This window comes from Chanodichthys erythropterus, chromosome 19, assembly GCF_024489055.1.
Source record: "Chanodichthys erythropterus isolate Z2021 chromosome 19, ASM2448905v1, whole genome shotgun sequence".
Taxonomy (NCBI): domain Eukaryota; kingdom Metazoa; phylum Chordata; class Actinopteri; order Cypriniformes; family Xenocyprididae; genus Chanodichthys; species Chanodichthys erythropterus.
Window position 1 is genome coordinate 11,166,888 of NC_090239.1, and position 144,179 is coordinate 11,311,066.

Here is a 144,179-nt window from a genome sequence, read left to right on the forward strand (position 1 = left end):
CAAACTGGACAAACATCATTTGTGAATGTGTATTTATTCATGTATTTATTCTGGATTGCTTTCATGCTTTTCTCAGCCAACACTACAAGAGCTGCAAACTTTTTGGAAACCGGACTAAATCCAAAAGCGACACCTGCGGATATAAGAGATTCTGAAGATAAGCAACACATTTTGACTAATTAAGAAGCATCTTCATGGACTTCCTTCTCAAAATCGGCAGACTACAACTCCAGAGACGGAAAAGGTCACATACACAGCTCCAATCTTTCATTTGAATCTATTTTAATCAACTGTGCTCTCTTCCCAGCATCCTTCTCATTTCATCATGATTATTCCCCAAGGTTGGAGAACTAGGTTGATCGCAATGGAGCGGGCGGAGGCTATGGATGAGCGGTTTGATTGAGGATGAAGGGTTAGTCCATGCCAAAAACTCTTTTTTTTTTGACTGACGCACTTTTAAACTTACTTTTTCAGCTTCCAGTTCACACGCTACAGGCATATCGCAACTTTAGGCACAGGTAAACAAGATCCATGTGAGATTTATTCGAGATTTATAGAGTAAGACACCACCTCTCGCATTCGCACGCCAATCCGTGAGCTCAGGGAGTCACCGCCACGCGTCTCCCCACCTGCTCTCGCACCTTTCCTCAGTCAGAGATCACAACTGCAACTCTCCAGCTGTCTCTCGTCGGCGTCACGAGCCGGCGAAGCTGCTAACAGCTGTTTCTCCTCTTTTTTTGGACACCTATCTGTCTATTTCTCGCTAAATCCCTCCATCTCTTTCCTCACCGTGTCAGTGTCACCATCTTCAGTTTGACCCTCTTTGCCAGGAAGAGCGAGAGGGAGAGGGAGAGAAATGCCATCACCACAGCAGGGTCTTCAGCTGCCACACAAGTAGACTCACACAAGTGTTGAGAGAAGGAGAGAGAGACAGTGCGAAAGATAGAAAAGGCCAAAAGGAGGTGAGAGGAAGCAAAGGCGAGAAGAGGAAACAAGAGGAGGCGGAGACGCACAGCTGAAGAATGTACAGCTTGGGGTCGGGCTCGGATGCATCCAGACGGCACAGGTAAGAAAACTCCCTTTCATTCAATCCACTGTTGACAGCTAATATACAGCTTCGCTCAACCTTTGTGCATGTGTCCATGAAGAGCGGCTTTCCATCTCTGGGTTTTGAGTGCGTGGCAGGGGAAATGCCTGCGGGGCTAAACCTGCTATAGTTAACAGGTGGAGCGCCGCTCTTTCTTGTGGCTGCTCGCTCGCCGGAGTGCAGAAACAGTCCTCGAAAGCGTAACCGGCAGAGTGAATGAGAGTCTGGAGACCGGAATGCTTTCTGACACACATACCTTCACTGGCACTGGGAATGTCAGAGGCGTGCGTATGTCAGCTCACGGTCTGTGTCAGTGACGCTGGACTTGTTTACACACAATTAAAATGGGAGAAAGAGGGAAACTGGGTCATTCATGACAAAATGGGTTAAAAAACACCTGTTTTTAGTCTTAAACTCTTTAAATTTGTAGTAAAATTATAGCAAAGGTGAGTCGAAGGCTTTTTTTTTTAAAACTCAGTAATCTTATTAACATATTATAGATATGGTAAACATACACTCTAAAAAATGCTGGGTTAAAAACAACCCAAGTTGGGTTGAAAATGGACAAACCCAGCAATTGGGTTGTTTTAACCCAGTGGTTGGGTTAAATGTTTGCCCAACGTGCTGGGTAGTTTTATTTAACTCAACTGTTGTATAAAAATTACTGTATTGCTTGCTTAAAATGAACCCAAAATATGCTGGAAATTAACATTTATTAATATGTTTAATAAATGAGCATTTATTAATAAGATAATGAATAATAAACAATAAACATTTATTAAATTGCTTATTAATAAATGTACACCTTTTGATTATTATTGTTGCCTCTAGTAATTATGTGTCTGATTTTTAATTTCTCACCTATTTTGGATTCATTTTAAGCCAGATATATAGTCATTTTTAATCAGTCGTTGGGTTAAATAAAACTACCCAGCAGGTTGGGCAAACATTTAACCCAACCACTGGGTTAAAACAACCCAATTGGGTTTGCCTATTTTCAACCCAACTTGGGTTGTTTTTAACCAAACATTTTTTAGAGTGTATGTAATTAATTCTAAAGTTAACTCGCTTGTAATAACTCAAGTGTTACTACATCCTTCTAAAGGAATTACTAATTATTTAGAACGGTATTCTAAAGTGAAAAGCATGATAACTCCCTAGTAATGATGACCGAAGTCACTGTAAGCTTTTAAGGTTTTTACAAGGTTTTGAATAGTAATGACTCAAGTGTTACTTACTTCTAAAGTAATTACTAATTATTTGGAACAGTATTATAAAGTGAAGATCATGGTAAGCCACTAGTAATGACTCAAGTGTTACTAAATCCATCAAGTGTTACCAAATGACCATCTGAAGGATTTGGTAGTATACTTGAGTCATTACTAGTGGGTTACCATGATCTTCACTTTAGAATTATTTATACATTATGCATCATTCACATTAATTATTAACCTGAACATAATAGTTCTTAGAAGTCCTGAAAATAGTAGTTAATAATTAGCTAATAGTGAACTACCTCATTCAACTGAGCGCTCTTACTTAAACAGCAGTTACTAGAATGTTAATATTGCGGGTTACACTTTATTTTAAGGTGTATGTGTTACATTTAAGAGCTGAGTAATAATAATTACCCAACTACGTGTACTTACTATAGGGTTAGGGTTAGGATGAGGGTTTGGTTTAGGGTTAATTGCATGTAAATGTATAGTTATTACAACAGTAACTACATGTAACGTGCAACAACGACACTGTAAAATGAAGTGTTACCATATTGCGTTAAATATTTGTTCCTGTGTAGTTATTGGTTAATAACCGAACAGTATTCTAAAGTATTACCAAATATATTGGAGACTTGAGATTGGCCAAGGTCAAAGAAAGGAAATTGATTTTCTGGCTGTCTTGATGTTTTTCTGATGATTTATTTTCCTCACAAATAGAATGTGACGTCCTGTAAAGTGTGTGTATGACAGTGACAAAACGAGGCTTACCGTTGACATATGTACAGTATGTGCGTATTTATTTATTCATACATTTCAATTTGTCGCCATAATGCAAAATAGATTAGAAGTGATAGAAAGTGAACGATAGAGTCAAAGTATGTACATTCTGAGTCATTTATCACTCAAGCATCATCTGTTGGTGTGTGTGTGGTTTTGTCTCAAGAGAAAACGAGAGCCTACTCGAAAGGTCTGACATGTTATTGTGATTTATTTATTACAGACACTCCAGCCCCTCTTGGCATTCATAAGACTGACCCAGTGATTGTTGCCGAAAAGCACATCCGTTAATGTCCAATCACAACTGTTTGGAGTGTGACTAATACATCACTATTAACATCCGTTTCCGTCTGTGCCGCCACACAGGTTACAAATGCTGGCACTGGTGAGGCTACCATCTGTATTTCAATGTCATAATCGTTTTTTTGTTTTATAGCAGACTCACTGAAACCTGTATGATTATGGCTGAACCGGTCAGATCACAGAGGTTTGAGAAAGTCAGTGGATATGTGATACATGCAGATTTGAGAAACACTAATGTGTTTTCCGACCGTGACATTTCGAGCTCTCTAACCTTGGATCACTGTTAAAAATGTATACAGCATGCATCGGATTTGAGTGGAATACTAAATAAGCATGTGATCTGTTTTTAAAAGAGTTGCTTTATGCAGTTTCAGTGAACCTGTCTAGCTTTATTTGTGACAAATTTAAGGTTTGTGTAGGCAAGATATGCAAATTAGTTGCTTCTTAAATACTTAGCTCATAATGCTTGTTTGTGTGTGTGCGTCTGCGGTCCGTTGAGTTTGTCTCTTAGTGGTTGCTCACACGGTGGTTAAAGCAGCTGGTAACATCTGGACAGGAGGGATTCTGGCGTAACCTTTGTGGCTGCAGCTTAAAAGGGAAACTTGCCATGATCCCACTCTTCTCCTGTGTGATTGAACACCAATACAATAGCAAGTGGCTTGTGTCCCACATTAGAGAAAGCAGGCATATCACTCATCAAAATCCACGTTGAGACTAGGAATTAGCTTTGTGTGAGTTAACATCACTGAAGTGAGAATGTGCTTGGTATCGTTGCTATAAATAGCAGCAATAGTGTAACTCCAAATGTAATTCAGCTTTAAACTTGCTAACACTCTGGTTTGTGGTGGAATTTTACCTCGGGGACACATACGTCAACAGAACACACACGATGCTAATTCGGTGCTAATATAACACACCATCTGGCTGCTGTGTATGACAATCCATGTATGTTTTACGGCTCTTTGATTGTCATTTTTGATGGTTGCAGATGTTAGTCTAACCAAAAATGTGATCAGTTCAGTTTGTACAACCATTTGAAGTTGTGCCAGATGGGACATAAACCTATATTTTTTGTACTCTACTGGATGAGAGCAGATTTTTTTGAATATATATGGTGTTTTGCGGTGAGGAAACAAAAAGTTCTGTTGTGTCCAAACGAATAATTTCAATGCATTTCAAAATAGTTTGATGCCCATTCTTGTTGTGGAGGTTGTTTAATATTTCTGTTCATTTGACTGCCATTTAAATTCCAGTTTGGTTTACTGTCTAAAGTGAATGGTGGATATGAAGGTTGTAGATGTAAAATGTATTAAAAGCCATTGTGTTTTAATCAGCTTCACTCATCAGACGCCGCACGGACAGCTGGCACCCACAGCTGGTGTTTTACTTTGAAAATATTTCTATCTGCGATTATCTACATGGAAGGTGCAGATTAAATTTTGCGATGAGACGTGTTTACGTGTAATGCTGTGAATCCAGGGAAGTGCCTTACAGTAACTCAGGCACCCCTGTGCGTTTATCACAGACTTGCACAATCACTATTATAAGTAATAGACATTCTGTCTTCATATTATTTCATAATTGAATGCTGGAAACTTTTTGTTTATATTTTCTCGAATGATATGAGTAGGACACCAATCCAATCCAGTGATGGCATAAAATAGAATAGATGACAGCTGTTTGTTGTCTGACATTGATGAACTCTTTCATTTTCTTTCTTTTGTTGATTTGTTTGAAATAAGAACACGTGCTCTTTCTGTGTGATGTGATTGTCCATGGGATCTATGGTCAAAGACATTTCAAAGTGTCCATTTTAAAAGAGATCTGAGGACTTGAAAAGGACATGAGAAGATCACATCAACAGCAGATCTAACAAACTCAAAACGGGAGTGCGAATATATTATCGTGCAGCAGCCTGACTGTGTGTGTGTGTGTTCCATTTGCTGTCATCAAAGCAAGGCTGCAGGTGTCTCACTGCTGTTCACAGTGTCACGTGCAGCAGGCCAACAAACACACACACACACTCTGAAGACATCCAATATAGGGGTGTTTCTTCATCTATTGGCACTTATGTCCCAGGGGTTGATTGTTATTAAAACTTACACATTTAAACTTTTTTCCCCCCTTTGTTATAAGGTCAAATTAAAAGTGTCTTGGAAACTTGTCACCAGGCATTCATTTATTTTTGCTACTTTTTAACCGCCCGCCCCCTCTGTCCTAGACCTAGATTTTTTTTTCATATCTTAAAATATGAAACAATATTATAAAATATGAAGTAGGTTGAATAAAATATAAAATATGATTTCAGGGTATTCAGGACACTTTCTGCGTCCCAATGTCCCAATCAACCTGAATTCACCCATATTACGTTTTAGCAAAAAATAAAGATAATACATAAATAAAATAATGATTAACCAACGTTAAAAACAACCCAAGTTGGGTTAAATATGGACAAACTCAGCGATTGGGTCGTTTTAACCCAACTAATGATTAAAAATTACTATATAGCTGGCTTAAAATGAGCCCAAAAAAGGTTGGAAATTAAAAATCAGACACATAATTAATAGAAGCAACAATAATAATCAAAAGGTGAACATTTAATAATAAGCAATTTAATAAATGTTTATTATTTAATTATTATTAAATATTTTAATAAATTTTCATTTTAGGCGTGCAGTATAGTAATTTTTAAACAATAATTAAGTTAAAGAAAACTAACCAGCAGGTTGGTAAAAAATTTAACCCAACTGCTGGGTCAAAACAACCCAATCGCTGGGTTTATCCATACACTCTAAAAAAATGCTGGGTTAAAAACAACCCAATTTGGGTTGAAAATGGATAAACCCAGCGATTGGGTTGTTTTAACCCAACTGTTGGGTTAAATGTTTGCCCAACCTGCTGGGTAGTTTTATTTAACCCAACTATTGTTTGAAAATGACTAAATGGCTGACTTAAAATGAATCTAAAATGAAATTAAAATGTTCATTTATTAAACATATTAATAAATGTTAATTTTCAAGATTGGGTTAATTTTAAGAAAGCAATACTGTAATTTTTAATCAGTAGTTGGGTAAAATAAAACTACCCAGCAGGTTGGGCAAACATTTAACCCAACAGTTGGGTTAAAACAACCCAATCACTGGGTTTGTCCATTTTTAACGCAACTTGGGTTGTTTTTAACCCAGCATTTTTTAGAGTGTATTTATCCCAACTTGGGTTATTTTTAACCCATTTTTTAGAGTGTAGTATTACTGAGATATTATTATAGTTTTTATTCATATTTGGAATTTTCCATTTTGAATTTAATTTTAATTTTAGTTAAAGGTTTTTTAATGTCTTTATCGATTTAATTAATTTTTACTTAATAATAATAAGCAATAATTTAATAATGTATTATTATTATTTTTTGTTTACATTAATTAAACTAAAAAGCCTTGGCAACTAGCTGAAATAAAAGTTTTTTAGTTAACATTTATTTAATAAAATGTTTCAGTTAACTACTGTATAATAACCCTGGATGAAATATGAAAGCAAAGAAAAACGAACGTAACTGTGAACGGAATATTTGTATTGTTTCCAGTCAAATTAAGTGTGAAAATATAATTTATTTAGGATACATAATATCGTTTAAATGTTTAAAATGTCCTTTACACCATAGAATGCTATTGCTATTAAACACAATACGTAATTTGAGATGTGCTGGAATGCTCATGATATCAACTTTTGGACATGAGTTTTCAAAGTGTGTTTTAACAAACTCCACAAGACCTGAGGTGTCTAGTTGAAGAAACACCCTATAGACATATATTTTTGAAATGAAAGACAATCTTTTTTTCACTCCTCTCTGTCATGTTCCCTGGAAACTCTCCCAGCTGTTGCTATGTTAACTCCGCTGCTTGGGTAAGTGTGAGGATTTCGTTGAGTTACGAGCATACAAATATGCTCATTGATGCTTTGCCAGTATTGAGTGGAGTTTGAACGGTGTCTTTTTAATGAGGATTTTAAAAAAGCAGACAGAGAGGGAAAAGAAAGAGAGAGGACAGAGACCGTGACGGCTTTAACTCTTTCTGAGTGTCTGGGGTTTCTCATGGCAAGTCTTGTGTTTGGTTTTGTTGCTTTTGCAATTGGAATGCATATCTCCATTCTTACTTCACCATCTGTCTTCCACTTGTGCAGAAAGTCCCATATTGGGTGAGGAGTGCCACTAATGAAGTCGGTTGCAAAACAATGCAATACACATCATAAAGAAAGTGATTCCTCACGCATTCTTAACTAATTATATAGCCTTAACGTAGCAATTAGGTTTATTAGCAGCCAGATGTTTTCATGGGAGCATTTTAAGGAACATGATAGCTATCACAATGTGAACGTTGCATTTATCATGCATAGTAATTACAGCCCATGGTCCAACAGCTAGCTCTGATAGTTTAATAGGCTGAAGTGTCACAGTCGTAAGATGGTGGCATGGATGGATGGGCCTAACCTTTAAGATTCTAATTCAAGTGCATCTCATCAGATTCTGGTTTAGTTTGCTGTTGAAAAGAAAGTCCTTGCTCTTTCTTACGAGCCAGTTTAATTTGTGTGTACTGTAACACACTTTGAAATGTAGCGGTAACCCAATGGTTAAAATTCAGAACTGGCAGCCCAAAGGTTGATGGTTCATTTCCAAGTAGCTGCGACCCAGAAACTGAGATCGCTATCATGCTCTATCACCATGGTTACTAGTAATGCACTTGACCCGAGGTCGCTCCAAGGGGCCCGTACTTGAAATTACTAGACTTTAAGGTCTATATGGTCAGTTAAGTTTAAGACAAACAACATATGCTATAGACCTGTTCGCTGTAAAGATATCAGTGGTTCACAAACTTGCAGTGGTGTGAATTGAAATCGTTAAACAAGCATTCATCAAATTTTTTTTTTCTCACTAAAGGTGAGCTTTCAATGACCTGCACCATCTGTGGGTTGAGAGATCAGGGACCGGCCCCTGTGAAGTGTTGAGAGCTGAGTTTAGATGTGATTCCCTGCTGGATTCTTTGTAAACCTCCCACTCAGCCTGCTAATGGCCTGTTGTGTCACAAAGGCTCATGCACACTGTGATCAGAACACATGCAATCCGAGATTATGAGTGACAGAAATAGACATTCAGACCACGTGAGTGGTTTTTAAACACAGGATTACTATACATTAAAGCACACTTGTTCTTTATTTATGTTAAATGAGGCAATAATTTTGTATTGTGTGTATCTTATCAGTAAAATAAAATAGATTAAAATGAAATCAATTCAAATGTAGCCTGTGAAACCACAAGAATTAAATTAAGATTAATCTAATAATTACGTGTAGGTACTGTGTTTACACATTCAGTTTGTGTAATTATTTATTGAGTTTGGATTTTGTGTGGATGACACTTGTAGGATATTATATGTGCATCTGTGCATATAAATAACACTGGACAAAGGTAGATTTATGCAGCTGTGCTTTTTATTTGTCACTCTCGCTCACAACAATGCAATATGTGTCCTATTTTCATCTCACGACGAACGCACAGAAATCAATATTGCTGGATAATCACTGCTGCTTGTCGCTCATTTGAAAGTCACCCCATATAAAAATATATAAATGTACACTGCGGTTCAAAAGTTTGGGGTTTTTTAATGTTTTTGAAAGAAGTCTCTGCAGTTTTCTTATTAATATATTTTAAGTTTTACTTTGGGTCATTTCTCCAGTCTTCAGTGTCACATGATCCTTCAGAAATCATTCTGATATGCTTATTTGGTGCTCAAGACACATTTCTTATTATTATCAAAAGGGCTTGTCATTAACACCCACCAAATGTGAGTGGATTTCAGCAGTGGTGTGTGATGCAGTCACTCTTACTAGCCACTTTGGCAGGTTGAATTTTATATTAATATATACATTTTTCAATTGTAGTCTTTTGAATAGGTATCTAAAATAATAAACTAAGTGCAATGTAGTTAACAAAAATATTGATTTTCGATACATATCACTGAAACACTTCCAATACTGATTTTCTGAAAAATAGATCACGATACCAGCTGCGCTTTCTCACTCTCTCATCTCTCCAACAGCGAGTTGACACACAAACCCACCTCCCCTTACTTACTCATCTCATTTGCTCCGGATGAATATTTTTGGTGAAACAGGGTTTGAATTTTGGCATGGGATTGCATGTGTTGCTCATAATTTTACTCATTGCTGCAGATTTTGTATAAAGCCCATAAAGCCACCTCAGTACTGAACTGAGACCTTTTTTGCTGCTTATTGTGCATAAACAGTCAAATACATACGGAAGAGGATTAGGGCCAAGCAATAATAAAAAAATAAAACCATCTCGAGATTAAAGTTGTTAAATTTTGAGAAAAAAGTCAAAATAAAATGTTGAGAATAAACTCGTTAAATTAAGAGAAAAAACTTGTTAAATTTCAAGAAAAAAGTCGAAAGAAAATGTTGAGAATAAACTCATTAAATTACGAGAAAAAACTCATTAAATTTCAAAAAAAAAATTGAGATAAAATGTTGAGAATAAACTTGTTAAATTACGAGAAAAACTCGTTAAATTTCGAGAAAAAAGTCGAGATAACATGTTGAGAATAAAGTCATTAAATTAAAAGAAAAAAATCATTAAATTTCAAGAAGAAAATTGAGATAAAATGTTGAGAATACACTTGTTAAATTACGAGAAAAACTCGTTAAATTTCGAGAAAAAAGTCGAGATAAAATGTTGAGAATAAAGTCATTAAATTACGAGAAAAAAGTTGTTAAATTACGAGAACAAATTCGTTAAATTATGAGAAAAAACTCGTTAAATTTCGAGAAAAGTCAAGATAAAATGTTGAGAATAAACTCGTTAAATTATGAGAAAAAAGTCGTTAAATTATGAGAAAAATGTCGTTAAATTTCGAGAAAAATTCTAGATAAAATGTTGAGATAAACTCGTTAAATTATGAGAATAAAGTCATTAAATTACGAGAAAAAAGTTGTTAAATTACGAGAACAAATTCGTTAAATTATGAGAAAAGTCATTAAATTATGACAAATCTGTTAAATTTCGAGAAAAATTCTAGATAAAATGTTGAGATAAACTCGTTAAATTATGAGAATAAAGTCATTAACGAATTTGTTCTCGTAATTTAATGACTTTGTTCTCGTAATTTAATGAGTTTATTCTCAACATTTTATCTTGACTTTTTTCTTGAAATTTAACAAGTTCTTTCTCGTAATTTAACGAGTTTATTCTCAACATTTTATTTCGACTTTTTTCTCGAAATTTAATGAGTTTTTTCTCGTAATTTAACAAGTTTATTTTCAACATTTTATCTCGACTTTTTTCTCAAAATTTAACGAGTTTTTTCCTCTAAATTTAACAACTTTTATCTCGAGAGGGTTTTATTTTTTTATTATTGCTTGGCCCTAATCCTCTTCTGTAAATGCACACAAAATAATGTCTAAATGCAGGTTTTGGATAGTATTCTTAAGTGAACGTAAACAGTTGAGAAAGAAATTGCATGTGTAACAGTATAATGGATCTGTGCATCAGGTCTGTGTGACAGCAGCATAATATACTGTCAAATTATGAGATAATATTACAAATATATATATGCCAGTTTTTCACCATGGTATCAATGTCAAAATTGTGGCCAGTGAAAATGCTGAGTGATAACTATGGAAAACCACTAGCCACAGTGGCTGGTGAGCAAAAAAAAAACCTTAATGTCTAGCCCTGATTATCAATGTTGAAAACAGTTGTGCTGCTTAATATTTTTGAGGAAACCATGATATATATTGTTTAAATTATACCTAAATTATAAACAAGTCTGACATTTTACAAACTGGCAAATAATTCTGAAATGCTAAGTGTTTACTCTCTTTCTCTCTCTCAGGCTCTAGGAGGCTGAAATGGCCACTCCTCAAGGCTGTTGGGGTTCCTCTCTTCAGCTCCTCTTCTTCTTTCATCTGTTACTCAATGTAGTGCCTCCCTGCCAGGGACGTCCATTCTTTGGTCCTCCCTCGGTCAACGTGGCTGTGGTTTTCAGTGGTTTGGCTCACCACAGTGAGATCAAAGGCCGTCTGAGTCCAGAAAACTTCCTAGACATGCCCCTGGAAGTGAACCCCATCACCGTGCTGGTGAATGACACTAACCCCAGGGCTTTACTCACACGTATCTGTCAGACTATGGCAGCAGAGAGCCTCCACGGAGTGGTGTTTGAAGATGACGTGGACTCAGAAGCTGTGGCACAAATCTTAGACTTTATCTCCTCTCAGACGTTCATCCCCATCGTAGGCATCAGTGGAGGTTCTGCAGTTGTTATTCCACATAAAGTAAGTGTTTGAAAAGGTGGACGTGGTGAATCTTAGGGATCTGTCAGCTGAAAGGAAGAAGGTTTAATAAGAAATGGGAATTTTCTGAGATCACAATTCATTCAACACTTAAAGGTGCCATTGAATTGAAAATTGAATTTACCTTGGCATAGTTAAATAACAAGAGTTCAGTACATGGAAATGACATACAGTGAGTCTCAAACAGTGAGTCTCATTGTTTCCTCCTTATATAAATTTCATTTGTTTAAAAGACCTCCGAAGAACAGGCGAATCTCAACATAACACAGACTGTTATGTAACAGGCGTGGTGTACGCCCCCAATATTTGCATATGCCAGCCCATGTTCAAGGCATTAAACAAGGGCAGCAAGTATTAACGTCTGGATCTGTGCACAGCTGAATCATCAGACTAGGTAAGCAAGCAAGGACAACAGCAAAAAATGGCATATGGAGCGATAATAACTGACATGATCCATGATTACATGATATTTTTAGTGATATTTGTAAATTGTCTTTTTAAATGTTTCGTTAGCATGTTGCTAATGTACTGTTAAATGTGGTTAAAGTTACCATTGTTTCTTACTGTATTCACGGAGACAAGAGCCGTCGCTATTTTCATTTTTATACACTTGCAGTCTGTATAATTCATAAACACAACTTCATTCTTTATAAATCTCTCCAACAGTGTAGAATTAGCCGTTAGCCACGGAGCACTATCAAACTCATTCAGAATCAAATGTAAACATCCAAATAAATACAATACTTACACGATTAGACATGCTGCATGGCAAAAGATCCATTTTGAGGGTTATATTAGCTGTGTGAACTTGCAGTGATAGGGTCGGGAGCTTGGGAGGGGGCGGAGAGCGCACGATTTAAAGGGGCCGCAGCCTGAATCGGTGCATTTCTAATTATGCCTCAAAATAGGCGGTTAAAAAAATTTATAAAAAAAAATCTATGGGATATTTTGAGTTGCAACTTCACAGACACATTCAGGGGACACCTTAGACCTATATTACATCTTGTAAAAAAACGTTCGACGGCACCTTTAAATTACTACAAAAGGATTGTCATTGGAACTAGAAAAAAGTGCCTTTGGATCACCTAAAAATCACATTTTAATTAAGTTAATTATTACATTTTTTAACTACAAAAAATTGTATTCACTGGGTCGTATTCATTAAACACAAGCAGAGCAAATTTCTGTACAAATTATTCATAAAGCTTTTTAAACATAAAACATATGCAAAATGGTCACATTAAATTGAATGTGACCGAAAATAATACATAAAACTTTTTTGCCGTAATTAAATTTTACAAGTAATGTCTGTGTGAATCGTTTGTAAAACATTTTGTATATAAGTTTTCACATTGAAATGAATGCTTTTATCAGAAAAATTATACAAATTATTTTATTACTTTGTGATGAACACATTACTATGTAAATCATTTGTAAAACAGAATCATTCCTTGTTGCATTCGGACAGTTTACGCACCAAAAAATGAGAATGATTTACACCAAAATGTTTTTTTGTTTTTCTAAAACTTTTTGAATTAAAATTGTCATATTGAACTGAATTGCACCAATTTGCCCCCAACACCGAAATGTGTTTGTTACACAGAAAATCATAATGAAAATGTAATTAAAATGCAGTAATTATATGTACAAAATCAATGTGTGTGCCAGCATAACACTTAAGGTTCAATAAAATTCAATAACATCATTCATAAACAAGAAATTTATTAGAATTACAACAATGCAACAGAATCCCCTGTACTAACTCAGAGTACAGTTCAAACTCAGCACGACAGAAAAACTTCATATATTTATTTCAAATATCAAATCACGATTTAATCAGGGGTATCTGTGAAGTCATTTCAGGAACGCTGTTCTCACAGCTCTTATTAGACACAGCGAGTCTAAAATAACTGCTGCGAGGTCGACAAACGTTAGCATGTGCATGTGGTTTGTGTGTGTATTTAGAGCCCCCTGCACTGATATGCTATTGAACAGCTGCGTGAAAAAGTGATTTTGTGAGGTGTGAAAATCAATATGTGTTATGATGTATAACCAACACCCAACAGTTGTGTCCCATTTTCCACTGATTACTGAGGTGTGGATACTTCTGAATAACATCAAGAAATGACATAAAATTACAGCTGTTCAATGCACATTTTAAGGCAACTGCGTATAAGACTACAGCGTGTGAAGGCATTTTGTGTACATTTATTGAGCATATAATGGCAGCTTAAACTCTGAATGAAGTAAAAATTACAGTCTTGTCTCTTGGAAAAGTTTAAGGAAATAACACAAAGCAGTCTGAACAGAATTTTTGGGTTTTCACTTTTGAAAAACCTTCATCTTTGGCTTTGGCTTAACTAATCCTTTAATTTGAAAAAGCATTACTCAAGGCATGTGCAGTTGTGTCGCTTTTTCTCTATTAGTGCACACTGTGTGGATTTTGCAGCATCTGATATCTGAAATCCACAAAAGAAAAAAGTACACTTTTTAGACAGTTAAACAATCATTATGCATTTAGACTGGCAAAAGATGTATATCTTTAAATGAGAAACACAATAGCCCTTGATTTAATGGGACAGATGAGTATCTTCAATACCAGCTAGAGAGTGGATGACTCCTTCCTGCCCAGCTGTCATTTTCAAATGCCTTTCAGACTTGCACGGTATGCGGAAAAAAAAGGATGATAAGATGTATAAAGTGGAACAGAAAGCCAAAAATATGCTTTTGTCTCCAATGTCAGATAATTGTGTAAGAACTGGATTAAAATGAAGCATTCTGGTAGGGAATAATTCATCAGAAGTTTAACCATAGAGCATGAAATATAAATATCCTGAATAATTTGCCAAATCTTTTGAACAGCCCAATGACCATGTTCCTATTTTTATTAAAGAGCACTGAGGGAAAACCTAAAAAGAATCTCTTGCATCCTTCATATTTATCATTTCCAAATCTCATTCATATAATAAAGTTTTAATATTTCAGACAGCACACTATAATACAAAAAATGATTAATTTTGACTTAGACTTCAAAGTAAGGGTTACATATTAGATATATGTAACATATTAAATATGTCAAATTAGAAAAACTGCCACAAAGAAATATTTGCATAAAGCTATAAACCATATTTCATACCACATTACCAGATTGTGGATTAGGCATTTAATCTCCTTTGAGAAATACTTGCATATCATATCATATAAATTTGATGCGATTATACAATTCCCTTCGTATAGACATGCGGTGGGCGGAGGCTGAGATATGCAACATCCTGTTGTACTTTGTTTGAATCTGGTCATGCTACAGCAAGACAAACCAATGTATATTGCACATATAAATCCCATGCAATTGAATAAGCTGTTGCTAGCTTGATGGATTGGACTGGAGGTCACAAACATCTGGTATGGGATTCTTTCATGAATTCCCAGTCGCATGGGACACTGTCATTGGCCAAGTGCCTTCAAAATAAATAAAGTGAGCTTAAAATATCACTTTTGCACTTACAAAAAAGGAAGCTCAGCCCCGATTGTAAGTGGGTGCCAGCTCCAGACAGTGGATAAAGCCTGTATGGCCTGAAATTTAATGTATTCATTTATTTCATTTTTTTTTCACAGAAAATATTAAATAATATTATTATATATTTAAAAAAGGTTTAGGTCAGCCAAACATGATACTTTTGTCAACATTTACTCGTTCCAAACCTGTATGACATTCTTTCTTTTGAGGAACACTAAAGAAGATATTTGGAAGAATGTTGACTTTGAAGAATTGACTTTCATGCATGAACAAAAAATACTGATACATTCTTCAGAATATTGCCTTTTGTGTCCACGGAAGACACGTTTGGAAAGAAAAAGGGTAAGAAAATTACTATATAATTTTAATTTTTGAGTGAACTACTTTTAAAGGGTTAGTTCACCCAAAAATGAAAATTCTGTCATTAATTACTCACCCTCATGTCATTCCACACCCGTAAGACCTTCATTCATCTTCAGAACACAAATTAAGATATTTTTGATGAAATCCGGTGGTTCAGTGAGGCCTGCATTGAAAGCAAGTTAATCGGGGCCATCACTAGATATTGTTTAAATAAAGTCGTTGTTTAGTTTTTTTGGTGCACAAAAAGTATTCTAGTCGCTTTATAATATTAAGGTTGAACCACTGTAGTCACATGAATTGTTTTAAATAGTACCTTTAGTACCTTTCTTGTTCGAAAGTGTTAATTAACTTGCTTTCAATGCAGGCCTCACTCAGATTTGATCAAAAACATCTTAATTTGTGTTCCGAAGATGAACGAAGGTCTTACTGGCGTGGAACGACATGAGGGTGAGTATTTAATAACAGAGCGTTCATTTTTGTGTGAACTAATCCTTTAAGGCAGGGTTTCTCAAATCTGGCCCTTGAGGTATACTTACCTGCAGAGTTTAGCTCCAACCTTGAACAAATTATCCTGCCTTTAACTTTCCAGCAGAGATGATATTATTATTGGGAGATATGGCTCTACCATTAGAAAAAGCGTAACGGCTAACTTAGATCACGTGTGCTATGATACCCAATCGCATTACAGACATTACAAAAGTCAATCACTGTTTGCAGAAACCTTTAAAATGACTGAGAAGTTCAGTAAACTGAATCCTACAATCCTACTGAATCCCACCTGCAAAAGCAGTTTATTTGGCATAGTGAAGCCTCTCCTCCATTGACATCCATTAAAAAAATAAATAAATCGGCCTCTGGTTTCCTACCCTGCATACCGCAAAGTTGCAATTTTTTTTGCTAAACATGGAGGCTTGCCTTAAAGAGGCATTGCTTTCAAGTAATCCTAAAGAACTTGATTAACTTGTTCAGATGTGTTTGGAGCAAAACTGGACCTTGAGTACCAGAGTTGAGAACCTCTGGTTTAAGGTCATGTCTGCATAGTTGACTGAGGGTGTGTGTGGCACTCATGGGACTAAGTTCATGCCCAAAGTGCACATGTAATGCCCATTACCATAGTCCTTGAGGGATCATCTCATTTTACTGCAAGTGAAAGTTTTTTTCCAGACATAATGCATATTTTGACTGCAATGGCATAACATCGAAATGGTCTTGCCGAGGCTCTTGAGTGCTACTTCCAGGAGAGGTGAGCTGAGTCTGGGTGATTGTATAACTTCTTAAAGAAAGAAAACTGGCAGAGGAGGAGGACCGTTGAGTCCCAGAGCACCTGACATTCACAAGCCCTCTCTCTCTCCAAGAGGTAGCCTACTTTAACCACAGAAGTTATATGAAGGACACTGGATCAGTCTGTCAGGGAAGGGGAAAGCTCTTAGTCAGAGAGGAGTCTTGGGAGAATGTCTCTCGGCTCCTGACACTCCCAGACCTCCACACCCATTTTTCTCACTTTGGAACTTAATTGGACACCACCTCCTCCGGTACCTTTGAGTCATCTCATGCTGTGCGGTGGAAGTAAATGCGGCTGGCAGTGTAGGGCATTAGGACACTTGCTTGTTTGAAGTTAACTAAGTGCAAGTAAAATTAAAACAGCACTTAATAGATCATTTTGTTTTTTTACATGCACAACTGTGGCTTGATATTGACTCTATGTGTGATGATTCACACGTTTTTATATGCAAATATAATATTGCATAATTTTTATCAAAGAGCACATCACACCGGCATGATATTGAACAGCTGCGTGGATAAACGAGTATTAGGTGTCAAGTGTAAATCTATTCAATAGGATTACAGAAAGAGGAATAATGGTTGAAAGTCAGGCAATAAATCAAGTCTGCTATGTGTGGTTGTGGTACAGATAGGATCAATAGTCTAGTGAATTGTCTTTGCGTTGTAAATCCAATTCTCGTATCTCATACTTTGGAACGTTTTCAAGGTTAATGTTGCTCAGTAATACATGTTATTTCAATAGTATGAGAAAGTCCCATGTACCATGATTGAGTTACAATAGATCTTCTGTATGTGTGTGCAACCTGTAAAACTGAAATGCAGAACAATTTTAGAGCAGCATGAGTTATGGTTCTCATCAGAAGCTCATTCTTTGGTCAATTAAAAACATACATATACTACACTTCAAAAGTTTGGAGTATGTGGGATTTTTGAAAAACTTTTTTTTTTTTTTTTTTTGAGTACTTTATTTATAGGTATTTATGACATAGTATACAAAGAAAACCAACAAAAATTAACATAACATTCTACAATACTTCCCACTTCCCATTACCCATTACCCATTACCCATCGCGCGGCTTAACTATAAGAACACAGCTAACAGTACAAAGACATCCAACATTCAACACAACAGATGTGTAGCAGCACTATGCATATACAAGGTATAAAGCACATATATTATAAAAGGTATAGCAATAATAAAAATAATTAAGAAAATAAATAAATAAAGAACTCAATTAATAACTGAAAGGACTCAGTGACCTTATACCTGCCTTAAACTGCCCAGTTTTCCAAAGTTGCAACTAACGTGAAAGGTTTAAAAACAAAAAGTAAGTTATCATCAGAAATATAAATAAATAAATAAAAATAATATTATAAAATATAAAATCATAAAATCACCTCACAAACAAATATAAATAAAAGAATAACATAAAATCTGTAGGTGCACATGTGGTCAGATGTTTAAGAGAGCCCTCCCTCTGAAAATTGCAAATCATCAAAATATACTAAGAAAGGTGACCATGTTTAAAAAAAAAAACTTGCTTTTAGAACCTCGGACAGTAAATTTGATTTTTTCCAGCTGGATATAATACATTACATTTTTAACCCATCTGCTATGTGTTGGGGGATCAGGTTTTTTCCAATGAAGAAGAATTAAGCGTCTTGCCAACAGTGTGGTAAAGGCGATTACCTTATATATTCTTTCCTTAAGCACAATATTTTCAGGACTACACAGCAAAATTAAACTAAATCAACTCTGCTCAGAGTACATATGGTCCCTCTCTAAATAGTGTTAAAGTAACACTGAAGCAGAGTTAAAGTTAATGAGATAATTAAGAAATTAATAAGGCTGTGACTTAAGTCACTTGTAGTTCTTGTGTTTTTTCTTATTTCTTCAGTGATTCTGCTTGTTAACAGCAGGTGTTCATCACTAATGCGCAATACTTAATGAATTGCTTAATTATCTCAATAAATTTAACTCTGCTTCAGTGTTATTTCAACACTATTTAGAGAGGGACCATATGTACTCTGAGCAGATTTCAACACTATTTAGAGAGGGACCATATGTACTCTGAGCAGAGTTGATTTAACTCTGGGGATTTTGCTGTGTAGTACCAAAGACAGCTAGCAGGGGGTCAGGGTGAATAGAGACACCATACATTTCACTAAAAGACTTAAAAATATCTTTCCAAAACCCCTCCAGTTTTGGGCATGACCAAAACATATGGGCTGTTGTGGCTGGTGAGAGTTGGCATCTGTTACATGCAGGACTAATAGTAGGATAGATCCTAGCTAATTTTGAATTTGTGAAATGCAACCTACGAAGTATTTTAAATTGGATGAGGGCATGTCTGGCACAGGATGATGATGAATGTACTTTGTCTAAAATACCACTCCTCTCTATATCAGTAAAGTCTCTACCAAGGTCAAGTTGCCAAGAGTTTTTAACAAAATATGTGCTTTGTGGACCTATGGTGCTTATAAGAGAATATATGCGGGAAATTAATCCTCTTCCCTCTGGTTTTAAATCCAGCAATGAATCCATAACTGAAGGAGCAGGTAATTCAGGAAAAGACTGAAATTTAAAAAAAAAAAAAAAAAAAAAAAAAAACACTTTACAATAAGGTTCATTAGTTAACATGAACTAATAATGAACTACACTACCCAACCTGCTGGGTAGTTTTATTTAAACCAACTATTGTTTAAAAATTGCTATATGGCGAGCTTAAAATGAACCCAAAATAGTTGGGAAATTAAAAACGCGATGCAATTAGAGGCAACAATAATAGACAAAAGTGTGAATGTTTATTAATAAGCTTTAATATTTTATTAATATAAATTTATTAATAAGCAATTTAATAAATGTTTATTGTTTAATAATTATTCATTGAACATTAATAAATGTTCATTTCCAACATACTTTGGGTTAATTTTATTTAAGCGATACAGTAATTTTTAAACAATATTTGAGTTAAATAAAACTACCCAGGTTGGGCAAACATTTAACCCTACCGCTGGGTTAAAACAACCCAATTGCTGGGTTTGTCCATTTTCAACCCAACTTGGGTTGTTTTTAACCCAGCATTTTTTAGAGTGTACACTAGCATTTATTAATCTTTGTTAATGTTAATTTCAACATTTACTAATACATTATTAAAATCTTGTTAACATTAGTTAATGCATGTGAACTAACATGAACAAAGAATGAACAACTGTATTTTCATTAACTAACCTTAACAAAGACTAGTAAATGCAGTAACAAATGTATTGCTCATGGTTAGTTCATGTTAGTTAATACATTAACTAATGTTTAACTAATGAACCTTATTGTAAAGTTACAAAAAAAAAGTCTCTTTTGCTTTTCCAATGCTGCATTTATCTAATCAACAAAAACAAAAAATCAGTAATATTCTGAAATAGTTGCTGTGAGCAACTCATAATTTAAAGTAGTTAAGCTAGCCTTTTGAAATAGTAGTTACACAACAAGCAAAAGTTGCTAACTACATTGAGTGGGATTTTAAAAAATACCTTGTAAAATATATAACTGTATATTATTATAATATGTAAATATTATATATATTTAATTTACAACTCAATCACAGCCATATTTGTCTGGCTCAAAGGCTCTTGCAGAGACTTGAAATGGTTTATCATTTATGACTGAATTAGTTTAAAAATTGACTTTAAAATGTCCTCTCATAGTTTTGGAAAGTCTGATTGCTTATAAAATTGGTTAGTTCAAAATGAATCACTGTAATGAATGAAACTTTCCAACAATACAAAAGGTTAAAGCAGTATAATGTGAATAGAAAAACACTTCAGCACTACTTGTTAAAAAAGTTTGTTATTGAAAAGTTTCACTTTGGAAACAGCTGAGCTATTGGCACATTAGTAGACCAGCAAGTTGCTACTTTTAGTTTTTCCACAACACTGCCGAAATGCTTAAATTACTTTTATATTGTTATCAATCACAAGTCAAGTCAAGTCATCTTCATTTATATAGCTCTTTTCACAATACACATTGTTTCAAAGCAGCTTCACAGTGACAATAGGAAAATTCTTATCTAGCTAAAGCTGGTTTTTGATTGAATTGATTAAAAATTGTTAATTATTACTTTAGGGGCTGCTTAAATTACACCTTTCTACTGAAAACTGAATACATTTAATGCATTCTTGCCTTTCGTGTTTATTCTATAGGTGTGCGTGTTTGAGTGTGTATGTGCGCAGAAGCCTGGTCTTTTTAAAAAAAGTGATATTTGCCAAATTACTTGTCTGGTCCGCATAATACAGAAAAATTAGTTGTGTCCATGGATCTATGTGAACCATTATCAAATAATTTTGATAACGTTTTATCTATACATAGGGAAAGGAAGGGGAAATGGGCCTTCGCAGGGGATAGTTTAGTTGAAACGTCAGCATTATCGTCATGTCTAGATGCAGGTCCTTCATCTCATCTGGATACGGGCTGGATCTGGTAACACTAATAGAGTATAAACTATACAGTATATGAATGTATAGTTTTACATTTTACCTCAGTTATTAGCATGTTAAAAGATTAGTTCACCCAAAAATTAAAATTTTGTCATTAATTACTCACCCTCATGTCATTCCAAACCCATAAGACCTTCGTTCATCTTCAGAACAGAAATTAAGATATTTTTGATGAAATCTGAGAGCTCCCTGACTCCATAGACAGCAATTTAATTACCACTGTCAAGGCCAAGAAAGGTACTAAAGACCTCGTTAAAATAGTCCATGTGAGTGCAGTAGTTCAACCTTAATTTTATGAAGCAACAAGAATACTTTTTTTTTTTTCAACGCGAACTATTTTAACAATGTCTTTAATACCTTTCTGGGCCTTGACAGTGGTAATTAAAGTGCTCATAAATTGCTCTCAGATTTCATCAAAAATATCTTAATTTGTGTTCCGAAGATGAACGAAGGTTTGGAATGACACAAGGGTGAGTAATTAATGACAGAATTTTCATTTTGTCTTCAGGTATTTGTCTTCAGGTTTGGTTATTTTGGTAGGTCTATTCCTTGGAATGTTTGCATATATCTCATAAAACGTCTTAGTGTCCTTAAATAATAACTTTATGGTAACCACATGAATTATTGTAGTTCCTTCATCTTCTGTCTTGATTCTGCAGGCTGACGGCTCTACCTTTCTCCAGATGGGAGCTTCTATAGAGCAGCAAATAAATGCAATGTTCAAAGTGATGGAGGAGTACAACTGGGGTAACTTTGTGGTGATCACCAGTTTGTATCCCGGCTACGAGACCTTTGTGGACTACATTCGCTCCTTCACGGACACCAGCTACTTCCTGTGGGAGCTGCAGGATGTGCTGAGCTTTGAGATGTCCGTGGGGGCCAATGACATCCGCACACGTAGACTTCTACAGCAGGTGGACTCGCAGGTATATCTAGTGTACTGTTCCCATGAGGAGGCGCAGTACTTGTTCAGGATGGCCTCTGATGTGGGGCTTCTGGGGCCTGGATACATCTGGGTCATCCCCAGTCTGGCTGTGGGGAACCCTGAAGTGTCCCCTCCTGACAGTTTCCCAGTGGGCGTCATCAGTATTATCACAGACCGCTGGAGGAAAACACTGCGCCAGAGGGTTCGGGAAGGAGTGGCAGTCATAGTAAAAGGGGTGTACAGTTTCCACAAGTACAGAGGATTCATTCCCGAGGGTCACAGTGACTGCAATAGTCCTGCCAAAACATATGCCAACAATTCTCTCTTCAGGTAAGACTTTTTCAGATTGCTAAGTTTAGTAGGGTATTTTTGAAAAGCACCTTTAGATTGTTTGTTAAAAGGAAGGATTTAAAACCCATGTCTTCCCTTGTGATAAATAAGTACACTTTAGCATATAAAAGAGAACTTATTATGTACTTTAAAAGAATATACTTGAGTGTGAACATAATGTATTGGTTTTGGACACTTAATTGTAATAAATGAAAATGTATTATAGTTTAAATTTATATTATTATAGTTTAAATGCAGTTAGCTGGACTTTAGGTAGGACTTGAGTACATCTTTATATGTAATTTCATAATTACTTCTCTTGAAATATGGTTGTATATAAACTTCATCATTGGAAATGTAAATTGTCATTAACTTTGTCATGCACTTTGTACTTAATTGTGTTCAAAAAAAGTAATGAAAGTGTATTCTTTTTTTGGACCTTGTGGTCATTATTGTGGTTTATTGATCTTTATCAATATCATGTCCTAAAAAGGAGAAGGAAAAATGATATCATAGACATCCCTTTGGAATATCTGGAGTTCTCTGACTGCCAGTGATGGTTTATGAAGCTGTCATATATTTAGTCCTCCCTTGGCCAGCATTGCCCTATTTTTTCGTGAAACGCATTGATCACATCAAATTCAACAGGAAAGTGTGGGCGACAAATTTACAAATCCTCAAAATCCTGACAATTTTAATTCTCACAGCTTAGTTGGCCGCTGGAGATTTCATCATAAAAAGCCTTCCAGACAAAACATTGCATTCTTGTTCTTTTTATTGTGGTCTTTCTCCCTTGTAATGAGACTAGGAGATTCTCCAGATTTCCTTGTTAAATCTGCCGTTCACCTGGGAGTCACCGTCCTCATTAAATAGTGTTCCAATTGCCTCTCCGAGCTTTCTGTGATCAAGCGTATCAGAGACACATGAGTGACTGGGTTCTCCATCCGGAATGTTCCCAGGCTTCGGTGCTGTTCAGGTGTCTGCCCGTTTCTCTGGGATAAAAAGAAACGTCTGTCGGAAGACAGTTTATAAATCTTTAAAGAACTGTTTTTTTTAGACGTGTGACTAGTTGGGCAGTATCAAAAGATTCATCAGGTGGCAAGTTTTCCTTGGAAAAACGTTATATTAGTAGGATGGTCTGAGTTGACATGGTGCGATGGGTAGAGGAATGAATGAAAATGACATATTTGCTCACAGTCATGTAATTTCACGTATCTTCAAAAACCGGCAACAAACTCAAGAACCATTGTTGCATGTTGTGAACAGTGAGTTGAACTTGAGAACCGGATCATTGAATGAATTGATCTTTTCAATGAATTGATCACAAAACTGACTGATTCGTTCATGAATCAGAGTTCAACTCAGTGACTCAATGATCAGATCTCAGGAGGTGTGAGAGGGATGATATTCACTGATAATCTTCCTCAAAGGAAGATTATTGGTGAATGATCTTACATTTCCATCTGTTTGTCATGCATTGTTGAATGGACTACTTTTATGGTGTTTATTTTTGTAATTTTTCATATTTTCAGACTGGTGCACTTTGCACTGCCATTGTATTAAAAAGATTGTATTTTTGTTTTTTACAGGCATAGTCCTTTGAAATGACATGGGTAAATAAATGGTAACATGATTTTCATTTTTGCAGGGACTATTGCTGTGAAATTTATTTAAAATCATATTTGTGCATATTTGTCTAATATAATGCATTCTCCTGCATAACTGAGATTCTAGCTTTGTTTTTTGCAAAGGAGCTATACATCTCAGAGAAAGTGTATAAGATGGATATAGAGTGTGTATTTGAGTTCCTCTGAAGATTTTTTTGTTGATAATTGTTAGTCATGTCATGATTTTAGCCATTATGAATTATCAATGATGTCTGTACAATGCTAACTGCTGCTGCACTTTGCATCAGTAAAATTGAATGACAGTATTAAATCCTGCCTCATGTTCTGCTCCACCAGTGGCTGGTTCTATAAGTGAACAATTCGTTTAACAAAAATGTTCAGGTCTATGAGACAAAGAGGATTAAAAGAGAGAGAATGAATACTGTAAATGTATTAGTGTCTGTACGCTCTGATTTATATTCATTTGACTCAGTGGGGGAAAAAAAACGTACTCGGTTACTAACGTAACCTCGGTTCCCTGAGATACGGAACGAGTACTGCGTATGGGGAAAGGTCTCCCTTTTTCCCCGCTGCTGAAGCCTTTTTCAATAACGCAGTGTAACTGCACCGTCATTGGTTCACTCATAGACAAGTTGTTGAACCAATGGCGGCGCGGCATAGCTGCGCGGCCTATGGCGACAAAGCGCGCGAATATTCCCGCCGAAATGGGCGGGGTATAGGGCTATATAAGCAGGCGTTTCGCCATAGGATTTCAGTGTCAATCGACTGAAGCGACGACCCTGAGCCGCAGCCTCGTGGCACGGCAAGTGACGCAGTACTCGTTCCGTATCTCAGGGAACCGAGGTTACGTTAGTAACCGAGTACGTTCCCTTTCGATACTTCACTCGTACTGCGTATGGGGAACGAATTCAACCACGCCGTGCCACGGCTGGGAACGATATAGCTTGCATTTGGCCACCCAGAGGGGGGCAAAAAGGACAAGCGGAGGCAAAGCCTAACCGAACCCATGGTTACACTGAAGGAAGATACTTCCTATGGTGGCGTGAAGCGGGACCTGTTGGAAGCCGCTAATCACACCGACAGGACCCGAGCTTGTAAGGTCGGGACATCGAGGTGATAGAACCTGACAAAGGTGGACGGCGAAGACCAGCCGGCCGCCTCACAGATGTCTTGGATGGAAACTCCGTTGGACCAAGCCCACGAGGAAGCCATTCCTCTAGTGGAGTGGGCCCTGACTCCTATGGGGCAATTAGTGCCCAGTGAGGAGTAGCACAGGTTAATAGCATCCACTATCCAACGGGAAATGCGTTGTTTCGAGACCGGAGACCCTTTGGTGCGGCCGCCAAAACAAACAAAGAGCTGATCCGACAGTCTGAAAGACTGTGATCGGTCTATGTAGGTCCTTAATGCCCTGACTGGGCAGAGTAGCTGCAGCTCTGGTTCGTCCGCCGAGGGAGGAAGAGCAGAGAGCGAGATGACCTGAGCTCTAAACGGAGTTGAGAGCACTTTAGGGACGTAGCCATGCCTAGGTTTCAGAACGACCTTAGAGTCACCAGGCCCGAATTCGAGGCATGCAGGGTTCACAGAGAGGGCCTGCAAATCGCCAACACGCTTTACCGATGCTAGTGCTAGTAGCAGAGCGGTTTTTAGTGTTAGGGGCCTGAGGTCGGCTGAACCCATTGGTTCAAATGGGGCTCCTTTCAAGGCCCTGAGGACCAACGAGAGGTCCCAGGAGGGAATAGTGAGAGGGCGAGGAGGATTCAAACGCCTAGCACCTCTCAAAAACGGATCACGAGCCCGTTTCGTCCCACCGATTGGCCAGCAATAGGAGCGTGGAACGCTGCAATGGCTGCTACGTAAACCTTAAGCGTGGAAGGGGAGCGCCCCATTTCCAAGCGTTCTTGGAGGAAAGACAGTATGGAAGATACGTCACTCTCCACAGGGTCTATGTTGCGTGTTGAACACCAATCAACAAAGACTGACCACTTCTGGTCGTAGAGGCGCCTCGTAGATGGGGCTCTAGCCTGAGAAATGGTATTTAGGACGTCCTCGGGGAGGCTAGTCGGCTCCCATCGAGGGACCAGAGGTGCAGAGCCCAGAGCTGCGGCTGTGGGTGCCAGATTGTTCTGTTTGCCTGAGAGAGGAGGTCCCGTCTCAGGGGAATCGGCCACGGGGCTCTTAGAGAGAGCCTGAATAGCTCTGAGGACCAAACCTGGTTCCTCCAGAGCGGGGCCACCAGAAGGACTCTGTGCTGGTCTTCTCTGATACGCCTGATGACCTGGGGGATCAGTGCGATCGGAGGGAAAGCATAAAGGAGCGTGCTGGGCCATGTGTGGGCCAGAGCATCTACTTCCTTCGAGAAAAATGTTGGGCAATGAGAGTTGTCTTCTGAGGCGAAGAGGTCTACCTCTGCCTTCCCGAAGAACTCCCAGATCGTGAGGACCACTTGGGGGTGGAGCATCCACTCGTCGGAGGGGATGTTGCTCCGTGACAACATGTCCGCACCCAGATTGTTCCTGCCAGGAACATGAGTCGCTCTGAGCGACTGAAGCCTCGGAAGAGCCCATTCCAGCAGTCGTTTCGCCAGAGCGCATAAGCGGCTGGACGAAAGACCGCCTTGGTGGTTCAGGTATGACACCACCGTCATACTGTCTGACCGAACTAGAACATGACGTCCCGTCAAGTAAGCCTGAAAGAACTGAAGGGCTTTCATCACTGCTAGCATCTCTAGACAGTTGATGTGTAGATGGCTTTCCTCGTGGCTCCACGAGCCGAAGGCCGGTCTGCCCTCGCACACAGCGCCCCAGCCCAAGTTGGAGGCGTCTGTTGAGAGCACCGTCCTCCGTGAGACCGCCTGTAAGGGGACTCCGCGTTGGAACCATACTGGATCCATCCAAGGTTTCAGGGCTAGAAGACAGGCCCGATTGACCTTGAGACATAGGCGGCCGTGCCGCCATGCGCTGGGAGGAACCCGGAACTTCAACCAGTACTGAAGAGGCCGCATCCGAAGAAGGCCTAGCTGCAGCACCGGGGAGGCGGAAGCCATCAGCCCTAGCAGCCTCTGGAAAAACTTCAGAGGGAGATAGGCTTTGTTCGTGACAGATGCCGTGAGCTGCTGAATTGCCAGGGCGCGCTCTGGCGAGACTACTGCCGTCATACGGACCGAGTCGAAAACTGCTCCCAGAAACGAAATTCGTTGAGTGGGGCATAGCGAGCTCTTGGCTAAGTTGACCCTGAGACCCAGGCATTGTAGATGGCTGAGGAGCACGGATCTGTGGCGTTCCAGCTCGTCTCGCGAACGGGCTAAGATGAGCCAGTCGTCGAGGTAATTCAGAACCCGGATTCCCATCTGTCTCAGAGGGGAAAGCGCCGCGTCCATGCACTTGGTGAAAGTGCGGGGAGCCAGAGACAGCCCGAAGGGCAGGACCGTATATTGGTATGCCACCCCTTCGTATGCGAATCTCAAGAATCGTCTGTGACGGGGGCTATCTGGATGTGAAAATACGCATCCTTCAGGTCCAGCGAGCAGAACCAGTCCTCGGGGCAAATGTGCGCGAGGATCTGCTTCAGCGTCAGCATTTTGAACTTCCGTCTCATGAGGGAGTGATTCAAAAGCCTGAGGTCTAGGATGGGTCTGAGACCGCCATCCTTTTTGGGGACCAGAAAGTAGCGGCTGTAAAAGCCTGTCTCGCTCTCTGACGGAGGAACCATTTCCACAGCTCCTTTTTCCCGCAACGACATGACTTCGGCCCGGAGGACATGAGCGTCGTCCGGATTGACCGATGTTTGAAGCACCCCGGCGAAGCGGGGGGCCGTCGTGCAAACTGGAGCGAGTAGCCCTGGTTTACGATCCCCATGACCCATTCTGACACATCGGGGATGGCCTGCCAGGCCTCGGCCCGAGTGGCTAGGGGTTGAATAATGTTGGGTGACAGACCGCCGTTGAGAGGGTCGTACACCGCGAGGGGTGGAAGAGGAAATTTGCTCTTTTTGTGATGAGGTAAAAATTTGTCCGCCGTGAAAACGGCGTTTGGAGTGGGCGCAACAGGTGTGGGCCCAGCTGTCACTTGGAGTATGTTTCCCACGCCCGGAAATAAACGAGGCGGAGGGGAAATTACCCGTGGGAGCTTTTGGGGTGGTCCGGTCGTAACGGGACGGTCCCCCATCCTCTTCCTGTCCGACGAATCAGGACGACTTCGGAGGCACCGGGTCCAGCACAATCCTGGGCCGGGGTCCCTGGCGCCTCGGGAAGGGAGGGCGCTTCGCAGGGCGCGAGCGCTGGCGATGCTCCTGGGGCGGCGCTGCCTGTGTTGCAGGTGGGGCTGGTTTGTTCTGCTGAGCCGGCGCAGTCCTGGGGCGGCTAGACGCAGAAGCGGAGCTGGAGCGCTTAGGCAAGAAATGCCTCATAGCCTGAGACGATTTCTGCGCGGCAGTAAAGCGCTCAGTGAAGCCATCCACTGCAGGCCCGAAGAGACCAGAAGGCGAGACCGGGGCGTCTAAGAAGGCCGTCTTGTCTAGGTCTTTGATCTCCGTTAGGTTGAGCCACAGGTGGCGCTCCAACACGACCAGGCTGGCCATGGAACGACCGATGGCCTGGGCCGTAGCCTTCGTAGCTCGCAGGGCAAGATCCGTGGCGCTGCGGAGATCTTTGAAGGCTGGCGCGTCGATTCCAGACTCATCCAGAGAGCGGAGGAGTTTGGCCTGGAATGCTTGAAATATGGCCATGGTGTGGAGCGCAGAGGCAGCTTGGCCCGCCGAGGTGTAAGCCCGTCCAGCCAGAGTAGAGGTGGTCCGACAGGGCTTGGAAGGAAGGGCCCTCTTCGTCTTCCAACCCACAGCCGCGGGAGGACAGAGGTGAGCAGCCACCGCTTCATCTAGGGGTGGCAAGCGCTCGTATCCCTTCTCCTCGGCGCCGTCGACGGCGGTGAGGGCGGAGCGGTGCGTAGTGTGGAGGCGGGCAGAGTAAGGAGCGCGCCACGACTTCGTCAGCTCTTCGTGGACCTCAGGAAAGAAGGGCGCTGAACGCTGGCGAGGTGCTTGGCGGCGGCCTGGCAGAAACCATTCGTCCAGGCGGCTGCGAGACGGCTCCTCTGGAGGGGCCCACTCGAGGTCCAGCTCTTCAACGGCTCTAGACAGGATGCGGAAGAGCTCGGCATCCATGCCCTGGCCATGCTCGATGGGTTCCAAGGGAGGCGGTGGAGCGGGGTCTTCCGGCTCGCCAGCCCATCCTTCCGCTTCGGAAGCCGCAAGAGACATGGAGTCGTCTTGTTCGTCGTCTGTTCCCCCGAATGAGACGAGGTCACTCGCTTCTGCGGAGGGACGCTGCTCAGGGCGAGAGAACAGAACTGGAGAGAGTTCCCTGGGAGGAGAGGGCGAGGCACGCGGGGGCTGGGCCGGCGTGAGCTCGCTCAACTCCTGGCGCTGAGTCGCTCTACCCCGCTGTCTTTTCCTCGCCGGACCGCGGGAGGAAGGAGACGGGAGGGCGCGAGCGGCGAGATCGCCCTCAGTGAAGAAGGCGACCCGCGAGCGCAGGGAAGCGAGACTCATACACTCGCAGTGCGGGCATGAGTCTCCAGCGAGCGCGCCGTCTGCGTGGGGCTTGCCCAGGCAAGCGACACACTCGCTGTGTCCATCGTCGTCGTGCAGGGGGCCCTGCAAGTACCACATGAGTGGCGGGGCATCGTGAGACGCCGCTGCCGTGAAAACGGCAATTGGGTGGCTCTTTTAGAGCGGCGAGGGCCGCGGAAGCTCTTAAAGCGGTGAAAACCGCTGGAAATCGCTCTTTTAGAGCGGCGTTTAAGCCGCGGATGAAGCTCTCAGGCGGCGCGCCGGATGGCGGCAGGGGACGCACAGGAAGCGGCCGGAAGCGGGAAGCGGGAGGCGGCGGCTCGGCGACGGCGCTAGAAGCTGCAGTCCGCGAGGGCGCCGGCGCTTTCTTCCACCGGCGAGTCCAGGCGAGTCCGCTGCGGGAGCCTCTTCAGACGGCGGCGAGAGCAGAAGGCGGCGAGCTTCTTCGGCTTCAGGCGGAGATCAGCGAAGAGAAGTAGATGTCGTCGCTGAAGGAGAAAACACTGAAATCCTATGGCGAAACGCCTGCTTATATAGCCCTATACCCCGCCCATTTCGGCGGGAATATTCGCGCGCTTTGTCGCCATAGGCCGCGCAGCTATGCCGCGCCGCCATTGGTTCAACAACTTGTCTATGAGTGAACCAATGACGGTGCAGTTACACTGCGTTATTGAAAAAGGCTTCAGCAGCGGGGAAAAAGGGAGACCTTTCCCCATACGCAGTACGAGTGAAGTATCGAAAGGGAACTATAGGCTTGTATTTGAAATGTCCTCCTTTCTCTGCCTAATAGTCTTCTGTCTCATTTCAGAGATGGATAAAATCCAGGCAATTGTACAATCACTTAAAATTCAAATCTACTTTTTTTTTGGTTTACTAATTTAAAGCTACTAATTTGTTCTACAGGCATATGCTGAATGTGTCATGGGAGCATAAGGACCTCTCCTTCAACACTGATGGCTATCTCACTAATCCTTCCATGGTGATCATTGCTTTGGATCGGGAAAGACACTGGGACAAGGTTAGTATTATTATTAGAAGTAAAAATGATAATGTTGAAACATTTCAGACTTCACCACACAAAGGTGGAAGAGTTTCCTAGTTATAGTTTCCTAAAGTGTTTTATCTATTCCTTAGACAAGTAAGTAACAACACTACAGATAATATAAAGATTCAATAATTTCAAGAGACTACATTGTACTGTAGTGGCACTGGGTGTTAGAGCATAGCGCTAGTGATGTCAACATTACGAATTTGAATGCCAGGGAATACACAACTTGTTTTAGGGGATGCATAAATAAGATTTAATATTGCGTATTTCCTGGCAAATAAACTAGCAGAATTAGAGTACACAGAAGTCTTAAAATTGTTAGTTCACCCAAAAATGAAAATTTTGTCATTTATTACTCACCCTCATGCCGTTCCACACCTTCATTAATCTTCGGAACACAAATTAAGATATTTTAGTTCAAATCCGATGGCTCCGTGAGGCCTTCATAGGGAGTAATGTCGTGTCTTCTGTCAAGATCCATAAAGGTACTAAAAACACATCTAAATCAGTTAATGTGCGTACAGTGGTTTAATATTAATATTATAAAGCGACGAGAATATTCTCGGTGCGCCAAAAAAAACAAAATAACGACTTATTTAGTGATGGCCGATTTCAAAACACTGCTTTAAAAAGCATCGGAGCACAGTGAATCTGTGTATCCAATCTGCAGTTCGGAGCGCCAAAGTCACGTGATTTCGGCCGTTTGGCGGGTTTGAACCATAGACAGTAAAAGAACCGCGATCCGATTCATGATTCGATACTCTGATTCATAATGCTCCGATGCTTCCTGAAGCAGTGTTTTGAAATCGGTCATCACTAAATAAGTCGCTATTTTGTTTTTTTGCCGCACCAAAAATATTGTCGTCGGTTTATAATATTAATATTGAACCACTGTACTCACATGAACTGATTTAAATGTGTTTTTAGTACCTTTATGGATCTTGACAGAGGAAGTGACATTACTCCCTATGGAGGCATCACGGAGCCATCGGATTTGAACTAAAATATCTTAATTTGTGTTCCGAAGATTAATGAAGGTCTTACGGGTGTGGAACGGCATGAGGGTGAGTAATAAATGACAGAATTTTCATTTTTGAACTAACGTTAACCCTTTAAATATATATAGTTCTAATTTTATACATTCTAATACCATATCATTCCTATTATGTAAAATTTTATTACGTTTTTGCCATTTATTAGAAGATATTGCCAGCTATGTCACTGATAGGTTGGACCATTTCAATAACATTGCCTTTTTAGCTTTAATTAATCACAGATTTTTAATTTAATATAAGAAGAATCAGAAAATTCTGCCTCACAAGCTCCTCCAACGCTGGGCATTTATTACCGTCCACACTAGGTCATGATGCAATTACACTTGGCTTTCGGAAACGATCCTTTCTTCCTCACATGGCCAGCACTTTGGCCTCTGTGATAGGGACATGTGTAGGCCGCCTGGCAATGTGTGAACACCACCTGACTACAAAAAGAGATTAGAGGAATAAACAGAGATCAAACTGACATCCAAATTTACATCCGGTCATCACGCCCTCCTCTAGGTGGATTAGAGGATACGGATATTAGAGGATGTGTGTTGTCATCTAAAGCTGCAATAAAAAAAAAATAAAATAAAAAAAAACACTGGGTGAATGCACTCAGACTCTCAGTCTGGCTAGTAGATGACAACTAAATTGAAAGTAGGATGTAAATGTTTTTCAGGGTCTGGATTCACTAATTTTTTGTGCCACTTATGTGTGGCATTTCAACAATCCAGAGGCTAAATGTGCTGCAATTTAAATGAAATATTTAAATTACATAACTGTCATTCTTTTTTAACTCAAACAAGCCTCCTTTCTATGTAAATTAGACTCATTATACATTGTGCCTTATTCACAAAAATCATTGCTTTTTGCCAAGCAGAATTAGCAGTGTGCTGTTAAGAGTCATTTGTGCGAATTTAATTTAAAAGAGATGTTTGAGTACATTTTCTATTGATCATGACAGCAGTAATTCATCAAATGACGATCAAATGATGGAGAAAACCATTATAATTGGGCATATATCCAACCACGCTGTGTCGACGTGCGCTTTTGTGCATTTAAATAGTTGAACCGGGTGTTGGATCACACCGGTGGAGCGATACTCTGCAGTTCCAGCATAGTATGCTTGCTTTTGCGAGTCTGCTCTATTTAGCGTGACATGCAAATAGTGTTTTTGCAGGTGCGTTTGCTGATTTGCATAAATCCTTTAGTAAATTAAGCACTGAAACAATGCAGACAGTGTGTGCAAATAAACTGTGCAATTAGTGGGAGTAATTCGTACTCTTTATAACAAGTACATGACAAGTAGATTTTACTTGTGAAGGAGCTGCAAAGAGCTTGGGTTATTTTTGAAAAGTTTGATCGATTTCTTTTCTTTTAAATTCAGTCTTTAGATTGAACTCCTGCCTCTGGCCTTCATGGCTCACCTGACCCCCCTCTGTGTGACATAACAGTTTATCTATATCTGGTCACCTTGCTCTGTAGCCCCTCTCACACTCCCATTGACACTCTCTGCACCACCTCACTTTCCCATGCTGTGCACACCCTGCTCATGTTGTGTGCTGAAGTCATTAGCGAGATGAATCATTGCTTCTTTTCTTTCTTTTTTTTTTTTTTAAGTACAGGCATACTGACAGCACAGAGACTGTTTTTCTCTGCTGGTACCATGATAGTATCTACAAGACAGGCAAAGCCCAAATGACGCAGATCATCTGAGAAAAACACTTTTAGAAAAAAACTTCCTTGTGCATCTGTGCTATTAGTGGGTGATTTTAAAGGAAAGTAAGGAAATTGGTTTTGCTTTAGGACCCAGATATTTTACCAAAAGTAAACAAAAACAATGGCATCTTTTGAGAAATCTGCCTAATTTGGCTTCTGTCAAATTTGTTGAGTTTGATAGAACACTCTGCCTTTGACTTCAACAAATGAAAAGTTCTGTCATGAAACTCTAGATGGCACACTCAATATGCTTATATATATGTCACTTTTTCAAATAAGTAATGCAAGTTACTTTTTCACATTTGTTGACTGACTGCTCTCCTGTCCCCATGTTGAGAGAAATAAAGTGCAGAGGTGTTGTGTGCGCTGTGTGTAAACATGATGGTTATTGTATTGTATTCCTCAAAATGAATAATGAAATGCAATCTCAGAATTTTAAGCAAACCTGTAATAACTAACTATATTAAACAACATGTTCCCCAACCAATACGCCTATATAGGTCGTTTGTCAATTCCCTGAAATACGACCCATAGGAGCGTTTACTAAAGTTGCGCACCTATCGACAACAGGACACTTTCATTTTAATTCATGAAATACGACCCATATGAGCGTTTGCAAAAGTTGCGCCCTTATAGACAACAGGACACTTTTATTTTAATGCATTGTTCCCTTATATCTGCGTCATATTTTGGGTTTTGCGTAGTATCAATATGCAATCGTGATCATGTGATCATGGGTTCGATCCCAGGGAACGCATGTACTCATAAAGTGTATATGCACTATAAATCTCTAAGGGTAGGTTTAGGGGTGGGGTGGGTGTAGTCGTTAATAAAAAAATAAATTTTGCTAAATGGAAATAGGACAAATGGTGTAAAAAAGTCCACACATTGCATTTAAATGAACTCGCATTTTGATTGTAACGACAGTCATACGTCATTTCATGACGACAGACGTAACACGACACTGTCATTATTTTTATGCCCGCTAGAGGGCGCATGACTTTAAAATGTAAATATAGGTCATAATAAGGTGCTTGAAAAACAACCTATAGGGTTTTTTTTTTTTTTTTTTGGAGGACAGTCAGATATTAAAGCTGCTTTCCGCGATTTTTGGCCCTCTAGCGGTTAATAAACAGAACTGCACGCGTCTTGCGGAAGAACATTGTAGACGGAGCTACTTTTCTCTGTGTATGTCTATGGCGAGTCACGGAGTTACTGTGATACTCTGCGGCGAGTCCTATCAGTCCGGTCTGAAATAGTCCGAATATAAACACTTATTATAAGTGTACCTTAATGATTCAGGATAAGACGAAAACACGGTTTGGAAAATGGATTCATGTTGTGTATTCTCATTAAATCATTTTGGTAAATTTTTAACACAAAAAAAGTTGCGGACTGCAGCTTTAAATCACACATATATACTTTATGTATTTAATCTCACTTTATTAACCATTGTCTTTGCTGCTGACCTTCAATGATCTAATTAAATCATACTAATTAGCAAAAATTACTTTGGATTATATTTAGAAATTAAAGCTGCAAGCAGCGATGAAAGGGCCCTCGCACCTGGGCTCACCGCCACCCGTTGGCCTCAGGAAAACAGCGAACAGTGGGCGACATGCATGTGAGCGAGTAAATACAGGAGAATTATGGCAAAATCATGTAAAAGTGCCACACTTCTTGCTGCCAACAGGAGGCTCTAACTGAATATTGTCATATAGATGTCTTTAGGCCAGGACTTTTATCACACATGTGAAGTTTGGGGCAGATCAGACATAGTATGCCTGAGTTACAACAGCTTCCTCTTTCATGGCAAAACATCAGACTTTGTCAGTCTGCCACGGACACACCCTTCAACGAAAACTCAAGATCTTTGATTTTTATCATCGCTAAGGTCTTAAGATTAGACTGGCCATATATGATGTGCTTCTGGTTTAATCTCTATGAGGAGTTAATCACAGTGTAAAACATGTCATTTCCTGTTGCCCCCAGGTGGCGCTATGACTGTAACTGAATATTGTCATGAAGATGTCTTCAGGTCAGGACTCTAATAAAGCATGTGAAGTTTGGGGCAGATCAGACATTGTTTGTCTGAATTACAACAACTTCCTGTTTCATGGCGAAACATCAAACTTTGCCAGGCCGCCACGGACACGCCTTTCAGCAAAAACTCTAGATCTTCGCAATTTAATGTTTCAAAGGCCTTTAGATTAGACTGACCAAATATGGTGTTGATCTATTTAAAGCTCTAGGAGGAGTTTGTTAAAGTCTGGAAATGGCAAAAACTGCACAAATTTTGCAATGAAAATTCAAAATATCTGACTTCCTGTTGGTTTTCAGATTTCACTCCAGGTACTGAGGTAAATTTACTGTCTTAGCGAGCTTTTTATATTTGCATTTAAAGTTGTTGTTTTTTCCTCTGCCGTCCACAACCCTTTCAGAACAGACCTGCAACCCATTTTTGGTTGTAAACTGCAATAATCAAAATGCAGTTGTAGTTGAAGTACATGTTGACTTGGTTTAGTGTTAAGACAGACATTGGCTTTTGAAAAACTCTGCTGAAGAATCCCAGATATGCTAGGCTGTAAAACGAAATAGGCTATTCCAAATAACACATATATATTCTCCGACCGAAATCTGGTTTGTGCCTCAGAACGAGAATAGAATACCCTGTTATTACAGCCATTATAGTCTGCTGAATTACTATACCTATCCTTTTCACTACACAGCCTATTTCAGTTGCTGGTCTGAAAGTGCTCACTAAAACAGGTATAGACAGAAATAACTGCTGGGCTTTGTCTGGAATCATTCTTTACACATAAAGAACAGTTTCCAAGACACAGCCCTCATTTAATGTGCAAATAAAATGTTCTTTAGTGCTCTTGTCGTCATTGCTAATGATCAGATGTGATGTGCCACCAGGCTGTCATGTTATCCACACCTGGAGTCTGGAGATTGAATCTATTTGTTCTGCTGAAGTTTATGAATGATTCTTCAATAAATCCCTGTTGCCAAGGCTTATCACGCTCACTTCCCCTCACAGCTAATACCATAACCAAACATGGATTACAATTCCCAAGCTGAAAAGCCTTGGATGCATTTGGGGAAAGGCTGTCAAACAGCTGCTGCACAATTAGTGGCAACACTTTCCTGTCTTTTGCCTTAAAAGGATATGCAACACTGCATCCTTATTTAGCTCTTTTACATTTTTCTTAAAAAAAAATGGCTGTTTGCTCGAAATCTGTAGGGGTCACACATTCAAGAAGCAGTCAGGTAATAATAACCCTGGCTAATGGACTGCAGCTTTTAGATGGAAGAGTGAATGTTCTTCTCTCATGTAACTTTAAAACAGGGTCACAGAGATGGACAGCAGGTTCGTACTTTGACCCTCTTGGTATTTAGGTGTGACGCATGGATTCTTGGGGAATTTTAGCAAAGGCGGTCCTGAGACCGACTCTCCATAGTCTCTTTTAAGCTGAGCTGGACCAGTGGGCTGAGCTCTCTCTGGATAATAGGGCTTTTCCACAGTCTACAAACAGCTCTGTAAAGATTCCCCATGAGCCTCTGAGCCCTGGGAGATTTACGGCTTTGTGCAACACCTTCATTACTGGAGTAGTATAAATTCTAACCATTATTACAAATTCATTTCAAGTTCAGAGGAAAAACCTAAAAAATAAGAGCAATAAAGGAGAATAACATAAGAAAGATGTGGGATATTTGATTATACATCACACTGATGGTGCGACAAACGAATAATGCTTTGTATTGAACAGCGGATGATAAATACAACATACCCCTGAGGAAGACACCATGAATTGCACTTTGTAACATTTTCCTTTATCACTCCTGTCATTTGTTTGAATGTTTGCGTGTGTGGCTTTGCCTATCCAGAGATCCCTACAAGGATAAAATAAAACCTGAAATTACCAACATTGTCTTAAACCTATAAAGCCTCCTGGGGCCGGTTGCATAAACCACTTAGACTAGTCTTAAAATTTAAGACACTTATGTTTTTCTTGAAGAGTGGTCCTAATTTTTTAAAGTCTGTTACATAAAAAGGTAGATTGGTGTAATTTGAATTGGAAAAATAACATTGATTACCCCTTGGTTAACTGCAAGTTGGTCAAACTAGTTCTTAAGACACAGTCTTAATATAGTGACTAAGTTTATGCAACTGGGCCCTGTATAATATCTGATACGCAAAGGCCTCTAAATTGTCAACATAATCAAAGCTTTGCTGAAAAACCATACAATCTACTACATGCCTTCTTTCATCTGATTGATAGTTTATATTTTTTTAACAAGTAAAGGGGCTCTTAATATAATTCTAAAAACGTCCACCTTCAGGTCTTTTCGCTCTGAAGTTCTCTATTGTTAGTAATATTTCAAGATGAACACTTACTAGACTGAAGCAACTTAGGTTTACTTGATTTCCAGCAGTCATTTAAAAAAAAAAAAAAATCATGTTAGAATGTATCAAATATGATTCATCAAGCTTGTATTGAATTACATTATATGTTTTGCCCCCCGCAGTAAAAACGGCAAAGCTTTGATCAGAAACTAAGCATTTAAATATCTTTATAAAGACATATTGTTGGGAGATAGAATGATATTTAGCTGATATTTATATGCATTTTATGTAAGTTGTCTGCTATAATGTTATAAAATCTGATTGATTTGCACAAGCTTTCAGAATTTCATCTTATGTTTTGGCCATATAAATATCAGCAACTGCAATATTTTTGCTCAGTTTAGGCCTCTGAATAAAATTTAGGTTTTTTTTTTTTCCCTCCTCAAGTATGAGCTCTTTATTCTCCTATATCATACTATGAACCAAAAAAAAAAAGCCTAATGCATAAAATTTTCTAAAAAAAATTTCTATTCTTAATTTTCTGACAATTATTTAAAGGGTTAGTTCACCCAAAAATGAAAATTCTGTCATTTATTACTCACCCTCGTGCTGTTTTACACCCGTGAGACCTTCGTTGATCTTCGGAACACAAATTAAGATATTTTTGTTGAAATCTGATGGCTCTGTGAGGCCTCCATAGCCAGCAATGACATTTCCTCTCTCAAGATCCATAAAGGTACTAAAAACATATTTAAATCAGTTCATGTGAGTACAGTGGTTCAATATTAATATTATAAAGCGACGAGAACATTTTTGGTGCGCCAAAAAAACAAAATAATGACTTATTTAGTGATGGCCAATTTCAAAACACTGCTTCAGGAAGCTTCGAAGTGTTATGAATCTTTTGTGTCAAACCGCCAAACTGGTGAAATCACGTGACTTTGGCGCTCCGAATATTCTCGTTGCATTATAATATTAATATTGAACCACTGTACTCACATGAACTGATTTAAATATGTTTTTAGTACCTTTATGGATCTTGAGAGAGGAAATGTCATTGCTCCCAGGCCTCACGGAGCCATCGGATTTCAACAAAAATATCTTAATTTGTGTTCCGAAGATTAACGAAGGTCTTACGGGTGTGGAACGGCATGAGGGTGAGTGATTAATGACAGAATTTTCATTTTTGGATTAACTAACCCTTTAATGTAAGGTTTTAAGGTTAATGAAAAATGCAAAAGGATTTATAAAAGGATTGAGGGATGGCTTTAGGATTAAGGCATAGAAATATCATTAGTATAAAAATCAGTAAAAACAAAAAAACAAACAAAAAAAACAAACAGTATAAGTCAATGAAAAAATGTCTGTGTGTGTGTATTAACCTTTGCTTTGTTTGCTATTTCTAAGGTTTAATCCACATTTAAACCTCTTCTGAAACCCTCCACAGGTAGGAAACTTCGAGGGAGGGATTTTGCAGATGCGTTACCCTGTATGGCCCCGTTATGGCAGCTTTCTGGAGCCCGTGTCAGACAACCGCCACCTGACCGTAGCCACGCTAGAGGAGAGGCCTTTTGTCATCGTGGAGAGTGTTGATCCTGCCACGGGCACCTGTGTTCGCAATACAGTGCCCTGTCGTCGGCAGTCCAACCGGACTGAAAGGTACACCTGTGAATGTGACTTCAAAAGGTCAACATCTGTGGCTGTCGTTTATGAAGATATTCATCAAATGGGTTTGTTTATGAGACCAATAACTAGACAATTTCATAAAGAGCGCAGTCTCCGCATTACATCATCCTCTCTCTGCTGCACATGCAAATGTACTATTTGGTTACATTGATCTTTAAAATGAATTGTCTCTTATTAAGGGGAGCAATAAAGAGTGTCCACTGGATGGATTGTACCTAGTACAGGGATAATAGGTACCCATTAATAATTATAAAATAAGCAGCAGCAACCTTTTCACTTTCTAGAATGAGTCACCATACAAACACAAACAAGAAACCGAGAAAGAGTTTTACTAAACTTTTGGTGGAGATGTTTAACATTTAATATTAAGACAATCTCTACCACATTCTGCCTACAGTATGTACCACTGTTTTGTATAATATTTGCCAGCTTTTTCTGATATTAAAATGCAAAGCTGAAAAAAAAAACAGACGGCTAATTAAAAAGGAAAGTCTAATAAACTCTACGCAAAACTGGCAAACATCCTCATTTAGCAATATGCCATGAGAGTCACTTAGCATATGCAACTTGTTACAGTACAGCAAGCCTATTATTATTGGGATGTTGCATTTGTGAGCTTGTAGAGAGTTCAAAATGCAGGTAATTACAGTACCTTATTAGAGTACGCTAATATTTAAAGGGGTTGTTCACCCTTATAATAAAAGAAAAGAAAAAAATGGTTATTTGTATGACTTCTGTGCAAGAATCTTAATCTCATGCACCACAGCTATTACACTTCAAAAATGAAAACATGTTAAATTGAGAAATAATATGATTGGAGTCAGTAAGTTCAGAGGAATGATTTACCGATCTTGTTCACGAGTGCAACTCTTTGACTTAATGAACTGGTCGCAGCAGTTCTCAAGTTAACAGCTCACTGGAGGTGAAGATTATTAGAGAATACCAAAATAAATGTAGGTCTGTTCCTTAGAAAGCTATCATATGAGATCTGAAGACTTGAAATGTACTGTAAAAAATATTTTCATGATTTGGTATTATAACATTTTTTCTTTTGTTAAATCAACTTAGATAATTAATGTAGTTCAGATAACATAATATTTTGAGTTTCTGTTGATTAAACCAATCGCCTTCATTGTATCAACTCAAATTTTTAATTTCAATGAACTGAAATTTGAATGATTCGAAACAAATGATTCGTTAAGCTTCATGAAGCAGTGTTTTGAAAGCGCACATCACTAGATATTGTGGAATAAAGTCGTTATTTTGTCATTTTTGGCGCACAAAAAGTATTCTCGTCACTTTATAATATTAAAGTTGAACCACTGTAGTCACATGAACTGTTTTAAATAAGTTTTTAGTAGCTTTATGGGCATTGAAAAGGGGCCTCACTTTGATTTTATCAAAAACATCTAAATTTGTGAAGATGAACGAAGGTCTTACGGGTATGGAATGACATGATGGTGAGTAATAAATGACATAATTTTCATTTTTGGGTGAACCAACCCTTTAAGGCAACCAGGTAACTTACTTTTTCAAGTTAAACCAACAATTCTTTTACAGTGTGGCTTCTTTAGTGTGTTTTTTTTTTTTATATATATATTTTGTAACAAGGTTAGAACCATTGTTGTATGGAAAAAGTGTAATGGTTCTTCAAATGTTTTCAAAAAAATCCATATGGGTTTAGAAATGTTCCCAGATTTTTGAAGACCCAGTCCTGCCATAAGATAGAAAATGACTGAAATAAGATGAAAGTACTAAAATTAAAAGGTAATTTGAGTGATTTGTCATAGACCCATGAATGCAAGAATATCACTAATACTGTTAAGGATTTTGTGTAGAAATAATGTAATACATATATATATATATATATATATATATATATATATATATATATATATATATATATATATAATTTATATGAGATCCAACATACATTTAGTAACAAGTTGAGATGGGCTTAGTTACATATGTTGGCCATAATTAAAACCGACTGAGTCTTGTTTAGTAGCTATGTACTCTACCTCTTTTATGAAAATATCACCTTATAGCAAAAGACTTATTTAATAGGATTTTTTTTGTCTTTCTATGAGACACAATTTAAGCACCTTGGAGGTTCCCAAACTCGACTACTAAATTTTAGTGCTCCCGTTAAATGCCATCAAGTCTTCATTTACCAGAGGGCTTAATGATTTAAACAGAAGCTCATTGGATTGAAGACCCCAAACCTATTATTAGGAATTGTTTTTCTCATTCCAGCAATTAATCCCTCAACCCTCCGCCCTAGGCATAAACTTGCAATTTAAAATCTGTGACTCCTTGATCACAGTAATTTGCTTTCCTCTGTAGTTGGAATTCCTAGACGTGAACAGTAAAATAGTGTAATTCCAAAAGTTTTGTCTTTGATTCCCTCAGGTAAATGAAAGCAGGTTCAGTGAATTGTGTAGCTCTGGAGGTAACACATGCTGAGTGAGGAGTGTGTCATACCCAAAGAGAGAGAGAGAGAGAGATGACAGGCTCATTATGGCTCCATGCTGAGGGGAGAGAGTGTAAATAAATCATAAAGCAGAGTAATCACCCCTTGGGGAGCGTGTGATGGCTGAAGGGGAAACAATGATCAATAACCGTAATGGTGACGTTCTGCTCTGGGCCCATCACACACCTTCATGCTAATTGCCACCCATGTTCAGAAAGTTCTGGAAAGTGTGACAACTGCTTTTAATTGGGCCTGCGGGTAACAATTGGCATTTCATGTTTGAGTGAATTTATGGATTTATTATATAATGATTCCCAATTCTTGTCTACACAAGTGTTTTACATATGTTAATTAGTCATTCATACAAATTTTAAAACCATTATTTAGGATTTGGCATTAAGTAAGTGTATACCAAATTATGGTTGGAAAGACTGGGGTTTGTTGTCACAAACACTTTATGAGGTTTTGAGTCAAAAGTCCAATTACACAAACACGTTTCCTCCAGCACTGGCTTTGTAAATTGGTTTCAAACAGTTAAATAATTCTCTCCGTAAAGTTCTTTAAACCCTCCTTCAAAAAAGGTAGACATAGTTTTGTCATAATATATCACTTCCATACATTAAGGCATGATTCAGCTATTTAATATTGTCCCAAATGTTTAATTGTTTTACATAGAATTAATCTGGTGGCAAAATCAATAGTTTATTTTTGTTATTTCTTGAACTACATAATTGTTTTAATATTTAAAAATAAACTGTAAATATAATTTATTCTATTTTTATTATTCTATTCTATATTTATTCTAATTTATACATTTAGGATAATATACATATACAGTTTACTACTGTTAAAAAGTTTGAGGTCAGTAAAAGAAATTAATACTTTTGTTCAAGGACACATTAAAGGCGCCCTAGATTCAAAAATTTAATTTACCTCGGCATAGTTGAATAACAAGAGTTCAGTACATGGAAATGACATACAGTGAGTCTCAAACTCCATTGTTTCCTCCTTCTTATATAAATCTCATTTGTTTAAAAGACCTCCGAAGAACAGGCGAATCTCAACATAACACAGACTGTTACGTAAAAGTCGGGGTGTACGCCCCCAATATTTGTATATGCCAGTTTATGATCGAGGCATTACACAAGGGCAGCCAGTATTAACGTCTGGATAAAAGGCATTAGACAAGGGCAGAACGTCTGGATCTGTGCTCAGCTGAATCATCAGACTAGGTAAGCAAGCAAGAACAATAGCGAAAAATGGCAGATGGAGCAATAATAACTGACATGATTCATGATAACATGATATTTTTATTCTAAATGTTTCGTTAGCATGTTGCTAATGTATTGTTAAATGTGGTTAAAGTTACCATCGTTTCTTACTGTATTCACGGAGACAAGAGAGCCATCGCTATTTTCATTTTTAAACACTTGCAGTCTGTATAATTCATAAACACAACTTCATTCTTTATAAATCTCTCCAACAGTGTAGCATTAGCCGTTAGCCACGGAGCACTATCAAACTCATTCAGAATCAATGTAAACATCAAAATAAACACTGTACTTAGGCGATTAGACATGCTGCATGACGAACACTTTGTAAAGGTCCATTTTGAGGGTTATATTAACTGCTTGAACTTTTTTTATGTTGTTTAAGGCAAGCGCGAGCTCTTGGGGCGTGGAGCACCAGATTTAAAGGGCCACACACCCTGAATCGGCTCATTTCTAATTATGCCCCAAAATAGGCCGTTAAAAATGGGGTATTTTGAGCTGAAACTTCACAGACACATTCAGGGGACACCTTAGACTTATATTACATCTTTTAAAAAAAAGTTCTAGGGCACCTTTAAATTGATCAAAAGTAAAAACTTTTATATTGTGTCAAAATCAATTTTGTTCCTTTGAACTTTATATTCATCAGTGAATTCAGAATTAATTTCCACAAAAATATTAAACAGCATGATAATAAGAATTGATAATAAGAATAACACCAAATCAGCATATTGAATGATGATCATGTGACACTGAAGACTGGAGTAATGGCTGCTGAAAATTCAGCTTTGCCATCACAGGAATAAATCACATTTAAAAATATATTAAAATAGAAAACAATTATTTTAAATTGTAATATTATTTAATTTTTTTCTGTATTTTTGGGGGGAAAGTCAGCATAAGAGACATTAAAACATTAAAAAAATCTTACAGAACCCAAACATATAGTGACATCTAGGCGTCCCCTATATATGATACTCTTTCTAAATGTCAGCAGCACTAGAGAATCCACTGCGGTCACTGGCATTTATGATGCCATGCATATCAAGGTCAGCAGACTGTGGCACTAATGCAGCGCTGTATTTGGATATGAAATGCATTAGTCTACCACAACCAGATCGATGTGCTACACCCATTTCTGCAATAGATAGGTCAAGCCACTGTACATCTCTCATTCATCAGTTTCACAATAACTGACTGTACGCCAATGATAACAAAGATCCATACGACTCAATGTACTGTAATTAACTTTGTTTAAAGGAGAAATAATTGATTGGCACTCCCTAGACAGCAAGTGTATCTGTGTCCATTATACCAGGAAACTGATACACTTTGTCCGTCTGTCCCTTGTGCTGTGTGTGTTTGTTTGTGTGTGTGTGTGTGTTTGACTGATTAAACATCTCATCCTCAATACACAGCCCACTTAACCCAAACCGCCAGCACCATTTCCAGGTGGTGAGACAGGCTAGAAAAGAGACAGGCTTGTTTATGTTATGTCCAGATCGCTTGCAGAGGTAGACTCTCATCCTTCCAAACACTTCATTTGTCTTTCTTTGTTATGGTTGCTGCCAGTGCCGCACACCCTGCATTGCCGGCCCTCCGCCCCAAGTCCACTCCCCGTACAGCTCATTACGCAGGAGGTCTGGGGGAGGTTAGAGGTGATGTATCATTATTGCTCTCAGAGTTTCTCTGCTCAGTGCCTCCAGCATCTAATGGTTAATGGAGGCCATCGCCTTTTTCCAAACATTTTATTGTGAATGATCACAACCAAGCAGTGCGTGTCGGTAGATTCTGGGTTTTTAAATCGCAGCAGTTTGCTGAAGAGAGCAGTGTTTATCTTCTTATATGTGGTTATTGATATGAGTAAACATTATTATATAGGCTATTCATTGTTCTTTTCAGGTTAATAAGAAAGAAAAGCCCTCATGTTCAGCCTAGGAAAATTTGTTTTCAGATATTATTAAAAATGTTAAAAGCAACGTGCAAAAACAAGAGGGAACCAATGAAGTATTAATAACTTATTATGTTGTGGTCAATGAATGTTTTTTCCAGTGAGCTTTTTTCCAAATAATTTTGTCAGATTAATATCTTAACCAAGATTAGTGTTTTGTTCCCATTCAGTCAGTCACGTTCGATGTTATGTTTCCCAGGCGAGACCCCATTACGTCAGTATCGACGCAATGGGGGGAACGGTCACCATGATTTTGTGTGCAAAGACCTTAAAACATGTTCCTGGATCAACATATTTTGTTGATCCTGAAACAACATTCCTGTCCAAAAATTTTGTCTTAACTCTGTTCCTACCCCTAAACCTAATCCTACCCATAACTTATCCCTAAAATCAGAGGGGAAAGATAGGTGAATAACATTGATGTAGAAGCACCTAACCCTGGTTGTAAGCCTAAACTTGACATAAACGGTAAACTTGTCGCTTAAATCTAATTGGTTGATTGGAATGTTGTTCCAGGATCAACAAAGATGTTGATCCAGGATCAACAAAGATGTTGATCCAAGAACAAGTTGTACTTGGTGAAATCACATTCACCTTCAGGGAACGGGGGGTTACAATAGTAACCTAGATGTTCTTCTCTCATATTTGAAATAATTTCCTCTTATTTTGATGGTTTTATCAAACTTGTAGGGTCATTAAAAACAAATATCCCCTCTGGACATTACTTTTAGCCACTAATGTAGATGCCATTTTACCTAGACCATACTAAGTCTTCTTCTTCATAATCATTTATGGCAACACAGATCATTTCTTCTCTCCATATTTAAGTGTATATTATTCCGGTTATAATTAATTAGTCTTTCTGTCAGTAATCTTTCTATCAGATGTGTGTCACACCATATTTTTTGTCCTAGAACCATGTGCTTTGATCCTCTTCACCAAATGTTCAATGGGAGCATGTAAATCTTAATCTTTTTAACTATGGTTCCTAAATGGGTTAAATGAAATTTAGTTACCCAACATAAAGTTCTGCCATTATTTAAAACCTATATGATTTTCTTCAGCAGATATTTTGATGACTGTTTTTCATGTATTTACATTCAAGCTTCAAATAGTACACAAAAGCACCCTATTGTAACATAAAAGTGGTCCGAAATGACATATGATGATCCATTTTTGACAAATTCTCACATAAAGCTATCATTTGACTTCAGGATGCTTGAAATGTAGCATACAAGTTGCTTGGAACAATTTTTCATTTTGGGGTTAACTATTAAACTTGTTAAACTAAATGTTTCATATATTTTTTTTATGTGCAGTGTAACCGGTCACAATGAGCCTTACATCAAACTCTGCTGCAAAGGCTTCTGCATAGACATCCTAAAGAAGCTCTCACGCACCATCAAGTTTTCATATGACCTTTATCTGGTAACCAATGGGAAACATGGCAAGATGGTCCGTGGCGTCTGGAATGGGATGATTGGAGAGGTATGAAATGGCACATTTTCTGTCTCTCTCTCTCTCTTTCTCACATAAACGCACTCACACTTCAAACATGTCAACAGTTCAGAGCTCATGGGAAAAGAGCTAAATTAACATCTGAGAATATAAAAATAAAACGGCTTACAGCGTGATACAAAAAAATAAATCGGCTTCCTATGACAGTGTCAACGCGTTTTTTCCTAACATTACTCACACCCTGTTTTCTTTCTGTATTTAACATATCTCCATAAACCTCCAAATATTGCAGCTAAAGTTGTTAAGAGCATTCATGGAGCATAACTGGCTTTAAAAGCGACACATTCCATCCTGTGACCTCCTGCTGCGTGTAGTGTCACTTAATCCGGTGGTTTAGTGTCTTCCACAGCTGCTGATCACTTCATCGGTTTTCATCACCTGCATCTGCTCACACGCTGATGAGTTTAAAGATAGCAAACCCTCGCTCCACATACAAGGCTTAAATGCTTTTCTCACATTGTGAGGGAAATAGATCATTAAATGAGATAAATAATTATTATATAATAGCAAGACAGATATTCCGGGGCTGACTTGAGTGTGATATAAGGAATTTTCATTCATGAGCCTGATTGCGGGTGACGGCAAAACAAATCTGTCAACAATGATTTGCGATGTTAGCGATTTGCAAAGCTGTGTAATGACAGACCTAGTGGTTCATGTCCATTTCCGATCCTTGAAGAAATTGGAATCTGGAAACCAGAGGCTAATAATAGCCACAGTCTTAAAGGGTTAGTTCACCCAAAAATGAAAGTTCTGTTATTAATTACTCACCCTCATGTCGTTCCACACCTGTAAGACCTTTGTTCATCTTCGGAACACAATTAAGATATTTTTAATGAAATCTGAGAGCTTCCTGGCCTCCAATAGGACTGCAACGTTATTACCACTTTCAAGGCCCAGAAAGTAAATACAGTGTTAAAATAGTCCATGTAACTACAGTGGTTCAACCTTAATGTTATGAAGCAATGAGAATACATTTGTGCACAAAAATAACAAATTTATTCAACAATTTCTTCTCTTCCATGTCAGTCTCCAACACAGTGCAGCGCTTCCGTTTTCTACGTCAGAACGCTGGCTCATTATTGGCTGGCTCCTGCGTCAGCATCACACACATGTGTCGTGCTGCTCATGTGTCCAGCGTCGGCCAATAATGAGTTGGTGTACTGACGTAGAACCCGGAAGCACTGCACTGTGTTTACTACAAGAACAGCGTAGGAGAATGACATGGAAGAGAAGAAATTGTTGAATAAAGTCATTATTTTTGTTTGTTTTTTTGCACACAAAAATTATACTTGTCACATCATAACATTAAGGTTGAACCACTGTAGTCACATGGACTATTTTAACAATGTCTTTACTACCTTTCTGGGCCTTGAATAGTAATAACTTTGCAGTCTATCGGAGGCCAGAAAGCTCATGGATTTCATCAAAAATATCTTAATTTGTGTTCTGAAGATGAACGAAGGTCTTATGGCTTTGGAACGACATGAGGGTGAGTAATTAATGACAGAAATGTGTCTACTTCTCTAGAATATAGTATATAAAGGCAGTACTGTATATCAAATGAGTAGTAAGTATGAATACGCAGTATGCAAAAAATACTCGTATGACCTACTCTTTCCACTGAGATTCTGAAGTGCACATCCACTGGACAATTTACTATCCCACAAGACCATGTTAGAGTGGTTATTATTGTGAATGGTGGGAAACAGCAAAGGTATAGGTCACAAGACAGCATCAACATGGCGTATAGTATGTCAGGATTGTATTCATGCTACACACATGCATACTTATAGAAATTACTTTCTTAATGGCATAGAAATAAGTTCTTCATTGAGTGTAAAACTTAATTTTCAATGTTCACCCTGAAATTGCATGACATCATTTGTGGGCAAGTCCCGTCTCATGGTTCACTGGGGCCTTCATTATTTTGCTATGCCTCCGATGACTGCTCTAAAGTTTTCACTCACTTTCTCCTTGTTCAAGGTCTTCTACAAGCGTGCAGATATGGCAATTGGCTCTCTTACCATCAATGAGGAGCGGTCAGAGATTGTTGACTTTTCAGTGCCATTTGTGGAGACTGGGATTAGTGTTATGGTGGCCAGAAGCAATGGAACAGTCTCACCTTCTGCCTTCCTGGGTGAGAAGTCATCATTATCCCTCCATTTGCAAGGACACCCTCACACAGTATATGAGAGATGTGTGCAGGCGGTTTAGACTAGAATGTGATTAGATTAAAATTGTATGTCTTTGTTGGATTAAATGGAGAATAAATCCTAGACAGGACAAACATTTTCTACTAAATCACCAGCTCTGCACACAAACAAAGGCATTTTGACTCTGCTAAACATTGGGTAATTGCACAGCATTTACATCACAAACAAAAACACTAAGTAGTTATGTTCAAGATCTTAATCAGTTAATCAGCTGATTTTTGGTCTTACTCTCTGTCTTGCAGAGCCTTACAGTCCAGCCGTGTGGGTTATGATGTTCGTAATGTGCCTGACTGTTGTGGCAGTCACCGTGTTCGTCTTTGAGTACTTCAGCCCTGTTGGGTACAACCGGAGCCTTGTTAGTGCCAAAGGTCAGCCTTGGTTTTTCTAACAGTCTTTTCTCTATCAGGCACAAAGCTAGGAGAGGAAGAATAGTTGTGGAAGCAGCCTAATCAATCCACATAAACCGAGCTGACAGGGTGTGTACTTGTCTCCTAGTGTAAAAGGTCATTTTTCTGAGGTTTAATTAACGTTTGTCGCTTTGCTAATTTGACTTTGATTGATTGCTTGGCTTTTCTGTGGCTGTGTGTGAGATACAAGAACCACATTAAGAACTGATGTCAAGGTGGAACTAGGAAAGAATTTCTTTGCCCATGTAGACTGATCTGTGACTAATTCAATCAAAGTGGCTAAAAGAACATCTGTTATAAAGGATGTGCATGTGTATATTATAGAAATAATTAACTAATTTAAATATATATACACACTAATGTTCGAAAGTTTTTGCATGAAGTCTCTTATGGCACCCAGGCTGCATAACTTGCAGTAAAACACTAATATTGTGAAATATTTTTGCAATTCAAATATTTAAAATGAGTTTTCTATTTTAATTTCTTCTATTTTATTTATTTTGTACATACTATAAATGTATCTCATTTATAGCCCCTGGGGGTCCAACATTCACCATTGGGAAGTCTGTCTGGCTCCTGTGGGGAATCGTCTTCAACAACTCAGTTCCTATTGAAAACCCCAAAGGCACGACCAGCAAAATTATGGTCCTGGTTTGGGCTTTCTTTGCTGTCATCTTCCTCGCCAGCTACACAGCCAATTTAGCTGCCTTCATGATCCAAGAGCAGTACATTGACACTGTGTCTGGACTTAGTGACAAAAAGGTGAGTTGTAATTGTAAATGAGCTGTATGACAGTGGTGTTGTATTTGGATACCTTTTGATGTGTTTTTCTTTGTGTAAGAGCAAATGTTGCAGAAACAAAATGAGTTCTGGGAGAAAGCTGAAATGAAAGGTCACACCTGATGCGCATATTTTGTTAAATATTCAAGAAGATTTTAAAATTAAACCTGAAATATCATACTGTGAAGATCTTTCAACTTTTTTTAGGGGCTAGGCAAGGCCAGGCAATTTGTTCGCATCAATGAATGAAGAAAATTCAGCATCACGACAAAAGTTTAATTTAAATATCAGTAAACTAGCACCTTTCAAAGATCACTGATACTCATGTCTCAAAGGCAATCTAATGATTACTAATATTTTTGTTCATTCATTTTCATAAATTAATGAAACAAATGAAAACACTATAATTAATGAAAATACTGTAAGTGACAGAAATCCATACAATTATGCAAATTAGATATTAATTGGACATTAGGAAAGAACAAAAACAAATTAATCTTTCATAGATAAAAAAACAAAACAAAAAAAAAAACACACACACACGAGAGCTTGGAGCCATGCTAATATATGCTAGCAGCAACATAATATAGTAGCGTTAAAGAATACACACTTCTGAGTCCCGCATTTATATGTAGATGTCGCTTCCGAAATTTTTCAGTGTGTAATTGGCCGTTGGTCCTCTTAGCAGTTAATGAGAGGATTCACAAGCGTGCAGAAATAAGCACTGAACAAAAAAAACCTCTGGTGTTTGAAGCGGTAAGTGGATAAAACACCTCTGATTGGCCATTGCATTCAAGAGATCGACAAACATGTCTGTGATTGGCTACATTTCTCACCGCTGCAAAACATGTTGTAAATAGAAACATTTGAGGGTGCTTTCTTTTTTAGGGTGTTTAGAATTTGACTATTATCAAACATTAATTGGCCTAAGTGTTGCGGATCCACAGTTGAAGACCGTTGGTCTAATATGGTCACTCAGAGCAAATTACTTTATCCCTTCTGTGCATTGTGTAAAATGAGTCAACTCTTGTCCAAATGCAAGAATCAGTAAGGATAAAAATAAAAAAAGATTTCCTTTTCCAAGGTCACTACTACCTGGGCTTTTCTGTGTAAAGTCCATGTAATCTGTGTGGATCTACACTGTTAAGGTTAAGACGCAACCTGCTTCAGCTAAACAATTGAAATGTAATTTATTCCTTTTTGTTCCAGTTTCAAAAACCCCAGGAACATTATCCTCCTTTTCGCTTCGGGACAGTCCCAAACGGCAGCACCGAGAGGAACATTCGAAGCAATTACCCCGACATGCACACCCACATGATAAAGTACAACCAGAAGGGAGTGGAAGAAGCTCTCAACAGCCTCAAGACAGGGTGTGCTTTAGCAATAACATTTTATGTGTCTGGCTATGTGGAAGAGTTTTGAACGCTAACAAAAAAGTGCTATGGTAGTACCGTTTGCATGGTATTTTCAAGTCGCTTCAAAGAATATCATGGTACTACCATAGGACATGTCCAAAAACATGGTACTTTTCTGTTAGTGAGATGTTTGGTTAATAATCTGTATCCATTGGTCATTATATATGCATCATTTAGAAGCAATTTTGTTAGATCTAAGGGTCACTGAAACACTGGTGGGAAACAGTCAAGCATAAATAATGTATCGTCCACCATTTGTCAAGGAAAAAGGGAGTATAAATTAACAAGAGCTAATTATTTACTTGACATAATTATGTGTAATTACTAAAGCCATTTGCCTTGGGCTCATTTCTGTCCTCTGTGTAGGAAGTTGGATGCCTTCATATATGATGCAGCAGTTCTTAATTATATGGCTGGCAAGGACGAGGGCTGCAAGCTGGTCACTATTGGTAGTGGGAAGGTGTTTGCTACCACAGGCTACGGCATTGCTCTGCAGAAGGACTCCCGCTGGAAGCGCCCCATAGACCTGGCTCTACTCCAGTTCCTGGGAGATGGTAAATTGCACTTGGGGGACCGGAACTGGTCCACACTTAATATCCTCTGCCCCAGCATGGAAGCTATAACATTCCCCTCTTACTGTAAAAAAGCTCAATATGCTGAGAATTGAGAGGTTATGAAATGTCAGTGCAAACTGCAGGCATAAGAAAACCTTCACTGAACAGTAGACACTGGCTCTGTTCTCAAACTAGTGAGCTACCTTGCTGCCTACATTTTATTTATTCATTTATTTTTCCCCACTGATTTTTTTCCCTGCTCATCACAATGTATTCTTAACCCTGAAGGATACATGCAATATTGGCCAAACTAGGAAGTTACTTTTTGGGAATATCCTTCATTATCACAAATAATGTTTTAATATTATGTCTATGTTGGCAGCTTACTAGGTTTTGGAGAAGAGCACATGTGTGGTTCTTGTAGTATCCACTTGTTTCAGTCATAGTTGAGCAGTCTTTGACTGCCGCTGTTTCTGGCATTGTTCCTGACCCTGTTTCCTTTCATGCAGGGGACACACAGAGACTGGAAACAGTATGGCTGTCTGGAATATGTCAGAATGAGAAAAACGAGGTCATGAGCTCTAAACTAGACATAGACAACATGGCAGGTGTTTTCTACATGTTGCTCGTGGCCATGGGCCTCAGCCTGCTGGTCTTTGCTTGGGAACATCTACTTTACTGGAAACTGAGGCACTCTGTCCACAAGTCTGATCACTTAGACTTTCTACTGGCCATCAGCAGGGTAAGATTGCCTTTCTAATTTACATTTCATTATTTAGTCTTTTAGATTCAGATAATTAGGGCTAGGTATCATACTATTTTGCACTGGTAAAATATTTTTACCCAGCCCAAATCATAATGCACGGTCTGTTGTATTTAGGCTACTAAAAGGGATATTTGGGTAAATTAATATAAAATATGAACTTCTATAAGCACATTATTTGGTCAAATTAATCAAATAATTCACCATAAGGAGGCACATTAAACTTTGACATGAAACAATGAACTGATCTTTGTCTCTTACAAAAACATCATCTGGTCCATTAATCATTATAATGGCGAAAAATACTGCCGTGACACGAATTAATCTACTGAAACGTCCACATAATAAAATTTCTCTGTAGGAATACATAGTCACTATTCACTTTACATTTCAGGGCATATACAGCTGCTTTAATGGCGTTGAAGACATTGGCAGATCTACCAGCATACAGAATCCAGATATCACCGCCAATTACGCCCAGGCCAACATGCTGAAAATGCTGCAGACAGCCAAGGACATTGTCTCCTCAGCCAAAGTGGAGAACTCATTGGATAACGCCACCAAGACCATTGAGAACTGGAGCAGACACAGCGGCAGCCTCCCAGCGCGTATCCCACTCGTGACAACAACTGAAAAAGTCCCTGGTCACTTCTCATATTTTACTAACATCACGGAGAACCACATACCTCACATGCAGCGTTCCATAACTCCACCTTTCACGCAACACACCAAAACCAGTAGCCCACAACCGATGGTAAACCACAGAGTCTTAACACGGCCCACTCCTCTTCGCTACACACTTCCCGCCAGGACCAGGGGTTTCTACGACGGTATGCTTCCTGTATCCAGTCTGAGTACACCTCATCTAGCCATGCATGATCCTCCACCCGACCTGGCCCATCCTGGTTCTTCCTTTGTTCCATATAGAGACATCTACACCGAACACCACAAGTCTTGTCACAATGATTTCTCAGATGCCGTCAGGAGGAAAAAGAGACCCCAAAATCTCTTGGTGGAGTCCATGGATCTCAGGGGGCTTCACGATTATAAAGACCAATCAACGTGTCATACCGAAGCAAACAGTTTTGCTGAAAACCATCTATCCTCGTCCTTCGGTGAAAATCCGTTCGTAGTGGCGGACACAGCTTGTAATTCCTGTGTCAAAACACACTTTGACCCTGCATTCGATGACATACCGTTAATAGGGAAAAGGAAGCTTCATCGCAGACCGTCGTTCCTGAAAGCCACTTGGGGCCCCGACAGAGTCCGGTTCCCGGGTGACAGACCCGGTGCCGCAGCCTCCTCACGAGTAGCTATACCTGACCTGTTCCCATGTGTGGACGTACATGGACGGGTGAGGAACACCATGTGTTACGCCCAACCGATGGATCACACCTACCTTCACGCCTTCCGGCGAAACACTAGGAAAAGTCAGAAGCTGAGACACAGCCAGTCCACCAGGCTTCCCACCTACAAGGAGGCGATTTTCCACAACGTGGCAGCTGTCAGGAGGGCGTCCAGCTTGGTGCATAGACCCTACTCCTACCCAGAGCTGCCAATCTACCAGAGCCCGCTGTCATATGGACCAGCTGAATTATGCAACATCTTCCCCTGTATGGGACATCCCAGTGACAGTGTATATGGAGGGTATAGGGCACCCACACACCTACAGGATGACCATCTAGTGCCTGTTCCAGGCAGCAGGGTGGTTCATAGCAGCCCTGTTGTGCCCATGACATGGGGCAGAATTTCCAGTTTGGAATCAGAAGTGTGAACTTGTCCTTCCATGTGCCAAATATGAACTATTTGGCCCACAAGCTTCTACTGACCAATAAAATTACTTCGCCTTTAACACGAGCAGAAACACAAACCATGTTACTGGGTTTCATTTGTTTTGGTTTTGTTATACTTATTTAAAATTAATTTAATTTTTTATTCATTTTTTTAAAGTGCAATAATGTAATAATTGAGGGACGTATTTAAGGAAACCGTCAAATGCCATCCTAAATTTTGAATGAATGAATTAATTAATGGACATGTAGAACTGTAAATGATTAGCCGTTCTTATCTCTTTAGTCCACAAAATGCAATATATTGCTATATGTATTGGACTGGATGAAAGATTTTTTCTTCAAAGGTTGTAGTAGAGAAGTCAAACTGAGACACTAAACTATACGAAGTGTTCATTTTGAAGTACATTTGGTATTATACACTATGTAATTCTCTATGATACTGAATTTTGTAAACACTTAAGACATATTGTCCGATATTTTTTATTTTAAACAGCAGGGCTATATAAGTGGATATTTCAGGCTCTAACATTCCCTTTCTGTTCAATGTTCAATCTCCTCTCGCTCTCACTCTCTCACTCTGCTGTGAGCGGGCTTTTGAAGAAGAGCAAATTGAATGGTACTCTAATATTAGCATCATCAAGGATCTTCACACTTTAATAAATTACAAAGGACCATCAGTTAGTCCTTTGTAACTGCTGTCTTCTTTAGATGGCTGACGGATATAACTCTTTGAACACTGCCTTTTATATGCAGAGCCACAGCATATTTTAGTCCGCTTTTAACAGGGATTGGCTGTTTGCAGTTGCGACACGACGGAAAGAAGCGTCCAAAAAAAAAAAGTCTGCTGACACCCATAAGATCAGGTTTAGGGTAGAGTTTTGCTGTTGCCATTGGATGACTGCTACCAAGTCTGTTTGACCTGCATACTGAACCTCACATACCCATGAGGAAATCTGTCTGTGCCTCAAAATAAACTTGTGATGCTCTAGAGTGTGAAAAAGCGAGAGAAGGATGGTGCAACGGATGGAAAAGAAGAGAAACTAGGAAATGAGAAACCACACTTCCTTCATTTGGGATTTAAGCTACAATATCTGAATGTTTATGAGCTCATGAGGCTCATTTGAGGTTGTCATGAGTGTCTCATTAAAGCAACTCTGTGGAGTGATTATACAGGAGGACGTGTTACCAAAAAGTGTCCTTTACTCTAGGATTTCATTATGTCGGCTGTCTCCACCGTACGGCGTTCTCGCGACGCCCAAGGTGACCTAGGCTGGGGTAATTATGCTGTAAGGCTTTTGTTATCTCCCGATAAGGAGCCCTCTTTTCAAGCGCTGAGTGAGGAGCATTTCACAATCTAAACATCGAGAAACTTTACATTTTTTCATCACAAGCCTTTCTTTGTTATTGCCATATTACAGTTCATAGCACGGCAGCAGTGATTTAATCTTCAACACCGCCAGCGTGCACAGATAGATTTATGTACCACAGGATAATTTTACTTTTTTTCATAATGTTTCTCCCAGTTCTGTGACTGACATCAAAAAAGAGGCCTGCTGCAGAACGACACACTTTTCATTTTCATAAAAAAACCAAGCATGAGGAGAGGCAGGCTAAAGCCATCATCATCATCATCATCATCCCAGCAAAGTCTTATTTCTTTGTGTTCCTGAAAAGCGTATTATTGAATGATCTTGCGAGTTGATAAATGATTCAATGCATGCATATAAAAACATCAAGGGAGTCTGGGGATCGTCCTCTGGAAGAAATAAGCAGCAATATATCAACGCCACAGGTAGCTGTGGTGAAAAATGAAATGCATTTAAATTCAAGGGGGCCTAGTCTCATCCAGCTTTGAGAAAGATGCAATGGAATGACGAGGCAGACGTGTGTTTTCTAAACATTAATAATTCACATGTTCATTTGAATCTGTCTAATCATTTTAAAGATTTGCTTGCAATTCAGCCTCCTCGGAATCGCCCAGGGCATGTATTTCCACTCAAGTGGTAAAAAGAGCAGTGTTTTTACTGTTTATATTAGACTTAACACTGATAAAAAAAAAAAAATGGTGTAGAAACAACTTGCACTCAGAAATTGCTAGTAAATTTCACAAACAATTACAAAGAAACATTGAAATAAACACAAAATTTCGAAGTAGAAAGAATGAAATAGTATTTTCTTTACAGTGTATTGTCACAGTGCCATTATAGAAAGAATGAGAAATGGAAAGGACTAGACAGAAAGAGGAAAGGAAATGCACACATTTACAGACATGCTCACAATAAAACAATTACTCACATCTCCACTGTCACGCCTTCATATCATTGCATTTCTCTGAAGCATCATTTCAGGGCTGCAAATTGTCCCAGATGCTGCTGGTCACCTTGAGCCAAGGGCTTCACAGCCTGGCGGGAGAGGCGAAAGGCGATGGAGAAAGACACCACAGAGAGGCTGGCAGTCTGAAATTCCATCAATTAACAACCGAACAGGCTAATAAACGAGAATAACTCACTGCCCGCAAAAAACACTGAGCAACTGAAAATATATATACTTTTTATACTCTGTGTTCTGTTGCAAACCTATTGGTACGGTATTGAATGTGGTTACAACATGGATGATGTAAGTTAATGTAGGTTACCACACAATCACAAGTACATTGTCTGCACTGAGCTTATCCAAATCAAATGAGGCGATTTTTATCAAGTTGCTAGCACAATGTTAATTAACCTATATGAGTATTGCGTGTACTATGCTGTTCTGTGTGTTTTATCTCATCGAAGAGTAGCAGTGATATCAGGAATCCAGGGTCTGTCCTAATCTATCAAATCTATAATTAAAGCTGTAACTAAGCGTTGCACATTAAAGTGAATTATAAAAAAAAAATACATTGTTATTAATTTTAATCACTACTTGGAAATGGGTTCCAATAGTATAATCAATAGGTTTTTTTTTTGTTTTTTTTTTTTTTTGTTTTTTAACTGGTTGATGGTTATTTCGTTGTTTTGTAAAAGTTTACATCTGTTCATTGGGTCTAGCTCTCAAAATGTTTTATGTTCTGACTGTCATATCATACTCATGGAGAGACCTAGTGCTCACTGTTTTAATTAAAGGAACCCTGTGCTGTGTGAATTAATAGTTCCCAACCTTTGTACTTTATCATCTGTTCTAGCTCTCGTCTCTGCTCAAAGGGATCTCATGATACGACAGTGGGTCATAAACGTTCATTTCTAACTGAACCAATTTACTGCCTTCACCCCAATCCTGCCGAGCCTTCAGCCTGAGCTCACCGGAGAGGTTGTGGGGTTATTATCTTTGGTTAACCACCCCTTTTGAGATGGCTCTGTCGAATCAAAGGAACGTGCCACTGTTTTTTATTTAAAAGCGCTCATGGTGCGGCGTTTCGAATGACAGCTCTGTAATAATAAAGGGATGTTCTCGTCATTGGAGGCTGGTTATCTTTGTCTCTCCGTAATTAGACAGGCTGTGGCTGATCTTAAAGGACAGACACTTTGAGATATCTAACATCACAGAAAAATAGAAAGTTTTAGATTTAACATACATTTAACTAAAGTATGTTATGGCTTGAACAATATATGGATGGTTTAAAATGAGAATGTTGATAGTGGTGAAAACTAAAGTGATATTTCAGTTCTACTGTTTGCAACCATTCTGAAATTGCCAGAGGTTCTATCTTTAGATTGAGTTCAAAATGTGTTGGCGAAGACCAATTTCACCTTGTGTCAGGAACAGCTTGACTAGGGCCATATATAAGCAATAGATCATCGGTTGTATGGGCAGCAGAGAATGAAGCAATATAGGATGTAGAGAAATGGATATACTTGTGTTTTTGCCTCCGGACATAGAATCGAACATATGGATGAACAGCAAAGTCTTAAACTTTTTTCATTTCAAGTACACTCAAAAGTAATGTTTCTTCTGGTTTGTTAATTTTTTTTTTATTGAAATAAGCTAATGCATCAAATAATTTTTTTGTTACAATGTTGTTTAGAAAACTACTGTTTAAAAATACTTTACATAATTAAATTATACATGTGTATGATTTAAATATGTATATATAGTACAGTCCAAAAGTTTGGAACCACTAAGATTTTTAATGTTTTTAAAAGAAGTTTCGTCTGCTCACCAAGGCTACATTTATTTAATTAAAAATACGGTAAAAAACAGTAATATTGTGAAATCTTATTACAATTTAAAATAACTGTTTTCTATTTGAATATATTTGACAAAGTAATTTATTCCTGTGATGCAAAGCTGAATTTTCATTATCATTACTCCAGTCTTCAGTGTCACATGATCCTTCAGAAATCATTCTAATATGATGATCTGCTGCTCAAGAAACATTTAATGTGTACAATTGTACAAAATATTTGTGTACAATATTTTTTTTCAGGATTATTTGATGAATAGAAAGTTCAAAAGAACAGTATTTATCTGAAATCTAATATTTTGTAACATTATAAATGTCTTTACTGCCACTTTTGATTGATTTCATGCATCCTTGCTGAATAAAAGTATTCATTTCTTTAATTTCTTTTCAAAAAAATAAAAATTCTTACTGACCCCAAACCTTTAAACGGTAGTGTATAATGCTACAGAAGCTTCGTATTTCAGATAAATGCTGTTCTTTTGAACTTTCTATTCATCAAGGAATCCTGAAAAAAAAAAGTACACAACTGTTTACAACATTGAAAATAATCATAAATGTTTCTTGAGCAGCAAATCAGCATATTAGAATGATTTCTGAAGGATCATGTGACACTGAAGACTGGAGTAACGATGCTGAAAATTCAGCTTTGCATCACAGGAATAAATTACTTTGTCAAATATATTTAAATAGTACACAGTTATTTTAAATTGTAGTAATATTTCACAATATTACTGTTTTTACTGTATTTTTTATTAAATAAATGTAGCCTTGGTGAGCAGACGAAACTTCTTTTAAAAACATTAAAAATCTTAGTGGTTCCAAACTTTTGGACTGTACTGTATATATATATATATATATATATATTTGCCTCCGGACATGGAATTGAACATGAAGAGGTAAGTCTGAAACTGTTTTAATTTTTTTCCCCCTTAAAACGTACTCATGACAGCAGCAATGTGCTTTTTTTTTTTTTCCTTTTTTTTAAATTACAGGTTTATAATTGTCAGCATTGGTTGAAACAAAGGACGAAAAGTTTGTTGTTTTAATGACAAAAACACACAAGAATCACTTGCAACAGGAAAAGAGCAACCATCATAGATGAAAATGGACCAAGAACAGAACAAACTTAGGGTTTAAGGATGCATTTTACACTACAATGATATACTAAAAACAGAAACGTTTTTTCTTTGCTTTTTATTTGTGTGTGTGTGTGTGTGTGTGTGTGTGTGTGTGTGTGTGTATAGACTTCAAAATGATCCCAGTTCAAAGAGAAAATGACAAAAAACGCTGTATTATTCATGCCAAGCCAGTAGATGGCGATGTCACTTTGTAAAGAAACACTATGTGCCTATAGACCTTATGTAGCCCCGCCCCTTTTCAGCGTTGCGCTCGTTGTCTTTTGACTTCCGGTTTGTATTTCCACAGCGATCTTACATTTATGAATGAACTGCTCGTTTTAAAATCTTCCCGATCTACTGGCATTTGTTAAGACATATGCTTTAAACATAACAATGCTCATGATAACTTTCATTAACTCTACAAGTAAATCCACTTAACCAACTAATTATTCTTTGACAGCAATGCCATAGAAATGTACAGAGCTACCACAAAACGGAAGTTCAAAGACAATTTCATAAAGATGGCGGCGTGCTAGTTTCTCTGGTAAATAAGGTCTATAGGCTAAACACATAATGCGCATGATGTCACTGTTTTCAAAAATTTGCATTTTTGTAGTTTACAAGGAGACAATCAGTACAATTTTCAAAAACTTGCACTTTGAAACCCGTTTTCAAGAGTTTTTTTAAATGCGTATTCAGGCCCCCAAAATGCTGTTGTTGTGTAAATGAACGGCCAAAACACATAAGAGGTTTTCAGTTGAAAATGGTGTCATGTAAACGGCCCCTAAATAGCACAAGTCAAACTAATCAAACTGAAAAACAGGTGTGCATGATAATCAAATCAATGAGAAACCACAGAAACAAACTGAATCAGGAAACTGAACTAAAACACGTGACAAACCCACCACAAACAAACACAGATAACCCTTTACAATAATTAAATTACCCACATTTATAAATTAAATGTGTAAATTAAGTATACTTTACAGTACATATTTAAATATTTAATCCAAATGTAAATAGAATTTAAATATATTAAAAAAGTAGTATTTTACTCAAGCGATTTGTGTTGGGTTGACATCATTTGTTCTGAGTAAGAAATAAAGACAGTTAACACTTAACATTCTACTTGTTACATTGTAAATATATATATATATATATATATATTGGGGTTGGGGGGGACATTCTGTCTCAAATTATGATGGGCAAATGTCAGTGTGTATTCCTGTCAAAAGGTTAAAGTAAACCCGGCCTGAATAAATCCTGCATTGTTTATCATTGTTCATTTTGTCCTTCCAAGGTGACAGCCCCAGCAGTTGGCCATGGCTCATAACATGGCAGCAAATTAACATCCCCTAGGTTGCCATGCCATAGGCCCATGGTATGAGTGAGACTACACTTTAGCAGCTTGCCAGTAAGCACTTGGATACATATTCATTTCTAATTAAGAAGGGCTTGAGTTTGAACCACCAACTGAGTTTACAATAAAAGCCTTTCTTTAAGCAGCAAACGCATTTACTCACCCTTGTGCCATTCCAAACCTCATGTGAAAGAAATGAGAAATATTGTAAAATATCCTGGCACCACCCCGCCATTCCGGCAATCCATGTTTTCACTGTTATATGGTAGAGGGCACTATTGCATGGAATCTTGTTTCTGCCACTGAATTAAAAAATAAAAATACGACTTTTTAACCAACAATTCTGACTTTTTCTCTCACAATCGATTTTATTTTCTTCTCAGAATTGCATGATATAAAGTCGCAACTGTGATTTATAAAGTCAGAATTGTGAGATAAAAGGTTGCAATTGCGAGTTATAAAGTCAGAACTACGATATAAACTCGCAATTCTGAGAAAGTCAGGACTATAACTGCAAATGCGAGTTTATATCTCACAATTCTGAGAAAACAATTCAGAATTGAATGAAAAAAAGTCAGAATTGCGAGATATAAACTCGTAATGGCGTGAAAAAAATCAAAACGGCAAGTTTATATCTCACAATTCTGAAAAAAAAGGTCAGAATTGCGAGATGTAAATTCACAATTGTGATGAAAAAAAGTCAGAATTGTGAGCTAAAAAGTCGCAACTATCTATTCTGTGGCTGAAAAAAAAATCAAAAAAAGCTTCCATACTATTATGCAACTTTTGAAACAGTTCAGAATCTCCAGGTCTAAAAACAAGCAAAGAATAAGTAGAAACAAGCGATATGTAAGCGAATGTAAGCGAATATAACAGAATATAGGTCAAAACTGCCTAACATTATTCTACGTTTTGATCGTTCTGAATCTGATCCAGTCTTTGAAAAAAAAAAAAAGATATTTTCTCAGCTTTCTGTTTAAAATGTTACTTTTAAATGAAACTGCTGGCAGGGAAAGAGTTAATTCATTATTTCCTAAGACTTCTGAATCCATACAACATTGTATTATGATCAGACCTAAATTTCAATCATTATTCACTTGTGATCCATTCATCTCCATTCATTTACAGTACAAATGGTGATGTCACTTTGACATCAATATCCCTTTAAAAAAAAAAAAAAAGAAACTGCAGACAGCCTTGTCTAATATGAGGATGCATTTCTTTCACACTTAATTTAAACCTTGTGGCTGGAAGAAGGAATGAGTGACTGAAATACTAAATAACATGTGAGACACTAGGGGTGGAAACAAGAAACCCACAGCACATCTATTGAGAGGGTCTTAATTTCTAGAGTCACAGAGACGACTCGGCTGTCCTAAAGGAAATCAGTTTTAGAGGCTGGATCCATTATAGTGTCCAGCACTGCCTATTGTAGAAATTATCTATGAAATCAAGGCAGGTCATCCATGTCCTTGACAGAACAAAAGCAGTATAACCCTTGGTCCATACATATCCATCTCTCTGATAACAGAAGGCTGTAATGGATTTTGCTATATTTTTTTAAATTAGGATCGTATAATGTCCTGTTGTACCTGTACGTGGCCTGAAGGAGTCATATTAATATGTAGGGTAATTTCCTCACCATAGCATCTGCATTCAATCTTAACACTTATATTACTCTCAGGACAAAAAATATAGCGCTATTAAAAAGTCCAAGACATAAGCAGGGAATTTTTCTTACTAACATATACAGTGTGCGTGTATAGTAACTGTTTCTGACTATAGATTTAGAGCAATTAAAGTCAAGTTTTCAGACTGAAATATGATGCTGAATGCAAGATATTACAAAGGATTTGTTTACACGAAAATGTTTGACATTCTAATGCTGTAATTTGTCAAGAATTATCATCTTGTAGTCTGATGAAAGAGTTAGTCAACCACTAAGAAACACATGCAGTGCCAGTAAAATAAATTCAATTTATTATTCAAAGCATAGAAATGGGTTTCTGCTGTCCCATTTTATCAGCTGGTCAGGATGATGTTCCTAATGAACCAGGTCTCAAATGAGCACTTAATTGAATCTATGGTGCATAAAATCGCCCAAAGATGTCCCGCTTCAGAGATATTTCATTCTGCTTAATAAATTAGTAGACCATGGGGACTGGATCCATATGACACCTGTTGGCCTCAGTAACTTATATTCATATTCTGTTCCATTGGATTAATGTTTGACATTGTGTGTAATCTGATCTGTTCTATTAGTAGAAGGAAGCATGCTGGGTAAATAGAGTGGTGCAGGGATGATGTCAGATTCTGGTAGACTAATTCGCCACTTGTTCCTTCAAGATTTTCTTATGGGATTTTTCAATTTATTAGTAAAATAAAGACTATACGGTAAACATAACTTGACGATACTTTGACGTTTTGTTCTACAACGTGAACTGCACACATTCACACCCCAAACTGTCTTATCTAGATACTTATTAGAAACATATGTTTTCAAAAATAAACATTACTGCTTCGAAATTCTAGTTTTTGGTATGTATATGTGTAATTTACATTGTAGAACAAAACGTCAAGTATCATCAAGTTATGTTTAACACAGGCCTTATTTTTCTCATAAATTAAAAACCACATAGGAAAAATCTTGAGGGAACCAGTGGCGAATTAGTCTTCCGAGTTTTGATGCCATCCCTGCACCACTCTATAGAGCAGTGTTACTCATTGTGCGGCTTGCAAGCCTCTTGCGGCTCAGCGAGCTTTAATTTGTGGCTCGCATGGCAGATAATACGGTGATATGACCTAACGTGAAAATGAGCGATGAGAATGAAAATGAAAATGTGATAAATTTTTCAACACAAATTTACATTGGAAATTCGTGGGGCACTTTAGAGCTAGGGAGGGCTCCACACATCCTCTGAGAGACCGGCTGCCCATGAATACATGCGCTACATTTTAACATATCCTGGTCACTTTACGACATAAAATAGTCTAGAAAAAAAAAAAAAAAAAAATCTAAACCATGAACACTATAAAGAGAAAACAGGATTGCAAACAACAAGCTACAAATACAACATGAAGAAAGTCAAGGAAATGCATGCTTCCGCTCATCCCAGCATTAAGGTAATCCTGCTTTTTCATCATTAAAGGAACACTCCACTTTTTTTGAAAATAGGCTCATTTTCCAACTCCCCTAGAGTTAAACAGTTGAGTTTTACCGTTTTCGAATCCATTCAGCCGATCTCCGGTTCTGGCGGTACCACTTTTAGCATAGCTTAGCATAGTTCATTGAATCTGATTAGACCGTTAGCATCGCGCTTAAAAATGACCAAAGAGTTTTGATATTTTTCCTATTTAAAACTTGACTCTTCTGTAGTTCTAGGAACTATACTCTCTTTCCGGCGTAATAATCAAGGAACTTTGCTGCCGTATCATGGCTGCAGCAGTGCAATGATATTACGCAGCATCTCTCACAAACGTCTCCATGGTTGCAAGGCACGTTCCCTGTGCAAGCAGGGGCTCACGGGCGCTGCGTAATATCATTGCACTGCTGCAGCCATGGAACGTCCGTCGGTCTTAGTACACGATTTAACTACAGAAGAGTCAAGTTTTAAATAGGAAAAATATCAAAACTCTTTGGTCATTTTTAAGCGCGATGCTAACGGTCTAATCAGATTCAATGAACTATGCTAAGCTATGCTAAAAGTGGTACCGCCAGAACCGGAGATCGGCTGAATGGATTCGAAAATGGTAAAACTCAACTGTTTAACTCTAGGGGAGTTGGAAAATGAGCCTATTTTCAAAAAAAGTGGAGTGTTCCTTTAAGTGAAATCATCTTGTCTCAATTACAAATTTGACTGGTAAATCCCCGCCTTTTGTATTTATTGCATTGCATATTGTATGATCAGGGATGACAAAATACTTTAGTAATTTATAGTAAATACTATAGTGTTTTTTAACCATACTATTGTAAAGTACTTGAATTAATTTGTTGTGGTAATTCTATAGTTTCTGTGGTAATATAAAAACTATAGTAGTATAAAAAAATACTTTACCCAATACTGTACTAAGTTTTCTACAACTATTGGGTATATTATATTACAATACACTACAGTTTACTGTAGTAAAAACTAAATTACACTACAGCATTTAATACAGTTTATCACTTCACAATAGTTAATAATACAGTATGCTGTAGAATTCATTAACAAAGTGTTGTAAATACTATAATATACAGTATACTACAATTTACTATAGTACGGTTCAAAAACACTATAGTATTTACTATATAAATTACTATAGGCTTAGTATTTTTTCATGTACTGGATGTAACTTTTGATACTTTGCGGTAAAAGTGGCTCTCCTATTGACTTAGTCCCATCAGTGGGGCTGTCACGAAAAAAATAGTAAAACCACTGCTATAGAGTGAGGGTCTAAAATTCTCAGACCACTATAGGAAAAATGCTTCTATATTGCATTTTTCTACTTTTAAAAAAATGTTTCATTACAAATTATCAGCATAAAAACCGAGTGAAAAAAATAATAATAAACAAACTGAATTGCATTATTTCTCACAGAATTTCTTTGTTAAATTTTTAAATTCTAAAGATTTTAGTTTCTTTATTAAATTTTGAAATCCCAGATTTTTTATATGGTCTCAGACTTTGAATTACAGTGTATGTTGTGGCACTAAGTGTACGTTTACACTACAATGATGTACTAAAACCGGAAAAGTTTTTCACGTACAGATGACAATGTTGTCAAAATGATCCCCGTTCACATGGATCCGCGAAAACGTTAAAAAACACTGTGTTATGCATGCCAGGCCAGTAGTTGGTGATGTCACTATGTAAAGAAAAAGTAAAGAAAAACTATGTGCCTATAGAATGAACACGTAATACGCATGCGCATGGGGTCACCGTCTTCACAAATTCGTGTTTTTGTAGTTTACTCAGAGAAAATAACGGTATCATTTTCAAAAACTTGCACTTTGAAGATGCCCTAATACCCTATTTCACAAGGTGTAATATAAGTGTAAGGCGTCCTCAGAATGTGTCTGTGAAGTTTCAGCTCAAAATACCCATAGATTTTTTATTATACACTGTTTTAACTGCCTATTTTGGGGCGTAATTAAAAATGCACCGATTCAGCGCGTATCCCCTTTAAATGCTCGTGCTCCCCACCCCAAGCTCGCAACTCTATAATACATTGCATAAACAAAGTTCACACAACAAATATAACCCTCAAAATGGATCTTTACAAAGTGTTTGTGATGCAGCATATAGTATAGTATTTATTTTGCGGATGTTTACATTTGATTCTGAATGAGTTTGATAGTATGCTGCGGCTAATGGGGCTAAAGCTAACATTACACACTGTTGGAGAGATTTATAAATAATGAAGATGTGTTTATGAATTATACAGACTGCAAGTGTTTAAAAATGAAAATAACGACATGGCTCTGGTCTCTGTGAATACAGTAAGAAACAATTTTAACCACATTTAACAGTACATTAGCAACATACTAATGAAACATTTAGAAAGACAATTCACAAATATCACTAAATATGTCATGATATCATGGATCATGAACAGCTATTATCGATTCATCTGCCAATTTCGCTATTGTCCTTGCTTGCTTTACAATACCTGCATAACTTCTGATGATTTGGCTGTGCAGCTCCAGACGTTAATACTGGCTTGAACATGGGCTGGCATATGCAAATGTCAGGGGCGTAAATAATAATGATCCCGACTGTTGCATCACAGTCGGTGTTATGCTGAGATTCACCTGTTTTTCAGTGGTCTTTTGCACAAATCAAATTCACATGAGGAAACAATGGTGTTTGAGACTCACTGTATGTCATTTCCATGTACAGAACTCTAATTATTTAACTATGCCAAGGTAAATTCAATTTTAAATTATAGGGCACCTTTGAAATCTGTTTTCAAAAATTTGCGTTCATTTAAAACAGCTCAAATATGCGGGACTAGCTTAAAGTTGCCCTAGAATCAAACATTGAATTTATCTTGGCATAGTTAAATAACAAGAGTTCAGTACATGGAAAAGACATACAGTGAGTCTCAAACACCATTGCTTCCTCCTTCTTATATAAATCTTATTTGTTTAAAAGACCTCCGGAAAACACGCGGATCTCAACATAACACCGACTGTTACGTAACAGTCGGGATCATTAATATGTACACCCCCAATATTTGCATATGCCAGCCCATGTTCAAGGCATTAGACAAGGAAAGGCAGTATTAACGTCTGGATCTGTGCACAGACAAGGTAAGCAAGCAAGAACAACAGCGAAAAATGGCAGATGGAGCAACAATAACTGACATGATTCATGATAGCATGATATTTTTAGTGATATTTGTAAATTGTCTTTCTAAATGTTTCATTAGCATGTTGCTAATAGAGCTTAGATTCTCTGCCCGAGCCCGAGCCCGAACGTTACGGCTGCGACGTGGCTACCGGAGCTGATTCACGGCTACTCTAGTCAATGCTCGTGTTTACACCAGCCGCGCTGCGGTGCGTTTGAGAAGCGTCCCAGAAGGGGCTCATTGCGCTGCTTCGCTAAAGATAGGCGCCTCGCCTATTTTTGACGCGCAGCTCAAATACAAAATAAAGTCAAAATAATCCTGTAAACTCCTGCTGATATTTCACATCACTACAATGACAGAAACTGAAGACAAGAGATTCGAAGTTGAAAAACTTGAAATTTCTTTGTTTTTGTTGTCCATAACTGGAATTTTAAGTGTGTTAACTTCATCTGTATGGCTACAGCAAAATAAAGTATGGCATAGCAATAAACACAATCAAACCGGACAAAATTTAACCATTAAAAACATGAAAAATTTAACGAAAACAATGTTGGCCAGGCAAATCTAGTGGTCTCGCGAATCCAGCCGCTTCGCTTCTGAAATGCTTCTGGTGTGAGTTGACACCCCTCAGAAGACGGAACAAAACCTTGTCGGAGCCATACGAACAGTGTAAACGAGGCTTAAGTACAACATGGAGCTTGAAGAAGCAAAGAAAAAAATTAAAACAGGAGAATTAACTTTGAGCAAGTCTGGAGGAAAATCGGAGGTATGGAAACATTTTAAACTAGTTTTAATAAACAAACAACGCAGTTTACATGCTTCTTCCTTGTCGTATTATTCATTAAGATAATAATTAATAGATGCACACACAATTATGAACTTGATAAATGTTACAGAGATGTTTACTATGCACAAACAAATGCTTTTCAACTTACATGTGCAAAATTCAGAATTAAATGAATGTGCTGCAATTTGTACAAAAAGAGAGTCTTTAGTCTACGTGTTTTAGCCATTAAATAAGCACATTTAGTTTCAAGTTTGTTAAGTTTTGTTTTGAAGAAATATTTTCTTTAAAGTGAATTTCGTTTAGTATAAATTGTATCTTAATTTTAATACATTTTTCATCATCCAATTACCTGGATTTAATACATAAAAAGCAATATAGCAGACAATGTAATTATGACATGGAGGCGCCGGCGCGCCGCGGTCACACACCTTTTGAAACTGGTAACACACGCTGTCACCGAATTTACAAATGCACATCTTGCTTGTTGCTCACACACATATTATGTTGAAATAACAATATGTTGAAGTAACATTATTAATAATAATTAATCTTTAAGAATATTTGATTGAATGCTGAATGTTGAGCTCGTTCAATTTAATAAAATTAAAACTTTAATTAGGATAATTAAAATAATTTAATATTTAATATTGAGTGGCCAATTTTTGCTCATTTATTAATAGTATTTATATAATTTATATAACTGCGCAGCTCCCCCCTGTAGCCTAAATGATCTAGCACAGCAGCACCTGCGTTAAAAAAAAAATCTGGCGCCGCCCCTGGTTATAACGGCCCACATATTAAAAATGGTCGGGTTTAAATCGGGCTCGGGCTCATAATTACAGTGGACGTGTCGGGCCGGGCCGGGCTCGGACACAACGTGCTCGGGCTCGGGTAGGGTCGGGCTTGATTTGTTGGGCCCGATCTAAGCTCTAGTTGCTAATGTACTGTTAAATGTGGTTAAAGTTACCATCGTTTCTTACTGTATTCACGGAGACAAGAGAGACGTCGCTATTTTCATTTTTAAACATGTGCAGTTTGTATAATGCATAAACACAACTTCATTCTTTATAAATCTCTCCAACAGTGTAGAATTAGCCGTTAGCCACAGAGCATAGCCTCAAACTAACAGAATCAAACGTAAACATCAAAATAAATACTTTACTCACATAATTCGAAGCATGCACACAGCATGCATGACGAACATCTTGTAAAGATCCATTTGAGGGTTATATTAGCTGTGTAAACTTTGTAAATGCACTGTAATATAGTCGAGAGCTCATGTGGCAGGGAGCACGCCATTTAAAGGGGCAGCGCTGCCAAAATCAGTGTTAATGATGCCCCAAAATAGGCAGTTAAAAAAATTAATTTAAAAAAATCTATGGGGTATTTTGAGCTGAAACTTCACAGACACATTCAGGAGACACCTTACATCTTGTGAAAAAGCATTCTTGGGCACCTTTAAGGCTTATTTGTGAAACCGAACGGTCATTGTAAACGGCCCCTCAGGTACTAAGAAACCCAGTATAAGTCAACTTATTTTGGATGGTGCAAATCGGGTTTCATCATCAGTACATCAGGGTTAATATGGTATTTCTGTAAGGTTAATGAAAACATTTGTCCTGCAGCACCAGTCCGTGTGTTTCAAGTTGGCTTGATCTACTGTATGTTTCTGTTTTAATTATTACCCATTCACTTGCTCTTTGTGTTGACGTGGACTACAGAGGCTTCCATTTATCTTGGCCGGCTATTGATACACTTCCTTTGATTAGAGCTCAGCTGAGAGATGGAAAGGCGAGGTGTAGGAAAACAGAAAATACACACAGAGCAGCCGTTTTTCAGTCCCTTGCTCCCTCTTTCTCACTCAGCCAATTTCATTCACTATTTGACTTTGTTACTTTTTCATATCTGCTCAATTAATCACTTTCTCACTCTTGTAATGTCCCATTTCTCTTCTTCAGTTTTATAAAATCAGTCTGTGCAAACAGACAATTCAACTCTGTGAATGTAGTGAGTCATCTATTGGGTTTAAGAACTGTTACATTACTCTCGTCATTGTGCCATTGTTTGTGTTTCTGTATGAGTCAGTGTGCTTCAGTCTAAGGCTTTTTACAATAGTTACATTAATTATGATGTTATCAATGAATTTGATTTATTTTGTGATTCCACAACTGTTCTTCTTCTCATTTAATTTTTAAAAAGAGCAATTATAGACATGAAATGAATTCTGTGTAATTCTTTCTAACTAAATCACTTTTTGCACTGCAACAATACAACACTGTCTGAAATAAAAAAGGCCATTTCAGGATGATACTTTCTTGCCAATAAAATATCCACATTTTTAAGTCCAGGTGGACTAGCAAATGCACAGAAGTCTGGCCCTCTCAGTGCCTTAATGACACATAAGTTCACTGTTTTCCTGAATGGACTGAATAATTAGGTATATGGCCACAGAGACAGCCCAACCTGCACTGTTTGCCTGCAGCATAGTCATAAATGATAATATAGAGTCCAGGAACAATTTTGATCCAGTCATGCTCCACAAATCTGACCCATTTTCCGGCGCTGTAAAACCCTGTGGAACTAAATGTAGATGAACTATCCCAGGTCATGAGAGAAAAAAATTCCACCTGATCACTGACAGAAATGCATGTAGGGATAGGTGGATTAAAGTAGGCTCACACAATACAAATGTGTGTCAGTGATTGTTTGGAGTTGGTAAAGCAAAATTCGGGAACATTTATACATGCACAGGGATTACAATTTAGTGTAGATTCTACAGTAATTACCTAAAGTGTGACTAGCAAAATGTTACATCCTAATGTATATTTATGCATTTTATCTAAAAATAAAGAAACTTTATCTATACATTTTATCAGATCATGCATTCCCTGAAAATCAAATCCATACTCTGGTTGAGCTACATGAACACATGTATCATAGTAATATAAAGAGCAAGCAATTAAATATTCCCTTGCTCTGGATATTTTAATAAAATAACTTGTTTTATGTTTCATAATCATTAGAGCACTGTTTTCTACTGTATCTTAAATGCAAGAACAGCTTGACTCTGCAGCCCAGTCCTGAATATAAGTGTGCACACTGACAGCCTGAGGCAGGTCCATTTAATAATGTTTAAATTCGTTTTAGCGCTCTTAAAATGCACATAGGGCTATTAACACTTGTCTCCCAAGTTTTTAAAAATGTGCGCATTAATGGAATCTTTATTCTCCTGAAGCAAATACTTGCAAGTAGTTTGGAAGGAACATGAGCTGCAAAATCTCAGCAAGCTCAACAAGTGTTGGTTTACTGATACAGATGTTATCTCTGTTTTTGCAAAGAGAAATGGAGGCTTCATTCAACAAATGCATTGATTTACTTAAGCCTAACTTTGATAAGGCATACTATAAAATATAAGACATTAGCAATCATATACTAATATTATTAACAACATCAAAATAATAATAAAAATAATATGTCTTGTGGTAACATTTTACAATAAGGTTCCATTTGTTAATATTAGTACCTATCAATGAAAAAATACTTCTTAAGCGTTTATTAATCATAGATAACTCTCATGTCAACATTTACATTATTAAAATAAAAGGATGTGTCTGTATTTAATGGACATATTATTTAATGGACATGAGCTAACATGACCTTACAATGAACAGTCATATTTTTATTAACATTAACTAAGATTAATAAATACTGTACCAAATGTATTGCTCATTCAGCTCATGTTAGTTTATGCATTAACAAACGTCAACTAATACAACTTTATTGTAAAGTGTTGTTATTATTATCATCATCAACTTATTATTATTAATAATAATTTGATGTTGTTGTTAATATTAATATGAATAGAAAAGACTAGAATAAAATTTAACTGATACAAAAACATCTGAAATGTGATTTCCAGGACATTTCTAATCAAGTTCAATGTTACAAATCAAAACCTAGTGATAACAGATTGTTTTACAGCACATTCATGCACCTGGCTCTGCATGCAGGCTGTCCAGGATGGACCATGTGCTATCCCATTCTGGGAAATTCAGGTGATGTGCAAAAAACAAGGTGCGGTCCAAAGCCTCTCAGCAGATTTTTCATTATCGTGATAAAGTGCACAAGGCTCTGATGGCCTGAGCTCTTGCCAGGCCTAATACACTATGTAATAGACTGTGCAGCTTAAGATCCATTCGCTCCTGCCATACGGATATATATCCCAGGGAAAATTGCAGCACCCCCAACACAATATTAGATTGCATTTGTGGCAAGGAGGCATTCCCAAAGAGGACCTGGGTAATGTATATCTGGGCCCAATCAGAAATACTGTCCCCAAATAGAGAAAGGTGGTCAGGAGAGACTGGACCAGAGTTACAACTTACAAGGCAAGGGAAATGAAGAGTGAGAATGTTGAGGGAAATTACGCCCACTGCTACTGTTGTTTATGTGCTAAATGTGCTTAAATGAATTATGCATATCAGGAAACTGCGCAGCCATGCACACTTAGTGAAACATTTAAAGGTGCAGTATGTGATCTGGGAAATGCTAACATTAGCCTGCTAGCATTGAAAGCATATGATCCCACCCTCCCTGCATATCGGCGTCCAAAGCCACACCTCCTCCAAAACACTGAACGCACTCACACAGAGCTGCTCTCGGCAAAGTTTCTGCATTAAACCACCTCATGTCTCAAAGCACATAACATTACAATAATAACGAACGTAAACAACTTAAGGCCAATTCACACCACCCTGACGACGGCCAACAAACGCCAACAAACTCGTTTGTTGGAGTTTGTTGGTTTGGTGTGAGCAGGAGTAAGTATTCTGATTAATTATTTTGTATAGTATTTTAAAATGTAACGCCAGTACGCCATATTAAGATAATCTCCCCGATTGTCTGCGAGCTTCTCCTCCTGTCTGTCCGGTAATTTCTCTACTATGCGACAGAGAGTCGAGTGGTTATGACGCAATCGTTAGCTTATTTTTACAAAAACTGTTTCTACGGGGCCATAATGAAGGTAATGGAGCCCTTTATACATTGTCGTGTATCTTTGGAAATAAATAATGGACAAATGGAATCTTTAAACGCCTCAGATTTAAAGTTATTCACTGTCAAAGTGACGGCAAAATGAATGGGAGTCAATGGGGATGCTAACGCAAGTGAAGTTCTGCTACAAGATGGCAGCACGCGGCCGACTTCAACTTCCGGTCGACATCCTTGGGCACTGGTCGCTGTGTCCATTTCTTTTACTGTCTATGCAACCAACTCTGACGTAGTCTGACCTGTTAACGAACCGTTGCCATGACGATGAGGGAAGTCCCCTGCAAAGACAGCTATTTGATCGCGCCCGCACCTAACGCACACACAACAAAGCACTGGAAACGTGACATCGCAGCTTGTTCGTTATAAAAAATAAAATACAGTTAAAATTTATATATATATATATATATATATATATATATATACAAAAGGTACAATAGTCTATAGTGCAATCCGTGCCATTCAGCAAGAGCAGCTGCTCCACTTCACCGAAAGAGAGAGGTAACGTTATAACCACCATGAGAGCAACGCAGGTTTACCTTCAGTTTCGTTTTTTAATAATTTGTTTTGACTTGTTTAGCTACATGGTTGTATATGCTTATGGGTTTCGTTAATAAAAAGGGTCGCGCTAAAAAAAGTTTAAAAACCGGTATACCAACCACAGCGCAATAGGTTATGATCAGATCGATGGCTACAGCACTTCGGATTTCAGGTTAGTATTTTTGTTTTGCCTCAATACTTTAATACAATGAAAATATATATGATATTATATTATTAATATAGTAAACTAACCTGACATATTGTTAACATGGTTACTTGTGTAATTGTGGAATTTTCCCAGTCAGACGTCACTCGTTGGTCGGTGTTTGTTGGGGCGGTGTGAACATGACAGTTTTTTCTCATAGAATTCTAAATCCAACGGCCAACTTGTTCGTTGGCGTTTGTTGGTGTTTGTTGGCCGTCGACGGGGCGGTGTGAATTGGCCTTTAGAGAGCTTGTACCTGACTGCTGCAGATTTATTTCAGTGTTGATACTGTTGACATGGAAACGCATAATTCCGAGTCTGAGAATGTGAACAGCCCCAGTTAGAACATCCTCACTTGTAGAAATTTGTAATTTTTTTGCTAAATCATGCGTATTTTACAAGTTGCCAAATTCGTATGAATTCGTACGAATGACCTACCCCTAACCACGCCCCTAAACCTACCTGTCACTGGGGTTTAGACAAATCGTATGAATTTGTACAAGTGAGGTCATAAAATAACCTCATAAAATATGTACAAATTGGTCGTGAGATAGTGTTGGGGTTTCATAAAGCAGTGTTAATGCTGCATTCCAGACAGCTCAGAATTTTTCCAACCTCGTTCTTGGAACTAACATCTGGAACACCATTCGACCTGGGGTACATCGATCAACTCAGCGAGACACATCATTTAACATCACTTCCAATATGTCAGCAAGTCCTGCTTCCATTGAGCATAAATGTAAAAAAAAATGATACCTTTGATTTTGCTTTTTTGTCAGCTGCCATAATTGACACAAAAACACGATATGCTCTCATTGTGTAGTGGCGACATCATGTGCCGTCAACATGTGAATGTTACGTCTGATTGCCTGGAACTGACTGAGGTCTAAAGTGGGACATTTCATTTGGGATATTCCCACATCCACCTTCGTCTGGAATGCAGCATAACCCCACTGTGGCAAGCAGGGCGGGGCCGAGAGCCGTGAGAACGGAGCGAGGCCGATGCTGTGAGTGTCAATGAGCATCACCTGCACACCGCACTGGTCTCGAGTCCCACGGATAAGCTCCGGAAGGTTAAAAGGAGGAGTGACTACAGTGAAAGATGAGAAAGGACAAGGTCTGGGCTTTATGTTTTTGTTTTGTTTAGTTTATGTGGCAGTAGTCCATGAGGGGCTGCCACTTAACTTTCATTTTGTTGTTTGTCTATTGTGTCATTAAAAGTTTAACGTTCGCCGGTTCCCGCCTCCTTCTTCCCTGAGACTTTAACATTGTTACACCCGCTTTTAAATTACATGCAAATTTCTCTACCTGGGGTTAAAAGCAGGGTTTAGCCTATAACAACAATAACCCTTCTGTGTCTTAACTGTCTAATTGGGAAAGATAATTTTAAATTGATGACACCTGCATGTAATCAGTTATTTCTGACAGCTTTATGCACTTTGTAGACTAATACAGTGCAGCATGACTGATAGCAGTTTAGTAAATAGCCACTAAGAATTAACTAAGGAGAAGTCAATCGTTCTCTTGTAAATGGATAGCGTATTATGCCTAATTGTGCTGGAGGACCAAGAGCGTCTTGCTTGATATTCATTTATTCAGTTACTTGCAAAAATAATGAGCCATTACATTATGAACAGAATAGATTTATTACTTAAACTTGTAGCTGAGAACGGAGGATTAGTGTGGGCTTTCAATTAATGCAATGTAATGCAAAGCATCAGTTTTTTTATGTGAAAACCTCTTAGCCTGACAGACAAAAGATTAGACTGCGATAAATTAGTGTTTTACCCGAGCTATGGTGGGTGAAATGACACGTTCTAAGCCTTCAGCAACTAAAATAGTATTTTTTTTTCTTTCAGTTTTGTTGAGCTCGTCAAAGGAAGGCTGGATTCTGACTGAGCTCATTTTGCATTTTTGGCTTTGCCCTCTGCCATCTATCTTTTTAAAAGGAGCTTGCTTTACTCAGTGTCTTTGAACATCAATACAAATCATACCGAGCCTTTCCCAGCCGCCAAGGGAGATAGCCACATAGTGAGTGCTAATGGTGTAACAATACATGTATTAGATCTGTTCTGTCAAAAGGGCAGAAATGCTGAGATTGAAATGGTGACCATTAAGAACAATAGCAGGGTGTTTCTTCATCCATGGGCTCTTTTGGCCTTGTGGACTCACTTAAACTCACTTAAAATACTTTTTTCACACTCTCGCTATCTGGTTTAATTTGTTCAACTGTGCTTTACAAACATCACAGGAAATTTCTGTCATTCTTTTTTTGTATTTTTAAGTGTTTAGTTGAAATGACATTTAAACAAAATGTAACAATTTTGGAAATGTCTGGCACCTCTATCTTACTAACTTACTACTCCCTAACTAATTTCTTAGCTTTTGCACATTTTTGTTCAATTTTAACAAAATGACAGCTTCAATGAAAATAACACATAATAAAAAACTGAGTTACATTGATTTTTCTTCCTCTGTTTTATTCACAATTCACATATTGTGTTTCATCTCAAGCTCCTCACTATCATTGTTGTCTCCTTGATAACCATGTACACTAACATTTAAAAAAACGTTATTATTGGCAAATTTGCTAACACATAATTTCTAAAAAAAAATTCACTCTGCAAAGGTTAATTTAGTCTTTGCTTAAATTAACAATGTTTAAAAATATACATTTTAAAATATATTTGCAATAATAAACAATGTAGTATTTTTTAATATTCTTAAATAATGAATATATTTGAATTTACATATTTTAAGACTGAAAGTCTGGGTCTGGGACAAGGGTAAAACATTAAAATCTATACATAAAAGACAAAATTAGCTCAAAATAAACAATGTGCATGAAAAATTTATAAAAGAATAAAACGTTTCCAAGAACCCCAAGACATAAAACCTAGTTATTTTAATGAATCCAGCTCCACTGAGCCAAAATGAACTACAAAAATTGGGATGTTGAGGTACACCACAAACATTCACCATTTCAGGATGAAAGGCAAAATTAGTTTTAGCACCTGAACACCCCTGTATAACCTAGTTACTCAGAGGGTGGAAATGAACTGTGGTGTTCATGCTGGACTTCTGAACTGCTATGCCAGTCACACACAGACTGTCTAAATAGGCTGAAATGACTGTGTCACCTGACAGACAGACAGCAGACTGTAGATGCAGGGGACTATTATAATATTTATAAAGAATTTGAGGTGCCCGTCCTGCGGCAGCTCTGCTTCTCTCCTTTGCCATCGTCGTGCGGAGGGCAACGTGTAGTGGACATGGTAGTGTCACACAGAAACTAATTAAATGTGAAAACATCAGACGGCAATCAATTTTCGAATTTGACATGAGAGGACAGAGAACAAGACAGTGGAAGCACTGTGAATGACAGAGACGGACAAGGACTAAGAGTCCACTAGACTGCTAACCTCTAGTCTAACCTGAAGGAGACTGCAGTGAAAGAGATTAAAGTAAATGATGCCACATCAGTGTAGATGTAACTCTGCTGTGAACGAATGCCCCTCTGAGGCGAAATGATCTTAAAGGAATGGTTCACTCACAAGTGATATACTCAGCCATGTCCTTCAAATCCCAGGACTTTCCATCCTCCATGGAACACAAAAAGGGTTATATTTATTGTCTCTTTTCCATTCAGTGAAAGTTTCCTCACACAAGGCTTTCATACTTTCATACAAAAAAATATTTGTTGTAGGATTTACTTTGTACAATTTTCACTCGGAAATTGCTAGTAAATTTCACAAATAACTACCAAGAAATGCAAAGTAACACATAATTAAACATGAAATTTTGATATAGTAAATGGTATTTTCTATTAAATAGATAAATATAAGCCATTTAAATATTGATTAAAATCGATTTATATAAATATTTCAAAAATATGACTGTCCCTCATTTTTTCCATCATTTGCACAATGACCAACAAACTTGGATGGACTACTTTTATTCAGCATTTATAGTGGTTTTTTTTTTAAAGCTTTATAGCACTTGGCCCCCTTTTATTTTCATTGCATAGTAGCTCAGACTAAACTTGTAAGACATTTGAAATGATATGATGCAAGAAGTTGTTTTTTTGTTTGTTTTTTTGGTGAACTATCGATTTAAAATAGAGTCTATTGTAAGGCAGATGCATAAGACTGCCCATCTCAGAAGGTTTTGTCCACTGAGCTGAGATCATCCAGGCGGTTTTGACATATGAAGTGCCAGCGTATGCAGACAGTATGAGTCCCTAAAGCACAGGCAAAAAATAGACCTGCTGTCTCTGTCAGTGATGTGATTGAGACTGCACAGATCAATGAGTGTGACATCAGCCATGTGCCTAGTGTACCAATGAGAGAAAAGAAGGCCTGTCATATGTGGGACATGAGAAATCAATGAATCTCTGAACAGCCTTGTCATTCGGTGACAAGTTCAAATGCATCACGTGTCACAATGGTTGATGTTTTGAGCAGCATATGCAACTGGGTTGTGCTTTTATGTGAAGTGTACAAGAACATGGACATTAGAATATACCCAAGTAAGATATAAGTAAAAAATTATATATTATATATATATATATATATATATATATATATATTGTGGCGACCAGGGCGGGCGAGAGCCGTGAGGGAACGGCGAGAGGCCGGTGGCGCGAGTGTTAATGAGCTTCACCTGGGAGGCGCACCGGCCTTGAGTCCCTCACGGCTCTCGCCCGCCCTGGTCGCCACAAATATATATATATATATATATATATATATATATATATATATTCACCAGGATGAATATTTACTGACCCCAAACTTTTGAATGGTAGTGTATATATATATATATACTACCAATCAAAAGTTTGGGGTCAGTAAATATTCAAAAATTTTATTACAATTTAAAATAACTATTTTCAGTTCAATATAATTTTTAATGTAATTTATTCCTGTGATGCAAAAGCTGAATTATTACTCCAGACTTCAGTGTCACATAATCCTTCAGAAATCATTCTAATATGCTGATTTGCTGCTCAGGACACATTTCTTCTTATGAAAATCACCATAATAATAATAATAATATTTTTTTTTATTTTGATACTTTAATACTTTTTGTCATTTGAGAGGTTGCAGCATTTGTCCTCATTCACTCTCGTCATATGGAACAACATGAGGTTGAGTAAATAATGTTCACATTTTCATTTTTGAATGGACTGTCCTTTTAATTGTCAACATAATGTGAAGCATATGAGCAGCCAACTAGCACAAATTATTTAAATAAGGAACTCAAATTCATCAACAACCCATAAAGCTTAATTTTCCCCAAGAAACTCATTGATACCCACTCACTGTATCTGTCTCCATCACTCACATGCCATCCCTGTCATTTAATATCATCATCAAGTCAAGTGGCACTCTGTATTCAGAACACGAGTGGCAAAAGCTCCACAGTGCTGTGAGCTGTCCGACCCCCCACGATTCCCCCTATCCATCTAAAGACTCTCAGTTAATTCTGCTCTACCACATTGAACAACTCACTCCGGAGATTCACCAGATGGGAGCCCAAGGGGGAGACAGTCCAAAAACACATCCCCTAATTCACACAACTTTGTTCTTTGGACATTTTATGATGTGTCATTAAAACAGATGAGCAGTCCACGGGGAACCTGATAGCAAACTGAATTAAAGAGCTTATGAAGAAGTGTGCTGGTAAGTTACATCAAAACCCAAACTACATATCCTGTTTTTCATGTCCGATAGGGCCACTTACAGAACAGCCACAGGTGCAAATTTAGCCATTTTTACAGATATGCATAAGACAGAGCTCCTTTTGAGCAGTGCATAAATGCAGAATATACAGAAGACAATGAATGCAACATAGCTTTCAAGGTCATGATATGCAATCTATGATAAAGCTCACGTCTGTGATATCAGGGACATTACTATCAATTTGGACTAGTGAGAGGGGATGTTATACAGAATAAAGTCTATCCTATATTTCTAATTTCATTTATTAGACAGGTTGATGTTTTGATTTAGTGGTTTTCACATAGTACCAGACATTCATATTTTATGAGTAGCTCAGGACTGTTTTGCCTAGAGTCCCTTCGGATCAGATCAGTGAACAGGGAACAGACTGTAATGGATGGGCAGGTGCAAATCTTCACCAGGATGAAGGTTATTAAAACTCATTTAAACTTGTGCACAGGCTCTCTTTAGTGCTTTGTGATGCATTTTCTATATGTCAAATATTAATGCACAGTTAAATGACAGTGTTTGTACCCTTTGAATAGACAGACAGACAGACAGACAGACAGACAGACAGACAGACAGACAGACAGACAGACAGACAGACAGACAGACAGACAGACAGACAGACAGACAGACAGACAGACAGACAGACAGACAGATAGATAGATAGATAGATAGATAGATAGATAGATAGATAGATAGATAGATAGATAGATAGATAGATAGATAGATAGATAGATAGATAGATAGATAGATAGATAGATAGGCCACTCAACCACCCATGCTGAATATTACCATAGATATCCGCTTTGTTTGTTAGAACTAAGAAGTCTAATTGGAGAAAAATATGTTACGGTGAAAGTGGTACATTTAGAAATGAGAGCCAGGCACTGGTCTCATCCGCCATGATTGAGATTTTCAGTTTCTCCCTGTAAAGGGGCGTAAAAAAGAGGGATAGAGAGAGTATTTGATTATGAAAAAGGAAGAAAAGGCCAAAGAGAATGTCCTATTTAAAGGAAATGGAAATGAAGGAGGAGATGGGCAGAGCAGAATGAGACTGAGGAGAGAGAGAGGGAGAGAGAGAGAGAGAGAGAGAAAGCCCTGGAGAGTTTAAAGGAAGATGTTAGGTAAAATCGCATAAAACAGAAGAGCTGCATGCCTGGAAAAAAACTGTTCAAAATGGGTAGAAATGTTTACTATTAAATAAGCAAATCAGGTTCAGGAAGTAATTGTTATCTGCTCGGAATCTGTAAAAGTATAAAGCATTTAAAACAGGGATCTTCAGCAGGAGGTCTGCAGTGGAACTGCAGGTCCGCAAATTAATGTTATACCTAGAAGTAATTTCTGGGGGAAAATTAAAATATTTATTAAACAAAAATAATAATATAAAGGTAATTTCAAATAAAGCTAAAGTCTATCTAGATTTCTTCCACATTAAAATGTATTAAAATATAATACACAGTGAAAGCATTCTAACAATTATTATGTTAATGTATTATTTTTATAATAATAATATAACAATCTTGTTATTATAGAATACAAAACTTAAAGGGTAAGTTCACCCAAAAATGAAAATTATGTCATTAATTACTCACCCTCATGTCGTTCCATACCTGTAAGATCTTCGTTCATCTTCAGAACACAAATTAAGATATTTGGATGAAATCCAAGAGGTTTTTTATCCTTCATTGAAAGCAACGAAATTACTACATTCAATGTCCAGAAAAGTTTCCATGTTTACGTCCGTACGCTGGCTCATTATTGGCTGGCTCCTGTGTCAGCATCGCAGGCATGCCTCGCGCTGCTCACGTGAACAGGCGTTGGCCAATACTGAGCTGCCGTTCGGACGTAGAACCTGGAACCTGCAAAGGAAATAGTGTAGCGGAATGACAGGGGAGAGACGAATTTGTTGAATAAAGTCATTATTTTTGTTTTATTATTGCGCACAAAAAGTATTCTCGTTGCTTCATAACATTAAGGTTGAACCACTGTAGTCACGCTGAATATTTTAACAATGTTTTTACTTTTCTGGACATTGAATGTGGTCATTTCTTTGCTTTCAATGGAGGATAAAAAAACCTCGCGGATTTCATAAAAATATCTTAATTACAGGTGTGGATGGAACGACATCAGGGTGAGTATTTAAAGACCGAAATTTCATCTTTGGGTGAACTAACCCTTTAATTTTATACAATATGTATTAGGGGGTCCCTGCTTCTTCTCTCTATCTACCAAGGGGCCTTGGCCTGAAGGCCACCTGTTTTAAAACTAAAGAATACGGTTTGAATGTGCACTTTGTTCTTGTTTTTTTCAACCCCTCCAAAATGTCACTTTTTTGGGGTTCTCTTGGGCATATACTTAAAAAAAATACTTAAGCTACCCATAGAAAATGCCTGTCTGCCTCATCACATCACAAATGAGGTTGTTCAAAGGAAAGATGTGAAACGCAGCCTGAGGTGCAGACAGTTGAAAATAAACCTGCTCCAAGCAAAGAGGCCCACTGACTGTGGGTGAGTCAGGAAAGCTGCGGTTGGTAGGCAGGCCTCTCGCACCTCTAATAAGGACAGGTGACAACCTGATAATCACCCTCCAATTAGGACGTTTCCATCCACCGGCCTGCGGGGGCCCAGGCATGGCTGTGTTTAGCATTGTGACAGGCGAAAATGATAACTAATTGAATCCCCTTCAGCCCTTGTGGTTAGATTAAACCTTGAAGTTTATTTTACAGAAGTCCTCTTGTCGCTTCAGGTTAATTTTGTGTTTGCTCTTTTCTTTTCTTCCCCAAATGAGAAGATAAATCTGAACCACTGAACTATACCATTTAAAACCTCTAACACTGTTTAAAAAGTGTCCTTCTCTGGAAAGAAAAGCAAACCCTGTGAGTTCAGTGGAGCTGAAAATAGATAAAACCCAGAGGTTCATTCAGCCATGCAACAAGCACATGACTTCATCTTTCCAAAGTCTCCCAAAAATGGGAAAATATAATCATTCCTCAAAGGGGAAAGAAAGAGAAGGGGGGTGGGGGGGTTGCTGCGTATCAGACAGGACTCTGCCAAATGCTGGTCCCGGCCTGGACGCCTGTCTAGCAGATGGGACACACTGTTTGGGTGTCATGTGAAAGATGGCTTGCCAAATGCCGCTCCTCTCTTTTGCGCTCTGCCCTGCTGCTGACAGATTGAAAGCAAATAGGTGGGCGCAATAAACACTGCCACCTGAGAAACTGTGAGAGGGCTGCACTGCCCCAAGCCGGCCACGTCTGCTGGCTATGCCTCAGAACCAAATTAAAGACCAATTAAAGTAACATTACAGCGTAATGAGGCAACTTCCACAGGTTGGGGATGCACACTAAATATATGGAGGAATGAGACAGCATAATAGAGCTTTTTTCAGTGATGCAACATTATTCTTATGATATTTGATCACTAGCCTACTGATAAATATTATTAATATCTTATATTGAAGCTGTATTTCCATCCTGACAGTACTCTTGTGGCGGAGTGCTATTAAAGGGATAGTCCACCAAAAATGGTCATCACTTACTCACCCTCATGTCATTCAAAACTTGCATGTATTTATTTATTTTTTCCTAATTAATTAATTAATTAATTAATTAATTAATTAATTAAGTCATATAGGTTTGGAGCACCATAAGGGTGAGTAAATTCTGACAGAATTTTAATTTTTGTGTGGACTATCCCTTTAAGTGGAGTGATACAGGTACTGTCCCAAATGGCGCATTTGATGTCTGGACCTGCAGTCTCGTGGCCTTCTTTTGCACACATGCGTGAAGTCCACAAGGCTGTAAAATGCCTCATTTATCATTTCAGGTTTCAGATGGGAGCTTGAGAGCTCCCCCTATCTAGCTTGCACTTGTGAGGTGTGCAGTTACCCCAATAAGACAAAACTCAATTAAAATACTTAATATAAACTATTTTAAATACATTTTTAAGATCAGGCTGTATAGCAAACATGACTTCATAGCCTCGAGTAACAAATTATAGGTTTTCATAAGCTGTACTCTTTTACTAAATTATAAATGTACTTTTGTATGATACACAAATTTGGTGCAACGTTGGGTTGCAAATTCATGTCCAATATAAAATCTGGGTCTTGAAGCAAAACCAGTTCAGAATCACTATGTTAAGTGAAGGCCACAGAGTACATTTGAGCTCAGTGTATCAGACATTGTGTCGATTTCGTTAGTCAGAGGACTGTAAAACTATCATTAACAGCCCGGATTTGCCCTGTGGGCTACTAGATGACAAGCCCTGTTAATACTGCATGTATATTCACAGGCAGGGTCACTTTCAGGACAGAGTGAAAACAAGGAATGTTATTCTGGGATCCATGGATTTTAGCCGACCTCATTTTAAGGTCACCAAATGTCCAGTGCATTGCTCATTTTCACCAAAATGTTAAAAATGAAAAAGCTAGCTACAGAAAACTGATTGGGCAGAGGTCCAGACAGCCAAAAAATAGTGTATGTCAGGCATAAGAAAGAGCCAGACAGACAGAGCGTGCATGTCTAGAATGGGTTAGAAAAAGAAGCCAGTTTTTACACCACAAAACAAAAGTGAAGTACTGCACTGAAGAACAGATACTTACTGATGAGAGAGGGATAAAGAGCAGACTACTCCTCTCTCTATGTCTCATCCTCTCCTATCACACATAGGTGAGATTGAGCCTTATAGAACAGCTCATCCAAAAAAGCAGAGGAGATAAAAGTTTAAGCATCACATCAAAGTCACACTGTGCTGGTCGATATCACGACCTAAGCCACTGGCTGACATGGAGTGCATTTTATGCTGATAATCATAAGACCCTGGGATTTGAAATAAGCAGAGTCTGTCTTATTGCTCAAATTCTCTCTGTGGTCCCACATAGAGTTCCTAAGGTACAGTACATGGCATTGCTATACTGTCCTGGCTAGAGAGAATATATAGCCACACTGTCAGAGAAGGACACATGTTTAACTCATGTTACATCCTGTGTAGAGCAGTGTTATTTTAGAATAAACTATTATAGTATTTATTATTATTTTGAATTAGTTTTCACTATTTTCCACTGTAGTGGTGGAGATTTATCAGTGATTGTAACCACAGGTTACATAAGCCTAGTTTAGACGATTTTTGTGCATATTCGATTGGAATCCGATCATATTAAGCAAGTGTAAACAGCAAAAAATCACATTAAAATCGATTTGTACGAAACCGTCTTAAACTAAATTCGTATATGGATGGAATATTCAAATTGCATTTCTGGAAATCCGTTTTAGTCTGACCACTGTAATTGGATTTCACTTGGTTTATGTTACTTTCTCACACCATGTAAAACCTGAACATGTCAGATGTTGTTAGAGGAAACATGCTGAAAGTCGCTGCAGAAACAAGGTTATGTTGTGGTTATGTTGCAGAAAATTACAACATAATGGAGAGTTTTGTGATGGCAATTGTGACGGAATAATTGTGCATACCAGCCTCCTAATGTTTCTGCTGCTGCCTCAGAAGACGTAGTAATCCAGAGCAGTGGCTACACACTGTCATGCTGTAAATAAGACAAAATCTGTATTGAAAACCCCTCAATGTCACGGTTGTTGTTGTTTTTGGCATATGCCTACCAACACAACGTCATTGCCATAGAAACCAATGCAGATTTTCCGGAAAACAAAAAAGTGCCACAGGAAAACACAAATTTGATCTGAACAATTGAGATACACAGTCAAGAATTTAGATCAGATTACAATTGGATTCACAAATAATCAGATTTGGACTGAAAGTGTGAACGTGACAGAAAATTACTAGGACATTATCCAGTAATTTTATGGACATTTCCATTAACCCTAAAACACAATGGAATTAAGTTAAAAAAAAAATACAGGTAAAACACCTGTAAAAAAATAAATATGGAAAATTCTGTCAAATTAATACAGTACATTCTGCCCTATTTTTACAGATTTTTTTAGAGTGTATGCTGCAGATGCATTATATAGATGTATCTCCAAAAAGACAACAGCTTTGTTTTGAAGTTATAAATCTTTAAAGATTACCACCAGGCAAAAAAGCACATCACTAGGGTTAGACAAGCTCAATCTTAAATCCGGGGAGAAAGTGTAGCATCCTCAGACATCAAGCTATTTGCTAAAAAAAGAGAACATCCACAAAGGGACACTTTACCACTATCTTCCAATTTCAGAAAGAGAAGGAAAGACAAAACATCTCAGAATTCTGACCAAATATCTCTATTATTACAGAAGGACCCTTCTGGTCTTATAACCCCTATGTGGGCTGATTGTCAAAACATAATTATCTATGCAGCTGTTTTGTCATTCCTCTGTTATTTTATTAAGGATTCTGATGAGGATAACTGCTCCGCTGGTCTTGGTCATTGAGTTAATTAAAGAGAGACCTCACTGGATGGTCCTTCATAAGCCAGAGGCTGCTCATCAACCATGACGGACACACCAAGGACTTTAATCACAGAGCTGTTGGATCAACTCATCCTTGGAAGAAAAGACTTTAAAACAGCAGATTGGAACTTCTCTGTGGACATTCACTAGTGCCCACCAAAGCAAGATTAAGGAACTTAAGGCTATAAACAACGAAACAACTTCTCCTGTTAACTTGCCCAAGTGATTTTGAGGCCATAGCAGCTCCATAGCATGCCTGTTTATTCCTCATTTTGATCTTTAAAAATATCCTCACAGACTTTTGAAAAGTAAGGCACATTTCTTTAGCAAGAAAAGAAATCTGGCAGATATGTTTGCTTGCTATGTTCTCATTTGGTCAGCCCCTGACATGGATGAAGACAAATGTGACTGAAGCAAAGCACACCTCAGGAAACATGAGTTTGGCTTTCCAGCTAAGAATCAATATGCCAAAAGATAAGTGTAATACATTGCCTCTCAAATATTGGACACCTTTACTTTGATCCCAAAGGCCGACATGAAATGATTGATACTTTATATTGTATCAGACTGCTACATTTCACTCACACTCCCCAGTGTTTTGATGTGATTCTCACAGCCAAAGAAAACATACAGCTTATGTTCTGCTTTTGGACAACTGACAGACTTGTGAGTGAATGAAATGGCTTGCTTACTTCTCTACTAGACCAAAGAATATACATGAGTTTATTTTCAAAAAGATGAAAGTTTGTTTATTTCTTTTAGACTGTATTTCCTCATATTTGTGACTTTTTTCACATATTTGCTCCTTTTACATATCACAATGTAACTGCATATTTATAACCGCCACTTTTTTGCATCAAACAATTTGACTTTATATCTCACAATGCCCCTTTATTTCTTGCAATTGCAAATTTATGCTAAGTGCTTCAAAAGATTGGGGTCAGTAAGATTTTTTAATGAAAATAATACTTTTATTCAGAAAGGATGCATTAAACTGCATTAAAACAGCAAAGTCTTTTACATTGTTTCAAAAGAAAATAAATGCTGTTTTTGTCTATTCACCCAAGAAACCTAAAAATTGAAAGTTTGAAATTGAAATTGATTTTTGATGTATTTTTGATCAAATAAATGCAGCATTGGTGAATCTTACTGAATCGCAAACTTAGTCATGACCCCAAAGTTTTGAACAGTATATACAGTTAGTTATTAGTTATTTTTCACAGCCAGTCATGATTATTTTTTTTATCCACAAGTGAAAGTATCTAATAACAGGGGCCCTACAAAGACAAAATGAGCAATATTTTGCAGGTTATGTGATCTCTTGTGAGTCCATGATTCTAATCCTTTTCAAAAGTACAAATTTAAAATATTTTAAGGAAGAAAAAATTTTGCTCATGTTGTTTATGTAAAACAAACCTATCAATAACTTAAAATAAGTGCAAATATTAACACTTTAACTCAAAATTAAAAATGAAAAAGGTGATAAAACATTCTATGCATCAGAATTTGCCTGTTACGGAAATAGAAAACAGAAATAATGAAGTCCTTTCTACCCACAGTAAAACTCCAGAGTGCCTTAGTTTACCTTTGTTTAAATGTTCATGCCACTTGTGATGTAAAACAGCATTTCTAAAGCCTGTCACTAGTCATACTATTCCACATGGTGAATCAAGCTGCTCTGTCATGTAGCAGCCATTCATATTACGATGTTGTGACAAGAGAAAGTTGACATCCTTGGCATGTCTCATGACTACAGGGTTAAAGTAAAGCGTTAACTTCATTTTCTAGCTCTGCCACAGGATCTAATTATCATCAGCATTGCTTTAGGCCAATGCTGCAGTTTCTGGGGGCTTTCATAAAACTCCATCTCATTTCAGTCGACCCTCAATAAGCTGGCGCGGTGGGTAGATTGCACCGAAGTAAGAGCTGTTGTCAATGAGTCTATAATTAACGTGGGCTGAGGCAATGCAGCTGAATTAGCAGAGCTTATGATAGCCCAGAGTGTGAAAGGAGCACAGCAGTGCACAAAAATCCATTTCACACATCGCTCATCCGCTCCTATAAGCAAAGGAATCACTTCTCCCCACAGCGGCCTCATGATTTCTTGTATGATGCTTTAGACCTCATGATATGAAGACAAATGACACTGAATGTTCATGGATTCTTAAACACATTAGTATTACAGGTTCATATGGAGGTTTCAATTGTTCAAAAATGGGTGATGATCTTGTCGAAAGTGCGTTTGGTTAACAAAGGTCATTACGGCTGGCGTACGTGACACCCCCGCAGCCTCCGACACTATGCAGAGGCCTCCTTACAGCGTTATGAGCAATGCCGAATTATATTACGATTAAATTTGCATGTCTAGAGAGATTTTATTCTGCACAAAAGCCACATTCGAATGGTTTCATTCTAGAAGAGGCCAAGCATTATTTTTCTGCATTGTTTTATTGTGATTTCAACATAGTAAAAGTGTTTTCTCATAATCTTGACTTTTCACACAAGTGGGTGTTTATGACAATAAAATTGTAGCCAGCTTCTCTAGTTTGGACATTTGGAAGTGGTTTGTCACTGACAGACATGGAGCCATTTAAGCTTGAGTGAGTCCCTGATCAAAATAAAAACGAATTCGCTCATCCATGATGCAGCAGTACATGCATTACTTTAAGAAATGGCTTTTGTAACCTCCAGACCAAGATGACAGAGTCATTAACACTACAAAAAAAAAAAAAAAAAAAAAGGCAAAATACAAAAAAATAGTAATATTCTGTACCAATCCTCTCAACTTGATTGGGGTCATTGAAATCATATATATATATATATATATATATATATATATATATATATATATATTATATATATATTCAGCAAGGATGCATTAAATTAATCAAACGTGACAGTAAAAACTTTTACACTTTTACAAAAAAATATATATTTCAAATAAATTATGTTCTTTTCATCAAAGAATCCTGAAACATTGATGATAATAATAATAACAAATGTTTTGATCACAAAATAAGCAAATTAGAAGGATCATGTGCCACTGAAGACTGGAATGTCACGTGCTGGTGAAAATTAGAGGAATACACAACACTTTAAAATATATTAAAATAGAAAACCGTTATTTTAAATTGTAATAATATTTCACAATATTACTGTTTTACAGTTTTTTTTAAACAAATAAATGCAGCCTTCATGAGCATAAGCCCATCTTTCAAAAACATTAAAAAATCTTACCGACTCCAAACTTTTTAACAGTAGTATATACAGGGCCTAAAATGAACACTCGCCAAGCGGCATTGTAAAAATCGGCGTTGGATTTGGACCGGCGTTGAAACGGTATCAATCGCCAACTGGCAGGTAACATTTCTATGAATTCTAACAATGCAGGGTTGTGAGAACATGAACATGAGCAAACTTTAACAATGTAACGGACAGTCAACGGGCCAGTGCTGCATCGCCATGAAAGTTTAAGCCTTGCCAATTTAAATATTTAAGCACAAGAAGACACCAAAGAGAACTCAATTCATTACTCCCGTGCTGTGTGTGATCTGAAGCGCCCAGAAGGCCCCATCTCTGATTCACGCAAATTTAGCTCTCTTTCACGTTTTCTTGCACGTGAACGGATAAATTCACACAAAAAAAATGTAAAAAATGCCCGTCTTGATGAGTATCCTATAGAGCATTAGGTCTTAAAGTGACAGCATCTTAATACTACTAGTTAGACCTATCTGAAAAACCTTCCTGAAAAGCACTGTTTTTTTTTTTTCTTTTCATTTTTATCTTAGTTGTATTGTATTTATTTGTGCTATTGCTTGTAATTTGATTATTTGCTCTTTTATTACTGACTGTAATATTTAACTTTTCTTAGGCAAGTAGATTTAGCTGTGGTATCAAAATTGGAATACAGAGGCTTTTATTCAAATTATGGAACGAACGCGGCGCCAGTTCCATTTTACCGTAATTTAAATAGGGAAGGTGTAGAACATACAGCGTAAGCTTTTTGAAGAATACGGAAGGCGGTCTGGTGGAAGCACTTGCGAGGCGATCATTTGTGTTTATATAGCATATACATATTTTTTTTTAGAAAATGACTGATTGTTTCACTAGATAAGACCCTTATTCCTCGTCTAGTATTGTTTAGAGCCCTTTGAAGCTGCACTGAAACTGTAATTATAAAACAGATAGTTCCGGCCCTCGATTCTGATTGGTTGAGCCGCATTTAAAGCCGTTGTAATTTACTCTACAAACATACACCTGTAACCTCATTACATCAGTATTAATGTGCCAATGTGTCTGTGTGTTGCTATGGTTCCATGTGTATTTCACGAAAAGTAGCTGTCGTTTATTATTTATAAAAAAAAGTTATAAATACAACTCCGCTCCATGTCATGCCTAACAACGCCCCTTAGCTTTTATAAATTCACTGTAAACCAAGGCTTCTTGGGGCTTATTGCTTTATTTTGGCCTTCAACCATTTGGGGTCTCTTGAAGTCCACTATAAGGAGAATAATCCTGGAATGTTTTCATCAAAAACATTAATTTATTTTCGACTGAAGAAAGAAAGACATGGACATCTTAGATGACATGGGGGTGAGTAAATTATCAGGAAATTTTAATTTGAAAGTTAACACTCTGGAGTCTGAGATATCGCCGGAGATACCACATAGTTTTTTTTCTTACCAGTGTGAAAGAGAATCAAAATACTCAGTCAATGTTGCACATGCAATTAAGAGTTATACACCATTTTAATCTGTTGAATATTTTCTTTTATTTGTGTACACTCAGAGTAAAAACAAAATGTTGTGTTTTTTGCAAAATAAAGAAAACTAACATGATGCGTGATCTGTCGTCTCCCTCTGAAGGAAGTCCAATCTGATAGTTCTCAGAAAATGAACTGTAACTTAGAGAATACTAATGACAAAAAAAATAGTCTTATGTCTAAAAAAACATTGAAATGTCAGGTTTCAAATCGTGTAAGTCAAATCGAAAACAAATATTCTCTGTTTATGTAATCTGTATGAAAAGAGAGCCATGTCAGAAGTCCGTGATTCAGCTCATTATCCGCTAATGCGGCCACGCCCACGGAGGGAGCGCTATTCAGAAGCAAATCCTGAGGCAATACATGTATACATCAGCGCAATCGTGTATTTATTGTCTTCAAAAGTGTTTTGCATAGCCATAGTTAGCGATCTTTGGAAGCCTCTGTTAGTTCGGTTAGTTCCTGGATTGTCACATGGCCTTTTCTTCTTTAGGAGGCATTTGTGGACTAAATGTGCACAGAGCACCCTCCGGCTGCAAGTATGAATTGAAAACACAGTATCCAGCGCTCATAGTGATGACAATAAATATTGAATAAATATTACTCCTCTGTATAGAAAATTGACATAAACATATGAGAATCCATCAATATTTCTCCAAATGTGCATGCTTTTAAGCTAAAAGCCTATATTAAATGCCACAGAGGTAACATAATTGTTCACTTTGCACCACAGAAATACATTATATTTTAAAGAATATAATAGAATACCATTATTTTAAATTGTAATAATATTTCACAGTATTGCTGTTTTTTCTGTATGTTTGATATACACCATGATGAGCTTGAGACATGATCACAGAGGATTTTTTCACAGCCTACCTGTCTGAAAGAGCTCATTATTTATGCAGGTCATTAGAGGTTCTTTTGTCTTCTCAGGTGTGAATTATCCATTATTCATGATGATTCACACCTCCACGCATACTGTGTTTCTTGACAAAAAGTGTCTTACAAAAACTAAATCAATATATTGTTTCATATGAACGAGAAGGCAGGATAATTTTTACATGATTTTGAAGCAAAAACTCTAGTCTACAATCTCCAATACCCAGAAGTCTTGTGAACACATATATAATATTTTTTGGCCTTATTTCAGTGACTTGTTGTTTGTTTTTTCAATAACTACGCATAAACGTTATTCCTTCAAAAACACAAACATGTACATACATGTTCCTCACATATTATTGTAGCCTAGTTTGTGCTGAATACAGTGTAATGACACTTTTTCCATTAATATGTTTATGAACAACTGAAAAAAGCACAAATGTCAGGGCATGTCAAAACTTCTCCAGGCCCCAAATCAGCCTCAGACTCCAGAGGGTTAACTAATCCTTTAAGTCACCGGCCATTGGCAGGTGTGGCAAAAAGTTAGTTTTAGGCCCTGTATATATTTATTTATATATATATATATACACACATACATACATGCACACATACATATAAAGTATACCCGAGAGAGAACTAAATTACAAACACCTGATACAAATGCTTGTGTGTGACGACATTATTTGTGGGCCTCACCTCATGGTTCACGGGGGCCCTGAAGATTTGCCGTATGCCACTTGTCATTTCTCAACTTGTCTTTGCAACCTCCAGGGCTTTTTATTTCAATGAAATCTTCCTGCAGGCTTCCTTTTGATAGCTGTGAATTCACAGATTTCTAAATGAGCCTTATTATCATTTTAAATTAATTCACAGATTCATTTTTAAATTAGTTCATGGACATGCATCAGAAAAATATCCCTAAAGCATTGTAAGTGAAGTACCTTGTAAGCATCACTAATATGCTTTCATCCAGAGGGCACTTTGCACGCAGTATTACCAGCATCTACATCAAACTCCTGAATGGAGGCTGCACTTCTGTTAGGGGAAAAGATGTGACAGGGCATATTTGTCAAAAGGAGTTTCCTCTTGTCCCTGATGATTAGGAGACACTAAAGATATACTTTTGTTTGAATCACACACAGCTCAGGATGACAGGCTGGCACTCAGGTACCCATCACCTCCCATCACAGCAACTCTTACTGTGTCACAGGTGGACACAGAGAACTCACAAATATAACAGAGCTACATAATGCAAATTCTGTGCTTTGACAAAACTGGCTCATTATTTATTTCAGTTAAAACAGATGTTATGCATGTCTATGAATATGTTGAACGTAAAACTACTATATACACGGCTCTTACCCTGTTAACTGTCAGTGTCCCGATAGCGGGACGCTTGGCATACTTTTTTATTGCCTTTTCCCCCATCACATATTTTTATCATCATAAATTAGGCATCATTCAAAAGCTGAAACACTTAAAAATCATCCTGTGACATTTTTGTGATGTCAACTTCAAATTTGGAACAAAAATTGGTTAGACATATGGTTTTTATATATATATATATATATATATATATATATATATATATATATATATATATATATATATATATATATATATATGTGTGTATTTATATATATATATATATATATATATAAACCATATGTCTAACCAATTTTTGTTCCAAATTTGAAATTTTTCATGAGTCCTCATATTTAAAATAGCTTTAAAAACATACTAAACAATGTTTTATTAAAAATGTTTAGGGGTAGTGTAGGGGGATAGAATGTACAGTTTGTAGAGTAAAAAAAAAAAACATTACGTCTATGGAATGTCCTCACAAAGATAGCAAAACAAACCTGTGTGTGTGTGTGTGTGTGTGTGTGTGTGTTTGTTTTGTGACATATCAGGACACAAATGTTTATAATGAAATGGGTATGACATAGGTATTACAAGGAGAGAGTGACTTATGAGGACATTACCCCATGTCCCCATTTTTCAAAAGGCTTATAAATCATACAGAATGAGTTTGTTTGAGAAAGTAAAAATGTGCACAGTTTCCTGTGATGGGTAGGTGTAGGTGTAGGGTTGGTGTATGGGCGATAGAAAATACGGTTTGTACAGTATAAAAAACATTATGCCTATGGAATGCCCCCACAATTCACAAAAACAACCCTGTGTGTGTGTTTTGTGTGATCTTGGCAAGATTTGACTTGTTCTTCCATTAAAGCAAAAGTTGCTCTTTGGATCATTCTCAAATCATATTGGATCACGATAATCAGGTTTTACACAAACTAGTGGAGTTCATACAGCTTGAGTGCTGCTGTCATTAAAGCAAAAGAGGGACAAACAAAATACTATGACATTCTGAAATTCATTTCCATTATTTCAATTCAACTTTTCACCCAAATTGTAAAGCTGATCATTTATTTTGTAATGAAATATGCTGTATTAAATAATAATAATAATAAAAACAGACATTTGGACCCCACTGTGTATAGCTATAGCTGCAGTTTTTAAATGAGAGTAATGTGCTCTCAAAAATCTGTTCTGGAGGGTGCTGAAAGCGGCAGTGAGGGCTTCAGGCAGTGTTGCTATGGAGAAATATCATCGCAGCCCATCCTAGAAATCCACTGACCTGGCAAACGACAGGTATCAGCTGGACCTGACGATTTAATCAGGGATTAATCCAGAGATAATCTGTCTTCACATTTGTACCAGGTCTGTGATCCTCACACATGTGAGGTTAAAGGTCACATCCTGCTTGTAAACTGATTTCTCAGGAGACCCAAACACAAACATACAGACTGATACTTAATTATCACGCTTTTATGGACAACATATGCATACAGCATCAGTCATACATTGATGTTTTTTTCACAGGGATGACACCATCTTTTATATAACTGATGCACAAGGTCAATAAATTAACTACTAAACCCAAACACAGTGTTCACACTGAGCTTGTCATTAGTTCTGATGATATTCAGTCACTGTGCCACAGGTAGTAAACCCGTCGAGGTCCTTTAATCCCCCCAGGTGCTGTGCTTAATTAGACTTTTTCTCATCATCTAGGGAATATCACAGTAAATCTCAACACTTTTTAGAGTCAACAGCAAAGCTCACAGTGGGATCATAATTACGGCTGTTGACTCACTACTGGGCCCCAGATGATATGCATCATTAGCAATCTGTGTTATGACACTACTCTGGCCTGTTTCTGAAGCTGATTTGATAATTGATCTGCACTTTCTTGCGATCAATTTCGTATCACTGGCTGAAATGGTCTGTTGGTCATTAACATCATAAGAACAACAAATGATTAAAAGCAAATGCAATTTGAATCCAAATGGAACAGAGATGCATAGCAGATGGCTGAGAGACAGAAATGATAGCAGCATATTCCAGTTCAAAGGTCTCTTTGTAATAATACAGATCATTTAACCTTCACATTTTTTTACCTAATAATTAAAGCAGCCAAAATCATTGTCACGCCATCAAACAAATACACAGAAAGAGTTTACTTTTCGTTGCGCTACTCTCCAGCTAACAGCAGAGGCAGCAAGGTGACATCTGGTATCTTTGCATGCAGCCATGTTGACCGCGCTGGACGGCGACCAGTTTGGGGGGCTTTTGGCCTCAACACTGAACAATTTTCTATTTTCAGCCCAGAAACACATTCATCGAAATCCCAAAAGCAGAACATCTAAGAGTTTCCAAACTTTTGATATCCAGGATACAAGGGTCTGATTTCCAGGTTAAGGGTTATGAAACATTTTTAATATATTTAAATTTCCTAATTTTGTGGTGTTTATCATAATATTTGACATAAACTATACATAGTTAAAAATAAAAATGTATAAATGAATCCCATTATTTTATTTATATTGTATTATTAATTTATAATAATAAAAAAAAAAAAAAAAAACACACACACACACAAGGGCGTAGATTTGGTTTCAACTTTGGGGGGGTTGAGCGTTGGTATGCTGCCTGTTATTATTTTTTTTTATATATAAAAAAATCTGTTTTATGTGTAGCGTTATTGGATAATTTATTTATTCTTTATCTATCTATCTATCTATCTATCTATCTATCTATCTATCTATCTATCTATCTATCTATCTATCTATCTATCTATCTATCTATCTATCATAACTTTATGGAATTTATCTATAACCATTCATCAAATTCTAACATAATGAAGTGATTCTAAAAAGAAAGAAATTGTTAATATTGAAACCGCCAGTAGGTGGCAGCGATTCGACGTTTTAATGAGTGAGCTACTTAAATCGTTCATTCAAGCCAGTTCGTTCAAAAGTCAGATTAAGGAAGAAAACTAACACCTATAAGAAAACTTTTGTCATTGACAAGACACTATTAAAAAATGAACAGAAACAGATGGCTGTTTTTGTAATTGGTTACAGTTACACTGATAATTATGGCCAAATATGGCCAATTAGAAAGCTAAAATGTGGAGTGTACCTAGCTATTACAATGTTTTCATACCTCCTTCTCATTACATGCTTTATTCTTTTTAACGTCCCTCTTTGAACAGAAGTTTAATATAGTTGGCTGGGCAACGGTTCTCTTCATTTTTTGGTGCTACCCGCTCTCTCTCATTCAAACATTAGTGCTCCACTCGCGTTGTTTTGGTGAAAGTGCGACGCGCATTGGTTGGGCGTTACCAATCGGTTCAATGGAAGGGGGGTACTTTTTTGACTAATTTATTATGACAAACTCATATTCGATTGGGGGGGGGGGGGGGGGTGTATGGGCGCCCCCACATCGCCCGCAAACTACTCCCCTGCACACACACACACACACACATACATATATAGTTTATTATAATTGACACTTATGTACATTAAAAATTATAACAAAATATATATACTAAATATAATATATATATATATATATATATATATATATATATATATATATATATATGTTTATTATATACTGTATATATATATATATATATATATATATATATATATATATATATATATATATTTATTTGTATACTCCATGAAAATTATATATTATATATATAAAATTATATATATATATATAATTTTATATATAATATAATTTTAATGAAATATTACATTCAAATGTTGAAATATAATAAATATAAAAAATAATATTAAGTAAAATAGTTTTAATTCAATTTCTTTTGCTGATTCTTTTTGAAAACAAAAGAAAATTACTTTTTTACATTTTCAATTTTAAAAAGTTTCAGCACGTCTGTTAAGTAAATATGTTTCATCCTGAATAAATCACCACTCATTTGAAGGTTTAAGTGCACATAGTCTTCACCGGGACGGGGGAAGCAGTTGTGCAAAACTGTAAATCTTTCGTTTGATGTTGCTTTGACTTTTTGTTGCGGATGTGTGTCTCTCTGTCTGTCCAGCAGGTATGAAGGTGGAATGGGTGTCTTGATTTACAGATAGTGTGTCTGAGCCCTAGAGAGGGTGATGGTCTCCATTCGTCTGTTTCCTTTTGAGTGTCAGCCCAATCAAGAATGGGATTGGCTGTCATGGCTGTCAGGCTGAAGGATGAGGGGAGATTGGGATGGGAGTTCAAGTCAGACATGTGACTGATGGACTGACTGACTAAATGAGTGAAAGCCAGGTTAGATATATGAAACACCAGCGTCTGTGTCTTGAGAGGTACCTAACAACCTCCAATCTGCAAAAACGCTCCTCTCTGGAGCCTTTGCAGACATCTATTGAAACACACACGGCGACAAGAGTTGTTTGTTTTATAGTGGAATTAAACCAGGTTCATTGTGCTTTCCAGAAGCATTTCATACATTCGGGTTTGAGCTTGACCTGAAGCAAATCCTCAGAAGAGAGCAGATGGCTCCTTTTCTGATGTGTGTGAGAGACTGCCCAGGGACCGCAGTCTGAGGTATCAACAACACACACACACACACACACACACACACACACACACACACACACACACACACACACACACACACACACAGTACTCATCTCATCCATACCCACGCTCACAACACTCCGCTCGAGTGGCTGACTGATGGATGCGAGATTCAGAACGACAGAGAGTCTCCGTGGGTTTTTCTCTAGGCAAAACCAGTACAGGACAAGGAAAAAGGAAAAATAAAATAAGGAGAGAAAGAGAGAGATAGAGTCCGCACTACCAGAGTGAGCAGAATTAGATTCGGTCTCAATAGTTGACAGATCCTGGGAGAGAAGCTAATCTAAGAAAACTGAGATGGTGTGGAAGCCCTGGAGATAAAATGTCAGGTTTACGCAGAAAAACTCCTGCTACACCTCACCTAAGGGTCGCATTCAACACTCTGCGGCCCAGTCTCAGGTAAACAGTGCTGTAGAGCACTGTAGAGATTGTTTCAAGGATTAGTTCACTTTCAAATTACATTTTCCCGAAAATTTACTCACCCCCATGTCATCCAAGATGTTTATGTCTTTCTTTCTTCAGTCGAAAAGAAATTAAGGTTTTTGATGAAAACATTCCAGGATTATTCTCCTTATAGTGGACTTCAATAGACCCCAAACGGTTGAAGGGCAAAATGACAGTTTCAGTGCTGCTTCAAAGGGCTTTAAACGATGCCATATGAGTAATAAGGGTCTTATCTAGTGAAACGATTGGTCATTTTCGAAAAAATGTAAATATATATGCTTTATATAAACAAATGATCGCCTTCCAAGTGCTTCCGCCAAAACCGCACTTTCGTATTCTTCAAAAAGCTTACGGTGTATGTCCTACGCCTTCCCTATTCTACTCGTGGAAAAATGAAACTGGCCTTTGAAGCTGCACTGAAAGAATAATTTTGACCTTCAACCGTTTGGAGGCCATTGAAGTCTATTATAAGGAGAATTACCCAGGAATGTTTTCATCAAAAACCTTAATTTTTTTTGGACTGAAGAAAGAAGGACATGAACATCTTGGATGACATGGAGGTGAGTAAATTATCAGGAACATTTTATTTGAAAGTGAACTAATCCTGTAAAGTAACCAAACACCCTTGTTTCTGGCACAAAGTCAACATAAAATGTATTTTTTGCTGTTAAAATTGAGACTGCGCAATGGATCACACAGATGCACAAACTAGTTTGTTCTTAAACAACTTTCCAATGCAATGTAGAACCGTTAGCATGTATCTGAAAGGAATAATTCATTCAAAGATGAATATTCTGTCATTACTTAGTCACCCTCATGTCATTCCAACTGCTGTTATGTTTTCTGTGGTTGAATTTTGATGCAGTTGTTTTGCATGTGGTGACAGTTCATGGTGATCTGTCAAGCTCCAAAAGAGACAAAAACACCATAAAAACCCCATAAAAGTGGACTCTTATGCTATATTTCAAGTTTTCTGAAGCCATATGATAGCTTTGTGTGAGGAATAGCATGAAATGCAAATTTATTTACTGAAAATTGCAACACTGGCTCATTGCAAAAACTTATATAAATTCTACATACATCTTTGCAAAACTACAAAAACATACACAGTTCACTGCAGTTAGGTGAAATGAACTCCAGTAGCTGTAAAACGCTAGCAAATTGTATTCCTTTTTAAACAATTTATGATTATAGGCCCAGGGGTAAATTATAAAGACTTATTTTTGCATGGTTCCTTGCACAACACTTGTGATTTTACTATAGGCTAGTGCACGATTAGTTAACTATTTTTTGTCGTACTGCACTTGCAGTTAAACAGCTGAAAGCCTGTAGTAGACCATAAACTGTAAAAAAAAAAAAAAAAAAAGTGGGCCGTTCTGAGTGGGTCGCGGAGTGCCTGAGAAAAACGCAGTTCAGTGTCTGTGGTCACTTGTCAGGCTATATAATGTCAGTGTCATTATTCTAACGTTATTTTTGAAGTTTGTTACGAAATAAAATGTCTCTTACCTCAGAAAACCGAACTTTCCTGTCCTGTCAGCCATTATACTGTGCTCAAAGCGCGCCTTCTTCAATTGCACGTGCGGCGGCAATTCACATACATAAAGCGCAAGAGAAACTACAAGCAAGCATGCAATGTCGTAGTTACGTTGTCAATTGGTAAATCATGAAAAAAAGTAAAGTACTAATAAATCACATAACTGGGCAGTCTTGTGTTAGCTGGGAAGGATTTGCATGCAGGTATGATGTTCATTCTATTCATCAGCAGCAGGTTTCATGTTTCATTAATGGTTCATGTTGTTTGCCATGGTAACTGTTGTTTCCAGAACCCCAAAATGACTTTTTTATTTCATGTTGTGTTATTTTTTATATTTTGTAATTACTGTGGTGGCTTATGTCAACTTACCAACTTTATTGCATTAACAAAAACTAGTTTGGGCTTGCTATTTAAAGGGATAGTTCATCCAAAAAAAAAAAAAATTCTATCATCATTTACTCACCCTCAAACTGTTCAAAATCTGTATAATTTTCTTTGTTCTGTTGAACACAAAGGAAGATATTTTAAAGAATGTGTTAAATTGAACAGTTTTGGGGCACCATTGACTTCCATAGTAGTTTTTTTTTCCTACTAAGTCAATGGTGCTCCAAAGTGGCCTGGTTACAAACTTTCTTCAAAATATTTTCCTTTGTGTTCAACAGAACAAAGGAATTTATAAAGATTTGGAACAACTTGAGGGTTGAGTAAATGATGATAGAATTTTCATTTTTGGGTGAACTATCCCTTTAATAGCTTTTTCTTTATAGGCCTATTTATTCATCAATATTAGTCATATTCCTACAACTTATTTCACAAAAATTGTTGAAGCAATGCCGTCCCACTTAACATAAATTATATATTCCTAAAAAAGTGGGTCACAACTTAATGACCATGGGAAAATGTGTGTTCCATAGTCAAACCAGTTGAGAACCACTGTTGTAGACCATTAACCTTTTAGTGCCACTCATCAGACATTTAGTTTCCAAACTACCATGATACAACAACCAACATAATAAATCATTGCCAGATTTATGTTCATCTGTTTACCAAACACACTTTTAGGGCCAAGATTTAAAAAAAAAAATATATATATATATATATATATATTTTGGTCTTGAAATGGGATATAGTGATATACATACTACTTTTGGGGCCTGACAAATGTGGACACTATAAACTTGTTCTTTTATGGTTAAAAGCTACGTACAGTATAAATTAATTAAATTTTTTTTCAGAGGGCATTCCTGAGTTTTTGCACCTTGTAGGTTTGCCTCTTATATTACTGATTTCTTGCCTGTTTCTACCCTTTTGCCAATCGATTTGAATTTGTCTGGATACTGACCTTTGCTTTTTGGGATTTTGACCAACACCTTTGCATATTTTCAATAATCTTCTGAAAATGTATTATTTGCCCCCAAGTCCAAAAAAATCAGAATCAGAAAAGATTATGTCTAAACATTGAATTAAAATTCTCACCATCAGAATCCAACACTCTGACGTTTGAGAATTATGGCCACCTCTCGTCTTTTCGGCCCATTTTCATAAATGCACACAGCTCCAAGCCGCCTTTCCCCCAACGGCATAGCCATCAATCTTCACTGACATCCTATTAACTCACAACAGACACCAATACCCACAGATAGGTTTCGTTGGCTACGTCTATCCCATTTATTTATTTATTTTCCCATCGATCTGTCACAATATGTAGGATGAAACGTTTAAATGTTGCTCAAAAATAGCCACAGCTCTGGAGGAATTAATACATCTACTAACATGTTATTTCTTTTTTCTCCCTCCTTCTGAAACCGAGTCCATATTTTCACTTACGATTAGCGTCTCTGCATGTGTCTGACATATGCTGTTGTTCATGTCACTTACAATCTGAAACCAAACCATGGAGTTGACACTTAAAAATATGGACCGAACAGTTACCATTGATCTCGGATATTCTGATCGGACTTCGCAGTTTCCTCTGAGGAACTATTTACCCTGAGGAAACCTGCCAACATGTGTGAGAGGCACATAGTAAACCACACATCAACATGACGAACCATCTAAATAACAACAATGATCAAAGAGCTGTTCCATCGACATCAGTGCTCAGATGAAAGACTCCGGCAATCCCTCCAGGGGAGCAGCAAAGCTGAAAAGCTCTGGATGTCAGTGTGCCCTGATGTCTGGTCGATGGGGAGCCAGGATGGCAGGAACAGGTATCAGACATGGATGTGGCGTTATCAGTTCAGCAGGCGCTGCTTCCTCAGATTGATCCATCTTAATGAGCTCATCACGCCCCTGCGGAGAGACGCCCTGATTACATCTGCACACCACACGGAAGGAGGTAGCCTGCAGAGTTACACACTGCCCATCATGCATACATGCACATGATTCACAATTTTCACATAACACAGTTTCTTAAACCACACTGTTGAAACACCGATATAAATCTCATTTTTAGAGTAACAAAGTGACAACATTAAACAAAAAAATAAAAATTCTGTCATCATTTATTTACCCTCCTGTCATTCCAAACACATAATTTTTTCCCCCAGTACACACACAAAATAAATTATTTTCACATTCTTCACATGATACACAGGGCAACTTTTTGAGCAATGTTGCCAGGCAATGTTGCTTGGGCACTTTTCCATTGAGAATGGGCAACAAATTTCGATCTAAAGCATCCAGATAGAGATTTGTTGCCCATTCTCAATGGGGAAGCACCCAGGCAACATCGCTCTGCAACATTGCCAGGCAACATTGCTCAAAAGGTTGCCCTGTGTATTATCACCTTTATAAATTAACATGAACATAGTCCATATGACTTGACCTCTATATTAAGTCTTCTGAATGAACACAATAGTTTTGTAAGAGGAAAAAACTGAAGTTGACATTGTTGCTCAATGAAAATATTCAGCTCCACTGTGGCTTTCAAATCAAATATGTTACCTGTGGTTCAGGTTAGACATCAATAACATCAAATATCACTGGTTCTCAAGTGTCTCATAACCAAACATCATGATGTCAAAGACACAGGTGCCATATTTGATTTGAGAGTCACAAAGGTAAAAGTGTTTGGCAAATAAATGACACAAAGCTTTCATACATCTTCAGAAGACTTGGAATATAGCATTATACATGGTATCTCACAGAAGTGAGTACACCCCTCAAATTTTTGTAAGTATTTTATTATATCTTTTCATGTGACAACACTGAAGAAATGACACTTTGCTACAGTGTAAAATAGTGAGTGTACAGCTTGTATAACAGTGTAAATTTGCTGTCCCCTCAAAATAACAACACACAGTGAGTGGCCACAAAAGTGAGTACATCCCTAAGTAAAAAATGTCCAAATTGGGCCCAAAGTGTCAATATTTTGTGTGCCACCATTATTTTCCGTGCCACCATTATTTTCCAGCACTGCCTTAACCCTCTTGGGCATGGAGTTCACCAGAGCTTCACAGGTTGCCACTGGAGTCCTCTTCCACTCCTCCATGACGTCATCACGGAGCTGGTGGATGTTTGAGACCTTGCGTTCCTCCACCTTCCGTTTGAGGATGCCTCACAGATGCTCAATAGGGTTTAGGTACCCTCAGCTTTTTTAGCAAGGTAGTGGTCGTCTTGAAGATGTGTTTAGGGTTGTTATCATGTTAGAATACTGCCCTGCGGCACAGCCTCAGAATGGAGGGGATCATGCTCTGCTTCAGTATGTCACAGTACAATGTTGTCAGCACTTATACGTCTATTTCCCAAACACAACCTCTGGATATGACGCTGAGCATGTGCACTCAACTTCTTTGGTAGACCATGGCGAGGCCTGTTCTGAGTGGAACCTGTCCTGTTAAACCACTGTATGGTCTTGGCCACCATGCTGTAGCTCAGTTTCAGGGTCTTGGCAATGTACTTATAGCCTATGCCATCTTAATTAGAGCAACAATTCTTTTTTTCAGATCCTCAGAGAGTTCTTTGCCATGAGGTTCCATGTTGAACTTCCAGTGACCAGTATGAGAGAGTGAGAGCGATAACACCAAATTTAACACACCTGCTCCCCATTCACACCTGAGACCTTGTAATACTCACGAGTCACATGACACTGGGGAGAGAAAATGGCTAATTCGGACCAATTTGGACATTTTTACTTAGGGGTGTACTCACTTTTGTGGCCAGCGGTTTAGACATTAATGGATGTGTGTTGAGTTATTTTGAAGGGACAGCAAATTTACACTGTTATACAAGCTGTACACTCACTACTTTACATTGTAGCAAAGTGTAATTTCTTCAGTGTTGTCACATGAAAAGATAGAATAAATTATTTAAAAAAATGTGAACTGAAATATCACATGGTTCTAAGTATTCAGACCGTTTGCTGTCACACTCATATATTTAACTCAGGTGCTGTCCATTTCTTCTGATCATCCTTGAAATATGCTGCGTTCATTTCACCTCGTGTTTACCGGATTCTTGAAATGACAACACGTGACGTTATATTTGGAGCTGTTCACGTCCTCGGACTTATTATGCGTATAACTGAATTATGCGTTTCCATGGCACCACTATCAACGCCTAAATGAATCTACAGCGGTCAGGTGGTACAGCGGCCACGTGGTACATCTGGGAGCTTTCAGAAAACTCCCAGCTTACAAGCTGTAATCACAAACTCTACAAGGACGTGAACGCTTTTTACAAGCTAGAATCTTGTAACTACAGGAATTACGAGGCCGCGTGAACGCACCTATAGTTCTACACCTTCATTTGAGTCCAGCTGTGTTTCATTATACTGATTGGACTTGATTAGGAAAGCCACACACCTGTCTATATAAGACCTTACAGCTCACAGTGCATGTCAGAGCAAATGAGAATCATGAGGTCAAAGGAACTGCCTGAAGAGCTCAGAGACATAATTGTGGCAAGGCACAGATCTAGCCAAGGTTACAAAAAAATTTCTGCTGCACTTAAGGTTCTTAAGAGCACAGTGGCCTCCATAATCCTCAAATGGAAGACGTTTGGGACGACCAGAACCCTTCCTAGAACTGGCCGTCTGGCCAACCTGAGCTATTGGGGGAAAGGAGCCTTGGTGAGAGAGGTAAAGAAGAACCCAAAGATCACTGTGGCTGAGCTCCAGAGATGCAGTCGGGAGATGGGAGAAAGTTGTAGAAAGTCAACCATCACTGCAGCCCTCCACCAGTCGGGCCTTTATGGCAGAGTGGCCCGACGGAAGCCTCTCCTCAGTGCAAGACACATGAAAGCCCACATGGAGTTTGCCAAGATGGTGAGAAATAAGATTCTCTGGTCTGATGAGACCAAGATAGAACTTTTTGGCCTTAATTCTAAGCGGTATGTATGGAGAAAACCAGGCACTGCTCATCACCTGTCCAATACAATCCCAACAGTGAAGCATGGTGGTGGCAGCATCATGCTCTGGGGGTGTTTTTCAGCTCAGGAACTCAGACTGAGCCGAAGGTTTACCTTCCAACAAGACAATGACCCTAAGCACACAGCTAAAATAATGAAGAAGTGGCTTCACAACAACTCTGTGACTGTTCTTGAATGGCCCAGCCAGAGCCCTGACTTAAACCCAAATGAGCATCTCTGGAGAGACCTAAAAGTGGCTGTGTATATATATATATACTGTATATATACAGTCATGAAGTATTGTATAGAAAACAGTTAATACATTTTAGTCAATGTTGAAAACAGTCGTGCTGCTTAATATCTGTTATTCATTTTTGTTAGGGTTCTTTGATGAATAGAACGTTTAAAAAGAACAGCATTTATTTGAAATGTTTTTTGTATCAATGTGAAAGTCTTTAGTGTCACTTTTGATTAATTAAATGTGCCCTTGTTAAAAAAAATTATAAATATTAATTTTATTTATTTATTTAAAAACTTACTGAATATGGTTTATGGTATTTCTTTGACCTCTTAGGAATGTGATTTCCTGGGGCTGTCAGTGTATAGAAAAAAATCTATGTGAAAATTGTTTGTATACAGGTTTGGAACATGAAAGCATATTGCCACACAATTACATACTCCAACAGAATCTGCCTGTCTTTAGTTGCTGTCACTTGTAATCAGTGGACTGTAGGGTGTTTGAAGAGCGAGTGTGTCAGCACACAATAAAAAAATATTGAAAAATACAAAAATAAAGTGGTGACGAGTCTCTATCATCATGTTTGCTCTTTCATCCCATCTAGATTTAGCATATTTCTATAAACCGCCCAGAAAAACAAGCACCTTCAATTCAGCTTGTAGACACAATGACCATAAGTAAATGTAGATTGAGATAATTGTTAATAACAAATTACAACGCTTCATAGGTTACTTTGATTTTTTTCCTACCGAGTTTCAAATTGACCGTGAACGCACATCACAAATAAAGACTCAGAGAGTCTCACTGCTGGTGACTGAGCGGATCAAGTACATCATTATTAGTTCAACATATTTATAGTCTACATCCTGCTTTAATTAGGTTTCATTCAATCAATAAAAACTTGGCTGAAAGAAAGTTAAGTTATACCCCATTTCTATCTTCCGCAAAATAATAAATCATCATTAGTAAGTCCTAAAAATACTGTTTGTGCACCTGAGCCAAAACCATTAAGTCCCTTCCAAAAGCAATCTGACAGAAGAAGACTATAAGAGAGTTCGGTTTAGAGCTTGACAGGTGCACTAGAGCTCGGGCGCACTGATAATTGCTCTCCAGATGAGAGTGAAACTTTCCTTTAGCATCATTAATCAACTGAATACATTACAATCAAACCAGCATAATTAAGAAGCTAAATTAATTAGAACATAAATTGATGCACAAGTGCAAAATATTGCTTTTCCGCTTCCAGGGCCCCCCGTTTCAAAATCGTGCCGCCATTAATGAAGAAATGAGAGTCGTTAAACTTCATGACTATATTTGCCTCTGACCTGATTTTAATGAACATGTTTATGAGGCCGTCACGGTGCTTGAACACTTGGCGGAGTGGCAGATATGGTTGACTCTCATCCAGTCAAGTAAGGATATACAGAGCACTCTTCTGAATTATTAAATCATGAGACAGGTGAACCTTTTCATTCTCTGAATCCTGAGTCCTTCTCTTTTAGAGCAGACACAAAAAAACTCTGTTCCAAATAGACAACATCCTCACTGTAAAACCGAACAGTGAAATTAATTAAATGAAATGAGTTTGTTTCACTCAAATAATAATGAAAGTTCATTGTACTTAATAGAAAAAAGTTGTGTGAACTCAATTCCATTGTAGTAAGCTGAACTTAGTATGATTGAGTTGAGTTGCAGCAGATTTCTAATTCCCTAAATGCTTTGCGTCAGACTGTATAAATACATGTTGAAATTAAGTGTTATTTGTGTGTTTTTTTTTTCTTGCATTTGTGTGATTAACAGGGAGACATAAGTTAGTGTTTAATTTTGTGTTATGTTGGGATTTACAGGGGGTTCTGTTATGTTAGTTTTGTAAGGTTAGCATTGAAACACACTCACACATATATATACTGCATAAATTATTCAGTCAGTCCATCAAATGAGGAACAAAAGGGATTGTCATTGTCAAAGAGCATCAGCCTTACATCCTGTGACCGTAAATGACCTGTATGCATTGTCCTCATCCTCCTCTTTGATGTCCATCAGATGGCACTCATCAGGAGAAAAGGTTGCACCTCATATTCAGAAGCTGGTCTATGTCAGGTTGTAGGTAACTGTCGTCCAAGACATGGACTGTCAGTTCTGTCAGTACTGCTCAGCTTCCTGGCGGAAACAGGAAAAGGACTTCTTTCATCTCACATGGAAAAATTGGTTGAATTAAGGGGATAGCTCACAAAAAATTAAAATTATTTTATTTTCTCAACCCCATGCAGTTTCAAACATATATGATTGTCTCTCTTCCATTGAACTGAAAATAATATTTCAACATAAGGAACCGGATCTGTTTCACGAACGGATCATTTGACCAGTTTATAAGAATTCCGATTCACTGGAAAGATCCGACTCAAAAGAAAAACTTATTCACACTCACTTAATTACAATGAACTGATTGATCCAGTTCACCAAAAATTATTCATTCATGAAATGATGAAACTGATTTGGTTCTGAAGTTCAGTTTACTGGTTCTTAATCATAAGCATATTTCTTTAAAAGAACAGTCATTCACAAATGCTTTTTAATTTTAAATCTTTGTTGGGTTTCAGTAGTTAATGAGGACGATGTCTAAGGTGATTATATACAGCTTTATGACATTATTCTTTCCTATTTTCAAGCCTTTAAAAGTATATGCGTTGACACCTGTCATCCTTGTATCATGAACAATTGAACTCCTTCCCGTGACAATAAACTTGATTTAGCCAGACTCTGGACACTCTGAAAGTGGTAAGGAGACATGTGCAAAATACTAAAAACCAGTTTTGCTTTTATCAGAATCAGATATATCTGATATGAATTGTAATAGTTTGCATGCAAAAAACACATTCTCTCAAACTAAAAAAAACAACAAAACAAAACAAACAAACACAAGAAGCAAAAAAATTCTAAGGTAATTTGTATTTAAGTTTGTTTGGATAGGCATTTCATTATTTTATTGCATTCTTAAGTTTTGCTCAAATCATTTAAATTCATTTTTTTCCTCATTAATGTACACACAACACCCCATATTGACAGAAAAACACAGAATTGTTGACATTTTTGCAGATTTATTAAAAAAGAAAAACTGAAATATCACGTGGTCCTAAGTATTCAGACCATTTGCACAGTAGTAGAAGTAGTCTTTTTGGGATAGATGCAACAAGTTTTTCACACCTGGATTTGGGGATCCTCTGCCATTCCTCCTTGCAGATCCTCTCCAGTTCTGTCAGGTTGGATGGTAAACATTGGAGGACAGCCATTTTTAGGTCTCTCCAGAGATGCTCAATTGGGTTTAAGTCAGGGCTCTGGCTGGGCCATTCAAGAACAGTCACAGAGTTGTTGTGAAGCCACTCCTTTGTTATTTTAGCTGTGTGCTTAGGGTCATTTTCTTGTTGGAAGGTAAACCTTCGGCTCAGTCTGAGTTCCTGAGCACTATGGAGAAGGTTTTCATCCAGGATATCCCTGTACTTGGCCGCATTCATCTTTCCCTCGATTGCAACCAGTCGTCCTGTCCCTGCAGCTGAAAAACACCCCCACAGCATGATGCTGCCACCACCATGCTTCACTGTAGGGATTGTATTGGACAGGTGATGAGCAGTGCCTGGTTTTCTCCACACATACCGCTTAGAATTAAGGCCAAAAAGTTCTATCTTGGTCTCATCAGACCAGAGAATCTTATTTCTCATCATCTTGGAGTCCTTCAGGTGTTTTTTAGCAAACTCCATGTGGGCTTTCATGTGTCTTGCACTGAGGAGAGGCTTCCGTCGGGCCACTCTGCCATAAAGGCCCGACTGGTGGAGGGCTGCAGTGATGGTTGACTTTCTACAACTTTCTCCCATCTCCCGACTGCATCTCTGGAGCTCAGCTGAGCATAATTGTTCAAGTCTATGCTTTCATGTCTTTTATTTTGTAATTTCTCACAGTCATGTTTCCTGTTTGTCATGTGCTTCCCTTGCTCCTCATGTTATCCTGCCATGTACCCCCCTTGCCCATAGGCTTGTCCGACTTGCGGTGCTGCAAAGATGGGCTGCCACCTGACAAAAGCAATACATTCTGGTTAGAAATTTTGTCCAACTTTGATCAGCACTGCAGCTGTGCCATCAAAGTACCGCAAGGGCAAAACCAGACCAGCCGTCTAGGTCAGGTGCTGCAGTTGCTCAAAATTGACTGCGAAAGCCTTTATGATGACACTTTATTCTCATTGGTCAGATTCTGTTATGACAAGGACAACGTGTGTTGTGTGTTTTTTCTTAGACAAGTTCCTGTATTTAACCAATTTTTATATTGAATATCTGATATTCAAACAAAACACACAAACATTAACATAAATTAAGATTACACTATCTAGTATTCTTATTTTAATTGCATCCACTTCTTTGGCTACAATCAACACAAAAATTGCCTGGTCTGCCATGAATGACGTTGGTACAGCACACTACGGAAAGCACAAAGTGTCCGACCTGACGGCTGTCTCTGTACCCCTCACCCACCTGCAAACTGCAGCGCAGATGCATCTCGAACAAGCCTAATGGTTCATTGTTTGATTGTGTACAGGTGTTTCTTGTTAGTCAGTAGTCTCTGTGTATATCTAGCCCTCATGTATCCATTGCAAACATCTCAATGTGCATACTATCCATCCTAAATAGTATGTGACATTAGTAATATTCAATACTATTTAGGACGGATAGGGTGGATACATGCACACTGGGATGCAGGGATTGTCACTGGTCTAGTTTGGTTTGTGGTTAGTTTCTGTAATGGAATCCACTGAGGTAAGCTTGACGAACCCAAGTGCAATTTTATTAACATAAATGTGAATGAAATATTAAAAAACAAAGACTTGACAATGAACAGAAACTCACAGCGGATTACGAGAACAAAGCTAGACCAGAGACAATGGACACATGAGGGCTAGATATGCACAGAGATATACACATTACTAACAAGAAACACCTGTGCATAATCAAACAATGAACCAATGAGAACACAGGACACATGACTAGACCAACCAATGAGAACATGAGACATGGACAAGGGGAGCACATCGCAGGATAACATGAGGAGCAAAGGGCCCTATCCCAAATGGCACACTTCATTGCACTTTTGGGGCCTCATAAAGTGTGCGTATGCACAGATTTGATCTTAGAGTGTGCGTACGCTTAAATCCACACCAACAAAAAGTGCTTAGCGCCACGTCAGGGTCTGAGCAGACGTACGCACTTTTCATTGTCAGATTACTGCAGGTTTTTGGAAATCTAAGATATTCTTGCAGCTCGCTAAGGATTTGGACGATGACTGTTGATCTTTTAAATGTAAATGACATTAATTAGGTGTCGTTTACAATGCAGAGAACTGAAACCATTCAGCTGAGCGCAAGTTCAAGATCATTTGCGATTTATAGATTTCACATCAGAAAGACAGGCATACGCACATCTGAGAAATGATCATAAGATCAAATTAAGGACGGTTCCTGCGGAACATTTTATAAATGAGGCCCCTGGACTTGTGGACTTACAATGGCTTCCGCTTGCGCGTGTAAATTTTAGGTTTCAGAAGCATGCTCGTGAGCACCCCCTATGCGTTTGATATGCGCCCTCGATGTGCGCTTTTGCTGAGCCCGCACTAAAGCGAGCTCTGCAGCAGATTTCTTCCCTACAGTCAAAGAAGCATTATGTCACGAAAGTGCAGACTCGTATGAAGACCGCAAGTGTTTAGGGTGCCATTTGGGCTAGGGAAGCACAAACAGAACTGTGAGAAATTACAAAATAAAAGACATGAAAACATAAACTTGAACCAAAACCCAAAACAGACATGACAATAATTGTACATAAATAATTCAGTAGCATTAACTGTGACAAAAACTGAACTTTGCGAAGTTTAATCCCTGAAAAATGCAGAGTCACTGTTCTGTAACCACCCATCTAATAAGCTTTTCTCCTCATTGGTCTTTTGTTGTCTAGCCTCTGGGCAACAATGTCTCCTCCTGCAATTTTATCTTCAATTATGCAGAGATTTCTGCATCTCGGGGTCATAATCATAATTATCTTTTACATATCTCATTAAATGGACCTCATTTCCCTAGAACTAAGCCTCAGTTAGAGATTAGTCCTCTATTGACAATCCCTTATGATGAACCATGCATGAATAATTCACAATTTTATTCGGTTCACAAAAGGTTTTTTCTTTAGTGTCAATATCGTATGCTTTTGGCTTTGTGCATGAAATGGGATATCATAACAAGAAAGAAACCTAAAAACCCAACAGTGTAAAAAATATTTTTATCATTATCATATAAAAACATGTTTCTATCCATTTAACCCATCACAAAAATTTCTACTTGAGTTTTCTGAGTAGAGCTTTCAATTCAGTTTTCTTCAGAATTAACAAAATTGATACAAGTGTTTACTTTGATTTTACAAAACCATGTTGAAGTTATGTTGAAAACAAAGTAAAAACAAAGAAGTATTTCCACTGCAAAGGTATGGTGTATAATTAACTGGAATGCTTTGAGGGTGTAGGTGGAATATAACTAATTTCAGCTGGTACGTGGCACTAAACTACAGCAAGAATATATGAATGAACAGGTTGTGGTCAGATTGTCCGCTTGACCTGCCCTTGCGTGACAGAGACAGCTTTTTCACATGCACTGCAATATTGTACCCAGCGTGAGGCCATTTTCACAAGTGTGTTTTTCTCCCTGATGTGTGAGTCTTTATTACCTCTAATTAGCTGTGTTTGTGGAGTGTGTCCTCCAAAAGACACGTCAGACAACCCAAAGACAAACTATGCCTGCCATATCATCCCGAAAAAGGCTATGGGCCACCATTGATATGGTGATCCTGGGTGAACAGTGTGATCACTAAGACCCCTCTCCCTCACCACCATCTGTCCTTTCTCTCAGAGGTCACCCAATCACAGTCACTGTAAGTGGTTGGCGTTGGAGACCAGAGTATAACGCAATCCGTGGCTAATCCTTATGGTTATAGACTTAAAGCTGAAGTGTCTAATTTCTGTGCCAATATTGTAAGTAAAGATAATGGAAAAATAATAATTCAACAGGTGTTCTTTTAACATTCCCTTCATCTGCCATTAAATGAACAAATAAATAATCCCGCCCTGAACTCACGCCACTGGTTGTGATCTGGGAAATGCTAACATTAGCCTGCTAGCACTGAAAGCATATGATCCCACCCTCCCTGCAAATTGCCGTCCAAAGCCACACCTCCTCCAATACACATGAATGCACACACACACAGCTGCTCTCGGCATAGCATCACGGGAGACAGCGTTAAAGGGTTAGTTCACCCAAAAATGAAAATTCTGTCATTTATTACTTACCCTCATGCCGTTCCACACCCGTAAGACCTTCGTTAATCTTCGGAACGCAAATTAAGATATTTTAGTTGAAATCCGATGGCTCCGTGAGGCTTACATAGGGAGCAATGACACTTCCTCTCTCAAGATCCATAAAGGTACTAAAAACATATTTAAATCAGTTCATGTGAGTACAGTGGTTCAATATTAACATTATAAAGTGACGAGAATATTTTTGGTGCGCCCCAAAAAAAAAAAAAAGACTTATTTAGTGATGGCCGTTTTCAAAACACTGCTTCAGGAAGCATCAGATCATAAATTAATCAGTGTGTCGAATCTGCTGTTCGGAGCGCCAAAGTCACGTGATTTCAGCCGTTGGCAGTTTGACATGCGATCTGAATCATGATTCGATACACTGATTCATTTATGCTCCGAAGCTTCCTGAAGCAGTGTTTTGAAATCGGCCATCACAAATAAGTCTTTTTTTTTTTTTTTTTTTTAATGCACCAAAAATATTCTCGTCACTTTATAATGTTAATATTGAACCACAGTGCTCACATGAACCGATTTAAATATGTTTTTAGTACCTTTATGGATCTTGAGAGAGGAAGTGTCATTGCTCCCTATGGAGGCCTCACGGAGCCATCGGATTTCAACTAAAATATCTTAATTTGTGTTCCGAAGATTAACGAAGGTCTTACAGGTGTGGAACGGCATGAGGGTAAGTAATAAATGACAGAATTTTCATTTTTGGGTGAACTAACCCTTTAAACTACCTCATGTCTCAAAGCACATAACATTACAATAATAATGAGCTTGTACTGCTGCAGATTCATTTCGGTGTTGATACTGTTGACACTGATATGCATAATTCCGAGTCTGAGGACATGACCAGCTCCTGTTTGGACATCACGGGTTGTCATCTCTTAATTACGGTAGTTATGGCGTGAATGCAGCATAAGCTCATTGTTTTGATTCGGTAGGAACTGTAAAAGGTGGCTGCTGTTTGTTTGTGGTGCTCCGTGACTGAGGTATATCTGTATAAACTCTGCATAGCATGAAACACGCTGATGACGTTTGATGACTGCATGAACAGGTTGCATGAGGGTATGTAAAACACGATGACGGGCAGGTAGGACATTGTATTATTTCATTCCAAACGAATATAAATATTGGATGAACTTTTTATGGTCCTACGCCTTCCACAGACAATATATATTTAGATAAATACATTTAGACCATTTAAAGGTGCAATATGTATTTTTTTGTCCGCTAGAGGTTGCCTATTCAAAACAAAGGCATAGCTTGATGACACCAAGTTTGAGCCGGAATCTTGGGACATTTTGTCTTCACCTCACAGCCGGAGGAAAAGAATCGGGATAGGACTCAGGGAGAAATCATGTTCATGGATGCTATTATTAATGTTACTGTAGTATGAGGCAGACCAGGACCGAGTGTTGTGGGAGCTGAACGAGACGAACGCAACACACGCCTCACGAGCAGTGGAACTTTTATTATGCCACAGTCGCCAGCGCCACTTCCACTTTTTCCAGTCATGAGTATGAGGTAACGCAGTATGAGGTAACTCAACGGAACAAAATATATAAAAAAACGTTCAAGCAGCTAATATAACCCTCAAAATGTATCTTTACAAAGTGTTTGTCATGCAGCATGTCTAATCGCGCAAGTACCGTGTTTATTTTTATGTTTACATTGATTCTAAATGAGTTTGAGGCTGTGCTCTGTGGCTGACGGCTAATGCTACACTGTTGGAGAAATTTAGAAAGAATGAAGTTGTGTTTATGAATTATACAGACTGCAAGTGTTTAAAAATGAAAATAGCGACGGCTCTTGTATCCATGAATACAGTAAGAAACGATGGTAACTTTAACCACATTTAACAGTACATTAGCAAACATGCTAACGAAACATTTAGAAAGACAATTTACAAATATCACTAAAAATATCATGTTATCATGAATCATGTCAGTTATTATTGCCCCATCTGCCATTTTTTGCTATTGTCCTTGCTTACCTAGTCTATTGGTTCAGCTCTGCACCGATCCAGACGTTCCTTTCATAATGTTGGGAACATGGGCTGGCATATGCAAATATTGGGGGTGTACACTCCGACTGTAAGACTGTAAAGCAGTAAAACTGTTTTCAGCATTGATGATAATAAGAAATGTTTCTTTGGCAGCAAATCAGCATATCAGAATGATTTCTGAAGGATCATGTGACACAACACTGGAGTAATGATGCTAAAAATTCAGCTTTGCATCACAGAAATAAATTAATAAAATAAATGCAGTCTTGTAAGCATACTTCTTTAAAACATTAAAAAATCTTCCTGACCCCAAACTGTTGAACGCTAGTGTATTATAGTGAAACATCAGAAATGTTCCATAACTTTTCGTGAATGGACAGTGGTTATCGTGTTTGGGAGTGATGAATATGTATCCAGCATATGTGTTCATTGAGATCACTGTGTGATTTGGAAACGCTCTATGGGATCAGTGAGTGGCCAAGTTGTGTCCATGATATGTGTGTGTGCGCGTGTGTGTCTTGCAACAGGCTGTGAGAGTGTCACTGTCCCCTCAGTAATTCAGGCCTTCCAGCTGAGATCAGCTCTAATAAACCATCTGCCACGTCATCCTGCTGCATTCCCACTACGCCATCACAATGCCTCAATACCTCAAAAAAGTCTCCTAAATGCAGGATACTCAGCCATGCCAAAACAGGCATCTCATTAGAGATAACATAAATGACAATATGAAAAATATCAGAGCGTAAAATACTGGAGGTGGATGACATACTCCTGAAAGTTGCAGTAGTAAAACTGACACAGAGATTCTTCAATTAAAGTGACTATGCAATCAAACGTCATGTTCAGTAATTAATATTTAAACAAGTACCTTCATATCTCAAGGACAAGTGCAGAGAAAAAGCGAATACTGTCTGTATGAATTAACAACCTAAGCCCCATGTCTTCTATTTTAACATTTTGAACTGAATTATAAACACATTCCATTCATATGCATCATATTCCGCTGCTGATATTCGGGGTCACACGTAGGTTCGAAGCCATGTGACCGCATTCCAAGGTTCAAACCTTTTTGTACTGTTCTTCTTAAAGTTTATTAAATAAAATAAAAAAGTCTTCTAAACCTGAACCATTCTGCCACCTGATGTGTGCTGTAACAGCAGGTTCAGTAGACATGTTTAATATATTAAGACTATTATAAAGTGTTCTTAATTTATCTCCAAATGTATTATCTCCGATTAACTCTCGCCAGAAATTTAATTAAGTTCATAATAGTACTGTATATTAAGAGCCTAAAATCGTTTTAGACCTAATGGCATTGTTAATTACACCCAAAAAACATAAAACCTTGATGTTCTGAAATTATTGCACATTTTGTTTGTTATTTTAATTATGATGCCACACATTTGAATGTGGAACATATTTAAATAAATGCAAATATATTTTGTGGAACATTCAAAGTCTAGAAAAGTTATAACACGTATGACAAATTTTGTACTCTAATGCGTTGAGCTTAATTTTATGTAGGGAAAAAAAAAAAAAACTCATGCCATCGGAGTTATGGAAATTATTGCGACAAACATCAGATATGCAGTAATAAAACACAAGAGTAATTATGTTCAGTTGTTCTCCGAGAAGGTTCGCAATAGTTTTAGGCGATTAAACTTTAATGGTTTCATTTGCATTTGTATCAACAGTGACAAAAAAATAATTAAATATTTCACAACGTTTCATTTGGCTTTTAAATGAATGTTGTGGTAAAACATAAAAATTTCCAGCTTAAATTAAACATAATAAGGGAACATATCAGGAGAGAAATCAATTAATAGTAGAAGCATTATATTTCGCTTGTAAATCATGCCTGATTTCCTGCAGTAATTTTGCTATAGAGCATGAAGCTCCAGCACACAGTTGTGGATTGTGACTGTCATACAGTATTTCCCACATAGAATGGAGTGGGCTGCTTTTGTATAAGTGATAGATATCACAAAAGCACTGAACTGTCTCTAGTCCTTGCAATGGTTTTGCTTCCACCTTTAGATTTAGACATACAAAGTTCAAAGCAGCCAGTGGAACAGTGGTGCACGTCTGAAAATCAACCATGCTGTAGCAGGATGTGTTGAATTTATGCATCAGAATTGCAGGAAAAAATCCTGAAATTACAACAGCAGCTTTTCATAAACATAATAACTTCCGAACGTTAGTGGACCACATTTCACGCCAATTTACCTTACATTTATTCCTTTATATGGTTTCAGGGCACAGAATGAGTGGTGCATTTTTTTGCATGATGCAAAATAGAAACAACAAGAAATGAGAAAATTACAATTCATGTCAGAGTCTGAGTATGTTAACATTTGCATTCATCTCCTCTAAAGTCAAGATTTTGCATATGACAGCATCCCAGCAATGATGCTTATGAAGGATAGATGTGATAAATTGCAATTATTGTATTATTCAGAGTAGTTCTTATTTTCTTATATGGGTAAGAAAAGTGTCTTAAAGTTCTCCGAGGCTAGTTGTCAGACTTTTTAATTCATATTTCTCAGGGTAGCTTTATTTCTGAAATTCAATTTCTGGACAGGGATGTACCTTAAAGGGTTAGTTCACCCAAAAATGAAAATTCTGTAATTTATTACTCACCCTCATGTCGTTCCACACCCGTAAGACCTTTGTTCATCTTCGAAACACAAATTAAGATATTTTTGATTAAATCCGAGTGCTCTCTGACTCCTCCATAGACAATTTAATTACCACTGACAAGGCCCAGAAAGGTACTAAAAAAATTGTTAAAATAGTTAGTGTGACTACAGAGATTCAACCTTAAAGGTGCTAAAGAGGATGTTTTGTTTTATACATTTTTGCAATATTACTTGAAACTGTCTTTACTAACTGATAAAAGACTATTTATTAGGTGCACTGAAAGGAATAATATTAATATACATCATCTGTGCACGAGGTAGGGCCTTAAAAACATCAGCCAATCGTTTACGCGATCATCGCGTTAAAGATTGGCCCTCTGGCTTGTCAATCACTGCCATGATTGGCCAAGAGGGCCAATCTGTGCACGTGCACCTAATAGTCTTTTATCAGCTAGTAAAGACAGTTTCAAGTAATATTGCAAAAATGTATAAAACAAAACATCCTCTTTAGCACCTTTAATGTTATTTAGCGACGAGAATTCTTTTTGTGCACAAAAACATAAAAATAATGACTAATGGCTCATTATTATTTTTGTTTTGTTTTTGCACAAAAAAAATATTCTCTGTTTTTACTACTTTTCTGGACCTTGAATGACGGTAATTACGTTGCGTTCTATGGGAGATAAAAAATATTTTGGATTTCATCAAAAATATCTTAATTTGCATCCTGAAGATGAACTAAGATCTTATGGTTGTGGAACGACATGAGGGTGAGTAATTAATGACAGAAATTTCATTTTTGGGTAAACTAACCCTTTAAATATATAGTCAACTCCTGCCTGAATGTATGCGATTGTGTTCATTATAGCAGAAATATAATATTGCAATTTTAATAGTCCCTAATTTAAGAGGGGTTTGAAACCAATTTACAATAACGTTGCGAGAAAACAGACTTTTACTAAAATATGGTCCTTTCATGTGTGACAATAGCCAAAAATACCGGTTTCTATGTCACAATAATACAATAAAACCCCCTGTATGCATGTTTCACCCAATTTTTAGTTGACGTGACACCCTACTTAGCAGGTAATGATAGAGTCTGTGGGAAAATTGACGTTTAAATTGAATAAAATAATCTTTTTCTTCTGTTATACACAAGATTGCCTATATCACAGATGCCCAATGTATTATTGCTTATAAAGCCATCACAATAAATGACACACCATCAGCAGATTTCTGAAATTACAAGAGAGGGCAGTCATCAATCATGACTCTCCATTCAAATATTCTGTTGATTTCTCCTGTGTATTTCCTGCAGCATAACAGGGCACATTTGTAAGGATCATTAAGTTAGGAAATATTAATTACAAAAACAATCTCCTCATGCTATTTTTTGAGGAAAAAAGTGTGTCAATAAAATAAATCTTTCTTTTAGCTCCCCCTACTAAACCCGACTGTCTACCTGTCAACTCGCTCTGTGTTTATTTGTATCTACAGGCACATCAACAAGATGGAGAGCGATGAGAGAGAGACGGATCGTCTTGTCCGCTTGAGCGTCTATCTCACAGGCGGCTCCCGCAGGACCCCACATACTTATGGCCTCTTCACTGTCACTTAATTCATTACCGCAGAGGAAGGCAGACTGAGGGGACTCTATTAGACTAATTTTAGAGAAGAGGAAAGATAGACGCTTTCCTAGTGAGTGAGCTGAATGAATCCCTTTCATTAGCACTGAGTGATGGCTCGTCACCGTCACGCCGTGGATGACTGGCATGAGGGCGATGACAGAAACAAGGTGGCGAACGAGCCATTTGTCCATAAAGACGTGTCATTTCAGACAGGGGTGAAGGGAAATACATATGATGAGCTGGTCACTTTAAGAACAGACCTGCCCTGCTCACTCAGAAACAAGACAAACTGCCCTTTTCAAAATGAAGTTAGCCTCCAACACTGCTCGTCTGGGTGCCATATTTGAATAGCCTACCATAAAAAGATGCCAACGGAAAAATGATAAGTAAGCTGATTACCTGTAATCTGAACACCTACTACTAGTCCACTACAATGATCTTTTTTTTTTTGAGCTGCCATAAAGTACAGCATACAATGCATTATATTGCTCTAAAGCCATACAGTAGCTCATATGCTCATATAAACATCCCTATTCATAATATGGCAAAAACTTCTTCAGGTTACATTACTCAGAAGTGCTATTTGCACCACACCAAAGAAGAAGAAATTGTGCACAACTTAATTGGTTCTCATCTGTTACATCAACAATGATTGACTATGCGCAATCTGAAAACAACCGTATAACTTCAGAGAATGTGGAAAATAGCACACTTTTTAAATCATTTTTTTTTTCCTCATTCAGTTCTCATGGGAAAATGGAAGCAAAATAATTAGGCCTACTCATGTGTTTCATAAAAGAACAAAAAGCATGAGAGCAACATCAGGGAGAGAAAATGATGACAAAACTTTAATTTTTGTGCTACACAGTTTGGTCAAAAACGTTGTAACTGTCCAGAAAGCATGTATGATGAGCTGAAATTGTAGGACCTACAGATATATATCTGTAATTTGAACAGCATGAATAAATATTACCCTAATCAAACTAATTTGTCCTAATCAAATTTGTCTACAAATTTTCTTGTATCAAAATAAAACATGTATGTGGGTCACTGACGAATAAGGTTTTTAAAAGTGTAAAAAAACAATGGAGATATAATTAATTTTTAAGTTTTATTAAGTGTTAAAAATGAGATTATGTGGTTTTTATAATCAATTAGCATGGCTTTTGTCATTTTTTAAAAGATGGACAAAATTTGCCACCAAAAAAGTCATTCGGTTTAACCAAAATTTAAGTTTTACCCAATGACACTTTTGGTTACACCGAGTACCGACTGACGATTTTTTCAAACAATGCTAACAGGCTGATATCTAGATAGCAAAAGGACAATCAAACATTTTACATTTAGTACAAGTTTTTAAAATATTACAACATTTTCCATGTTTCATAGCAGTTCTACCGAATGACCTGATGTTTCGGGACATGCATATAAGCAAGTGAAAATATTACTTTTTCAAATAGTTAAGAGAGAGTTAGTTACTTTGCTTCAGGACCATGTGGTCCTTTGCAGGTGTCTGAATCATGTCACATGACTACATGACTTGATCAAAAATGGTCCCTTTAGTTACACCGAATGACATCAACGGACATTTTTTCTCATAACACAGCAATAATTTTAATTCCATTTTGCACTATGTTGATATATGATGTTATAAAATCATATCAGAATAAAATATATTAATATTTTATATTTTAAGATATTTTAATCAGAAATGAAATGGCTGTATTGGCCTTTGGACGGTTTAACCGAATGATCTTTTGACACATCAAAATCTTTAAAATTCCTTTATATGTACCAAAATATAATTAAAACCTTTTGGATTCAATAAAAGATCGCCAACACTTTACAATAAGGTTCATTAGGTAACATTAGTTAACATGAATTAATAATGAACTGCACTTATACAGCATTTATTAATCTTTGTTAATGTTAATTTTAACATTTACTAATACATTATTAAAATCTTGTTAACATTAATTAATGCACTGTAAACTAACATGAACAAACAATGAACAACTGTATTGTCATTAACTAACCTTAACAAAGATTAGTAAATACAGTAACAAATGTATTACTCATGGTTAGTTCATGTTAGTTAATACATTAACTAATGTTTAACTAATGAACCTTATTGTAAAGTGTTATCAAGAGATCTAGTTGTACTACGTTACCTTACGCACTTTTGATGTCAAATATTTTAAAATTATTATTAAGGCCTTTGGACAAAAAAATGACCCGTCACGTCATTGACCCATTTATTTGCTATGTTTGTTGATTAGGAGAAATGTCTTCATCAATATTTTAAAATTCTGAAATATACTATTTCTGGATGAGCTGTAAAGTAAGACAAACCAACAAAACAGCACAAAATGCATTAAATACATTTACATTACTTACCGGTGCTACTGTTTCCCATCCAAAATTATGTCACTTTTTCGATAATGATGTGATTAGGAATTGCATTTTCTTAGTTAATGGGATTTTCTTCACAAAGACGAAAAAGTGATATTGATATTAATTATACATTGAGAATCTGAATGGAGTAGCGTGTAGCGTAACTCAAGCAAAAAGCTGTCATCTCGCGCCCTCTCGTGTTTCAGAATAAAACAGCGCAACCGTTTCTGCGCATGCTGATGACGTAGGTCATATGCGCCGCTGTTTATGTGAGTTGAATTCATTGGAACTCGTAATATTGTGATACGATCTTTTTAGTGTATTATGGCTCGTTGAATATGTACGCAATTTAAACAAATGGACATTATTTGAGCGACCATTCTGTATTCAAGTTTGAATCTGAGGTATGACGATGACAAAAATGCTAAACTGCTATATAGATTACTGTGTGCCTTAAAACACTTTATGTTACAGGCTGCTTATAATGAGGATAAATGAAGATACATTATTGGAGGGGGAGAAGGTTGTACTGGTACCTTACAATTCAGATCATGTTCCCAGGTATTAATTAGTGGATCCAGTATGTTATCTCGTGTCAGGTGGCTGTAGTCTCAGTTCATTCTAACATAATCTTACAACTGTTTTCAGGTATCATCAATGGATGTGCTCTCCTGAACTGCAGAAGCTGACTGCATCAGAGCCTCTGACACTGGAGCAGGAATATGACATGCAAAGAAGCTGGAGAGAAGATGATGACAGTGAGCTTCCACCTTACACATGCACATTTTTCCTGTTAGTGTCCTGTTAACATTCAAGCAAATGGTCAGTTTTACCCCTGATCTGTTTCTGTTTTCATTCAAATGCGATTTTTCTCTTACAGAGTGCACCTTCATTATCTTGGATAAGCAGAAATGGGCAGATCCGAGTATACCAGAGCAAGAGTGCATGGTGGGAGATGTCAACATTTTCCTCACTGACCCCAGCGATCCTTCCCTGGCTGAACTGGAGATTATGATTGCAGGTTATAGAGGTTGCAGTGATTTTAATACATTCCGATTGACTGTGGTCTGTCAGTAACATTTAGTCATTTTTAGTGCCCTGCTACAGAGGAAAGGGACTTGGCAAAGAAGTAACACGCATGATGATGTGCTATGGTAGGATGAAGTTGATGAAAATATATTATTATTATTAGAAGTAGTAATTACTCTATATATGTACAGTGTTTTTGGTGATTTACCTCTACAGGTATCCATAAACTTGGCATTCGAAAGTTTGAGGTCAAGATTGGTTTGGATAACAAAATCAGCATTGCCATGTTCAAGAAATTTTACTTCAGAGAGGTGAGATTGAATGGACTTCATTTAGGAATTGTTTTAACTCTCAACTTAAAATCTGAATTTCTTTTCTCACACACACACACACACACTATATATATATATATATATATATATATATATATATATATATATAAAAATTAAATAAAAAAAAAAAAATTTGTATTGCATTTTCTTGAACACTTCCACAACAACGTACATCACATATCTGTAACAACACATAATGTACAAAAACATTTAATTAATCAAAAATACAAAAACAGTAATATTGTGAAATATTACTGAAACATTTATCATTATTATCAATTTATCTGATATAGAAAGCTTTTGTAACATTTTTTTTTGGGACAGAAATGAAAGAAATTAATACTTTTATTCAGCAAAGATGCATTAAATTGATTAAAGTGACAGTAAAGACAATGTTACAAAAGCTTTCTATAGCAGACAAATGGTGTTCATTTTAACTTTCCATACATCAAAGAAGAAAAAAATTCTCACAACTGTTTTCAACATTGATAATAATAATATTAAATGTTTCTTGAGCTCCAAATCAGCCTATTAGAATGATTTCTGAAGGATCATGTGACACTGAAGACTGGAGTAATGATGCTGAAAATTCAGCTTTGCCAGCATAGGAAAAAATTGCATTTAAAATATATTCAAATAGAAAACGGTTATATTTCACAATATTGCTGTTTTTACTGTACTTTTGATCAAATATATATATATATTATTATTATCAATGTTGAAAACAGTTGTGAGAATTTTTTTCTTCTTTGATGTATGGAAAGTTAAAATGAACACCATTTGTCTGCTATAGAAAGCTTTTGTAACATTGTCTTTACTGTCACTTTAATCAATTTAATGCATCTTTGCTGAATAAAAGTATTAATTTCTTTCATTTCTGTCCCAAAAAAAAATGTTACAAAAGCTTTCTATATCAGATAAATTGATAATAATGATAAATGTTTCAGTAATATTTCACAATATTACTGTTTTTGTATTTTTGATTAATTAAATGTTTTTGTACATTATGTGTTGTTACAGATATGTGATGTACGTTGTTGTGGAAGTGTTCAAGAAAATGCAATACAATTTTTTTTTTTTTTTATTTAATTTTTATATATATATATATATATATATATATATATATATATACACACATAGGGTTTATATATATATATATAAATAACATTTTTTTGTCTTTGCAGCTCTCCATCAGTGAAGTATTTCAGGAGGTCACTCTTGGGGTCACTGTGAACGAGGCTTTACAGAAGCATGTGTTTGGAAACATGGACTTCATGCTGCAGAGGGAGTATGGGAAGGCCCGCGACAGTAGACAGGCAACATTCACACCATTATCTCTGTGAATAAATAGCCTTGAAATAGAAATTAGGTTAAAGATTTGTAGAAGGCTTTACTTGAAGAAAAAAGCCCTATGGCGCATCTCAATATGAAATATTAATCGCTCATTGTGTCAAAGAAAGCTGAAGTACCTCTAGTAGGTGACATCTTTTAATGTTTATCGCATTCTTATATTGTATGTGACAAAATATTTCTGAATTTTTACAATTCAGAATTAAATGTGACAGCTCAACACAACCAGACATTCAATACTGTATCATTGTAATTGTTATTATTGTATTGTGATTTTAACCTCTTAAGGCATGGAAATCAAGAAACCATACTGTAAACAAACTCAAATCTAAACCTTTTAATCTGCATATTATTTGCATACCGCATGTTTTAAAAATATTTGTTGTAGAAAAAACAGATATAAATTATATTTGTTATATTTTTGTTGCTTATAATATTATTGTAGTTCTTTGTGAGTATATACAAAATACTTATGAAACAGTTTGTCTTATGTCAGTTATTTGTGTTGTAGTAAATTTATGGCATTTATTATCCTTGCAACAAAAAAAAAAAAAGTCTTGAAAACAAGTTTGTGGTCCATTAATGCTTACAATAAATAATGATACTGGTTTCATGACCTCAATGATGTGTTTCTTTAAAAAGCTGATTCAAAATGATTCCATCGTCCTAGCACAATTTGTTCATGTTTTAAATAAAAACTTGAATAAAGAGCAGGGTTCGATTTTGCTTTTACTACATGTAGCAAAGGGACAACAAACATGTGAGCTAATCAAAATCAATCAAATCTTTTATTATAAGATGTTGTGAAACAGTATTACATAAGACTCCAAAGGTCTCACATGTTATTATTCATTGACTGTTTTTTGAAGTCCTTAGCTCCATTCTCCTTTCTGGTTTTGGCAGTTTAAAGACATACAAGCAGGATTTCCATTCACAGACTGGTCCATAGTTATCATATGGATTATTATAGTTTTTAAAAAGATGCAGCAATGGAAAAAAAAAACAATTCCATAGGAATTTCTGCATACAGGTCTGTGACTTGGTCCCAGTGCGTTGCCTGAAAGGCCCAGATCCGCAGCAAGATGGATCATTATCAGAGACAGTCTTATGTTCTGAGATCAGACATTTTCAGAATGACCTGCTGCACGACCTCCAGACTCTGTGCCCACCTCACGGTCTCCTCAAATTGGACATTGAGTGGAACACAGAATGCCTCCTTCCTCAGCTCAGTCAGCTGACAAACTGCTAATATGCTTGATGCTCCCACAATTAGCAGGAGAAGGAGTTTTAGGAGCAGAGAGAAGAACAGGGAGCAGATGGAGCGCTTGGCTTTGGGCACAGACTCTGACACCGTCTTTTTACCTGTAGTGAAAAAGAGCTTACAATTAAATCATCAAATGCACATTATATTAACATTACTGTATGTACACTACCCTTAAAATGTTTGGGGTTTGTATGATTTTATTTAAAGAAATTAGTATTTTTGTTCAGAAAGGATGCATTAAATTGATCAAAAGTGACAGTAAAAACATTGTTACAAAATATCTATTTAAAATAAATCCTGATAAATGTATCATGATTTCCACAAAAATATTGAGCAGCAACTGTTTTCAACATTAATAATAATAAACAATGTTTCTTGAGCACCAAATCATCATATCAGAATGATTTCTTAAGGATCATCTGACACTAAAGACTGAAGTAATGATGCTGAAAATTCAGCTTTGCCATCACAGGAATATATTACATATTTACTTACATTAATTGAATTTTAAATTGTAATATTTCACAAAAATTACTGTTTTACTGTATATTTTAGCGACCCTAAACTTTTGAATAGTAGTGTAGATTAAAATACATTTTAACATGAAGTAGTGAGTTTATGGTAATTGGAGTCATGTAAGATAAATTGTACCTTGATTTTGAGCAGCTTTCTTTTTCTTTTCTTCTTTCTTCTTTTTCTGTAGTTCTTGTGCAGCAAGAGCAGCCATCTGAGCTTGATACTCCTTTCTCTTCTTCTCTTTCTCTTCTGCTTTTTTCTTTTTCTGTGCTTCTCTTTCCCTGGCCTCCTTTTCCCTCTGCTTAGCTTCTTTTTTCTTTTCTAGTTCTGTAAGGGAATAAAACTAATTATAAACTTAATACATAATTCATTAATAATTAAAAGTATACAAATATAATATTTGAATTAAAAACAATGAACAGTTATGATGTAAAATGTGGAATAAATATTTTACTATACTATGTCTAGGCAAGACAAAAAGGAAGCTAAACCTCTAAAATTCAAAACTAAATTTGCCATGTAACCAAAGTTGAGAGTGGGACATATATCCAAGTTAAACGGCTTCTCGAACAAGAAAAGAAAAGAAAAAAATAGGGCGAAACTTGATTTTGTCCATTGGGATTTGATTGGATCAATGTGGTTTGCTATTGCTGTGATCTCATGTGACTGACAGGATGTCCCGCCCTCACGCCAGTGAACGCTTGCAAGAGAGAGGGGAAGTTATTTTGATTAAAGATTATGAATCTTTTAAAAAAATAATGATGTGAACAGATAAATCATTAATAATAAATGATAATTATTATTTTGTAACATTCCATTACAAAAAAAGGAGAAAAAAATGGTCCATTTTGATTGATTTGATGATGATTACAATGTTGTGCTCAAATAAGAATGTTCACAATATAATTTATAATGTGGGGAAATATGAAAAATTAGGGTAAAAAGACTACAAAATGTATTTAAAGCTGTAGATTGTATGTGATGTATTGGACTCCCTACCTCTCTCTTTTAACAATCGTCGTTCTCTTTCTTTTTCTGCTTCTTCCTGCAGAACCTTCATGTGCTGGAGAACCTGGACACAGACAAAAACAAGTAATTTATGAATATAGTAGTAATAAGTAATAATTTGTGATTTATTTTTTCATTTGGAATTGTTGTAAAACTTTGACTATGTGGTAAAAAAAAAAGCTTATTCTATACTGTAAAATACTGAACTCTTAAAATTTTCTCATCTGAGCACTTTACTCACCCTGGATGCACACTGTTTGCATTGCTTCTCATCCAAGCAATCGCCAGCAGCCTTGGCCAGTGTTGACTCCAAGGGGTTATCCTTCAGATCCAGCCATTTCAGACTCTACAAACAAATTCCGCCCATTAAATAATATTAAATATTAAGTATAACATAATTGAAGTGAAGTGACGTAAAGGCCAAGTAAGGTAACCTATACTCTGAATTTGTCCTCTCCATTTAACACATCCAAGTTGGTGCACACACATTAGGAGCAGTAAGAATTGAACACACACACACACACACACACACACACCCGGAGCAGTGGGCAGCCATTCGCTGCAGGGAGCGAATGGGGGTTAGGTGATACCTTGATCAGGAGGTATTGTGGGTGGAACACATTTTCTACATTTTCCTGCTAGTATTCGGAAATGGAACCAGAGACATATAAGTCTAACTAACGGATTACAAGTCTAACCATTAGGTCACAACTGCCCAGAAAATGGAATGATTTAATATTACAGAGGGTGTTTGCAGCCATGACATCCCAAACCCACCTTGAGTTGTGAGAAGCCGACGGGAAGCTGTTTCAGTTTATTGTTGTATAAATCCAGGTGCTGGAGATTAATGAGTTGTCCGATTTCTTCTGGTAAGCAGACGAGCTGGTTCTTGCTCAGGTCAATTTTGATAAGGTGAGTCAAGCTACAGAATTCAGGCTGGTGAAGTAACAAAAACAGCACAAATAAAAATAAAAAAATAAAATATTTCAGATAATCCAGTTGTTGTTGTTTTATTATTAATAATATCATTTACAGTTGTTACTTACAGTCAGGGTTGTTAGATTATTACAGGACAGATCCAGAAACGTTGCCTTAGGTAAGGCAGCCTGCACAGAAACCAATGCTTTCAGTTTTAAATTTTTTCACACACTTTGCCCACAGATAGACTGAATGAATACAATAAAGCTAAAGAGGAGGATTAACCTTTCTAAAACAAGGTACACTCATGATAATGGGAAAGTTAAACAACTTACCAGCTCCTTGACTGGCACTTCTGTCAGGTTACTGAGACTCAAATCAAGCTCATTGCCATCAATTTTGTCTTTAATGTTTTCAACTTTGCCTTTAATCATGTTGATGCTCCTCACTGGACACTGAATAAAAATACGTATGATTAGCAATCAATGATACTAACGTTGACAGCTAAGTTAGACAGTAAGGGCAAAATAGAGTTTCCATTGCTAAAGTTAACGTAAAACAGCAGCGTTCTGATATGTCTAACTTATGAATTAAAGTTATTACCTTGCCACAGATGCTAAGAAACAGTCCAGACCCACTGCAGTGGTGTAGTTGAATACAGTGAGTTCACAAAGATTTCGCACTGCAATGGATGAAAATCCACGTCATTGCTCGCGCGTGCCAGGAGTCGCAGATGACAGCGTGTCTCGTCTCTGGATATACGCCCGCTGTGAGCGCCATCTAGCGTTTGGAGGTCATTGCCACTTATATTCTTCTTTTCCGAAATTACAGTTTTTTTCTGAATGCTTAAACCTAACCCTGATTCTTATAGCACAATTTCTAAAACTATTAATACTTATAGCAAAACCACTCACTGAGTTTGCAAAACTAAAAGCATAAACACTGCTTTGCACTCCGTTTGCAATTTTGTAACACACACTTTGCAAAACTGTAGGTACAATCCACTGCACATCACTCTTTTTGCGGAACTGTAAACATAACTCACTGCTTTACACTCAATTTCCAAATGATCAACACACTCCTAGCAAAACTATACACATGTATGGCTATTATTTACACTATTTTGCCAACTGTCTGGTACACTGTCACATGTGAAAATTGTTTTAGATACTTAGTTCACTTTGTGATCAGCCTAAGCACTATAAATAAGCCACAGGTAAGCTGTCCGTGTGGAGTACAATGGAGGGAGCAGGAAGAGTGAGAAAAGTGAGAATTAGAGGAGGCCGAAGAAAAGAGGACATGGAGGTGAAGAAGTAGGAGGAAGAGGACACAGAGGTGAAGCAGCGAGAGGGAGAGGATGACAAGGACAAGGAGGTGAAGTTAGAGGAAGAGGACAAGGAGGAGCAAGAGAAGGATGAGGAGGGGGAAGAAGATTAAGAAATAGAATTACTGATGACATCAGAGCTACAATAGTGGACCATGTAATTATCCATGGAATGACCCTGAGGGAAGCTGGCCAACGGGTTCAGCCTAACTTGAGCCAAGGACATCATAAGGACATTTCGAAATAAGAATCGGTTAGTACAGTCACTTTGCACTAAGTTTTGCAGCACTGCCATACTCTAATAAGAAATAAACAATACCATACATGTTAAAATACTGAAATTGTTACTTTACAGACGTCCAGATGCTGGGGGCAGAGGAAGAATGTTCACTGCAGAACAAGAGACCCATATAGTCAATATGGTGGTTGCCAATAATTCCATAAGGCTACGAGAAATTCAGCAGTGCATAATTGGGATGAAAACATACACAATGTAAGCATTTCTGTATTAAGTCGTGTACTTGACCGCAACAGAATCCGAATGAAACAAATCTACAGAGTCCCTTTTGAAAGAAACCGTGAACGTGTAAAACAACTGCGATATGACTATGTGCAGGTAAGCTATAGTATCATTGGTACTGAATCTGGAAGTGCATACTGTAGTACTGTGCATGAGCCTGCTGTGCTGCATTTGTTTTGTCTTGTCCAGAGAGTGATGGAGCTAGAGGCAGATGCCATGGGTCATGAGCAGCTTTTTGTGGATGAGGCAGGTTTTAACCTGACTAAAACAAGGAGACGTGGCAGGAACATTATTGGACACCATGCCATAATCAATGTCCCAGGACAACGTGGTGGTAACATGTGTGCAGCTAAGTCAAAATGGTGTTGTTCACCATCATGCAACCCTAGGCCCATATAACACTGCTCACAGTATTACATTCCTGGACACCTTACATGGCATGCTCACTAATGTTCAAAGACCAGAGCAGACCAGATACGTCATCATATGGGACAATGTTAGCTTCCATAGGGCTGCTTTGGTCCGCAACTGGTTTACAGATCACCCACTCTTACAGTTTTTTACAGACGCTAGGACACATTTCTCAATACTTAGGTCACTTTTGCAAAACTCTTCACACAGTGAGCACAACAGAAGTCTATGTGGGCTAAACTGAGGATCAATTATCATTGTTTTGGCACAAAATGCATTCAATGACTACATCTCTCAAATTTCATGAATTCTTTTCTCACTCAGACACAACAACTGCCAAAACTCTTTGTATGTACAGGCCTGTTTTCAAAACTGTTAAACTTATGTTCAAAACAATAACATAATACAAATCTGAATAAGACAGCAATTTGCTACATTTCTACAATAATATTTTAATGAAATATATTTTAAATCTTAAAATTAAATGCTATAAAACAATTGAATTGTATCTGTATCAGTGGATGGTGTGTATACAAATTCTTGTATTTTGAAATTACTAATTAATAAAAATAAATAAACTACATAAAATGTAGACGAATTCTGCATCATGTCTGATTTATTCCAGTAACATATATTGCAATGAATTATAAACAGAAATGTGTCCTTGTTTTACACAAGAAAACGTTGTATAATGCTACATGTTGTTAGTGTTTTTTAGCCCTTTACAACTGCCCGCTCGACCAAATGGTAGAGCACATTTTGAGTCACTATATTTCACTGAGAGGAGTAGCTAACTTAACTCAAGCTGATTGAGCCATCTCTACCATCTGGTTGAGGTATGTTATGCCACAAAAATCCACTGTCAATCAGAGTGTCAATCAACAGCACTTGTTACAACACTTCCTCAAACATGGATGTCAGAAACAAAGAAATCACTCCTGCCATGTGAACTGTTATTGGTGAAAATTTGCAAGGTAAGCAAATTTTTGTTGACATATTACACTGTAAGACTAAGAGCCCTAACTTTACAAAACTATAGTGATGGGCAGAGCGAGGCTTCGTGAAACACTGAAGCAGTTGAATCAAATGTGCCGTGATGTTTCGAGGCTTCGAAACAATCTGACACCCGACTCCACGGTGACACCTAGTGGTCAGAACAGTGTAAATGCAACAAAACTCACACTAAACATGCAGTAAAAACACCTTTTACAAATCTATTGCAAATGTTTTATTGAGAGTAAAATCAATCAAATGCAAATAACTAATCATCTAATAAGATTAAATATATTGTGTCTTTATAATATGTTCTTTTATCAATTTTCAAGGCTCGTTTCTCTGTTCCATGGCTCAAGCTAAACAGGCAAATAAGAGATTAATAACTACCATTATTTATTTTGATTATTCTAATGTCTAATTAAAACATCTACAAATTTATAAAACTGATCAGAGATCAGGTAAAACCCATAGACACTTTTTCAACAGTTCTCAGTGAATCTGCATGATTCATGGGTTAACTTTATCATCGCCCTCTACCGGTGAACCACTGAAATTTCAAACTTTTGAAATGTTTCGAAACAGTGATGACGTAATGAAGCCTTGTTTACTAAAATCACGTGACTTTGGCAGTTTGATACACGCTCCGAATCACTGATTCAAAACAAATGATTCATGAAGCTTCGGAGCTTAATGAAGCACGTGTTTCGAAATCGGCCATCACTACAAAATTATGTTTCTTGGTGCTATGAGAAAACTTTAGTATGTTTCAAATAATTTTTCAAAAACATGCTCAACCAAACGGTTGATTTGTCACTTAAAGGTAAATGCAGAAAAGCTAAGGTAATGTTTTCAGATCATCCATTTCTGCAGTCAGAATGGACTATTTGCTGAGAAATATAAACTTCTGATCATTATTAGCTATGAATATGACAGCTATTGTTATTTCTTCATGAATATGATGAGATAATTTCTTAAATATGTATTTTTTGCCACTTTTGCATATTTTTTGATGTAAATATAAAGAATTCATTGAATTAATGTGTGGAAATCATAATTATCAGAGGCAATTACTTCTTAAATGACATGCTAGTGAACTAACATTACTAAAATTGTAAGAGATTGTTACTTATTTGTTTGTTGTTGCTTTTTTTACAGTTACTAGATGGATGTCAACAGTTTCTATGGTACAAGAACATGCACTCTTCAGGCCCTTGTCCCAGAAAACCCCCCAGATTCTGATGCTGATCTCAGTGATGTTGATGACCCAATAGAGGATCCAAATTATCACCCTGTCTGAGAAGAGAAATGTTCATATGTCAAAAAAGAAAGAAAAATCCTGTTGCACTACCACACGTGATGGCGTTTCTTGAATCATAAAAGCCTAAAATGCCATTATATTACTATCTTTTGCTATTTTGTGTTTAGTTTTTGAATGCAGAAAGAATGTAATGTCTTTATTTTTGTTACTTTTAGTTATTTGTGTTATTTATTTTTGTTTAATGTTAAAAAAACAAGAAAACGTAATTTTCTGTCATAAAATGAAAATCTGAAATATTTTATAGAATATTTCAATAAATAAACAAGATTCAATATATAAAACTATTTTATTTTGATTATGTTTTAAATAAATTAGTATTATAGTTCATATTTTCTGAATTTCATAGTATGTGTATGAATTTTTTTATTTTACCTTTAAGTGCCATCTCAACCATTTGGTAGAGGCCGATATTTTAAAAATTATGGGATGTATTGAAAAAAAATACAGTGAGTGTGGTAAATAGTGATATAATGAGATAAAAAATGCAAACAAAAAAATTTTCAAATGCTTTTTTCTTGGTGGGGCAGTTAAAGGGTTAAGTCATTGTTTTGTAGGTGACAGAGTGTGTTTGTCGGCTGTCAACCTTTGCTATTGCTCTGGAAGAATGAGTTTATTTGAGACCTGGATATTGTGTTTTGGTAGTTGTAGTGCATTTTGAATGTGGAATGAACTGCTTTGCCAAGCTGAAAGTTGGAGAACTGTGTGAAGAGTTTTGCAAAAGTGACCTAAGTATTGAGAAATGTGTCCTAGCGTCTGTAAAAAACTGTAACTGTACTCAACCTCCCCCCATACTCTCCATTCTTGAATCCAATTGAAGAGTTCTTCTCTGCCTGGCGCTGGAAGGTCTATGACCGTCATCCCTATCAAAGCATAGCCCTTTTACAGGCAATGGAGGAGGCATGTGGGGATATTGACCAGGCATCATGTCAGGCCTGGAGACGGCATTCCAGAAGATATTTTCCCCGGTGTCTTGGACTAGAGAACTTTTCATGTAATGTAGACGAAATTTTGTGGCCGGACCCAGAGAGACGACACGATGTAGACTTAATTTTTATATTTATTTTTTTCTCAGTGAAATTACTATTTTGTGTTTTGACTTGGAAAAAAAACACTTGTGTTTGTTTTGATGTGTGTAAATAAACACTGGTACTTGATGTTTGGATCCCTGTCTGTTTACAGAACTATGACAAAAGTAGGACCTCAAACTGATATAGCCTACCTTGTGCACAGAGAAAGTAAAGGTCAGATGTGTTTTTTGTTCATACCATCAGTGTGTAGTTGGCGCATTGTGTGCTTATTAAAGGAACACTCCACTTTTTTTTGAAAATAGGCTCATTTTCAAACTCCCCTAGAGTTAAACAGTTGAGATTTACCGTTTTCGAATCCATTCAGCCGATCTCCGGTTCTGGCGGTACCACTTTTAGCATAGCTTAGCATAGTTCATTGAATCTGATTAGACCTTTAGCATCGCGGTTAAAAATGACCAAAGAGTTTAGATATTTTTCCTATTTAAAACTTGACTCTTCTGTAGCTACATCGTGTACTAAGACCGACGGAAAATAAAAAGTTGTGATTTTCTAGGCTGAAATGGCTAGGAACTATACTCTCATTCAGGCGTAATATCATTGCGCCTGATGCAGCCATGATACGGCAGCAAAGTTCCTTGATTATTACGCCTGAGTGAGAGTATAGTTCCTAGCCATATCAGCCTAGAAAATCGCAACTTTTCATTTTCTGTCGGTCTTAGTTAAATCTTACACGATTTAACTACAGAAGAGTCAAGTTTTAAATAGGAAAAATATCGAAACTCTTTGGTGATTTTTAAGCGCGATGCTAACGGTCTAATCAGATTCAATGAACTATGCTAAGCTATGCTAAAAGTGGTACCGCCAGAACCGGAGATCGGCTGAATGGATTCAATAACGGTAAAACTCAACTGTTTAACTCTAGGGGAGTTGGAAAATTCCTTGATTTTCAAAAAAAGTGGAGTGTTTCTTTATGGCTTGTGTTAACTGTTTGATACGAAAATACCATTTTTACGAAGGTTTCAAGAGTTAAGCAAGGTTTATTAGCTTAGCTACACACACACAAGTAGCAGAACACCTCAGTTCTTTTGCAAAATGAAACACTTCCTTCAAAACTTTACATTAATTTAATAAAACCCAACTTTGACACTGCATGGAACACACATGGTTCATACATTCTGATTCTGTTTGTTTCATTTACACACTGCTGTGCTCAGTCTTAAACACTTGTAACATTTATACTTTTCTAATGAAATAGTCTGGGTTTTATTTTTAATTTTTTTTAGAGATATTTTATTCAGAGAGTAAAGTACATGAATATATTGACAAAAAACAAACAAACAAAAAAACACAAGACCAGTACTGCACATTGATGAAAATATATAAAAAAAAATAAATAAAAAAAAACGACACTTTTTGCCTGGAAGACATATTTTTTCATACAGTCGTGTGACCACAATGATGTTGAAACAAATTTGCTTTCAAGATACCACGATATTGATACCATTCTTTGAACCACTCCAGAATCTAGTGTGTTAGCTGTTAGTTTTGAATTATTTATGTGTTTTTTATGACAGTAAAATCGTCTTCTTTTTCTTTTTTAGAATTCATTATACAGTTTTGAGCAGCATCTTTTAGATTCAGGCAGACATCATAAATCAATGTATGAACCTCAACAATGGTGACAATAAACAATTGTGACTTTAGTAGCTTGTTTTGTGATGCTCAGAGTTAATCTGCTTATCTAAAAAAATATCTGTTTATGTCAGCATTGTTGAGGTTCATACGCTGAATCTTGGTGCCTGTGTGTGTCTACATGACCTTGTCTGAATAATTTCTGCATAATGACTTAAAAACTTTCATAATATCAAAGCAGGACAGACTTTTAGGCATTAGTATTATAGGGCTATAATAACATGAAAGGAATATTACTATATATATTTTAGAGATCAGTGAATAAGGCCACTGTATGATAATAAATTCCTCTGATTAGATTCTTTTTCTCACAGTTTTTATCATAACAAATGTGCATCAAAACACACACAATAACAACAATTGGAGAAAAACTGAAGTTAAATGTCCAGGGTCAGGAGCCCAACTAAAGCAAACACTTACCTCTGTAACGGTGACTTCAAACTTTATAATTTTCAATAAAACATCAATACTGATGCAGTTGCAGTGATACAGTAGTTACATTAGCTCATGCTGGTGATGTTTTCAGCTAATACTATAGAAAAGGTTTCATAATAATAATCTAGGAAATACCTGTAAAGTGCATTTTGTTTGCCATCAGCCCTAGCAGCCTCTGGAAAAACTTCAGAGGGAGATAGGCTTTGTTCGTGACAGATGCCGTGAGCTGCTGAATTGCCAGGGCGCGCTCTGGCGAGACTACTGCCGTCATACGGACCGAGTCGAAAACTGCTCCCAGAAACGAGATTCGTTGAGTGGGGCATAGCGAGCTCTTGGCTAAGTTGACCCTGAGACCCAGGCATTGTAGATGGCTGAAGAGCACGGATCTGTGGCGTTCCAGCTCGACTCGCGAAACGGGCTAAGATGAGCCAGTCGTCGAGATAATTCAGAACCCGGATTCCCATCTGTCTCAGAGGGGAAAGCGCCGCGTCCATGCACTTGGTGAAAGTGCGGGGAGCCAGAGACAGCCCGAAGGGCAGGACCGTATATTGGTATGCCACCCCTTCGTAAGCGAATCTCAAGAATCGTCTGTGACGGGGGGCTATCTGGATGTGAAAATACGCATCCTTCAGGTCCAGCGAGCAGAACCAGTCCTCGGGGCAAATGTGCGCGAGGATCTGCTTCAGCGTCAGCATTTTGAACTTCCGTCTCATGAGGGAGTGATTCAAAAGCCTGAGGTCTAGGATGGGTCTGAGACTGCCATCCTTTTTGGGGACCAGAAAGTAGCGGCTGTAAAAGCCTGTCTCGCTCTCTGACGGAGGAACCGTTTCCACAGCTCCTTTTTCCAGCAACGACATGACTTCGGCCCGGAGGACATGAGCGTCGTCCGGATTGACCGACGTTTGAAGCACCCCGGCGAAGCGGGGGGGCCGTCGTGCAAACTGGAGCGAGTAGCCCTGGTTTACAATCCCCATGACCCATTCTGACACATCGGGGATGGCCTGCCAGGCCTCGGCCCGAGTGGCTAGGGGTTGAATAATGTTGGGTGACAGACCGCCGTTGAGAGGGTCGTACACCACGAGGGGTGGAAGAGGAAATTTGCTCTTTTTGTGATGAGGTAAAAATTTGTTCGCCGTGAAAACGGCGTTTGGAGTGGGCGCAACAGGTGTGGGCCCAGCTGTCACTTGGAGTATATTTCCCACGCCCGGAAATAAACGAGGCGGAGGGGAAATTACTCGTGGGAGCTTTTGGGGTGGTCCGGTCGTAACGGGACGGTCCCCCATCCTCTTCCTGTCCGACGAATCAGGACGACTTCGGAGGCACCGGGTCCAGCACAATCCTGGGCCGGGGTCCCTGGCGCCTCGGGAAGGGAGGGCGCTTCGCAGGGCGCGAGCGCTGGCGATGCTCCTGGGGCGGCACTGCCTGTTTTGCAGGTGGGGCTGGATTGTTCTGCTGAGCCGGCGCAGTCCTGGGGCGGCTAGACGCAGAAGCGGAGCTGGAGCGCTTAGGCAAGAAATGCCTCATAGCCTGAGACGATTTCTGCGCGGCAGTAAAGCGCTCAGTGAAGCCATCCACTGCAGGCCCGAAGAGACCGGAAGGCGAGACCGGGGCGTCTAAGAAGGCCGTCTTGTCTAGGTCTTTGATCTCCGTTAGGTTGAGCCACAGGTGGCGCTCCAACACGACCAGGCTAGCCATGGAACGACCGATGGCCTGGGCCGCAGCCTTCGTAGCTCGCAGGGCAAGATCCGTGGCGCTGCGGAGATCTTTGAAGGCTGGCGCGTCGATTCCAGACTCATCCAGAGAGCGGAGGAGTTTGGCCTGGAATACTTGAAATATGGCCATGGTGTGGAGCGCAGAGGCAGCTTGGCCCGCCGAGGTGTAAGCCCGTCCAGCCAGAGTAGAGGTGGTCCGACAGGGCTTGGAAGGAAGGGCCCTCTTCGTCTTCCAACCCACAGCCGAGGGAGGATAGAGGTGAGCAGCCACCGCTTCATCTAGGGGTGGCAAGCGCTCGTATCCCTTCTCCTCGGCGCCGTCGACGGCGTTGAGGGCGGAGCGGTGCGTAGTGTGGAGGCGAGCAGAGTAAGGAGCGCGCCACGACTTCGTCAGCTCTTCGTGGACCTCAGGAAAGAAGGGCGCTGAACGCTGGCGAGGTGCTTGGCGGCGGCCTGGCAGAAACCATTCGTCCAGGCGGCTGCGAGACGGCTCCTCTGGAGGGGCCCACTCGAGGTCCAGCTCTTCAACGGCCCTAGACAGGATGCGGAAGAGCTCGGCATCCATGCCCTGGCCATGCTCGATGGGTTCAAAGGGAGGCGGTGGAGCGGGGTCTTCCGGCTCGCCAGCCCAACCTTCCGCTTCGGAAGCCGCAAGAGACATGGAGTCGTCTTGTTCGTCGTCTGTTCCCCCGAATGAGACGAGGTCACTCGCTTCTGCGGAGGGACGCTGCTCAGGGCGAGAGAACAGAACGGGAGAGAGTTCCCTGGGAGGAGAGGGCGAGGCACGCGGGGGCTGGGCCGGCGTGAGCTCGCTCAACTCCTGGCGCTGAGTCGCTCTATCCCGCCGTCTTTTCCTCACCGGCTCGCGGGAGGAAGGAGACGGGAGGGCGCGAGCGGCGAGATCGCGCAGGGAAGCGAGACTCATACACTCGCAGTGCGGGCATGAGTCTCCAGCGAGCGCGCCGTCTGCGTGGGGCTTGCCCAGGCAAGCGACACACTCGCTGTGTCCATCGTCGTCGTGCAGGGGGGCCCTGCAAGTACCACATGAGTGGCGGGGCATCGTGAGACGCCGCTGCCGTGAAAACGGCAATTGGGTGGCTCTTTTAGAGCGGCGAGGGCCGCGGAAGCTCTTAGAGCGGTGAAAACCGCTGAAATTCGCTCTTTTAGAGCGGCGTTTAAGCCGCGGATGAAGCTCTCAGGCGGCGCGCCGGATGGCGGCAGGGAACACACAGGAAGCGGCCGGAAGCAGGAAGCGGGAGGCGGCGGCTCGGCGACGGCGCTAGAAGCTGCAGTCCGCGAGGGCGCCGGCGCTTTCTTCCACCGGCGAGTCCAGGCGAGTCCGCTGCGGGAGCCTCTTCAGACGGCGGCGAGAGCAGAAGGCGGCGAGCTTCTTCGGCTTCAGGCGGAGATCAGCGAAGAGAAGTAGATGTCGTCGCTGAAGGAGAAAACACTGAAATCCTATGGCGAAACGCCTGCTTATATAGCCCTATACCCCGCCCATTTCGGCGGGAATTTTCGCGCGCTTTGTCGCCATAGGCCGCGCAGCTATGCCGCGCCGCCATTGGTTCAACAACTTGTCTATGAGTGAACCAATGACGGTGCAGTTACACTGCGTTATTGAAAAAGGCTTCAGCAGCGGGGAAAAAGGGAGACCTTTCCCCATACGCAGTACGAGTGAAGTATCGAAAGGGAACTACAGTATAAAAAGGTAAATGTTTGGAAAAAATGTCTGTAGAACAGCCAAAACAAATGTTCCAACTGTTCATCAACAGCTCCTTGAATTCACACACACCAGGACAAAATGGCGTCATTACCTGCCACAAACCAGTGTGTAGGAGGCGTGGCCAGGAGAAAAACTTCATAATTTAAGTGCATTTAACTTACATTTATTAACACATTCAAATACACCCACAAATTAGTAGAATATACTCATATTTTATAAGTAAAGCAACCAAACTTAAATATTTTAAGTATATTGTAGTTATATTTTTAAGTTAATATAAAATCCGGGCTAAGAGTGTTGGCATCAATTGATATCATAATGTAACAACATCCCCTTGGCACTCCATTGAATGCACAGTGAATGCATTACATTCCATTACCATGTTAAAGGTGACGTAGAACGGAAAATTGAATTTACCTCGGCATAGTTGAATAACAAGCTCAGTTCAGTACATGGAAATGACATACAGTGAGTCTCAAACTCCATTGTTTCCTCCTTCTTATATAAATCTCATTTATTTAAAAGACCTCCAAAGAACAGGTAAATCTCAACATAACACCAACTATTACGTAACTTAATAATATTGATAGTGATATTTGTAAATTGTCTTTCTAAATGTTTCGTTAGCATGTTGCTAATGTACTGTTAAATGTGGTTAAAGTTACTGTGGCGAGGGGGGCGTGGTTCAGCGGAGGCTGCAGCGGGAGAGAGACAAGACTGTCGTTATTTTCATTTTTTAAACACTTGCAGTCTGTATAATGCATAAACACATCTTCATTCTTTATAAATCTCTCCAACAGTGTAGAAATCTGGTTAACTTTATGGTAATGAGCTATGACGCGGTTCGGCGGCAACCAATTAGAATGTAGAGGTCCTCGCTTGAGAGGCTTCCGATTGGTTGACGCGACTTGTCATTTACTTTGGCTCTGCTTTGACCCTCCCGGCGTCGGCAGTTCTTTTGCCACTCAGTCCAGCTGAGGAAGCATGTTCCGGCAGGAAAGTGATGTCGATGCATACCCTCTATAGGCTACGCATTAAACATTATTTTACTAAACTATATTTTATATTTTATAATACTAAACATTATTTTAATGATAATCTAACATTCAGCTAATGGTATTTTAACATTATTATAATGTTATTCTAACGTTCCCCTAACGATATTTTAACCTTATTCAAACGTTATTCCAGCTTTCCCCTAATGGTATTTTAACATTATTCTAACGTTCCCCTAATGGTATTTTGACATTATTCTAACATTCCCTTAATGTTATTTTAACGTTATTCTAATGTTCCCCTAACGTTAATTTAACCTTATTGAAACATGATTCTAATGTTCCCCTAAAGTTATTGTAACGGTATTCTAACATTATTGTAGTGTCATTCTAATGTTCCCCTAACCTTATTTTAACCTTATTCAAACGTTATACTAACATTCCCCTAATAGTATTTTTATGTTATTCCAACATTCCCCTAACACAATTTTAACATTATTCTAATGTTATTCTAACATTCAGCTAATGGTATTTTAACATTATTCTAACGTTCCCCAAACATTATTTTAACCTTATTCAAACCTTATTCTAACGTTCCCCTAACATTATTTTACAGTTTTTCTTGATTGTTTACACACATTTTCTGAAAGCATGCCTCATACTCTCAGAACTCTACACACAAATCAAAAAACACACACAATGGGCAAAACCCCTCAATTCTCTTGCAAAATGAAACTTTACATTCAAAACAATGTTCTTTCTTCTCAAAATGGTATTTTGTTTTCAAATGACACACACAAACCATATGAATAGACATTTATAAGAACCAGTTGAACACTGATGTGCACTATGTAAAACACTATGATGAATGGAAAACACTTCTCCGTTCATCATAATGACTTTGGTCTTTATTTGGTTCAGTGTTACACTTACTACAGACAGTACATACATAAGTGTGTTGTAAAATATTTGTAGTATAGATATAGTTTTTATAGTCAGAACACACAAACACGGTAACAAATATATTTTATTTTTTCAACAAAAACAATGTACAGTGTACATCCCAACCAACGCAAAGTTGCACATACAGTGGTCTACATACAAAAAGGAAGAATTTACTGTATACAGTTACAGTAAAAAACAAACAAAAAATATGCTGCATTTTCTCTTCGGTTTCGGTCTGGCCACAGCAGCTCATCCACATCACAAGAAATGTTTTCCCTGGCCAAGCAGCGGGGGAAATATCGCCTAGCTTGGCGAGTCCAGCCATGAAAAGCATCAACTGCTATATCTCCACATGCGTCTTCCATAGCTTGGAGAAGGGGTATACGGGTTTGTGGATTTCGGTCATACACTTTCCATCTCCAGGCAGAAAAAAATTCCTCAATAGGATTGAGGAATGGGGAATATGGAGGGAGACAACTAAAAAGCGTGGGTGGGCAGTGAACCAGTTACGAACCAGAGCAGCCCGGTGGAAACTTATGTTGTCCCAAATGACAACGTACCGGAGCTGCTCTGGGCCGTCTAGCTGATCTGGGGGAATGAGTGTGTTGTGTAGTGTCCAGGAATGTGATCAGATGGGCAGTGTTGTTGGGGCCAAGGCTAGCATGGTGATGGATGACACCATGGTGGGTAATCGCTGAACACATTGTGATGTTCCCTCCGCGCTGGCCAGGGACATCAACAATGGCACGCTGGCCGATGATATTCCTTCCCCTCTTTCGTCTTTTTGTGAGGTTGAATCCAATCTCATCAATGAAGATGAACACCTCTAGCTCAAGGACTCTCAGAAACACACATGACAATATCAGAAATAGACATTGAGTGGTCACTATTGTGACGCACAATCATAATGATTACAATACTGGAACATGTATAATTTACAGTGTTGAGTGTATGCATCAATTGTGGGATTGTATAGGACTCATTTGCACTAGTTACTGTATATCGCAATTCTTTGACTCTTTCTGAATTGCGTTCAAATGGCACCCTGTAGACCTGCTTCATCCGCAGATTATTTCTTCGCAAGACACGGCCCAGTGTTGATAAGCTTACCCTATCAATATTTGGAAATATCTCATTGTTTTTGTAACGAAGGGGTACTCAGGCAGAGATCCATGTGCAAGCTTTTATTTACAGTGAGCATAGTCGTACAGGCTGGGTCAATCAGGAGCAAACAGGAACAGCAAGGGACAGGCAGAGTCGTGGTCAGAGTACAGGCGGTAGATCGAGGACAGGCGGATATCATTCACAGAACAGTATACAAGGCAAGGGTCTGGGCAGGCAGCAACGGGTCAATAAACAGGAACAGACAGAAACGGTAACAGACAGGGAATTAACGCTCAGAATCGTCACAAGGAATCAAGACTTTGGCGTTTTCTTTGTATTTGCCGTAATGTTATGGCGTTATTTTCTAAGACCATGTTCATGACTGCAGTTTCCCGTTCATGAGACAGAACACGTTCCCGACCACCTTGTGTAGGTAATCTTTCATTTCTGCCAAACAAATAGTAAAATACTGTAAATACTGTGTAGGAATACAAAGTAGGAATACATTTCCCAAATACTTGAAACATACTTTATTTTTACAGTCCTACAGAACAGTCCACAGGCAATTCTGTACTACTGTACTCATTGAGCACTGTATTGATTTGCAGTAATGCAATTTTCTAGTGTAAGTAGATTTCTTACCTATTATCATTTCGGAAAGTCCGGATGATGGATGCTACAGTGTACCTGCTCAAATTTGGCTGTACCCTTTACCCAGCCTCCCTCATTGTTAGACCATGGTTGACCACATGGTCAACCAAAGTGGCTCGGATCTCATTAGAGATTACGGTCCTTGGCCTTCCTCATCCTCTTCCTCCCCGTCCTCCTCTTCTTACTCTTACTCTTACTCTCCTCTGGCTTTGTTTGTTGGCATCCATTGCTCCAAAACAGAAGAGCTCACCTGTTGCCCTTTTATGCTAAAGCTCTGTTTGCTAATTATAAAATGTGTGACAGGTGTTTTCCCATGTGATGAGTCAGTGTGCATATTTGAATGGCAGTGTGCTCCTTGTGAAAACAAGAGATTTTTCTGCCCAAAAATTGTGCCAAATGCAGAGAATTGTGTGTAGTGTTTTGAAAAAAGTGTTTTAGAACTGCAATGTGAGTGTAAAGCAGGAATTGTGCTTGTAGTTTAGCAGAATTTGGTTCAGGCGGTTGGTGCATGAGTTACATGTTGTAATCATTGTGTCTCAAGTACCAATATTTGTGGTTAAACAATTGAGAAAAACTGTAACGTTCCCCTAATGTTATTTTAACCTTATTCAAACGTTATTCTAACGTTCCCCTAACGTTATTTTAATGTTATTCTAATATTATTATAATGTTATTCTAATGTTCCCCTAACTTTATTTTAATGTTATTCTAACGTTCCCCTAACATTATTTTAACCTTATTCAAACATTATTCTAACTTTCCCGTAACATTATTTTAATGTTATTTTAACATTTCCCTAACATTATTCTAATGTTATTCTAACATTTCCCTAATGGTATTTTAATGTTATTCTAATGTTCCCTTAATGTTATTTTAACGTTGTTTTAATGTTATTCTAACAAAAAGGGATCCACATTAATGGGCAGTGCATCCTGTTTGGCCTAATTTGTCCCTCAGAATGAGCACCTGCATTGAAGTACTATATAGTCGCACTATAGCAAACCTCTCCCACATACTCTGCTATTGAAACTGCCTGATTTCCGCCACTGGTGTAAGCAGCAGTGTGTGCTAATAGACAGGTAATGAATGCTTTTACACCATCTTACTGATAACATTTCTTTAGGCATTCTAACATTTGGCAATCCTACAGCTACTGTAGTGAATAAACCCTTATCAGAT

At 37.9% G+C, this 144,179-nt stretch overlaps 3 protein-coding genes across 4 annotated transcripts; 2 read left to right on the forward strand and 1 right to left on the reverse strand.

Moving 5' to 3' along the window:
• The first annotated feature begins 3,436 nt into the window (after positions 1-3,436).
• grin2cb (glutamate receptor, ionotropic, N-methyl D-aspartate 2Cb) lies at positions 3,437-54,817 on the forward strand. Its single transcript, XM_067369283.1, has 13 exons — positions 3,437-3,469; positions 11,289-11,727; positions 22,060-22,655; positions 30,755-30,869; positions 39,457-39,668; positions 46,710-46,878; positions 48,895-49,048; positions 49,367-49,492; positions 50,064-50,293; positions 51,521-51,681; positions 52,093-52,280; positions 52,790-53,022; positions 53,438-54,817. The coding sequence occupies exons 2-13, from the start codon at positions 11,305-11,307 to the stop codon at positions 54,815-54,817; spliced, it is 3,987 nt and encodes a 1,328-aa protein (XP_067225384.1). The 5' UTR covers positions 3,437-3,469; positions 11,289-11,304.
• Positions 54,818-121,946: 67,129 nt separating this feature from the next.
• nat9 (N-acetyltransferase 9) lies at positions 121,947-125,106 on the forward strand. 2 transcript variants are annotated; one of them, XM_067368962.1, is made up of 7 exons: positions 121,947-121,998; positions 122,204-122,290; positions 122,378-122,487; positions 122,610-122,750; positions 122,824-122,883; positions 122,975-123,069; positions 124,275-125,106. In XM_067368962.1, coding segments are annotated over exons 1-7 (654 nt in total). In that variant the 5' UTR covers positions 121,947-121,996; the 3' UTR covers positions 124,434-125,106. The 2 variants fall into 2 exon arrangements, with proteins under 2 accessions (XP_067225063.1, XP_067225064.1); XM_067368963.1 differs by having other exon boundaries at positions 121,965-122,133; positions 124,275-125,105.
• Positions 125,107-125,207: 101 nt separating this feature from the next.
• lrrc59 (leucine rich repeat containing 59) lies at positions 125,208-128,895 on the reverse strand. Its single transcript, XM_067368961.1, has 8 exons — positions 128,750-128,895; positions 128,482-128,601; positions 128,275-128,334; positions 128,006-128,164; positions 127,470-127,574; positions 127,220-127,292; positions 126,356-126,547; positions 125,208-125,802 (listed from the first exon to the last, which is right to left on the reverse strand). The coding sequence occupies exons 2-8, from the start codon at positions 128,578-128,580 to the stop codon at positions 125,546-125,548; spliced, it is 945 nt and encodes a 314-aa protein (XP_067225062.1). The 5' UTR covers positions 128,581-128,601; positions 128,750-128,895; the 3' UTR covers positions 125,208-125,545.
• Between the last annotated feature and the right edge of the window lie 15,284 nt (positions 128,896-144,179).

Coding starts and splice junctions, on each gene's coding strand:
- grin2cb (XM_067369283.1), top strand. CDS start 11,305: ATGGCCACTCCTCAAGGCTGTTGGGGTTCCTCTCTTCAGCTCCTCTTC. Junction 50,294..51,520: donor CTGGACTTAGTGACAAAAAG/GTGAGTTGTAAT, acceptor TTTTTGTTCCAG/TTTCAAAAACCCCAGGAACA. Junction 51,682..52,092: donor CTCAACAGCCTCAAGACAGG/GTGTGCTTTAGC, acceptor TCCTCTGTGTAG/GAAGTTGGATGCCTTCATAT.
- nat9 (XM_067368962.1), top strand. Junction 122,488..122,609: donor CTGGAGAGAAGATGATGACA/GTGAGCTTCCAC, acceptor TTTCTCTTACAG/AGTGCACCTTCATTATCTTG. Junction 122,751..122,823: donor ACTGGAGATTATGATTGCAG/GTTATAGAGGTT, acceptor AGTCATTTTTAG/TGCCCTGCTACAGAGGAAAG.
- lrrc59 (XM_067368961.1), bottom strand. CDS start 128,580: ATGATTAAAGGCAAAGTTGAAAACATTAAAGACAAAATTGATGGCAAT. Junction 127,575..128,005: donor TCGGCTTCTCACAACTCAAG/GTGGGTTTGGGA, acceptor ATTTGTTTGTAG/AGTCTGAAATGGCTGGATCT. Junction 126,548..127,219: donor ACGATTGTTAAAAGAGAGAG/GTAGGGAGTCCA, acceptor ATTCCCTTACAG/AACTAGAAAAGAAAAAAGAA.